The 118,622-nt window shown below is 49.0% G+C and overlaps 13 protein-coding genes and 1 pseudogene across 22 annotated transcripts; 8 read left to right on the forward strand and 6 right to left on the reverse strand.

Moving 5' to 3' along the window:
• Window positions 1-6,104: 6,104 nt before the first annotated feature.
• On the forward strand, window positions 6,105-10,415 carry LOC117851333 (probable lysophospholipase BODYGUARD 3). Its single transcript, XM_034733131.2, has 3 exons — window positions 6,105-7,391; window positions 7,489-7,694; window positions 9,634-10,415. The coding sequence occupies exons 1-3, from the start codon at window positions 6,402-6,404 to the stop codon at window positions 9,959-9,961; spliced, it is 1,524 nt and encodes a 507-aa protein (XP_034589022.1). The 5' UTR covers window positions 6,105-6,401; the 3' UTR covers window positions 9,962-10,415.
• Window positions 10,416-18,717: 8,302 nt separating this feature from the next.
• On the reverse strand, window positions 18,718-21,721 carry LOC117851650 (uncharacterized). The gene is made up of 3 exons (XM_034733512.2): window positions 21,242-21,721; window positions 20,804-21,129; window positions 18,718-19,796 (listed from the first exon to the last, which is right to left on the reverse strand). The coding sequence occupies exons 1-3, from the start codon at window positions 21,411-21,413 to the stop codon at window positions 19,068-19,070; spliced, it is 1,227 nt and encodes a 408-aa protein (XP_034589403.1). The 5' UTR covers window positions 21,414-21,721; the 3' UTR covers window positions 18,718-19,067.
• Window positions 21,722-29,304: 7,583 nt separating this feature from the next.
• LOC117852559 (protein CANDIDATE G-PROTEIN COUPLED RECEPTOR 7) lies at window positions 29,305-34,398 on the reverse strand. 9 transcript variants are annotated; one of them, XM_072292997.1, is made up of 5 exons: window positions 32,805-34,398; window positions 30,532-31,624; window positions 30,327-30,424; window positions 30,029-30,212; window positions 29,305-29,804 (listed from the first exon to the last, which is right to left on the reverse strand). In XM_072292997.1, the coding sequence occupies exon 1, from the start codon at window positions 34,277-34,279 to the stop codon at window positions 32,888-32,890; it is 1,392 nt and encodes a 463-aa protein (XP_072149098.1). In that variant the 5' UTR covers window positions 34,280-34,398; the 3' UTR covers window positions 29,305-29,804; window positions 30,029-30,212; window positions 30,327-30,424; window positions 30,532-31,624; window positions 32,805-32,887. The 9 variants fall into 9 exon arrangements, with proteins under 9 accessions (XP_072149098.1, XP_072149096.1, XP_072149097.1 ...); XM_072292995.1 differs by having other exon boundaries at window positions 30,319-30,424; XM_072292996.1 differs by lacking the exon at window positions 30,532-31,624.
• Window positions 34,399-45,884: 11,486 nt separating this feature from the next.
• Window positions 45,885-46,728, reverse strand: LOC117853907 (uncharacterized). Its single transcript, XM_034736186.2, has one exon. The coding sequence runs from the start codon at window positions 46,585-46,587 to the stop codon at window positions 46,051-46,053; it is 537 nt and encodes a 178-aa protein (XP_034592077.1). The 5' UTR covers window positions 46,588-46,728; the 3' UTR covers window positions 45,885-46,050.
• A 145-nt stretch (window positions 46,729-46,873) lies between these two features.
• Window positions 46,874-48,119, reverse strand: LOC117853906 (uncharacterized). The gene has a single exon (XM_034736185.2). It carries the CDS (start codon window positions 48,031-48,033, stop codon window positions 47,047-47,049), a length of 987 nt encoding a protein of 328 aa, XP_034592076.1. The 5' UTR covers window positions 48,034-48,119; the 3' UTR covers window positions 46,874-47,046.
• Window positions 48,120-48,594: 475 nt separating this feature from the next.
• Window positions 48,595-50,776, reverse strand: LOC117853904 (glucan endo-1,3-beta-glucosidase 14). The gene is made up of 2 exons (XM_034736184.2): window positions 49,337-50,776; window positions 48,595-48,939 (listed from the first exon to the last, which is right to left on the reverse strand). Exons 1-2 carry the CDS (start codon window positions 50,642-50,644, stop codon window positions 48,859-48,861), a joined length of 1,389 nt encoding a protein of 462 aa, XP_034592075.1. The 5' UTR covers window positions 50,645-50,776; the 3' UTR covers window positions 48,595-48,858.
• Window positions 50,777-53,588: 2,812 nt separating this feature from the next.
• Window positions 53,589-58,029, forward strand: LOC117853299 (granule-bound starch synthase 1, chloroplastic/amyloplastic). Its single transcript, XM_034735693.2, has 14 exons — window positions 53,589-53,724; window positions 54,456-54,817; window positions 54,971-55,051; window positions 55,143-55,241; window positions 55,367-55,456; window positions 55,567-55,630; window positions 55,739-55,839; window positions 55,924-56,033; window positions 56,149-56,392; window positions 56,488-56,664; window positions 56,771-56,962; window positions 57,086-57,172; window positions 57,320-57,448; window positions 57,571-58,029. Exons 2-14 carry the CDS (start codon window positions 54,485-54,487, stop codon window positions 57,685-57,687), a joined length of 1,824 nt encoding a protein of 607 aa, XP_034591584.1. The 5' UTR covers window positions 53,589-53,724; window positions 54,456-54,484; the 3' UTR covers window positions 57,688-58,029.
• A 2,558-nt stretch (window positions 58,030-60,587) lies between these two features.
• On the forward strand, window positions 60,588-63,911 carry LOC140222435 (uncharacterized). Of its 2 annotated transcripts, none has more exons than XM_072292998.1 (2): window positions 60,588-60,871; window positions 62,633-63,911. In XM_072292998.1, exons 1-2 carry the CDS (start codon window positions 60,612-60,614, stop codon window positions 63,528-63,530), a joined length of 1,158 nt encoding a protein of 385 aa, XP_072149099.1. In that variant the 5' UTR covers window positions 60,588-60,611; the 3' UTR covers window positions 63,531-63,911. The 2 variants fall into 2 exon arrangements, 1 of the variants encoding a protein (XP_072149099.1); XR_011897967.1 differs by having other exon boundaries at window positions 60,746-60,885; window positions 62,633-62,769.
• A 6,363-nt stretch (window positions 63,912-70,274) lies between these two features.
• Window positions 70,275-71,853, forward strand: LOC117852425 (receptor-like protein EIX1). Its single transcript, XM_034734523.2, has 2 exons — window positions 70,275-71,642; window positions 71,800-71,853. The coding sequence occupies exons 1-2, from the start codon at window positions 70,533-70,535 to the stop codon at window positions 71,851-71,853; spliced, it is 1,164 nt and encodes a 387-aa protein (XP_034590414.2). The 5' UTR covers window positions 70,275-70,532.
• A 61-nt stretch (window positions 71,854-71,914) lies between these two features.
• LOC140222436 (uncharacterized) lies at window positions 71,915-73,731 on the forward strand. The gene has a single exon (XM_072292999.1). It carries the CDS (start codon window positions 72,015-72,017, stop codon window positions 73,362-73,364), a length of 1,350 nt encoding a protein of 449 aa, XP_072149100.1. The 5' UTR covers window positions 71,915-72,014; the 3' UTR covers window positions 73,365-73,731.
• Window positions 73,732-73,906: 175 nt separating this feature from the next.
• Window positions 73,907-75,151, forward strand: LOC117851342 (uncharacterized). The gene has a single exon (XM_034733140.2). It carries the CDS (start codon window positions 74,181-74,183, stop codon window positions 74,553-74,555), a length of 375 nt encoding a protein of 124 aa, XP_034589031.1. The 5' UTR covers window positions 73,907-74,180; the 3' UTR covers window positions 74,556-75,151.
• A 4,610-nt stretch (window positions 75,152-79,761) lies between these two features.
• LOC117851440 (uncharacterized) lies at window positions 79,762-80,290 on the forward strand. Its single transcript, XM_034733258.2, has one exon. The coding sequence runs from the start codon at window positions 79,883-79,885 to the stop codon at window positions 80,159-80,161; it is 279 nt and encodes a 92-aa protein (XP_034589149.1). The 5' UTR covers window positions 79,762-79,882; the 3' UTR covers window positions 80,162-80,290.
• A 5,633-nt stretch (window positions 80,291-85,923) lies between these two features.
• LOC140222477 (uncharacterized) lies at window positions 85,924-89,505 on the reverse strand (annotated as a pseudogene).
• A 4,753-nt stretch (window positions 89,506-94,258) lies between these two features.
• LOC117851353 (protein EXORDIUM-like 3) lies at window positions 94,259-95,917 on the forward strand. The gene has a single exon (XM_034733152.2). It carries the CDS (start codon window positions 94,453-94,455, stop codon window positions 95,491-95,493), a length of 1,041 nt encoding a protein of 346 aa, XP_034589043.1. The 5' UTR covers window positions 94,259-94,452; the 3' UTR covers window positions 95,494-95,917.
• Window positions 95,918-118,622: the final 22,705 nt, after the last annotated feature.

Here is a 118,622-nt window from a genome sequence, read left to right on the forward strand (position 1 = left end):
TTCTTTTGCCGCCAAATTTCGTTCTTGGTTAACGTACACAAAGACAGCAATTAAGTAGAGCGACGGAGCGAGTAATCACGATCGAGCAGTTCTACACGGTACTTCAATCCTAGCTAGCAGCAGCAGCAGAACGGAAGGAGCAGCCATCCCCATCATCCACCGCACTTGGAGGAGAATTGAACAACTGCACTACTACCTTATATGATGCAAAAAATGGGAGCGATCTCCAAACCCTAACCACACCCCATACTAAAACTAAACCGATCCATTCATTCATTCATTCAAATCCAAGATAGGGACGTGACACCATAGATCGATCGAGCACATTATGCAAATCACAGGCTCGTGACCCTCTCGTTAGGCTCCTCGATCGCTTTAGGCTGGTTCGGTGAGGCATTGATCGACGACGATGCAATTGATCGTGGGGAATCAGTATGAGTTGGGCCGGAGGCATAATGCATGGATCAGCTGGCCAATAATTGTACTTGGCACCTACAGATGCAGCTCTTTCTCAGTCACATAACATGCTATCGCGGACTAGTACTGTGCGCACCACGGCAGGTGGCGCTAATGGCGCTTCAATTCGCCGGCCGGGAGGTGCCCACTGCATGCGTGCGTCGTCTACTGTACAGAGATCCAGGAGACGTAGGCGTCGGTTGCACCAGGATGAAGTCACTCATCGTATATAGGAGATGCATCGTGCATGGTTTCATGTTCTGTGGTTACACGATGTGATCTATGCAACCATAAGTTTTGTGATACACGGGGCTATGTTTGGAACGCAGGAATTTCATGATGATTTTAATAATTTTCAAAAGCCCGGAGCATATTTTCAATTTTTTTTTCAATACATTAGTGTGCCTTTTTTAGCTGTGTACCGTGTGTGCACGCGAGTCGCCGTGTGCCGTACTGCCGTGGACCAGACAAAGCCAAGCCAACAGGACAACCGGTGGATGACCGACCAAGCTCCTTCTTTGTGCAGGGAGGAAACAAAAGTCTCAGGGGCCTGGACAACCGGGGGGGCCACAAGAGGCCATCGCTTTCTCGTATATACACCATATTTGTATACATGTACATGTATATAAATAAAAACTCCGATGCATGCAATTGTGTTCTCTCTATCATCAGAACGGAACACGAGTTCATCTGCAATTCCGGCCTCTTAAATGGGAGGGAGGGAAGGTGCTAAGCATGGGGCAAGCAATGAGAAGAGAGACGATAGAACGAGGGTTGAAAGCTAGTGGTCAATCGTCCTGGAGACACGGGTGGTTACGCAGCACATCGATCAGATGAGACGAGACAGACGAGGCCCTTGCTTTCGGAGCTCATGCCGGCATTGCTAGTTGCTAGCCTCTCTCACCCTCTGTCCGGCCTGTGCCCTACCACCATTTCCATTCCACCATGCTTGCCCACGCCCGGCTACTTCAACCAGACACTAGTAGCCTTTGTTATCCCTGCTCTCGGTAACCTAATCACAACTCTGCAAGAAAGAAAGCATACAATTTTGAGGGGAAAATACAGGGAGATGCAGTGTTTATAGGGGGTTAGTGCAGCCGACAATGTGGCTGGTTGCAGAGCTGCCCAACCTCGCCGCCGGTGAACAGCAGCACATAACAGGAGATCACTGCAAGTTTGTACCGGTAGGGTTCGTTCTAGCGTGTAGGTAACGTAATTGTCGACACCTTTCCCGGTTTCCTCACCTGGGCATGAGATATGTGAATGTCAGGTGTTCACCCAAGCTCCATATGTGTGTTTCCGATGACATTTTGTTGCATGGAGGAATCTTGCATGATTTGATTCTGGTAGGAATTCCCTGTTCCTGCAAACTGAGATCGACTTCATGCATGTTGCTCTGCTCCTCTTTGGCAGAGTCCTGCAGCCGCAGGGGTCTGCCATGCATCTAAAAACATCCTTTTGCTTGGTTCTACAAATCAGTTCATGTATGTACCCAAGCAATGGTTGCACATGTAGCTCAGTTCAGCACTTCATTCAGTCTGTCTGATGCACACCGAGTATTTCTCACCCCCCCCCCCCCCCCCCCCCCCCCCGGACCTGATGAACATAATAACTTTCTGTTGAACTTTGCATCAGTTTATTGGTTGTGTAACCGGACAGCTAATGATGGCGTGCTTATATAATAATTAAACAGGGGCATGGATGCTTTGCTGAAAAGATATGATCATGCTGGTAATCAGCAATACCCAGTGACCCCAAATTAAATGAGGCCACCAACAAACAAGAACCCGTTAGGACATGCTACTGCTACTACATGGCGTATGATTGGTTTCCGGTTTAGTCTCCTCGCCTTTTCCAGAATATTTCGAGATTAATATGAACGCAATGTCTAGCTGATCTGGCTAGTTCTCATGAATATAATTGAAAGGAAATGTCAGCATCAGTGAGCTGAGCACCCGAGTAACAGTGCTGCCAATAAATGGCCTAGATTATTAGCACAGGGGGAAAAAATTCCAAGATATGCCAAATGATATGCCATTACAAGGTACTGCTGTATAGTTGGTAAATAAAACAAAATTTCCTTCTTTAAAAAACATTTTTTTCCTGAACAATTTTAGTTGGTGGACAACACATGGCCAACCCCACAATTAATGTCCAGAATGAACTGAAGGGTTGCAAAACAGGACAATGAGAATGGAAGTGCATATGAATAGTGGTGACCTCCTTTTGCATTTACCAACAAGTTCACCAGATGCCTTCCTGCTGGCTCAATTTTACTTGAATCCCTGCTAGCCGCCGGAGACATGATGATGTTCCATCATTTTGTGTTATCTCTCACACCAGCATTCCTGATTATATTTCTCCTACTATTACAAGAAGTCTAATGAACATACACATCATCTGTGAAATAATGTGAAGCCTATGTTGTTGTTGCTTCCAAGCAAGAAAAAAGCCATAGCAGAATCCCTAACAGTGCCCTTAACAGTATGCAGTTATGCAAAGTGGGGATCTCACAAGAGACAGCTACATACATCAAGAGCCCAAGAGACAAAATTCTCAACAGATGCATCATATACACCCACCTGTACACGCATGGTACCACATGATGTTTCAATTCAAGGCATGGATCGATCCATCAGACCACTGCTGCTCGTCGCAACGGGGGAGCTATCCAGCCACCGGATCAATGCAACGGAGATTAAGTCTGACGACGAAGAGGTAAAGAGTACCTTGCAGCCATGCTCATGCTATTAATCCGATCATGGGTTTCAGGTTCTCAGCAGGGACGAAGAGCTTCCATCACGCACGCCCATGCTGTGGCAGAGTCTACGAGATATCAGATAGGCCGGCGTCGTCTCCAGGATCGCTGTGCAGCTTACGGATAACCGCGTCGTAATTCGCTTTCACCGATCGATCGGTGCGGATCGTTCCTGATGATCATCCGGTCGCTTCGGCCGACCACGCTCTCTTCATCCATCCACAGATCATACAGACCCAGAAATGGTTCCATCAGGTCGGTCGGTGTCTTTGGACCATCGGCGTTTGTAGCAGCACAGTCGGCTGTGCCGCCCCATGCTATCTGAAAATGGCACCGGCCATTCAGCCTTGTTCGGTTGCTGTCTCGCTATAGGCGTTCACCGCCGTGCATGCCTCCAGATTTTAGCAATGTTTTCTGAACGAGAGATTGTGTTGTATTTTGTACCAATGTTTGTCACTGGTAGTTCATCTTCTTTCTATGAGCGGTGGATGGATATGCTCCATGTGCAGTTGCGGCAGTGCGGTTGTCCTTGAAATATAGCAGAGTTGTTTCTTATCTGTACAAATGGAATTCTTTCTAGGTAGCAACCCAGGGAACATTTTTCTATCAAGTCACTCACTTCCTTCGGTCAGTGTGGCTGAAGCATCAGAACCTCTCTGAAACGCATGTGGGCGTACCAACTTTTATCGGCGAACAGGTGGTCTTGCCTGCATCAAGCATAAAGGCAAGCAACCAACTCCAGGCATGGATACGAACGTGTCAGCTCCGCAACACAGGGCCACAGTGCAGACTCGACGATTCATCAACTCCAAAGTCCAGGATTGAGATGAAGCGACAACGACTAACCGAGGCCCGCCCTGTACGTGGCGATTTCTTCCACAGCCAACCACTAGTTTCTCCGTCCTCGATCGATCAGCGCCGGGCCCGGGCCCGGAGGGGGATTCGTCGTTTCCAGCGTCCCCAGACCGGAAGGTCCCCGCCGGCGGGCGGCGGCTGCGTGCACGGAATGCAACTTGATCGGCGCCGGTGGCTCTGATGTCACCAGTCACCACCATGCCATTCAGCAGCTTCTTCTTCTTCTTCTTCTTCTTGACAAAGCGATCCAGCAACTTTGTGACACTCGCAATGAGTCAGTCACAGGCCACACGCCCGCGCACCGTCCCTAGCTTCCACCTACATGGTGACCACAACGATCGGGGTTCCCCTCGCCAGTGACGCACGGCGCGGCAGTGCCAGGCTGCCTGCATGCCGATTCAACTTGGCATGGACCATGGCCCACGCGGTGTTGGTTCGGGAGGCCGGCCGACGAGACGACGACGACGACAATGGCCGAGAGAACGCCGACTAGTCAACCTGACCGACGGGTCGCCGGAAAGGGGAGACGGACGCGATGACCCGGTCCGCCTGCTGCCATCCGCTGCTGCAAATGATGCCCCGACCCCCGAGCTCACTGACACTGCCTCTCGGTGCCCGGCGGCTCAACCCGTGAACCGCCACCCACCGCTCACTCTGGTGCGGCTGCAGTAACTTCACTTCCTCGTCGCCGGTCAGGTGCTGCGGCCTGCAGCAGCCACATCCATCCATGATCCGGCCATCCCTGACCCCAAAAAACGAAAAAAAGAAAAAGAAAAGGTTCCCAAAATGTCAACGGTCACCCTGGCAGCCTGGCTCGCGTCGCCGCCCAGCAGAGTTCAGTAGCGACTTTGAGTGCACGTGAGAGATAAATGAATGAAAAGAGAGCAAATTAAACGTTGCGTGCGTCTGCACATGAAAAACAAGACAAGGGGATGAGAGCGCAGTAACAGCAGAGCTGCCTGCAGACAGGGTACTGTCAGCAGCATGCGTTTCCGTGTGGCTGACCATTCTCTTTTGGCATATGCCCAGTGCCCAGACTTCTACTCCTGTTTTTTTTTTGTAATTTTCTCCCCCACTGGCCAGCACGTATATTTTAACACCTTATTAACAGCACGTATTATTTTTACACTAAATGTTGCTAGCGGTAGGCGTGATTGGCAGTGAGAGTTGATCAGCACAAGTGCACAAGCCACTGCTGGGAGCGTGTTGCCGTTTGCCAGCAGATACTGCATCGCCGCACTCTTTCGTGCTCAGCTCACCCGCCATGATTTCTTTCTTGGAGAAAGTTCACGGCATATGGCACCCTACATAATTTCCTCTTTCTTTTTTTATGCTTTCAGACGGTGTTGATTTCCTTTTTATTGAAATAGTTTATTAAACTGAAACACAATTCATTTTCTAATTTTGTCAAGATTTTTATATCGTTGACGCTTATTACTCTCTTCAATTAAGGTGACACCAGAAATACACACTCGTCTCCCTTTCTAAAAAACATGGGTTCCGGGTAAAAACTGAGCCTGCAACTTGAAGCACACGATCAAAATACACTTTTTAAATCTATGAGAAGTAACGTCCATGTGTATTTACGTGTATTTGTCGGTACGAACACCTCGGTACAGCGTGCTGAATGACAACCAAGAAAAATAGAGGCATCACTTATGCAACATAGATGCATATTTGCGACAGGTGAATTCCTTTACAACGTGAACAGTCAATGCATGCATATTTATCACACATGACAAATTCATCATTACTATTTTTATCATGCAGGCTTGCGAAGCCCATCAACTTTTTACCCGAAAGAAAAAAAAAACCATCAACTTTCAACTCCTCTCACACGGTCATGGATGAGGCCATCCAAGTCAAAAAGGAGAAGACTATATACTGCTCGAACCCAACCAAATAATGAACCGTTAACCCTGGTCCGGGAAACCTCCATTAAATGCCGCTGGATGATGCATAGCTTTCAGCTGCTGCAAGGCGGTGGCGGGCGGTGTGGCAATCATCCCCAACCCAAACCCACACTCTTTTCTATTTAACCCCGCCAAACCCTTTGCCCAGACGCCCCCTAACGGAACTGGCGCAAGAAACCACCCGCCCGCCCGCCTCCAACCGCGCTTAAATGCGCGCCTTTCTTCTTCCTCCGAGTTAAACCCTCGCGGGCGCCTCCGTCACTCTTACAAAAAGCAGGCAGCTTCCCCCCTGCGCCTCAGCTACTAGCTAAGCTAGCTGTACGCAGCCAGCTACAGCTGAGAGCCTGCGGCCGCCGTCGGTTGTGCTTGCTGACGGCTGCCGAGGTCGAGAGAGATCATCAGGAGCCCGCCGGGGAGCAATGCACATTGCCACCTGCGTGTGGCAAGAGAAGGCGGCGGCAGCGGCGGCGGCGGCCATGGGGGCAGGAGGAGGCGGTGGTGTTGGTGCTGGGAAGAAGGGGGAGCGGGTGTCGGTGGCGGCGCTGGTGGCGGCGGCGGGCGGCGCGCTCAACTGCGCGGTGAGCTTGGTGGTGTTCTCGGTGCTGGACGTGCTGGACGTGGTGCTGTGCCTGGTGTACAAGCTCGTGGACTACGCCGTGGAGGCGGAGTGGAAGGCGTGCTACTGCACCGCGGCGGCGCGTGACGGCGCCGGCCCGCGGATCCTCGTGCCCCCAGAGGCGGCCGCGGCGGCGCCGGGGCCCAAGGTGGTGCGGCTGTCGGCGTCGTCGGCCAAGATGCAGCTGGAGGACGTGTCCGACACGCTGTACGTGCGGCCGTCTCTGCTTGCCGACGCCACCAGGAAGGGCGCCGGCCCCGCCGCGCCGGCGCTCACCGTCAGCCCCGCAATCGCCGAGATGATCCGCGGCAAGATGGACCGCCCCCCGCGCCCGCCCCGGCAGGCCCCGTGCTGGTCCGACTGTGACTGCAAGGTCTGCCACGCGTGGAGCGCCGCGCCACGCTCGGCGTCCCACCTCTACGTCCACGTGCAGGCGCCGCCGCCGGGGGCGCCGGCAGCGGAGGGGGTGGCGGTGGAGGACGTGGTGTTCATCCACGGTTTCATCTCGTCGTCGGTGTTCTGGACGGAGACGGTGTTCCCGGCGTTCAGCGCGGCGGCGCGGGGTCGGTACCGGATGTTCGCGGTGGACCTGCTGGGGTTCGGTCGGAGCCCCAAGCCGGCGGAGTCGCTCTACACGCTGCGGGAGCACGTGGAGATGATCGAGCGCTCCGTGCTGCAGCGCTACCGCCTCGGGTCCTTCCACGTCGTCGCCCACTCGCTGGGATCCGTGCTCGCCCTCGCACTCGCCGTCAAGTACCCCGACGCCGTCAAGTCGCTCACCCTCCTCGCGCCGGTACGTCGGCGGCGATGGCCGGAGTTCTGTAATTTATTGCTAACTTGCTTATTTGGCCTTGGGTGACGACGGAACGGAACATGTGCGTTGCATGCAGCCGTACTTCCCGGTGCCGGAGTCGGAGGCGGGCGCGGCGACGCAGTACGTGATGCGGCGGGTGGCGCCGCGGCGGGTGTGGCCGCCGATCGCGTTCGGGGCGTCCATGGCGTGCTGGTACGAGCACGTGAGCCGCACCATCTGCCTCACCATCTGCCGGCACCACCGCGTCTGGGACAGACTCTTCAGGATCCTCACCAGGAACAGGTCCGTTCTTCTTCTTCTGTTCTCCTTTTTTTTTTTTCCCATCTTCCTACTATTCCTAGTAACCGGTAGGCTAGTCTACCACCTGCTGGTGCTCTGCTCCTGTGTGTGCCTGGCTGCTCTGTGCTCTCGTCTGGCCCCCGTGGGGACAGGGCTGACTCACTCGCTGACCCGCGCCCACGGCGCCAAGTACATGAATGCCACACAATCGGAAACGGCCACTAAGGAATGGATTTTCTTTTGTTCTTAGGAAAAAAAACAAATACATTTTCTTTCGAACAAAAAAAGGAAAAGCACGTTGGCCGCATTGAATCGGACTTAGCATGGTAGATGGTGGCCACAGCTGGCCGTGGCGTATTCTACACTCGCAGTACTCGTTCCTGTACCCAGGCCTGCACTGCACGCCTTTCCTCTTCCTCATTTCCTCTGCCAGTACAGCAGCAACGAAATGGCACACTGAATTCCTCCGAGTTTAAGGAGTTTTAGAGTGATTACAACTAGATTACCAGTTCATCCACAAAAGTGAGCGTCCTTTCTTTTCCTGATGGGAAACGCGCGCGATATCTCCAAAAGAGACAGCGGTTTCAGCAACATTTGGAGGCTTGCATTGGAGCCATGCCATGCCATCGACCTATGATTATTTATTGTTGCTCCCGATCGCTTTCAGCCCCCATTAAATGGCGGCCACCGCGCCTGAAAATGCCGTTCGCCGGCGGCCGGCGCAGACGAGACGGCGCGTCGTGCGTCCCTCGCGCAGGCTAACCTGATCGCCAAACACGGCGGCATTCAATCCAAATTCGCACCGTAACCATCCACCGTCCTACTAATCCTAGGAACACGCCTAGGAAGCTTGGAATAGCAGCAGCTACCGTGCATGAGCGACAACCTTTCTTATAGTCTTATATGTGATGCATAATTGTGCCAAGTTTAAGTCCATTTAACCCCGGCCGCCGGGATTTATGTGATGCTATATCATGTCATGCGGCCTGACCCAGAGAGGCAGAGACAGCCCAGCACGGCGGCGACGGCGACCCCCGGCCTAGATCGGCGGCGCCGGCCACATGGTCCCCCGCCTTAACCCCCCTCCACATCACGGTCACGCCCCGCAATTATTCGGCGCACCCGGCCGGGCCGGCCCTCAAAAATCTGTGTCATCCGCGGGGGAGATGACAGGGTTTCCCTGGGCATCCCCGCTTGGGGTTGGGGTTGCCGTTTCCGGGATAGATTCGGCGGCCGGCGTGGTCACGACACGGGGTGCTGCTGCGCTAGTGTCCTGCTACGGTGGTCTAGCAGGTTGGTCAGGGTACCGTGCACTTGCCTTCGTTTGTGGTAGCTGGGCTCACCCAGTACCCACCCACCCCACGTATCTTTCTTGAGGGCAAAGGCTTCGTCTCCGTCTTTTCAAGCGAGCACGGTCAAGGATGGGGGAGAAACGGTAGCCGGTAGGAGAAGGAGAGTACACTGGTACGGGCAGGGGGAGATCAGTGGGGGCCTAGCAACAACCTGCGGAGGCTGTCAGTGCCTGCTTGTCCTTTACGGCCAGTAAACAAACCCTGACGCTCTGTTCTGCTCGCACAGTTGCAGGCAGAAGGTTCAATTCCCTGCAGGGTAGGGCAGTGCAATCGCAACTTGCAAGTGTGCAGCACTGCAAATCTGCAATGCAAGTGTGTGTTCTGTGGGTCCGTCTCCATCCACATTGCAGTGACTGAGATCTGGTAGTTAAGTTGGTTCGGAGTTGCAAGATTGTTTTTTTATTTTTTTGTTTTGTTTTGCTTTACTACCGGCATGAGATTGTGCAAGTACACGCGCACGCATGGCCCACTCCAGGCTGCGTTCGGAGCTGCACTGGCAACTCGAGTTTATGGTGCGAGTCATGGCCGCCGCCGTGGGCCACACCAGGCCGCAATTCGTAACCATGTGATGATCTGATCATAACATGCAGGGTGCGGACGTTCCTGATCGAGGCGTTCATGTGCCACACCCACAACGCGGCGTGGCACACCCTCCACAACATCATCTGCGGCAGCGCCGCCCGGATGGACGCCTACCTCGACGTCCTCTCGTCGGAGCTCTCCTGCAAGGTGTCCATCTTCCACGGCCGCGACGACGAGCTGCTCCCCGTCGAGTGCACGCTGGCCGTCGGCGCCCGGGTGCCCCGCGCCCGCGTCACCGTCTACGACCGCAAGGACCACATCACCATCATCGTCGGGCAGGAGGAGCTCTTCGCCGCCGAGCTCGAGGCCATCTGGAGGAGCGCCGCCGCCGAGTAGCTAAAGCTAAAGCTAAAGCTAGCTAGCTTGCAGTTGCAGTCACCCTGTGCTTCCTGCTTCTTGGACATGTATCGTCGTCGTTTACATACAGCTGGTTATCATCTGGTATACTGATCCGTCGTCGTCCGACAACAATGCACAGAAACGGGAGACGAAGATCGAGCGAGGTCGATTAATGGCCTGTAAAGAACAAAGATGCAATAACGTCAATGTTTTACCCTTGCAAATTCTGCAATGCCATGAGATCACGCAGCAAGAAAAAGGAAGAAACTTTGTATGATAGGATGAGCGATTGTACGGTACCCTGCTGCAGAGTTTTATATACAAAAAAGTAGTAGCTGTTTTAATTTCTTTTCTTTTCTGGTGGTATACAAAGTGTCCTGGATTATAATACGAGTCTGTATTGATTGTTTGATTGGACCAACAAGTTGGTTGGCGACTTGGCGTTCAGCTAGCTAGCTTTTGTCACCAACTCAACACCATCAATTTGTAAACGTCAAGGCGGAATTGATTAAGCTGCAGAAGTTGGTTTTCGAAACAGACTCGTGTTCGTACTGCTCTACTGCCACACGTACCTGTCTGTTGTGAGCTGTGACATGATAGACAGCCACGATTTCCTCCGTCGGGCCTCCTCCTCCTATGGATTCATCCGCCGTTCGCATATTTCGGCCTTTAAAGGAGGCGAAAGGGACTGATTCCATCTCACCAATGTGGCAACCGATTCTCTACTTGTCTCGCCATAATTTTCCCGGTGATTATGTGTCCGCATTGTTGTGCTCAATTGTTAAGACTTCAGAGTTCAGAATAGTCTCCATCTTCACGTCTGCAGACCTAGTTTTACTCCATCATTCCCCTGCATCCTCGCATCGAGACCTTGGTCATCTTGTACTCTTGTTCAGAAAATTCAGCACGAAATTGGGAGGATGGTTGCAGCACTTCGGTGTCTTCAGTCCAATATAAACACGGAAATAAGCCATGTATACAGCTCAACGACGTTCACTTGAAGCCCAGTTCATTTAAATAATGAAGCCCAATCTATGGCACGTCTAAAAAATGTCTCTATATGGGCCACATTGGTCTGAAAGGTCCCTTTGGGCCCTTTTAAAGGCCCATCCACATTGTACGAGTCGGCATTGTCCTTGGGCTATGATCCGGGACGCAGCCTAATGTTTAGGCGCTTTGGCTCAAAAAAGACAAAGAAAGAAAACAGCAGGGGCGGCGACAACGATGCGGACGCGAGGTCGCTAGACCGCGAGTACTTGAGGTGGAGCTGTGGATGCTGCACGGCAAGTCTAGTTGTCAACGGATTGGGCCAAGGATTGTGGGCCAAAACTACTATGGTTCCTAGGCCATAATAGGGCCACGGTTTTTATGGCTTCTTATTGGCTGCAGCTGCTTGGGCTTTTGTGTGACTCTCCGACAATCAGAACAGTTTATTTTACCTCTCCGACTCATCCTCTCTCTCTCTCTCTCTCAAAAAACCCCTCTCCGACTCAAATCCATACGGGTTTTGTGTTAAGGAAAAAACGTGCCTGTACCAAAAATCTTAATATGAAACAACAATGAATAATATTGAGTACCAAAAATCTTAATATGAAACAATCTGAATAGCGTAATACCCACATTTTATGTATTGTTTGGATTGAATTTTTTTTGGAGGGGTCCCTGCCTCACTTTATAATTGCTGGGGGTAGGGTTACAGGTCGGTTAATTACAAAAATACTAGTCGGATTCAACTAAATGAGTTATACTCTTATTACCATCCTGCGCCATAGTTTCCATATCAGATACGTCTCAGTGTATAGTCCCATATTTAGGATTGTCCAAACCTTCTGGTAGACCCATAGATATATGTACAACACTCTCCAAATCCAGAAAGATGATAGGTGCACCTACCATTTGCATTCTGAAGCATTTCGATGTAATATAATTCTAGAAAAATTATATTGAATACTAGGACTACATATTATTGCACACTCTCTGCAATTTGGAAGTGGCTACTCCATGACACATCCGCTATGACTGTGGAAGGGAATAGAGGAGAGACAGATGATGGCAGGCGACCAGGAACCATCCATCATAGATGAAATTGATGATGGCAAGGCAGAGAAGATGGTGGAAGCACAAGACCTTTTTAGTTGTAATCATCCGCTTCACTCCCGCTATATATGATTGATGGGGAATGTTAGAGATAACAGACTTGTAAACAAACTCTACCCCAAGGGTAGTTGCAATAGACAACAGATTATTAGGGTTTAACCATATTCAATCTAGCTAAACACAATTGGCAAGGCAGTAAGCAGTGTTGTTTTTCCCATAAAGATGAGACAATTAGACACCTATTTTTCGACTGTCACTCCTCGTAGAGTCGCAAATATGTTTGGAATGTGGCTAGGAGGATTAGTAATGATCTAAAGCCATTTGTTTTACTTGGGGCTGCGGCTTTTTGTTGGTCCTTGTAGTTATGCAGGGATGATTTGGTTTTTGAAAAGAGAACTGTTGCTACTCCTTTACAGGTTAGCTATTCGATTATTCACTAGCTCCGTACATGGGCTATCCTACGGAAGGCAACCTCACAGGATTTGGTTATAGCGGCGTGTTAACGTTTGGCGCAGCTGGTCAAGAAGTTTTTTACCCAGGCACATGGGTGGCAGTCTAATCTGAGGATTACGAGTCACTAGTGTATTTTTTCTTTGAAATATCTTGTAAGACTGTGTGCATCTTAACTGTGCAGAGGTCGGGAGGATCTCAAGATTTTTTGATTTTTGTATTACCTTGATGTAACGATCTTGATTTTAATAAAACTTCTCTTATCAGAAAAAACTTAGCAAAATAGAAAAACATAACCAAGGGATTAGTTTTTTAGAATCTTCATTCAATGAATCTGATCGAAGTTGTCACCATATATACATTGATGACAAGCTGTGGATGATGCACATTTTTATATCAGTATCGCATTGCAACCAAATATTTTCAGCTAATATGAAGCAACTAATGTTATAGAACCAAATTATATCTTCAGCTAATATCAGTGTGTTTTTTCTTTCTTTCCCCTCTCGGCCTTCTAGAGGTCGATCGTCAAGGAAGCAGGTGGTCGTCTGCAGGATTCTGAGGCGGTAGACGGGAGAAAAGGACACGGCAGCCGCCGATAAGGCTCGTCGTCGCCGCCGGTTCGTTTCGTTATCTTTCCAGACCTCCGGCGTCGCTTTCCTCCTCCACGAAACAGACCTCCCAGCTCCGTCCGTCCCATCGTCGACGGGTTGGTTTCCCTTTCGTCCCCAAAAGGCGCTGCGTCACTCGCCTCTCTCTCCTATTCCATCTGCATCTTAAATTTAGACTTCAGTTAGGTTGGTGCAGAGACAAGACTGGCCACCGTCGTTGGCGTTACTCCCTGCACGTACACCAAGCATCCTACGTATCCATGTACCACAAGCTGCAAGCAGCTGGAATGTGCTTCAGATCATGCTGTTGCACTCGTCGTCTTCGAAGCTGCAGTAACATGTAGTGTGTATCATCGTTTCAGGGCACTGAAGGTGATCTTGGGGTGTGCGATGCGCTGAACGACAAAGCAAGCGTTGAACCGTCAGGATCCGAGCCCAGTAAAAACCCTCTTTGCCTTGACTTGAGATGTGGGCCGGAAACCGGTGTTAGACTTAGTTCGATACAGTAGCCCAAACCAGAATTAGGTGGACAAGATGGCCTACAATAGGTAGCTTAGTAGTAGTGTAGTACAAGTGATTGATCCATACCATGATGGAGTTCTTCCTAGTATGAAGAAAATAGACCTGAAATTGTACATCACCTCTATAAGTCAATTGCGCTCTTATCATCTCCAACCAATCCATGATACAGTATTTCACATGCATTTTTTGTGTCCTTGACTGCAGCAGGAGAGAAATAGAAAAGCATCGTCCTCTCATCAATCATGAGGCTGCTGGCCCTGGCCAGAGTGTGTAATCGTCAACAACACACTTGGTGCCGGCGAACTACCGATCGATCGATTGGCCCTCTTGGTTCCGCCAACAATAATGCAAGTACGTTTTTCACGTGAGATCGATCGACCGATCGGTTAGTTTAGAACATAATTCATTGTCACTTTTGGTAGTCGAAACCGATCATCGGTGCCCTCGTCGCTTTCGAATCTAACGTGCTACATGCAACAATGTACACATCATCATGTATACTGTTGCGTACACCAGAGGTCAATTACGAGGTTGTTTTCTTTTTGGCTTATTCTTGGCTCTTTCTCCTTTGGTCTTTAGCATACATACTGTAGACATTATCCATGGAGTTTGTAGATTATTCTCTCAAGGAGTGATTATTCAAAGTGCCTTTCTTCATAAAAATCATTTTTTTTTTGAGAAACAGAAGGAGCACTGCACATTCATGTAAGGTGGAAGCAAGCAAGAATTACATAGTAGGTTCAAATGTTCTATTACATAAAGGAAGAGCTGCACATGTACACATAAACAAAGAGAAGTGCATACACATGATAAACTAGAAAGGTTCATCAGGCCTTCCACAGGCCACAACTCGCTGCAAGATATCATCCTTGACCAAGCCAAATACCTGAACCGGTTGAAGGTTTTTTTGTGCTTAAAGATACACCTGTTGCGTTCATTCCAGATATTCCATGCCGTGATCATCAAAATTCCGGCCACTGATCTTTGCTTCTTCAAGGAATGAATGAGGCTCCAGTGCCGTCTCCACCAGAGCTGGATGTCTTGCCTCCTCGTGTGTGCATTGGTGTCTGAAATAGCTCGGTCATAAATCAAGAGCAGCGGCATTGCCATCAAATTAGTGAATGAGTAGTCATGCCTTTGCCCTATTGTTTTACTTTGTTCTTTTCATGTAACCAATTTTCATGCCCGGCAAATTTCTTGCTGGTTTCTTTTTTTTAAAAAAAAATCCAAGACATTTGACACCACCAGTACTAAAAACTTGTTTTAGTAGAGTAGGTATTATCTTGAAACCTGAGATGGCGATATACGTGCATATAAATAGCCAAGACATTTGACACCACCAGTAGTAATTAACCAGCTGGTTTTCTTACCTTGCATCATTTTGGTAGGTACATGTCACTCTTTTACCTACGCTTTTGAATACTCTAGTACATGCACGGCAAAGACTTTGGTTTATTTGCCAATTGCCATCAACCCCTTGGTGAATTGGTCGTCACTGTCCAGTATCAGTATCCATCTACCGCCACCATGCATGGTCGCCGCTGTCACCAAATTCTCCCATGCACGCACATATACCGTGGAGTAACTTTTTTTCTGACCGCAGCACAAAACTTTTACTTCTCCATCAGACCGACGCACATACACATTCTATACGTGCATGGGTGCGTGGCACATGTGGCAGTCCCTTGTATAAAATTGTCGTTAGCTATCATAGAGCAGTAACAAAAAAGCCAAATTAAAGGTATGGAGAAGAAACAAAACCCCAGATCGCGAGAGATTTTAACGCCACGGATTGACCGCGACAAGGCGATAAAAGTACTCGTCCATGTGGCACGAGGCTGCCGTCGAAGCACCTGCAACAACATTTCCAACACCATGAGCTAGCACAGCCGCCTAAAGAAACGCACTGCGAGCTAGCTTGGTGGCCATCCTTCACATCTCCTTTTCGCCCTGGATGGCTCGCTCCAGATTGAAATCTCTATAAAACAGCTGGAGGGGCCAAAGGAACTTGCCTTTTTCCCAACTATTTTCCCCTTGTCACGACACGAGAGACAACGATCTCCATCCAGATAACACTGTAAAAATTAAAGAATTCTTGCTTGTAATAAAATTTAAAAAAATGATGACGATCGCACTGTTATAACAAAATGCAGCACGCCAACAACACGAGGCCGGTAGCACTAGAAAGGAACTGACGTCACACCTCACTCCATTAGAAAAATCAAAAGCGGTTTTAATTATAATAGTAATTGTTGAGAAATCGGTACCCCGAACTTGACACCAACTTCCTAGAAATGGCACCAAAGTAGTGTATTACCACGTCTTGTGTAGACTCTTACCCACACTACTTTGAGAAGACCTTCGCACTGACACTATTCTAACATGACACCACTACACTACATGGCTACCTTGCAATCTCCTACTTGAGACCTCTTATGTCATGTTATGGCTAGGAGGGAGGGGAGCGTCTCTATTTATAGGTGCTTATGGTCCTTGTGGTGTTGCCATGAGGCAACTTCCACACTCTTCTTTACAAATATCTAACTCTAGAACTTTCTCTCATCCTTATCCTACCATATAAGTATCTTGTTCTAGAGTATTCATAAGTTGCCATGAAGCATGTCAACTCTAAACTCTTGACATTTCCAAAGTCTTCTATAACCTTCATACTTTGCCATGATCTTATCCTTATGCATGTCAAAGTCTCGTGATTTTCAAAACCTTCTAGAATGTTCCAAGTATGCATTGTACATTTCAACACTTCCCTCAATGCATACTTGTCTCCGGTGTTCGAACTATTGCATGTCACTGCCCTTGGATCTTCTATGCTCTACCATTACGAACCTTTTTCTACACTTACCCTCGTGATTTGGTCTTCTCTTCTTTCAATTAGTCCTCTGTCTTTAGCTGGAGGTTTTCTGCAGTCTTATGTTTCTATTCAGTTCTTCTTTCTTCTTTACTCTCCTACTTGTCCGTCCTCTAGGTGCTTCCTTGTACAAAGACAAAATCACAACAGGTGAAGCATTGGCATACCTGTGATCTTCACATCTACATCCTTCTGGAAGCTTCTTCACCACATCTCTTGTCTTCAAATCCTCATAGATCACCAATGCTCCATCTTCATCTTTGCCATGCTCTTGTGGCTCCCCATCATCATGAAGACTAGGCTCTATCTTCTCATCTTTAATATCTTCTTTCTCATCGCTTAGAGCATCCCAATCTTCATCAATATCATATCCAAATAATACGAATCCTTCAGAAGTATCTGGATCTCTCACCTCCATGGAGAAGCCACCTTCTGCATCCTACTCTTCTTCTTCTTCAATGCTAGTTGATGGAGTTTCACCTTCTGCCAAGTCTTCCACGAAGTAAGCTCCATCATCTTCAATTGTGGTAGCTGCCTTAGCATCCCACACTTCTTCACTTGGGTACGTACTCAAGACTACTTCTTTTGCTGTAGCCACGTTTCGTTCTGATGCCTCCGTGGACTCCGGTAGTCTCGTGCCAGATGTCCCTTCTTGCCATAGTTGAAGCACTCACTTCTTTTTCTCCTCTCGCTCTTGACTCACTCTTGGTCATCTTCATTGCCGCTCTCTTGTTGAGCTCCCCTTGAATAGCTGCTCTTCTTTGGGCAATGGCTATCACCTCTTGTCCACTCCTTCGCCTCTCCTTGGCCTCTCAGTGGACCCTTCTTCCTGATGAAGAGTGCCTCCTCTTCATCCTTCTCCTCCAAAGTGATGTTGCCCATCTTCTTGGCTAATGCCTCCTGATTAGACAATAAGTTCTCCAGTTCCACCAAGGACAGTTGTACTGGCCATCCACTCACTGCAGCTATAAACCCACTATACTCGGGTCTTAGGCCGTTGATGATGATCCTTCTTATCCGAGCTTCGTTGACCTTCTCCTTCGGGTCAAGCTGAGATATCTCCCAGCAGATATTCTTCACCTTAGTAAAGTTCTTGTTAATGCTTAGAGTTCCTTGTGAGATACCTGCAAGCTCTTTCTCTAGGAGCTGGAATCGTGCCTCATTTTTCTTCGAGAATAGCTTCGCCAATGTCTCCCAGGCCTCATTTGGTGTCTCCGCGTCTCTGATGTGCTCCACCAGATCTTCCTCGATCGTAATCTTCAACACAAACATAGCCTTGCCTGCCTTGACTCACCACTTCTGCAAGGTTTCTGCGTTCTCCTTCGGTGGAGGAGTTTTCTCGGTGCCTGCTACGACCTCCCATAGGTCCTGACCCATCAAATAGGACTCTATACAGATCTGCCAATAGCCATAGTTGTGGCTATTGAGCTTCCTCATGCCTCCTGTGCTTAAGAGATTCGCCATCTCAATTGACACCCAGCATCACCTACGCTTGGTCCCGGACAAGCATTCCTTCACAGTCTCGGACTGTGATCTCCGGCAGAGTCTTCCCTTAGCGCCTCTTGGTGCCACATCGAGCAATGTAAGTGCTCAACAACTGCACCGACCACTATGAGTACCCCGCACTCACCACAAAACTCCTCCCAATGACGGTCCGAACTTGACACCGACTTTCTAGAAGTGGCACCAAAGTAGTGTGCTACCACTTCTTTTGTAGATCCTTACCCACACTACTTCGAAGACCTTCGCACTGACACTAATGCGGGAGACCAACTCTCTACAAGGAAACTCAAATTTTTATTCAGTACTAAATTTGATACAAGACTCACTTGCACGCTTTTTGTGTGGCTATCCTACAATGACACCACTATATTACATGGCTACCTTGCAATCTCCTACTTGAGACCTCTTATGCCATGATATGGCTAGGAGGGAGGGAGCACCTCTATTTATTGGTGCTCATGATCCTTATGGTGCTGCCATGTGCCAACTTCCACACTCTTCTTTACAAATATCTAACTCTAGAATTTTCTCTCATCCTTATCCTACCATATAAGTATCTTGTTCTAGAGTATTCATAAGTTGCCATGAAGCATGTCAACTCTAAACTCTTGACATCTCCAAAGTCTTCTATAACCTTTATACTTTGTCATGATCTTATCCTTATGCATGTCAAAGTCTCTTGTGATTTTCAAAACCTTTTAGAATGTTCCAAGTATGCATTGCATATTTCAACAGTAGTAATTAAGTTATTGGTACAAATGATTATAGATAATAATACATGTGTTTCTTCCTAGCTACCACTATGTCCTTTCGATGATGTCTTTTCTTTTAATCCTGGGTTTAATTTTCTATGATCTCTTACAGATCACCATGCACACCTCGAGCTCGATCACTTGGGCACACGACGACATCAGCAACGGCTCTGTCTGTCACCCTAGGGATTATTCACGGACGTGTACACACGTGCGTGCGAGCGTGCAATACGGCCGGCGGCCATGCACGCATGTAGAAGATGATGGAGTTAGTGCGGCGGCGGCGCATGCATGTGAAGCAACTACACGTTGTCCATCGTCAAGTCCGCGTGCAACGACGACACCGACCGCGCGAGGCTCCACAGGTCGCCGTCGCCGACGCCGACGGTGGTCGCGTGCACGGAGGAGGAGAAGGCCGCGGCGGCGGCGCTGCCGGGCTCGTCGAAGAAGGAGACCATGGTCTTGGACGCGTCGGAGAGACCGTTGAGTTCGTACGCGGCCAGCCGGTCCAGCGCGTCCCAGTCGGCGATCCCCGACGCGTCAGCGGCGCCGCCGTAGTCGCCCGGCGGGCTCTGGAGTAGGCCGCCGGCGTGCTCGAGGGGCGGGAGCTTCATGAACTTCCCGTAGAGACCGCCGCCGGTGCACGCCGTCGCCGTAGTTGTCGTCGCCAGGTGGTGGTGGTGGTGGTGATCCAGCAGCGCAGGCTTGGTGTCGTGGTGCTTGGTGTTGCTGCCGCAGGGCCTGCCGCCGATGTACTGGAGGATGTGGTCGAGCGCGTCGTCGCTGGCCGAGTGGAGCAGCTGCGCCTTGGCGTGGTCGCTCACCGTCACCGACGAGCAGTTGCTGGGGCTGCCCTCCATGGGCGCCGCCATCTTGGACGAGGCCGCCCCCGTGTGGCCTGTCACCGATGCGGTGGCGCCGCCGCCGCTGCTCTGGCCGTGGTGCAGGAGGTTCTTCTTCTTGAACACCCTGCAGATCACCCACCCCTCCTGCTCCTGCGCCGCCGCTTGGTCCCCCGCCGCGCCGCGGATCTGCACGTACGTTCATCAGCAAACATGTGTGAGAGGCTATTAATCTAGAAGGTGTGCCATGATGCATGGTAAATTTTTCCTTGTAGGGTTAAAGGTGAATTCCGAAGCATCCAAAGCTGGTCACTGCATCCCCATTTCTGCCAAAAGGGAGGAGCTGCTCCCACTGGTACCAGACCACCTAAGCGGCCTAGAATCACATGCAAAGATTTGCCATGATCAGAGAGCCAGCTCAAAAGCCACCCCTCACTCAGTTGACCCCGGAAAAGCTACGGATGAAACAGAGACTACCTCGTTTGTCCTACGCCCTTGTCGACGCGTGCACGAGTCCACTGCCCACTGCCCCGTACGTACGTCCTCACTGGCCACTGGACCATGCACTACTACCATGTCAGTGAGTCTCTGCTAGCTACTCCTGCACTACACATGATTGGCGGTAGCAGTTTGTACTTGCTCGGTTTGTTAGAGCAGCTACAGCATTCTATTTCTGTGCGTGTCCCGGGGTTGTGATGAGGGTATGGTACGGCTACGGCGGCCGTGTTCGGTTGGCTCGCCGGCAGGCCGCGTGGCTGTGATCTTGCTGGTGGCGCGGGGATTCTGTGGCCGGGCCGGCCGGGCAGCCTCGACCCAAAGACGCCCGGCGCCCAACCACCCCCAGGGCCAAGGCACTGAACCTACCCACCACAACACCTTCGTCGTCGTCCCTGCTCTGCTTTGGTGACAGCGAGTGGGTGAAAGCGCCACCCCCACTCGCGGAAGCAGGCATGCCCCAGTTCCAACAACCAATGAGGTCGCCAGCCATGGATGGGTCGAGACGAAGCCTGCCGGCCCCGCCACCTAGCTAATCAAATGATTCAATCACCTACGACGACGTGTACGAGAAGATAACAGTCTTCGTCGTCGTCGTCGTCAGCTGAACAGCTGCATGCAGGTACGTACATGCAGGTACGTACGTACGTACGACGTAGGTAGGAATAGATTGTGCTCTGTATACTGTATTATGTACGTACTGCGGCAGGCGACGGCGAGGAGTAGTAGGGGTCGCCGGCGGCGGCGGCGGCGGCGGCGGCGGAAGGGTTGTGGGCTTCGTCGAGGCGGTACTCGTGCATGATCCAGTCGGACTTCTGGCCGTGCGGGGCGCGGCCCTTGTAGAAGACGAGCGTCTTGCGCATGCCGATGCGGCGGGCGGAGGTGTAGATGGCCTTGTCGCGGCCGGTGGCCTTCCAGAACCCCGCCGCCGTGGCGCGGTTCGTGCGCGTCCCCGTCGGGTACTTCTTGTCCTTGTGGCTGAAGAAGTACCAGTCGTTCTGGGGGCCCGACCCGATGCGGCACTTCTCTGCAAATTTACACCGGCCATGTCGGTCAGTAAGATTCAGTTCGGAGCTAGGTGGCATTGCTCATCGATCAGTCATCACTAGTAGGAAGAAGAAGAAGAATGCTCCTCGCACCTTGGATGTCCCATGGCTCGAGCTTGTTGAGGTCGACGTCGCGGATGACGTCGAGGTCGATGCGCTCCGAGGCCACCTTCTTCTTGAGGTAGTAGGTGAGGAGCTCCTCCTCCGTGGGGTGGAACCGGAACCCCGGCGGCACCACCGACTGTCCGTTCACCGAGATGCTCATGATCGATCACTTGCTATTGCTAGACTAGCAAGAACAAGGAAGAAGAAGGGTGCGGCAGTATGTAGTGGTGTATCAGCTGATCATGTACAATTCTTCAGACGTCGACCACCATTGAGAAGCTAGGCAAAGGGAATTGAGGCCGGCCGGTGATGGGGTACAAGGAAGCAAGCTACAATGGAGGGTGGTTATATATAGCTCCTGACACCGGCTAGTGGGATTAGTTTCACCAGGCTATAGGGAAGTGCCACCAACCATGAGAGAGAGAGCAACCAAAGCTGTGGACCCCAGCCGGGCCTGGGGATCGGAGGAAGAAGCAGCAGCAGCGGAAGAGGAGGAGGAGGAGAGGGGAAAGGCGAGCGGCCGCCATCGGCAGCCGTGACGCACGACCTTAAAAATCTCTGGGAAAAGCACGGCCGGCCAGGCGTGCGAAACCTTCCTTGGCGTCACGCCGGGTCGCCGGGGTAAAATCGAAATCGGAGTGGCATGTCGGGCATGGCCAGCATAACCACCACCGCGGCAGCAACATAACCACCACTGCTGCTGCAGCAACTACAACAATAACAGCAACGGCAACAGCAACGGAAAACGATATGCGACGCTGTGCAAGCTCTTTTCATTTCTTTTTTTTTTCCAGATGGCCTGCTCAGGATGTTCCAAGTAAGGTTGGTTTTGTAGTAGTGACGAGTGAATGATGAATGATGAAATATTAAAACGGGTTTTGGTTGCACTTGTTGCTGGTGGCAAAGGGGAAAAAAAGGCAACAAGGTTATTAAGATTTTTAAACTAGTTTTGGTTGCACTTGATGGACAAAAAAGATTGTAACCAGTACTATGCTAGTATTAGAGAAGCCAGCGAGCAAATTAAAGCTAATAGCTTTTTGACTTGTTCAGGAAAACGATAAACAAATGACCTCGCGAGCATGCTTTTTCTAAAAAAAAAATGTTATTGTTGCAGTTCAGTTGTAGTGCGCAATAGCACTTAATCTTTTTTTTTTTGTAAATTCGTCTCCCTCTCATTTTTCCTTGATGAGCAAAGAGAGCACAAGGGGGATGGATGGAGACTGCAGCCAGCAATCAACAACAGAAATAATTATCTTTGACAGTAATTGCCCATATTAGTCATCACATGAGAACAACAGGTGCTGACTTTTACTTTCAATTATTATCTAGTTAATAAACACTAATTAATGGTAATGAAAGAACACAGAGACATATTATATATCCTTGCACACTCACTTTTCATGCATAGTTTTTATTTGTTATATAGGTTGTTGGTTTATTGCTTTGTGGAAAATGGGAATGAGGTACTTGAGATAATTGGAACACATGTGCTAATTTAGACTTCAATTAGCTAGAGAGGCTAGCTGTTTAATGATGGATTGAATCCTCATTGCAATGCTGCTTCCATGCTGACCTGTGTTATGCATGTCAAGATATATAATATCTCAGAACTAACACCATTAATCTATAGATGAAAAAGATGGGCTGAGCAATTTCTTTGACAAATTGGTCTGGTTGCCCGTACTTGCATTTATATTTCTTAGATATGACCAGTACTTAGATTGTTTTTCTTAAATAGAATGCACCATATTGAAAGTGTCTTGTGTGTCAACGATTAATAGATGCCCTCACATGATGTATGGTACTACTCAATTTCTTCTATTATCAAAAGTGGATGGTTGTTGGAATTGCACTAGAAAATTTTAAGTGGCTTGTTATCCTACCGATACCCTTGGAATTGTTATCCTTGTATTCACCCCTTATAACCATAAGATCAAGGGTTCATGTGCTACTAAAGGCTCCTTATAATCGTCGGATCGAACAGCGGTAGCCAGCGATGGGTCATTTGCTATAGATTGTCCTCCCTATGATATTTGTTTGGTTTCGTCTCTAACCAAAGCTTGCAGCATTCTTTGAGGACAGCAAGGTATTGTTGAAACATGGAAGATCCCAGTTAACAATTTATATAGTCATTGGGGTCAATTAACCCCTATGAATTTTGCTAATCCTACTATAATTCCACTAAGGGAATAGAAATTCTCTCTTTCAAATATATTAGATTTCAACATGTATACCCTAATGGCACCAACAAAATAAACTTCTACCTTTGCCCCTGGTTAGGTTGGAAACTTTTTCTCTAATTCGGATTGTTTCTCATGAGAAGGTAAAAGTGGAGCTAAGAACCAGAGGATGAACGAGGATTTATCTTTTTGAAAATTTTAAGGTCAGATGTGGAGCATTTATTTTGGGCTCAAAACCTTCTGATGTCGGGTTCCAAAGTTTTTTTTGCTAGTTCGGGTTAGAAGTTCCTGATGAGAGGGCCAGGGTGGAGCTTTGGAATGGAGGTGTATGTGTGCGTGGTAGTGCTCCGTGTTCCCAGTCGTGAAACCTAGCTAGGTTCCCGTCTCTTGAGGATCGGATACCGACCTCGATGTGGCCTTGTTGAGTGCCGAACAGAACACACACACACACCCGAGCCGCACCCATGCATGCTATGCATGTACGTCTCCGCATCACCTACATGCTGACAAGCGACTGCAACGACCCATCGATGGATGCCCGCTTCCGGCACCACCACCCGACCGGCCGGGCCCGCCTGCCAGCGAGCGCGCGTCGCCGTCCCGCGCCCGTGCACGCCCACGCCCGCCCGCCTCCTCCTCCTGCTCCTCCTCCGACGATCCCTCCCCGTCGCTTTCGCCTTTCGTGCGCCATATCTCCGGGCCGTAGCTTTCCGCGGAGATCGCGCAGATCAAACAGTTGCCGGCCGCGCGCGCGCGCTCGCAAGTCGTCGCCGCCCGCAACCCATCCAGCTGGCCCGCGTCGCGCGTCGGCATGGCACCATGGATCCGACGAGTTGTTGCTACTAGCTGAGCTCGGCTTCCGCGAGAAGCTCCATCGATCGAGCTCTCCGCTGGTCTTCGCCGCGATCTCCCTGTGCTCTCGCCCCGACGACGTGTTTGGAGACGGGTCGATTTCGGGGCGGGCATCGATCGGTGTTAGCTCGCCGCCGCTTGTCTGATCTGACTGCACCGTCGATCGATCCGTCACGAAACCACATTATATTACCCTGCTGCTGCTGACCGCTAGGTCTTCAGAGCAGTACTACTGTACTGCTTCCTGTTCCAGTAAAGAATGCTCTGCATCTGGAGTGACCAATTCGCTTCTTTGTTCGATCCAGAGGAACGAACGAACAGTTCCCACAGCACAGTGTCTCATGTCGTGGGTGACTTGGGGTCCAGCCACAGCCAGCCCAGCCCTAATGCCCTAGCAGCAGCTGCTAGGTCGGTAGCTAGCTGGGCAGCTAGGACACTGCACTATGAGCCAGAGCCCGTGTCGACCCGGCGACGGCCGCCGATGTGGCCCGCCGCGGGCCTCACAGAAAAAAAATGCAAGGAGGCCACCGGGTGGCGCCACCGATGGACGGACGCGATCGATCGGTCCGTGATGTGAATCTCGATCCAACGCCTCTTGACTGAGTTCACTACTGACGCGGACGGTAAACAAAAAAGCATTCAGTCCCCGCAGAAGGCGATGGGGAGCCAACGGTGATGGACGCATGTAAAAATAGTTTACTTTTCATTCATCAGTTTGATAAGTTTTTTTTTACTTTTTTAGAAAAAAAAGAATTTGGACGTGTTGATTGACAGTACGTGACTAGTGGTTGTGCGTGCGTGTTTTTTACTCCGAGCCAATGGATGATGGATCGTCAATTAATCTCGAGTGTTAAAAAAAGAGAGAGAAAATGTCCAGAAGCTAGGCACAGGTGGACGTAAACGGGCGATTACGGGGTAGATGGGTAGGTTTTTACTAGGGTGGTAGTAGTATAATATAATCTACCTGTGGAGGATTTGACGGGGCTATGTTTTTTCCAGAAAGGTGAGGATTCGACACATGATCGTCTCGGCTACCGGCCGGTGGATTCGACCGGTTGACGCGCCCCTTTCTCGCAGTATTTTACTCGGCGGTTACATCCGTCCACTCACTCACCGGCTAACCTCTACCTGTAGTCGGCATGTTGCCGTACGTAAACAGATGGACGGACCGTTTGCATCTGCAGCAGGATGAGTGAGGCATTTATTTTGTTTTTATAATAACCCTGATTGGTTGGATACTTGAGAATTAAACCATAAGCTAGACTGTTTTCAAACAAGTAAGTGCTTGTTTTAGCAGCTTTGTATTACCTTACACGTATGAAAAAGATCTTTTGCATCATGCATTACCATCGTCGGAACCTAGGAATTTTGCCAAAAAAAAATAATAATCAGAAAGCCGTGCGTGGACAGTGTCCCGTCATGTCGAGAAGAGGAAAAGCAGCAGGGCACGAAACGAAAAAGAAAATCAAAAGGCTTTGGTGTGAACCGTGTGCAAATTGGCCAGAGATTACAGCAGAGACAAACAGTCGGGTGATGGGGATCTCCGGTTACCGACGGTAGGGCCCCCAGCTCTTCCCCGGCTAGCTAGATAGCTGGATCCCAGACGCGAACGCGGCATCCGAAAGTGATGAGCGAGCGAGGCGAGCTGAGCTCGATCGGCCAGGATGGCACGTCGTCGACGGGTGGCACACCGCCTGCAAAGCCTGCTGGGCCCTGCGGATTCTGCATCCTGCACTCTGTGCTAGCGACCAAACATGGGCTTTTTCGCCGTCACGGGATGTCTGTCCCGGCCCCCAAGAATATTTCTCCATCCGCCGTGTCCACCCGTACGCGAGACGAGCGAGCCAGCGCATGCCACCCGTCGCCGGCCGGCGATCGTGCGCCGTGACGACGGCGAAGAGCCGGTTCATGAACCCGAGGAGATCGACGAAATCCCCCCGGCGCGCCCGCGCGCGGCCACGGCGAGCGCACGTCGCGCCGTGGCGACCGATGATGGCCTTCGTGTTCTAGACGCCGGTCGTGTTCTAAATCGCAGTGGCAGCTCGTGATGCCGTGGTTAGCTCAGTGCGCGCACCGTTAAAACTGACTTGTCACACATGAACCATGGTCCCTTTAGTTTTCCTTTGCCAGGAGAAGAGGGTGTTGTTGGGTTGGATTAGTGGAGGAGGGCTTGTTCTAGAGCGTAATTATACGGGTTATTTAGCGCGCTAATCCCCTGCCTTTCCGGGCTCGTAATCATTGCCGCGCCCGTAGATCGTGCAGACGATCACCGCCCGAGCTCGACGTAGCAACAACGGCGACGGCCAGGTGATGGACGGAATGGTGGCTGACATGCAGTAGTGCCCGTAGCTACTACACATGCATGTGGGGGCTAGCTTGCATTGCATGGTTTGTTCGTGGATTGTGAGTGGCATTTCCGTGTCAACCCCCGCTTTCCGACGGCGCCACGCGAATTCCGTTACTCCAGCGAGACACCCAGGCACAGTAAACCCTTCTCTCTTTTTTTTTGCCCCGGTCAGTGATGAAGCTACCAGTGTCAGTGAGCGAGTGAGTGAGGTGATCGTGCAGGGTGGTAGCCATCGTGACAGAGCAAAAGAGCACGGAAAGGGAGAGGGGCGGCGAGGTGCGTGGCAACATCTGGCGGCCGTGTCGGGCCATGTGTCCGTCCTCCCTTCCTTCCGCCGAGGAATTTCTCGGTGGGGTTCGGAGTTAACGTAGGGAATAATCTGACACCAACGTTAGTGATCATCCAGAGAGGAGATCATGGGTCAGCCGGTGGCAGTGACGGACGATGGATATTGGACAGACGATGCTGCTAGCTGGGGGAGTGTGTACGTGTCCGAACGCGTAGATGATGGATGCTCTCTTTTTGAGCTGAAAGCAATTCGATCCATCTGTGTGCTTGTTTTGGTGTTTCTTTTTGTTCACTAGAGAGCTGATCGAGCTTCTGGATAGTCGGGGAGGGGTAGTGGGGGGATATCGAGAGATGATTCTGACTTTGCACGAGCTAACACTACTAGCATGTACTGGTAGTGATGGATTGGAAAAGGGACGTGTGGTTAACTAGTGTTGTGTTATGGCTATCGACGCTTGCTTCGTTCCCAATTTAACTGCATGCGTTACCTCCATGCATGGAGCGTACGTGGAGCATGGAGCATGGAGCATGGAGCAGGGAGCAGGGCCGGCCATCCCCCTCTTTTCTCTGCGACCTTTCTTTATTGTAGGCTCACTACTCCCTCGCTAGCTTTTGTAACATGCATGATCATGTACTTTGCCGTAGTGATTAGTTTACTAATACAATGTAAAGGAAAGGGAGCAGCAAGCAGGGGAGGGGGGTTTTGCTTTTTTTCGTTTTCAGAAAGATCTACTGGGCTCACTCGTTCACTCACTCCGGTACTACTTCTCCATCCAGTCTTCAGGAGCATCATGTGCTTTGATTCATTCTGTCCCTCCAAAGCCGTGGGGAATTGCTTTACATGGACATGAATATCTCATCTACTCCATCAGATATCAGATATGATCAACGAGTCATAAACTTTAGTAAATTAGGTAGCTGAAAAGAACTGTGGCAGTTTCCAATCTGTGCACGGGCTCCCATAATTGAATCGATATCCCTTTAACTTAGCTCACTGCTCACCCTATGTGGGGCAGTTCATTTGAGTAGTAGCAGTATAGTTTGAGATCAATAGTACTTTCAGCAATGAACAATTGGTTGTCCATCTTCCATGGCCATGATTACCATGCATTTCCCTTCTTGTACTTTGCCATTTTGACTGCCAATTTAAATTCATCTGCTACTCCAACCAAAAGCACAGCCACAAAAGCACACACGACGAGCAGCAGCATTAAACAAATTACCCAAAGCGAGTTTGATTAGTTAAATTAGCATGATAATCTTTCCGAGTTATGACAAAGTTTTGGCATCAGGATGGCATCATGCGCGGGGCGTACGCGGGTGTGGCCTACACGGCCGATCATGCGCGCCAACGGCACAACTCGTGCATGGCGCACCGGGGCGGAAAAGGGCTCCGATTCTCGACATGCAATCATCACGGCGGCGAGCACCCGGCGTTCGCTCGCTGCATGCGTCGACGCCGCTGCCGTTGCCTCCATGGCAGTTGCCCGGGAGCTCGGGCGTCTCGTTTCCTTCTTTTTCTTCTTTTTTTCCTCTTGAGCCCATGCATATGCGTCGCACCAGCTAGTAGTAGTACGACCGCTATAGGTAGTAGGTCGTGGACGCGAGCATTAGCGAGCGAGATCTGGCATTATATTCCTGGAATGATTGATGATCCATGCTTCAGTTGATTCGCTGACATGCTTGAGCCCTTTTTCGGCTCTCATTTATGTCCAAAGTGGGGGAAAAAAGGGTGCCAAAAGAATCTTATTCCCTGGCTGCCCTGCTCTGCTTCAAACCAGCACCTAACGCCCACACTGCAAGAGTTCCTAAGGTCACATAAATGAATTTCGTTGTAAACATTTTGGCTTCCAGTTGATTCAGGGGAAATAAAGAAATTGGCTCTGCTTGCTCAATACCTTGGCCTGAATACAAAGAAGTAAAGATCAACAGCCTCAACCTTGGTTCCTTGATCCTGCCTAACCATATCCAAGTGCCTTTCCTTTCCAACCCCATCTCACCAAACGGCGGCCACCAAACCGATTACCGAATACTCCATGCTGCACGATCATGGCCCATCACAACGGTGTCCATCCGCCATTCATCAGTGGTCGCCCCAGATCTAGGCAATGCCTGAACCTGAAGCTTCAAGGAATCAAGGGCAACCTGGTATCTCCTCTCCTGCACACGTGCAAGCTGCTGTTGCCAGTTACTCCAGTTCACGGCACATATCAGTTGTACTACAAAACCTGCGATTAACTGTTTAATCTCCATCCTTTGTTGACTACAATACATGCTGAAGTCCAGGAGCTCTACAACCATCTGGCTTGGCAGAGCAGCAAAGCCAAAGTTTGCACACCACACAGGGAGACTCATCCGCAGCAGCGATATTCCCACATGCCACCTTGATAACAAAACCTGGGTTGCTTTTTCTGAATGGTTGAGTGAGTCAGACACTTGCATGCTAATCTACAGGCGCCGCAGCTGACAGCAGCCGGGGATTCAGATATTGGATTCTCGGGCACTGTAGCTCACTTTACAAAAACGTAGCTACAGGGACATAACATGAAGCGTCACCTTTTCCTTTCTTCCCATGAAGCGGACAGCTCCCACTGCATGGCTTCTCCAGTTCGCCTTTGGCATGTCTACCGAGCATGAGACCCGGGGAGCAGGCGAAGTGGCAGCCTCCATCAGCAGAAGCCTATGTGCAGGCTCTCAAGATCATCCAACTTGCAGCCCAGGGCTCAGACCAACTCCCACTCTCAGTGCAGACGCACTATGCATAGGATGGGGAAACAGGCAGGCATGCCTGAGCAACAAGTGCAGATCAAGCCAGCACCATCTGGGAATCGGATTGCGACTCGTCACCAGAGCCATTCATGGACGAAGATGCATGCAATCCTCCCTGCCCAAGCCGCAGCACAACAGAAAAGAAAAAGGTAAAGAGTCAGGAGCAAGAGCAACCCAGACAAGGTAACAAATATGACCAAGCCAGCAGGTAGGGGCTAGAGTGCCCATATAGAACCAACCACACAGCAATAACAAACTTCTAGTTTATTTTAGCAGCATGGTTCTCCACGATAGGGAAGCATGCAAATTTTCAACACCAAATAAACTCAAGGCACTAACCAGATGGAGGTGTGAGTGACATCCCTGGAGATTTGATGTCAACACACCGAAAGGAAATCATTTACTAGGCAAACTATGACAGAGGCTGTCCTTTTAGCATGCATAGCTCCATCCACTTGCAAAGTTGCTCCACCTTGTTAGTGATCAAACCTCAGTGCTTCCACCGTTATGACCTGTTTACACGCTATAACGAACTTTTATTAAATTCAAGACAAGATTCAGTAAGGTTCGTGCCAACATGCATGATAGAGACACCCTTACTTTTCCCCATCAGAAACCGATGTACATACTTTATTACCATGATGTAAATACTTGCCCAATGAATTCACCATGCGATCAAGACTTTACTGCAGGCACATAGGCCTGCATGCATCGTTGCAGCTCCATAGTAATTGCCTGAGATTAAAATCAGCATCCTTTCAGACCATAATCACAGTCACTCCCTAAACTCGAGGGGTTACTATAATATCTGATAATAGGTCATTTTAAATTAAAACATTAACCTTCCAATTCACGCTATAGAATATGAACTGAGCAACTATTAAGTTGACCTCGATGACTCTTGACTTCTCTTGTTCCTATGTCTTCTTTTGTAGATCCAAAGCAATACAGCTAGCATTAAGACCCAAACTAATACATATTTTATCATTCACATTCACAGGTACACATGTGTATTTTGGTCTTACCGTTGTACCCAGCACTTAGTCTTAGAAATACAAAACCGGAACAGATTAAAAAAATGGGCTATAACTGAATTCTCTTGTTCAAATCAACCAAGAATGCTGAACTGGAATATAAACCAACCAGGCTTGAGGCTTCGGTACAAGTTTAATATCAGATCTGACATTAAGCTGCCAAGATCAAGACTGGGCCAGGCCTACCAATATCATCAAGTCCTAGGCCCATTGAATCTGTGCGGAGAAAGATTGAACTGACTGCCCATCTGCCCCTAGTTAAATACTAATTCAGTGTTGCCAATGGGAAATGATAAGCACACAAATATAACAGTAACCACCAAAGTTTCGTTTCCATAAAAATAGAGTTATGCCATGAAATTAATATATAAGAGGGAAATCTAGAAATTGATCTTACATCTACATAATAAAGTCAACAAACTATGTGCAGATAAAAAGACTGAGCCCGAACCTATACTATTATATGTGTTTTGCAATATGGCAATGTCTGATGCCATAAATTAAATCTTATCATAAAGAAAAGACCAAATTAAGAAGATGTTCAAAGGTTCTAGTCCTCATTACATTAATTCTCGAGCTGTCAGCTGACAAAATATCACTGCATCTTAGATGATAAAAGGGGCTACCTTGGATAATTATGTCCGACAGAGATTACCTAACTGAAACAAGACAGAACAGCCTTCCAATAACAATCTACCATTGCCAAGTAAAACATCTGCTTTTCTTTATCCCAGAAATACGACAGTTCTAACACCATTTTTTTTAAAACACATCCAGCAAAGCAGTTCAAACATTAATACAACCTGGCCTCTTTCTTCTAATATTCAAAACTTGGATAGACTCGAATTACAAAGTGAGAAGAGTAGTGACTTATAATCTCAGACCTTGTAACAGAGGCACCCTGTGAAATGATAGCATATAAAAGGGGCATCAGAACACCTCAGTGCCAAAAATTTCCACTGCTACTGCATACCAGGCCACTAAAAGGTAGAAGAACTACTCGGCAGCGAGGTCAATAACAGAAGGACTAAGGGCTTGACTTGAATATTAAATGCCCATCAGATGTAGCAAAATACGAGGTACTTTATACAAAGCCTGGATTAACTTTAATGATAATGGTAGCCCATAAAGAAAAGCAAGGAACAAAAGAAAACATGGTAGTCAGGTAGTATCAACAAAATTCAAAATTACCATAAGTGTTTTGACTAGGGCAGGCTAAAGAGAAAGCAGGGAGACAGGGGATGAAGGAATTAAACCAAAACTAGTATCTACAAAAATGGAAGGTCCGAATATCCTAGCCCAAGTTAAATTTCAGAACTATGATGTGCCCTCAAGCAGTCTGAGTCTCCTAGGTGGTCATGGAAATGCCAAATTACATAAACTGCTGAGGACCAATTCGGAGAGGAGTAACACAGTAGCATATTCTGCTTAAATTACAAACCATTGTGATTCTAAACACTTCAAAGAGTGCATCCAATGTGGAACCTTCATCTTCCATAAAAGCATATGTGAATGTGACAATAAGGGGGCACAAAAGGCATATACATGAGACTCGGAACTAGGTGACGTGAAACTAAGGGACTGCTTGGAAAGGGGAATTTGGATCCAAATCCTTGGAATCCTGAAACTCTGGAGAGCAATCCCCTTGTTCCAAACAGGTCCTGATGCAAATTACACGACCAAATAGCATCTGCAACTCCCTGTGGTGTTTTGGTGGCAAAACAACATTTGTTTTCCAAGCGAACAGAAGAAACATCAAACTTTAATACTCAAGTTAACATGTCTTCTGCCTCTAAAGAAGAAGGGATTCCTATAGCACAAGAGCAAAGTGAAAGTACACAAGTAATCTTGAACAGGTCAGAACTCATAAGTACATTCAGTATCATATGGTCAATTTCGTTTACTATGTAAAGAAATTAAACATCTAGAATGAAAACAGCTCATCTCAATGATTATGGGTAAAACTAAAGCAAAGGCAAGCTGCATTGCTTAACACACACTGAGGGTTGTCGATACCCAATTACAGTAAGACAAAATGTAACCAACTCCAAAGGGAAAACAAAAGGATATGAACTAGATACCAGTCTATGCCCTTTTTCCTGTGGTGGCCCATGCAACACCAATATCACTGCTGGAATGAAGGAGGATGCCAATCCCTAAACCCTTATAGCTCGAATTCATCATCCAGCTTGAGTGCCTCAGCTGCAGCCTCCTCTTCCTCATCATCGATCGCAAAGTATGGGTTATGCACCTCAGGCCGGAACTTGTACCCAGTGAACACGTAGAAGGCAAGTGTGGCAAGCTCGCCAGCCACGACGCTGGTCCACAGATACCGGTATGAGGTGATGGTCTGTAATGCGTACACCACAACGCGCGTGAAGTAAATGTAGCAAATGACAACCACATAGTACTGGCGGAAGAGAGTCAGCTTCATGAGGTTCACAGCCGCCTTCCCATCTGAGCGAGCAGCCTCCCGGAGGTTCTTAATGGACCAGACAATGGGGAAGAGCACGGCGCAGCAGCAGACCACATCGACCAGCAAGAAAATTTGCTTCCAGGTGACCCAGTCCCGAGCATAGGGTCCAGATTCGTCGATGACCACCTGCGCAATGTTGGCCACGACTTGCAGGGGGATGACCACCATGAGCACCTTCTTCTCCTTGTCGGCTAGGTAGGGTTTGAGGAAGGACCAGCCGGTGCCGATGAGCACTATGAGCGTGAAGAGCGAGATCCCCTTGAGGAAGCTGAAGATGTAGAAGAGCACGTCCCATCCGTGGGCGGTGCCGGTGCGCTCGATGCAGGACTTGTCCTCGGCCTCGGCGAGGAGGTTGAGCGCCTTGAGCACGAGGACGGCAAGCATGAAGTAGTGGATCCGGAAGACCGCGGCGCGCTTGCGAAGCAGTATGGCGACCCAGGCGGCGGCGAGGCCGGCGTAGGCGAGGCAGAAGAGGAAGTAGATGGAGGGGAGCGAGGAAGCCCCGGCGGAGAGGTACTGGCGGTCCCCGGTGGCCGGGTCGACGTTGTACATGGCGGAGCGGACGTCCATGCCGACCTTGAGCCCCCCGCCGAGGCAGTTGGCGAAGACGAGCGTGTACTGGCCCGGCTCGGAGACGCGGTAGGCGGTGGAGAAGGAGGAGGAGCGCGCGACCTCGACTCCCGCGGGGTTGGAGGGCGGGCGGAGGCGGTCGAAGGTGAAGGCGAGCTTGACGAGTTCGGACTGGAGCGCGCAGGTGACGTCGAGGTCCTGGAGCTGGCGGAGTACGTGGACCCAGGCGTCGAGCGTGGAGAGGAAGAAGCCGAGCTGGGAGAGGTCGAGCTCGGCGGAGGCCGGCGGGTCGAAGGTGATGCCGGAGACGTTGAGCTCCAGCACCCCCGAGTGGGAGAAGCCGAACTCGTCCAGCGGGATGATGCTCCGCGGGTCGGACCGGATCAGGGTCTCCCGGATCTCGGCCGCCGCGGGGGGCACCAGCATCGCGGCGCCGAGGACGAGGAGGAGGAGGACCGCCGCGGGGCGCCTCGGGAGCGCCGCGGCGCGCGGCGACGGCGAGGCGGCCATCGAGTGGGTGGCGCGATCTGGGGGAGGAGGCGGCGGCGGTGGTGCGGTGGCCGGTGGGATTTGGGATTTGGAGGGTGGGCGAGCGGCACGCTGGGAGGAGGGGATGGCGTGGTGCGTCGGCAAAGGCACACGGTTGACAAGTTCGGGCCCGCTCGACTACGCGACGACGCAGTTCACGTCTCCCTTTGATTCCGGTTGTTTTTCCCCCCACTAGAAAATATTAGGAAAAAAATAATTATATTACACTTAGCTTGGTCAATGAAATGGCACGATGGCACGAGTTGTAGAAAATACGCAAGTCCATTGCTCTGACTAGTGCCTGCTGGGAAAGTGCCCTTTTAACCTTGGTACAAGCAAGCTTGTTCAAGAATTTTAGTGCAGCAGTTTAGTGCAATTTTAATGTGAATTTTGCCAAATTGTCGAGCTATGCTAGACCAAGGACAAAGGAATAAGACCAAAACACCGTAGAAGCAGGCTATCTTTGTAGGTTTCCATTGTGAGTGAAATTGCACGCAGGTTTTTTATGTACAAGGTTTTGCACATTAGTTTCTTAGAGACAAAGGTTTTCTCATCGGAATTGTTAGAGAAAAATGTGTTGAACTCGAGTATCGGCCAACTTGTTTCGACATAATCTATGACTGATTTTAGTTTCCATTTTTCTTTTGCATTCTATGGTAGTTGTAGACTTGTAGCCTTGTAGGTAATTTTCCGCAATTTAGAACGGTACATACTCCCTCGGCGATAGTGGTTGACGTTTCAGTGTCAGTGTTGGCACGACGTGCTTTGAGATCAGTGATCTGCGGGGCTTACAGAAAGATCAAGAGGTTTGTTGGGAGTGATGCTTCAGTCGCCGTCTCAGCAGCAGACTGATTTGATTAGTTTATAAGGCGGGTGGCTGGCAAGCTGATTATTTAAGCGTAAGCTTGATGACCCATCCTAGCCACCTTCCTGGTTCCGAGATCTAGCCTTGCTGTAACACCCCTGCAGTTGTTCCTGCAACTTGAGCAGGAAGATGTTGTCACGTTCAGCTACTAGATCCGGCTCCCAGCACTGCCAGCATGATTAGTTACCGGAGAAACCTGGAACGATCCTTCGAAAAATGTTGCTAGATGCATGACAGAATCTGCCGTCAGGGTCCGTAGAAGAATGTTCTAGTTCTCACTGAAACGCTGCTGAGTCTGCTGTCAGAGTCTGTAACTACCACATATAGGATATGCCTGACGAAGATGTGCATACACATTGAGTGCAGGAAGTTCAGACTTCAGAGTAGCACAATTTGTCTGAAAACGCATGGAAAATTTCAGTGCAATCGCAGGCACAGATGGGCAGAACAGCAGAGAATGTAGCGCGCAGTGCGCAATCTATTTAGCGCGAACTGTCAGATGATGGCTTCAGTTTCTCAACGTTTGTTACATTCTGAATCTTGATTGGCAGTGTCTCACAGGAGAAATGAGAAAGCAGAGCAGTCCCTGCCCGACCAGTAATGGAAGAGGTATGGTTCCCTTTACTTATTTTTAACACTTATTTTTAGCACGTGTCACATTGAATGTTTAGATACTAATTAGGAGTATTAAACATAGACTATTTACAAAACCCATTACATAAGTGGAGGCTAAATGGCGAGACGAATCTATTAATCCTAATTAATCCATCATTAGCAAATGTTTACTGTAGTAACACATTGTTAAATCATGGACTAATTAGGTTTAATAGATTCGTCTCGCCGTTTAGCCTCCACTTATGTAATGGGTTTTGTAAATAGTCTACGTTTAATACTTCTAATTAGTATCTAAACATTCGATGTAACGGGTGTTAAAAATAAGTAGGAGGAACCAAACCAGGCCTAATGGTCACAAGCCGAACAGGGAATTGCCTCATCTTTCAGGGTAAAGAAATTCTCTCTAACTAAAACGATCTACAATTTGAAACGGAGGGAGTAGGTTTCTAGGAGTATTGCACATTGGTATCATAAAGATAAAGTTTTCTCATTCGCAACGTTGAAATCGGAGTCCCGAGTATCGTCAACTTGTCTTCACATAGACACGTAACCTATGAGTCTATGACTAATTGTACTTTTTCTTTTGTTTTTTTCTTGCATTACATGGTATAGTTCGTGGTAAAATTCCAGCTACTTCAAACGTGACAGGCCATAGCATACTGGTAGTTTTTCCCTTCTAGTATTTCATTTTTCTGTGAGACGTTGGTTGGCGTTTCAGTGTCGGTGTTGGCACGACGTGCTTTGAGATCGGTGATCTCCAGGGCTTTAAAGAAATATTAAGAGGTTTGCTGGGAGCGGTGCTTGAGTCGCCATCTCCGAGCAGACGGATTAGTTTACACGGCTATCGGTTTGCAAGTTGATTTTTTTTTAAAAAAAACACCTTGATTACCTCTATCCACCTTCCTCCACGTTGCGATCGCCTTGTTGTAACAGCTCTGCAAGATGTTGTCAGATTCAGCTACTGGATCCAGCTCCCATCACTGCCAAGTGCCAACATGATAGTTGCCCAAGGGATCTAGAACGATCCTTCGAAAATTGTTGCTAGATGCGTACTGGCAGAATCTGCCGTCAGGGTCAGTAAAATGGTTCCCAGTTCTCACTGGATCACTGCTGTAAATAGTGTCAGAGTCCGTAACCACCACATATGGATATGCCTGACGAAGATTTGCTTGTACATATGGTTGCAGGAAGTTAAGAGACATTCAGCGTTGCAAGCCACCCACTGAGCTCCGAGCCTCCGCGTCGCTCCCCGCGGGCGACATGGGTAGCGCCCCAGTCGCCACCGGCAACCCACCTCACCGCCTCTCATCCCCACCTCGCCGCCGTCGGAGAGGGTTGCCGGAAGCCTGTCCGGCTCCCGAGGACGGCGGCGGCGGGGCATACTGACGGCTCCCGGGGACGATGCCGGGGCGGGACGGTGCTAGATGCCGTGTGAAGCAGAAATCAAGACTACAATACAACTCAAACAAACACAATTAAGAAGGGACAACGCTTACCACTGGCAATCACACTCGACAGCAAAGAAACCAATAGCGAGTACTGGCGACACCTCCTTTGCAACACCCGCTACTCCAGCAGGCAGCCCCAGGACTGCCTGGTCAGTAACGGGCAGAGTGGCAGCCGACGGAGCCTGTGCGGATAGCTCGGGGGCTCCTCCAACTTCTGTTGATGGCACCCTCTTTGGCACCATATCAACAAATACATCACCAACATCCGGGTCGGTTACGACTACTTCTTCAGAAGCAGCCTCATCACCACCAAGCGCCGTGTCAACAGCCTTTATGACAAAGATGAATTAGTCATAACAATAGCAAGTTCAAATTCATCAGCTGCGGACGAGTTCAAGACTACATACTTTGGTACCCCGAGACTTCTCAGGGGTTGATGCAAACTTAGCCGCAGACATCTTGCGGACTACTCTGCGTCTCTTGACAGGAGGAGAGGGTTCGTCCTCTGACTCCTCAACAACAGTTTCTGATTCTTCTTCCGACTGCGCCAAGTAGCCGGCAAGAACTCGAGACTAAAAAAACAAGTCGATATTAACAACAAATATCACATAAGTGAAAAAGTACAAGTCAGATGCAAAGACATACCACTTCTGGCTCATACCAGACATCATACTGACGAAGAGCCGCAGGGATTACTGGTACTCCCTGGTAGTTCCTGAAGAACTTGGCCAGCAGCGCCTCTACATCATCATCGGATATATCCTCATCGGACATACGCGATGGATCTTTAAGACCTGTGTACTCACTTCCTGAGTGAGCACGTTTTTGAAGCGGCTGAACTCTTCTCTTCAGAAAGCTGGCCACCACGTTGATCCCAGTTAGACCGAGTGCCTTAAACTCGGTGATTTGCTGCATTAGGTGATCCAGCTCGGGGGTGTCTTCGGGTTCGCTCACCCAGTTTTCTGCATGCTTGGGCGCGTAACCAGTCACCACAGGCAAGCGAGGATCATGGTTCCCGATGTAGAACCACCTTTTCTTCCACTCCCCGTGGGAGTCAGTCAAGTTATACTCAATGTATGCGCCTGAGTTCCTGAGTTGGAACCCGACGCCTTCAAAGACTTCTGTCCTATGGACACTAGACTGCGGCTTACAGCGGAACAGTTTCCTAAACAACTCGAGCCTCGGAGGAACTCCCAAATACACTTCGCAGAGGTGTATGAAAATCGACATATACAGTAAACCATTGGGGTTCAAATGCACGAGTTGAAGCTTATAGTACCCGAGAATACCTCTGAATAAGTCGGAGGTGGGCACTGCCAACCCCCTCTCCACAAAATGCGCGAGCATCACTGTCTCGCCTGGATGTTCCTCAAATTGCCACGCATTTGGAAATGCGGGGCACCACTCCAGAATTTTCTTCGGTTGCAGAAGCTTCGCATCGACTAGTGCTTGCACAGCTTCCTTCTTCATCACTGAATGTTGCCACGTTGCTCCAGGCGGCAGCGGCGCAGTTTGATTCGTCAACCCCACCTTCGGCGTCGGCAGCACCAGTTCTTTCCCCTTCTTGGATTTCACCTTGCCCGTCGCCGAAGCCTTGCCCTAGATCTTCTCGGGTTTCTTGCCCATCTTCTTGGTGCGCATCCGACGGACTCAACCTCAAGCTAGAACGACACTCTCCCTCGGATCTCTCCCAAGGGGCGGCAATGGCGGCGGTGGCACTCGCGGCGGCGCAAATGTGGAGCAAGAGAGCAGGGGAGAAAGAAAAACAGATCTAATTACCGTACGGCGTAAATCTAACCGAAAGGGGGCCTTCCAGTTTTATCTCCGCCAGCTCCGGTTTCCACGCGTCAGTTACGTAACGGACGGATTTTAAACAGCTTAATTGCAGATTAATCGCCTAAAACACTCAACGGCTATTCTTTTCAACGGACTGCTGACCACTTCAACGACAGAGATCGCCTAAGTGCTCGGGGGCTGCGGGTACCATACCCGTTGGTCAGTTTTTTCTTTTTCAAAGACTTCTAAGGGTAAAACAGACAAAAAGCGGGTTTGACCCTAAGCTTGACTCTTCGACTCAACCTAGGCTCAGGGGCTACTCCATATGGAGTGCGATTGACATCGCACTACCATATAAAATTTCTTGGAACAGAGACAACTCGAAGGAACAAAAAGAGTACCTTCCAGCCGCGCGACAGTACTCGAGCACTTCGTTCTGCAACCTCTACGACTAGCTACTGGGATAGTGCCCGCAGTGCCCAAGACTGTGGCGCAAGACTACAAAGTACTCGGGGGCTTGTCGGGCATGCACCCCAGGCCCACGAGTAGACCTTGGACGGCCCACTAAGGGGCGTACTCGGACACGATCAGAACAAGGGATAGGCGTATCCCTTTCGGACTAGTCAAGTATGTATATGGAAAACTACTCGGGCCTTACCGAGTAGAACTCTGTAATAGTACTCGACTAGGACTCAGACTTGTAACCCTGCCCTCCCGTGTATATAAGGGTGGGCAGGGACCCCCCTCAACAAGGCCAGTTCATCAATACAAACCAACACACAGGACGTAGGGTATTACGCGATCTAGCGGCCCGAACCTGTCTAAATCGTGTTCCTTGTGTCACCATTGATTCCTTGATTCTCGACGATCCTTACTGCACAAAAGCCCACCTAGGGTACCCCCTAGGCGGGTTGCCGGTCTAAAACACCGACAGGCGGCCTGGATCCGGCTCCGCCATGAGCGGATCCGGCCTCTCTGCCCCCGGATCCACCGCCCCAGGCCAATCCTGGCACGGCACGGAGAAGCGGCCGTGCGGGGCCGGTGAGAAGGAGCTGGGGCGCACGAAGGGCCCGGGCCCGAGGACGAGGAGGACATGGTGGTGGCAGCGGCGAGGAGGAGGAGGGACCGGGACGGTGGCAAGAGAAGCGGTGGTGGTGGCTACTCTAGACGGCGGTCGTCCGGCGCGTCGTCGTCGTCGGGCTTCGACAGCAGCTTCTGGTGTGACGGGGTGCGCAGAGGCCTTGCCATCTGGCAGGGGGACTAATGGGCCCAAGCGGTGGCGGAGGGTCTAGGCCCTGGTGGCCGAGGCTGACGGCGACGATGTGGGGGACGACGACACCGTGGAGGTGAGGAGGCACCGCGTGAGGGAAGGAGAGGATCGGCCGGCGGCAGCATACGGATGAAGGCCAGCGCGTGGTTCCACAACGTCAGCGCAAAGGAGGTTGAGTGGCGCGGCTCGCGGAGGCTGGCGCCGGGCGCGGAGGAAGGTGGTGCCGAGCGGGGGAAGGAGAGGACTACCCAGCGGCAGCGGACGGAGGGCGGCCGGTCTGGCGCGTGGTTGCACGGCGTCAGCGCGATGGCAGCCGAATGGGGCAAGTGATAGGCTGGGGCACTGTGGCGGAACCGCCCAAATTAACCTGACTAAAATGCATTGAAGTCGCCTGACACGCGATTATGCACTTTAAGCAAGTCAACTTGGTCGACCGTCGGATTTCCTCCGATAAACCACATAACAGGATCGAGAAGCATTGCTCACGCGAAGGTGAGTAGTACAGAGGTTACAACATTCCATCATGACAACTTAGTTCAACAATTTATTACATCAGAATTTTTGAAATTCAAACCGAAATTTTGCATAGTTCGAAGTCAAAGGAAAACAACGGAAACTAAACGCCGATACATGACATCACGACGGAGCCGATCGTGACATCAAAAATTCCTTCCTTCGCCATCCGAGGAAGGATCCCACTCGACGGTCCAGCCTGGAGGAAGCTGGGTCGGCCAAGTGGTACCAACACCCAAGCTATTGACATTACCTGAAAAAGATTAGCCACAACAAGGCTGAGCAACTAGTACTCAGCAAGACTGACCCGTCGGAAAGACACGACCGAGACCTAGACATGCAAGGCTTTCTGGCTCTGGGGTTTTCCTTGCCAAAAGCGTCTAAAGTCAGTCCTTACTTTCAACATTTTAGCTCATGTTCTATGTTCTTTATCCATTCTAGATTAGCAACTTATACTAAACAAACATGGTTTCCAAGCAATTACTGAACAAACATCAAGATTAAAATCATCATCATGTTCCATCTTTACTCAGTGCAGAATAGCGATCAAGTAGTCCCAATCTGTGAGAGGTAGACGAATCGATTTGAATTTTATTAACCATGCATGGCAAACCTAATCTCACGACATCCGCGCACCACGAAGGGTCGCTTCATTTGTCAGCCGTCCCCATCGATCCCTTAGGCACGTGTCAGGACCAACTTCCTTTGGCATGCAATGCTCCACAGTCCTGGCCTATTGCTGCACTGTGACCGCACTTGCACCCACATGATGCACCATGGGAACAACTTTCCAAGGACAGCCAGAAGGTATGCCACGCCCTAGTTCAATCAGGTACTAGGCTTCCCCATCCCATACTAGGTATGAGATTAGTACTTTCAAACACTTGATCACGAACGCCGACACGTTTTGACCTTAGTTCATTTTCATTTAGACAGACGGGGCAATCCACCAAGTATCGAACACAAGCCTGACCCCATCCGTCGTCCTTATAGTTGCGACAAATCTGAAACATTCAACTCCTATAACTCGCGAGTGACAGGAAATCACTCGACTTTTACCGAAACCTATTAAGCATTGCACTACTCGACCTTAGCAACTAGTATTCAGACAAGGTACTAAGTTTATGCATCTAAGGTTTCATTACAACTCCTCGAAACGTAAATGCGCAATCAAGTAATCAATAATATTGCATGAACTCAAGATAGGAATTTATGCTCCGGGGCTTGCCTTCAGGAAAAGCTTGCGGGTCCTCGGGGTCTTGCTCCGGTTCGGGCTCTCCTTCGTAGGGATGCAGTTCCTCGGCGGGGTCTTCTTCCGGTGCTGGATGAAGCTCGTACGTTCCGTCGGCGAGATTCAACTCTACACGGAAATGCAATGCAGGGGTTAAACATTTTAGATGGTTATTTCAACACACTCATGTTTTAACACGGACACTTGTAGCAAAGCTACAGGAAAGGTGGGGAGTTCAACTTCTGTTGGTGGAGAGCAGGATGAGAGGGTCGGATTGGGGAAAACTTAGGGTCTGACCCTCAGGTTTAAGGAAAACCGTACCGAGATCCTTAGACTCAACACAGAGGAAACCCCAAAAATATTTCACCGATACCCTTGGGTCAAAGAAAAAGTTACAGCCGAGCCCTCGGGCGAGGCGGAGAAAGGGTCGGCGAAACTTGGCAGGGTCGGGCGAGGCGAACGGAAAAAGGTCGGGCGAGACGAAAAGAAAAGGGGTCGGGCGAACCGAAACAAAGGGGTCGGGCGAAACGAAAAAGGACAGGGGTTGGGCGAAATGAAAAGGACAGGGGTCGGGCGAAACGAAAAGGACAGGGAGGTTAAGTAGCTTACCTCCAGGTCTACCGGTGAAGCCTTGGGGCCGAACAGGAGTAGGCTGGGGCGGGAAGTCGTACACTCTAAGGCTTGGGCAGCGGCGAGACTTTGACGGTGGTCCGGCGGCGGCGGTGCTTCTTGCGGACACCAGCAAGCTCGAGTACCACGCGGAGGAGCGGGCGGCTGGTGTGTTGGAAGAAGCGGCTGGAGCAGAGAGGGGAACTTTCTCCAAAGGGTGGCAGCAAAATCGCCGGAGTGTGGGGTGGCGCAAAGGGGTGAGCTTCACGGAAGCTCAGCAGCGGCGCGGGGAGAAAGCGGCGGCTCAGATGCAGCGGTGGCAAAGGGGTGGCGTTGCCGGTGAGGGGGTTCCCTTTTATAGGGCCGGGGTGGCGCGGAGGGTCGAGGCGGGGCTCCGGTGGGGAAAGGATAAGGCCGGGAGCGGTGAGTGCTCGGGCGAGGCGGCCATTGGCCGACAACGCCATTGGGCAGAGGAGGCGGAACTTCGGGTGGTCTTCGACGGCGATTGGCCTTGGGCGGCGCACGTCTGGGGCTTCCGGTCTGTCGGGCGGGCGAGGTGGAAGGGCTACCGTGAGGGTTGGGCGAGCGGGCGAAGGCGCGGGATGTCGGGGGCGTCTCAGCTTTCTCGGCGAATGGGCAGAACAGGGTTGGCGGAGCAGAGCCGTGGCAGGTGGAAGGCGACCTGCGCGCGGCCGGCGATTGGCTCGCCCTGCGCTCGCTCCGTCCTGTCACGGGCGCGGGTTGGGCGCCGTGGCTCTCGTCCTGTCGCTGTCGTGCTGGTGATAGGGCGCTGGCGAGCTGCTGGTGGCCGGCGGCCACGCAGCGCGCGAGCGAACGTGCTCTGGTGCGCGGGCGTCGAGGCTCCTTTCGGGCAGCAAACCTGACCAGCTTTGGAGCGATCCTTCTCCGAATCTTTCAACACAACTCCCGAAACTCCCTTAAACAAACTTGTTCAACTCTGATCGTTCTTCAAACTTTGTTTAAGGTGTCAGTTTTTATTGTGAGAGGATTCGAAGATATTTTACGCCAAAGTTAGCCAAAAATCTGGAATTCCAGACTTAGGATTTTTAAGGCACCAGGGGTGAGTTGACTGGTTTACCTCACTTTGACCGGGATTTTGAACAAGTTCGGGTCCGATTTGGATCTGGGTCAGTGTAACAAAGTTGGAACACTCTCGAGGTACTACAACTTCTATTAAGGCTCTGACTCGAGTTTAGATAGGAAAACGGGAGATGAAAGCTTGCAAAGTTGGAGGAAAACTCGAATTCCAGGACTTATGAGATTTTCAGGGTCCTTTAGGAAAGCCGGCTTTGGTTGCTTTTTTTGACTTCCTTCCACTCCGAAATGGTCAAAGTGCCTTTAACAAAATTTGTTGGAATTTAAAAGTTTTACAACTCTTATTTGGGCGAAAACTTAAGTTTGTATATAGAATTTCAAGCTTTAAATCAAACTCCAAAAGGAGCTTCTTAGGTTTATAAAGGTCATTTCACTTCTTAAATTAAGTATTTATCACTGGTTTAGAGTTAAAAGCACTTAATTTAGGTAGAGTTGTTACAGGCACGACAGCTCCTGTGCCTTCAACGGCAGCGGCGTGGTGTCGGGGTCGGGGTGGCCTGTGCAAGGTGCGCCAGCAACGCTATGGAGGCGCGGTAGGGACACTTGGCGCAGGGGGGCGCTGGTAGCACCGAGGTGGTGCTGCGGGCGTCGTTGGGCCACCTCTTCTCGGCTGAGGAGTTGCGGAGGTGGCGACAGGAGAGGAAGGCGGCTGAGCTCTGGTGGGGGTCGTGCGCATGGAGGAGGCTGTGGGGAGTGGGGGCCCGATGTACTGTGCGGTGACGCGACGGCATGGTGCGTGGAGGTACGGCGGCGATACCGCCCCAAATGGGCTGCCGTGACGGTGGTTCGGGAGTGCCGAGCCATGATCGTGCAGCAAGGGATTGAGATGCTCAGGGCGAAAGCCCTCGCTGGCGTTTGCAGGTGGAGATGACAGCGGCGCCCTAGGGTGTCATTCTCCCCATTGAGAGCGCCATGTCTGAGCTATAGCCCTGCTGCACGGGGTACTCTAGGTGAAAACCCTGTCCAAACCTTGGACGAGCGACGGCAGCGCCATTGGCGTCGTGCTCTCCTTGGAGGTGTCGTCTCTAGAGACCCATATCGGTTTGTGACATTGCTAGTCCGTTGGTCATGGACGGTAGCAGCTGGTGGTGGCACTTCCGCCGCGTGGCAAGCTGGATGGGCGTTGTCGAGGACATGTGGAGGCAATCACAAGTAGGGCGGCGGCTAGGGGTATTCGTATAGTTGTCGGTTTTGGTTGCTTGCAGCGGACCACGACGGCTGGCGTTGCTTGGCAACGGTCAGTGCGGCGTGGGACTGCGTCGGAGGACGGCGCTTGCGGCAATGGCATCATGAGACAACTAGGCTTGCAGCGGACTACGGTGGGTTGCTCAGCTTGGCTAGGCTATCCGGTGCGGTACATCGTTGGAAGACGGCGCAAAGCGACTTTTCTGGTTTGCTGACGTAAAGGCTTTTGTGAGGGTGAAGCAACGAGGCAAGGTCAACCTGCGGCGGCGACTTGGTTGATTGATGGAGATCTTGTGAAGCGGGGCAGCATTGCTCACCACTCAGACGTCAATAAAAGAAACGGATCTGTGATATGGAGTACCGTGACGGGCGAGGTGAGACTCCCTCGCACGGTGTTTCTTCGAGGCGACGAGAGCGAGGTGGAGTCCAACGGCAAATGTGGTGAGGCTCCTGCACATTGTGTTATCGTGGTGGCGACTGCGAGGCAGCCTGCGAGAGGTCCGGATTCGGTGATATCACTACATTAGGTGGATGGTGGTATTGCAGCGGCACTACAGCTGAGGGTCCCGCATGGCGGTGGCCTTCTCGGTGCGGTGCAATCTACTTCTATCGATTCCCCATCGACATAGGGCCACGCCTGGAGGTTTCGGCAAAGACATGAGCGTGAATGTTGGTGGGTGCCGCCATGGAGAGTGGAGTGGAGAGGCCACATTTGAGTTGAGTGGTGACCCACATTAACGTCTCAATCCAACCGAGTGAGTCTTTTTTTCTTTTTTTTCTTTTTCTGACTATGGTCTCTCAGGACTATAGGCTTGTATTTTCTGCTATATCAATGCAACACGCACATCTTGTGCGTCGTTCTTTCAAAAAAGAGCGCAGGAAGTTCAGACTTTAGAAGTAGCACAGTTTGTGCCCGAAACACTTGGAAAATCTTTGCGTTGTGCAATCGCAGGCACATATTGGCAGGAATTGAAATGCGCAATCGCGTTTCGCGCGAACCGTCAGATGATGGCTTCAGTTTCTCAACGTTTGTTACATTCTGAATCTTGATTGGCAGTGTCGCACAGGAGAAAATGAGAAAGCAGAGCAGTCCCTGCCCGGCCACTGCCAGTAATGGCCACAAGCCTACTGGTGGTGGTGGTACTTGTCGGCGAGCTGCTGCACCCTGAGCTCCAGCTCCCGGATCCTCGCCGCCCACTCGGGCCTTATCACCACCGGCCTCACCTCCCCGACAACCACGTCGCCTGCCCCTGGCTTCTCCTTGGCCTGCCGGCGCGCCACGGGTTTCTTGTCTTTCCTCCTGGCCGCCTCCTTCGCCGCCGCGGCCCTCTGCAGCGCGCGCAGCACGTCGGACCCCCGCAGCTGCCCCCCCTCAGGCGCCGGCGCCGGTGAGATGGACCGTCCGGGCGTTGCCTCCTCCCGCTCCGGCACTTCGTCGTCGTCGTCCTGCTCTTGCCCGAAGAAGCCGTCATCGACGTCGGAATCGGAGCCGCCGCCGTCGTCGTCCCATGAGCGGTCACGACGGGACCCTCCTCTGGTCCAGCGCCGCGGCTTGGCTGACACCACGGTGGGCGCCGGCGCGCGGCGGCAGGGGATTGCCGCGTGCGGCTGGGGATGGAGAGGGACGAAGCAACGTGCGGCGGAGAACATTGGATGGATCATGGCGGAATGGATGGACGGACACACTTGGAAGTTGGGAATTGGATGGCCCAAAGGCTCGGATTAAGGCAACCGGGCCCAGCCCAAGAGATTATAAAAGGCAGAAGGCTCCAAAGTTTTTCTTTTTCAGTGGCAATGACAGAAACATGAGATCGCATATGAACATATTTCTGAACATCATAGCTCCGACGTGCAAAACAACCGATCGTGTAGTTGGTTCGTCTAGCCTAGTCTCATCGAATTGGCGACCTTGACGAGCTTGATGCATAATGAAATATGAACAGCGACCTTGACGACCTTCGGCATGAAGGTTTCTTTCTGACCACAACTCTTCTTCAATCTGCAATAATCTACAAGCTCGACAGCAAAATTTGCAAGTACAAACAGCCACCGATGCATCAACACCGCGGCGGCGTCACGGTTCTCTATCAACAATTTGCGCCAGCGAAACACGCACGCACGCTACGACGACGAGCCGGCGGGCACGGCCTCGAAGAGCTTGGCGAAGTAGAACTGCGTGGAGATGAAGCCCCGGTTGGCGACGCGCCAGCCGGCCTCGCGGAGCGCGTCCTCGATGTCCCGCTCGGCGTGCAGGTAGGCGCGCGTGGCCTTGGACGGGCCCGGGAACAGCTCGCCGACGCGCTTCAGGAAGTCGAAGTAGAGCGTCCTGGGCGCGAAGCTGATGAGCAGCCGCTTCTCCGCCAGCGACGCCAGGTGCTTGATCATGGCACGCGCCTCCTCCCGCGGGTAGTGGATGAGCACGTCCAGGCACACCACCACGTCGTACCGCCCCTGCAGGCTCTCCAGGTCGCGGACCTCGAACCGCGGCATGCGGAACGGGGACCCCGCCGGCTGCGACGCCAGCGCCAACTGCGCCTGCCGCTGCGCCTCGGAGACCATGGCGGCCGAGATGTCTGAGGCCAGCACGTCCGCGCCCTCGGCGGCGAGCGGGATGGCGAGGGACCCCGTCCCGCACCCGGCGTCGCACACCGTGGCGCCCGCGAGCTGGAGCGGCGAGTCGCGGAGCATGGACAGCGTGGCGGCCACCGTCTGCGCGTGGCCCTCGCGGATGTCCAGCTGCACGCGGTTCACGCCCTCCGTCGCCGACCCGTAGATCTTGCGCCATCGCTCGAAGCCCGTCGAGTTGAAGTAGGCGCGGACGGCCTCCTTGTCGCCGCCGCCCGCGGCCTCGGCCTGTGCGCGCCGCCGGCGCTCGGGATCGGAGAGAGAAACCGCCGCCGCCAGCGCGGCGGCCGCGGCCGCGGCGGCGGGCAGGGAGAGCGGCGGGAGGTCCGCGGCCGGCGGCAGCGCCGCGGCGGTGGTGCTGGGAGCCTTGCGCTGCGGGCGGAGGAGGACGTGGGAATGAGGGTGGTGGAGCAGGGCGGGCCGCGGCGGCGGCAGCGAGTGGAGGCGGGAGAGCGGCGCGGTGGAGACGCCGGCGCGCGCCATTGCCGGAGCGAGGAGTGGGGGGGATTCGACTACGAGTGGTTCGCGGGTGATGGAGTTCGGATTTTGGGGATAGGGTTTTTACAGATTGCCCCTCGTGTGTGCGTTGCTTTTCTGCGGCAGCTTGTGGTTGAGGATGCTCTTTGGATTGGGGATTAGTGTAGGGATGTAAAAGGTAAGTGGGCCTGGTTTTGCTTGGTTTCCGGTACTCTTCTGGGCTTACGATCGTAGCCCAACACAGTCCAGTAAGTTTGTTGCCTTTTTTATAATTAAAAAAATGGGTTATCACAAGAGTGAGTGATATAGCAGAATGTTCGGCTGCAAATGGCCTATTTCCATATTTTCTAGTGCAATCTAGAAAAGAACTTGTAATCCCACGAGCCTATAGTGGAAGAACATTTGGCTGGCTTGGTCCCATAATTTTCTCCAATTTGGGGTTTTGCATGTTAAATTCAATGTCTATTTAGTTGATGTGTTCCTACTGCTGATGTGTTCCTATTGGAATTTTCTCCAAATAAGTGTGATGCATACGTAGCCCTTCCTGAATAAGTTGGCACCTTAGGCTGATTCAAGTGTTTGCTGAATTTATTCGCTTCCGCTGTCACTAACCTGCTGTGTTAGTGTGCTTATCCCAACAGCATAGTCCCTAAAACTCTACTGAGCAGGAGTATCAAATGTGTATCAATTACAAGACGCTCTTTCCAGTGCATAGCTACAAGACATACACATGAAACAAGAATCACACGTAATTGGACCCAAAACAATGATGAATCAACCAATAGCGTGCCTCAATTCGCTAGTTTTAATCTTTTGTATCTCTCAAAGCGATCATGACCAACAGAGCCCCGACACCATGGCTAGGACGGCAGCCACCAGCAAGCTCTCCACGCACCGCCGCCGCCTCTTCACCTACGAAACAGAGGAGGGAGCTAGTGAGGATTACAAAATTCAAAAGGGGAAGACAAAAGCATTGCTTGTAAAGGAGGGCTAGTATAAATCACAGTGCACTCGTACGTATGCTGCAACACGCAAGCAGCTTTACTAGTGCCATGCATGATTGCTCACTTGATGATCAAATCTACTCTTTTCTTAATCATTTTTTGACTAAAGAGAGGACCATGATCTTAGAGCATGGCATCTTTGTTCCTTTTAGAGCCAAGAACACTAGTGCCAATTGCCATATCAAATCTGTTCCACTTCTAACTTCGCAAACTGATTATATCTTCTTCTACCAAGCTCAACCACCATGGAGATTTAATCAATTATCAGTGCACAAAGCTAATCATGGATTGCGAATTGCAGTTACCTTGTTTGCTGATGCGGCAGACACGGTGTAGAATCCGGTGCCCGGCCCTACGCCGTCGGCGCCGCCGGGTCCTTGCGCCACCACCAGCCCGGCGCCGCCGCCCGTGCCATTGCCGCTCCCGCCCCCGCTGCCCTTCCATCCGCTGATCGTCGGCGCCTTGACGCCGACGTCGTACGCGGGCGTGCCGTCGGGCTTGAACAGCCCGTAGTGCCGCTCCGACGCCGGCCCGGGCTTCTGGTCCTCGTTGAACAGCGCGAACACGTACACCTGCAGCGCCTCGCCGGGCGCCGCCGGGGTGCCCTTCCCCTCCGCCACCATCCGCATCAGGTTGCCGTTGTACCTCGCCGCGTTCTCCGGCGTCGCGCCGGCCTCGTCGTCGTCGCCCTGCGACGGCCACCCCGTCTCCGACACGCGGATCTCCAGGGCCTTGCCGTAGTTTGCCCTGCAGATCGCCGCGCGCACGGCGTCCACCTGCGCGTGCAGCATGTTGCCGTAGCGCAGCCCCGTGGCGGCATCGGACACGCCGGCGTTGGGCTCGAACAGCGCGTAGCTGAGGTCCACCCCGTCCGGGTCCGCCTTGTACGCGAAGTAGGGGTACGCGTTGATGAGGAACGGCGCGCCGTTCTTGGCGAGGAAACCCAGGAGCGGGGACATGTACGGGAGCACGTCGCGCCGGAACGCGGCGGCCGACGGCGGGAACGACGACGACAGCACGCCGAGGGAGTGCGCCGTGGTCACCGCCACGCGGGAGGTCAGGTTGCACGCGGCCAGCGCCGCGTGGAGGGCCTCCATGGCGGGGAGCAACGACCGGAGCATGGTGGTGTCGGTGCCAGTGAGTACCTCGTTGCCGACGGTGACCGCGGTGATCGACGTCGCCGGGACGTGGGGCAGGATGTTGGCGCGGACCCACGCGGAGGCGGCGGATGGGTCCGTGGCAAACCGCGGCACGAGGCGGTCCGGAACGCCGATGGTGAAGTCGGCGCCGGAGCCCGCGAAGGCGCTGAGCACGCGCGCGTCCGCGTCGTAGAGCTTGACCTTGGTGGCGTTGAGCGCGCGGAGGAGCACGGCCGCCGCCTGCGGCGGCGGCAGGTTGTCCGCCACCTGGCCGTAGTTGATCCCCAGCGCCGGGGCGCCAGCCGCCGCGAGAGCCGGTGCGAGGACGGCGAATGCAGCGGCGAGCACGAGCCGGAGCGCCATCGCTTGCGGCGGCTTGCCGGAGCACGGAGGTGGAGTGGAGTGGAGTGGAGTGGGAGCAGAGCAGAGGCCTTTGGCATCGTTGGAAATGGCTGCCATATAAAGCGCGTGCATGTGGACGCCGATGCCAAAATGGCAGGGCTCGCTTTAGCGATAAAGCCTTGCTGTGTTCGCCGTGCTTTGGGGGCGGCGGTGTCGTGTCCACCGGTGTTTGGGTTAGGCTATACCTTTGGCAACGATCGTACAATGCTGCGTACAACAAGAATGTGTTCTCGTGTGGCCGTTTTGGTGCAGGAATCACCATGGTCAGATACAGTTCGAGATGGAGTGATGGACAGATCAAGTATGGAAGCAGTCAGAACGAGACACAGAACGGGATAAAATTGCAGGATCTGCTTACCTTCGTTTTCCATGCCATTTCAGGTGCACTACGAGCCTGCGAGGCAATCATCATTTCTTTCGCATTCAGGTAAACTTGTGTTCCCATGAACAGAAGTCAGAGATCGGGGCTCCTCTAGATTCTAGATTTTTTAGAAGCGGCAGAAAGAAGAATGTTTCTCTTTAGTATATGCTCTTTCCTTCCGCTGGGTGATCATCGGACTATCTGAACAAAGAAACGGCTAAATGATGTTCAGATTGTTGTCACTTACAACCCAAGTCGGCAGGACACAAAATATCGGTCCCAATTTGAACCAGCACTTCGCGTATCTTTCACCACTTTTTCTCCCTGGCCGCTCGGCCTCTGTTTTACAGCTGCATCCGGGCTCCGGCCCATACCATACGAGAGAGAGCCGAAAAGGCAAAGGGAAGCATCTATCTCGAACAGTGGCCACCCCCATCATCACTTTAAAGTGACGGTGCGCATTGCACTTGATGCAGGCCGATCGATCCAGCTCCCTGCAGGTTGCCCCCCGTCCATCTGCCGACCGCCTCGATTCCTCGTGCTGAAGAGGATTCAAAATCATTTATTGCCTAAACTACTCATCAGTTTTTTAATCCGTTTGAACCATGAGGTTAGTTAGAATTAATGTGACAAAATGAGATTCAGTATGCACATTTTTTCTAAAACAATAAATATTCAATATTTTGCATGAACCATTTCAACATTTAAACTAACTATTTCAACATTTTTATGATGTTTCAACATTTTTTGAAAAGGAACTGTTTCAACATTTAGACTAAGTGTTTCAACACTTTTATGCTGTTTCAACATTTAGACTAATTGTTTCAACACTTTTATGCTGTTTCAATATTTAAAAAAAATGTTGAGCCATAATGTTGGCGAAGGCAAAAAAATTGAAGAAAAATATTGGTGTGTGTAAAAAAAATGTGGAGCCATAATGTTGGTAAATGTAAAAAAGTTGAAGAAAAATGTTTGTGCGTATAAAAATATTACTCAACGTTAAGAAATGTTGTTGACAATTAAGCTCGGCTTTAAAGAAACTGTTGACGAATGCCATGAAATGTTGATAAATGTCAAAGAAATGTTAAAGAAAAATATTGGTATATGTAAAAAAGTTAAAGGAAAAATGTTTTTTTTGACCGAAGTCAGCAGGGAAAGTCCCTACATATTTTTCTATAATTTTTTATTCCAAACCCGTTTAATTCGCTCCCACGGGGAGTCGAACCCAGACCTGCTGGGTGCGTGTTCTAGCCACTAGACTAGAGGCCCTTTAATTAAAGAAAAAATGTTGAAAAAGAAAATGTTGGTCAACATATATTCGAAAAATATTAAAAAATAATTTGATTCAAAATATGCTCAAGTGTGGTCTTGTTACGTAGATCTTATCGTAAAATATACAACGGTCTAATCGGAATTTGATTTGAATAGCTGGTTTGGAAACTACGGATTTTTTCTTTAAATGTTCGTTTTGCACAAAAACCGAAGCATATGTCATACGCTTGTTGTCTGTAGCTGGCTTCAACGGGTGAGTAAAAATTTAACAGGCCGGCCGAGATGGTTGATCAATGGGCCGTGAGCAGACCGCGCGATATAATGCTTATTCACCTTCCGGAATACGACGCATAGGAGGCTAAAAAAAAACCCAAAATCTGTTCCAGAAGCAAAATTGGTATGCACCATCGTCAGCATCGAATATTCGGATTCATAGCTTGAACGAAATTTTGTAAAATCCGACATCTTCACCACACACGCGTCCTACGCGGGTTGCCGGTATCTTGTGTGCTCATAATACTTGGGAGATGCGAAGCATTCCTGACGAACCTTGTTTTCTTTACGTTTTTTTGCCTGAAAAGACAGAAGACACACAACTGTATCCTGGCGTAGTGGCGTCCCCAGCGCTACTACCCACAGGTACATTTGCCCTCACGCGAACCTTGTCACGGCATCAGTAGCAGCCTCTCCCACCGTCACGTCTTGAAAAAAGAAAAAGAAAAAGGAAAAGAAAACACACGTCGCATTATCCGGTCATCGGCACCGCAGCAACAACCGGCACAGGAAATGTGAGGAGAGGAGCCACGTCGTCGTCTCGCAAAGCTCACGTTGCCCGGCCGCCCATGCATGGTGGGGACGGCTCCTCGCTCACATTTCCCATGCAGGGACACCGTTCTGGAAGCCATCCGCTGGTACAGCACGAGCCACCCAGGAGCGCGCTACCGTGCGAGCGATCAGCAGGCAACGCTGGAAAACCAAAAGCGTCGTAGCAGCTAGAGGCGGCGGCGGCCCTCGGCGGCCGTGCACGCCACGCACACGCAGGACGAGCCGAAAGCCGGCGCATGCAATGCAAGCCGCGGGCGATGCGGCCAAATGCTACGAGCCAGCGAGGGAGAGCGCGGAGACGAAAGCGCCCAGCGACTCAACAAGCCCCCATAGCGTTAGGTGCGCGGGCCTTTGGCCGGGGGCGCTGCCGTGCGGGTCAGCCCCCAGCCCAGCCGTGCAGCGCGTGGGATGGCCTGGCGGCCTGGGACACGACGACGCGGTGCACGGCACGGGGAGCGGATCCAGCGGCGGGAGAGCGTGGCCAGGAGGGCGCGAGAGCAGCGCGCGGGTCACGCAACGCCAATACAAATACCCCGACCCGATCCCCCCCGGCACCCACCCATCGCAATCGCAAACACATCACTCCACACCACCACCAAGGGTTTGAAGAAGAGGAAGAACTAAACCACTGCAAGCCAGTGACGGATCGACGACGACACGCCCACCCCGGGCTCCCTGCTCATCCATCCGTCAGGTACGCCGCACTCCCTGCTCGACCGAATCCTGGGCTTTCATTTCCCGTACCAGTTCCTGAATTCAGACATGTGTTTGAGTTGTTCATGTGGTAAATGTCTAGAGATTGGGTCATCAGATCCTTAACTTGTGTGGTCGTACATATTTCCGTTTCGGTCGGTAGGAAGTGCAAGTGCATGCCTCTAGTTTACATCAAGTTTTTTTTTTTCCTTTTTCGATCCAGTTCGTTTGCCTGTTTCGTATTCTGTCTGAAATCTGAGTCCATGCCGATGTATAGGAAGTGGATGCCTTTAGTTTAGATCAAGGTTTCTAGATCCAGTATGTTTTTGTGCTTCGTGTTCTGTCTGAATCTAGCAAGGCCTCTGTTGGAGTGGATTAAGTTAGGTTAATTTTGTTTCATGGAAACTGTTTAGTACAACTCATGTTCCTCATTTCGATGCATGCAACCACACACTACTGGAAATATAAAATCTTCAGTTCGTACTCACAAGTCAGAAGCACCCCCGGATAATCCGAATCTGACCTCCAGTGGTAACTGTAGCACAAGTCCACACTTAGATCCGTCCGGAGGGATAATAAATCTGTAATTACTTTTTGACTTGTTGTAAATATATTTGTCATTTTCATGCAGTCAAATCCAAATTTAAATCACCTGAATCACCCATGGTTCAAACATCGAACCCACTGTTTGTTACTGATGACTCAGAAAGTGCATCCACCTTTCCACCGCAGCTAGCTAGCCCTCCACGCTGGTCACCGGCATGGCGGCTCTGGCCACTTCCCAGCTCGCCACCACCCGCGCCGGCTTCGGCCTCGGCGACGCCTCCTCCTCCATGTTCCGCCCCGGCGTCCAGGGCCTCAGCAGGGGCTCCCGGGCCTCCTCCCCGGCGGCCACGCTCAGCGTGCGGACCAGCGCGCGCGCCGCGCCCAGGCAGCAGCACCGCCGGGCGCAGCGCGGCGCCAGGTTCCCCTCCCTCGTCGTCTGCGCCACCGGCGCCGGCATGAACGTCGTCTTCGTCGGCGCCGAGATGGCGCCTTGGAGCAAGACCGGCGGACTCGGCGACGTCCTCGGCGGCCTCCCGCCGGCCATGGCCGTAAGTCCCATCGATCGATCATCTCTTCCCTTCTCGTGTCGTGGACTCAAAGCTCATCGTGTCTTGTTGTCGGATGTACGTGATGACGTGCATCGTGTCATTGGTGCATGCGTGTGTCACGTGTGTGACGTGCACGTGTGTTGACTTGTGCAGGCGAATGGGCACCGGGTCATGGTCATCTCCCCCCGCTACGACCAGTACAAGGACGCCTGGGACACCAGCGTCGTCTCCGAGGTACTTGACTGCTCACACCTTCAGAAGAGAATGAAACTGTCCATCTCTCGCTGACATAAGATCTGAACGTTTGTTGTGCGTCTCCATGCAGATCAAGGTGGGAGACAGGTACGAGAGGGTGAGGTTCTTCCACTGCTACAAGCGCGGAGTCGACCGCGTGTTCATCGACCACCCGTCCTTCCTGGAGAGGGTGAGATTTCACTCATCGTCCCTTGCTGTTGTTGTTGTTTCTGACCATGGCAGGTGAAAAGAAATACTACCATCCGATTGGCAGTTTCAGTGAACCTTTTTCTTTTGGACGGTGATTTCTTTCAGGTTTGGGGAAAGACTGGTGAGAAGATCTACGGGCCAGACGCTGGAGTGGATTACAAGGACAACCAGCTGCGTTTCAGCCTTCTTTGCCAGGTCAATCACTAGCGATTGTAATACTGAATTCGGATCGGTCTGTATGTACTGCCATTTTTGTTGTGCTAACTCTTGGAAATGTTCGAATGAACGCTACTGAATGAATGCAGGCAGCACTTGAAGCTCCTAGGATTCTGAGCCTCAACAACAACCCGTACTTCTCAGGACCGTACGGTAAGAACATAGTAGTAGTTGTGTGCTCTCTGATCTGCATAAACTTGATAGTTCTGCACCAAGAATGGTCCATCAGAATTTCACACCGATTACTCTGCATTCATCCAGGGGAGGACGTCGTGTTCGTCTGCAACGACTGGCACACCGGCCCTCTGTCGAGCTACCTCAAGAGCAACTACCAGTCCAACGGCATCTACAGAAACGCCAAGGTTCAGTTCTTCTCTTGGAATCGTTTGATGTTCGTGTACACCATTTCGTTCTGAAACTGACCGTCTGCCCCCTTCACGTCCTAGACCGCTTTCTGCATCCACAACATCTCCTACCAGGGCCGGTTCGCATTCTCGGACTACCCGGAGCTGAACCTCCCTGAGAGATTCAGATCATCCTTCGATTTCATCGATGGGTACGTGCAGACTTGCAATCTTTCTTTCAACTGTTTTTCATCATATCGATACTGTTGGGGTCGATATAAGTTGACGTGATCAATACATAGCTCACTGTCCACTCTGGTTTTGCAGCTACGAGAAGCCTGTGGAGGGCAGGAAGATCAACTGGATGAAGGCCGGGATCATCGAAGCCGACAGGGTCCTGACCGTGAGCCCCTACTACGCCGAGGAGCTCATCTCCGGCATCGCCAGGGGCTGCGAGCTCGACAACATCATGCGCCTCACCGGCATCACCGGTATCGTCAACGGCATGGACGTCAGCGAGTGGGACCCCAGCAAGGACAAGTACATCGCCACCAAGTACGACGTGTCAACGGTGAGCTCGCGCCAAATTATCTGTTTGAATTGTTGTGCATGTTCAGTGCGTCAGACGACAGACCCTGACAAGGTGGCATGACCCACCATTTTCAGGCCATTGCGGCCAAGGCGCTCAACAAGGAGGCGCTGCAGGCCGCGGCCGGGCTGCCGGTGGACCGGAAGATCCCGCTGGTGGCGTTCGTCGGCAGGCTGGAGGAGCAGAAGGGCCCCGACGTCATGGCTGCCGCCATCCCGCAGCTCATGGAGGAGGATGTCCAGATCGTCCTTCTGGTACGTAGCTACTACAGCTTTACATCCGAGTGCTGTGGCTATACATTCAGATTTCAGAGCAGTGTGGCTGATTTGATTTGATCACGGTGAACAATGAATGGTGCAGGGCACTGGGAAGAAGAAGTTCGAGCGCATGCTGATGAGCGCGGAGGAGAAGTACCCCGACAAGGTGCGCGCCGTGGTGAAGTTCAACGCGGCGCTGGCGCACCACATCATGGCCGGCGCCGACCTGCTCGCCGTCACCAGCCGCTTCGAGCCCTGCGGCCTCATCCAGCTGCAGGGGATGCGATACGGCACGGTACTTTCACTACTACTGCTGCGCGCAAATCCCCCTACTGAACTCTTTCTTGCCTTGCCAATGGCATCCTGAAAACGATGGACCGTGCCTCGACTGATCGATCTCTTGCAATTGCTCTTGCAGCCCTGCGTGTGCGCGTCCACCGGCGGGCTCGTCGACACCGTCATCGAAGGCAAGACCGGATTCCACATGGGCCGCCTCAGCGTCGACGTAAGGCTCTTTCTTTTGTTTTCTTATTGGTTGCAATTGAAGATTCAGCGTCGACGTAGGGCTCTTTCTTTTGTTTGTTGCAATTGTAGATTCAGGTAACTTCTTCTGTGTATCAATGGTGTAACTAAACCAACGCCTCCTTCCCAGTGTAAGGTCGTGGAGCCGGCCGACGTGCAGAAGGTGGCGAGCACCCTGAAGCGCGCCATCAAGGTCGTCGGCACGCCGGCGTACGAGGAGATGGTCAGGAACTGCATGATCCAGGACCTCTCCTGGAAGGTACGTTACGTCAGAGCAGAACAATTAAGCAAAACATCTGCAGCTTAGACGATCACATTTGTATGCTCGTGTTGGTGATGGTGTTTTGACTGACAATGCTGCATCTGTACGCGTACGTGCAGGGCCCTGCCAAGAACTGGGAGAACGTTCTGCTGAGCCTGGGCGTCGCCGGCAGCCAGCCGGGGATCGAAGGCGAGGAGATCGCGCCGCTCGCCAAGGAGAACGTGGCCGCTCCCTGAAGGCGGCCAAGATGATCCAGTGAACACCTACATAGTATATAGTTGCTTGTGGTAGTGTATTGTAGTGGCCAGCGGCATATATGACCTAATAAGTATGAACTATATATATACACTATATATTGCGAGTAAATAAAAGGATATATTAGTATAATCTCTGCTGCTGTTCTGTGTGCTCTCTGTGTGATTACTGAGGAGTGAGTGACCATCAGAATTCAGAAGTGGATCGGAGCAACTTGGACAGCGTTGTTTGCAAGAATGACTGAATACTGATGAGGGCACCTTTTTGTTTTTGCCTACCCATTATTCCCATCGATCCAACGAGCACGTAGCAACGTTTCGCCGCGCCCCTTCACTGCGCCTCCTTGCCTCCTCAAAATTCGCGGCGCCTCGTCGGCGTCCTCGCCTCCCCAAATCCACCGACCTCCTCTCCAATTGCACGGAGCAAACAGCCTGTCACCAAGCTGCCGGCCGCTGGCATGCAGCCGGGGAGATGAGAGCGTCGAGTCTTCAACGCCCGATCGCCCAATTGCCTGCGATGTCTAACTGCCCGAGCCGCAAGTCTCCGTCGTCACTCCGGCAGGCAATCAGCGATCAAACCGTCGAGGCAAGGTGAATCACTTTGCAAAGTCATTATCGTGTAGCTACTAGCTAGTAGCCTATAAACTGTAGTACGTATTCTAGTTCTAGTCGCTGATTTCACAGTTATTTTTTAAGGATGATCATGATACTTAAGAGGAAGACACTTGTTTTTTTTACAAGAAGAAAGACAGTATGGCTGATTTTCTTGCTATATATCCATACATATAAATATATAATAATTGAAATTTCTACTGTACTAGACGTGCATTTTGATTGTTTGCCCCCCTCTTGGCCTCGCCCATGAGTTGCTTGCTTTTTCTTGCTGTCTTATATCTGCTACCCGAAATAATGTCAACGGAGGGGACTATTACAAGTATTCACTTGTTTTTCTTGTTACTGTTGGGAGACTTGATTAGAGAGAACTATAGTTCATTTCAAGACAGACCTTGAATCGAGGTTGGAATAATTTTTTTTAATAAAAAAGATGTTTCTAAATAGTCTCATGTTCTTGTTTTTAAAAATAAAATAGAAATATATCCAACCTCTGCGATCAACACACACAGCCAAGTTTTTACAAAATCTTTAGCTCAATTGCTGATAAAAAATAAAAAGAGAAAGAGTACATAAAAGAGAAAATAAAATAAGCAATGTTTAATATTGCTTATCCATCCATTCTTAATGAAAAAATTTCAAAGCCTCGATCGCTCTGCTATGGAACGGACGGTCCCCCCTATGTCCTCACGCCATGGCAATAAATTGCGATCAACATGTTCCCCCAAAAGTAACCTCCAAAGCACTGAATGAAGATCACCCACGAGCAGCCGAGAACGAAATTGTGGATGCTGAAACACCATATGGATCTCCACGACAAAGCCTTCAAGAAAAACACGACGCCAATGACGCCATCATTGTCGGCCCAAGTATTGGTATATATGAGTAGTATAGACGATATAAGGGTATTATGGGGAAATAATGTTGGCTTAACTATCACCTCATCTTATTCATAAATTGGAATCTCAATCATTTCATTTGAATATTGGAATCACAAGCATTTCATTAGAAATTAGAAATTGGAATCTCATTATTTTCCTCTCCCAGTCACCTCTCTTCCTCTCACACTCCTAGTCACCTCTCGTCATCTGGCGGCGGCGCGTCCCGGCGGGGCCGCCGGGGGGACGGCGAGCGGTGATGTGTGGGCCCACGGGAGCGGCGGGGAGGGTGGGTAAACGGCCTCGTGCGAGCCTCACAGCGGCGAGGACGGCGGCTAAACGGCGGCGCGCAGGCCCACGCGAGCCACCGGAGGGGAGGACGGGTCCGCATGAGCAGCAGGCCCGCGCGAGCCACCGGAGGGGAGGGCGGATCCGCGTGAGCAGCAGGCCTGCGCGAGCCACCGGAGGGGAGGGCGGATCCTTTGCGCAGCGAGCCGCGAGCGGAGGTAAGAAATTTAACACTAACATTTCATTTATCTTCCTTCATGTAGGTTGGCCTTTGGCTGCGCCTATCCTGCTATGAATGCTACAAGACTGTAGAACTGAACAAACCGGAGATTGAGCAGCTCATATTTTGGTGTCTTGGTGTGCCTGTAAAGCTAGTGAACTAAGCAGACGTTCAACTAAGAAAATTTCCATAGTGTTTCTTCAAGTCCTTGGGTTTCCTTCAAAAAGGAATCTCATTCTGTTAATTTAAATATGATTATTTGATATATGCTCTTTCATTGCAGGCAACTACATACATTTATGGGACTTTCTTTAGGTCATATATTTCTCTTCTTGTTTGTTATTAAAAACGGGCTCGAGATTGTGATAGAGAAGGTTTATACAACCGGCTAGCTAGTGGGTGGTCACGTCTAAACAGACAATTACTCGCGAGAAATAAAAAGCGCTAAGTCCTTTAATACAGCCGCATTCTTTAATAAAGCTAGCCGGTGAGTGGTCACATCTAAACAGACAATTGCCAATTGCTCTTTCTTTAATACAGCTGCATTTCTTTGACCATCTTGGCATACTAGGTCTTGTTTAGTTGCCCACCTTTGGGCAACCAAAATTACTGTAGCAACACTGTAGCGTTTCGTTTGTATTTGTGAATTATTGTCCAAATATTGACTAATTAGGCTCAAAAGATTCGTATCGCAAAGTACAACAAAACTGTGCAATTAGTTTTTGATTTCGTCTACATTCAGTACTCCATACAGTACCGCAAGTTTGATGTGATAGGGAATCTTCTTTTTGCATAGTGTTAAAGTTAGGATTTTGGAGTGAACTAAACATGGCCCTAGTGTGGAACAGGTGCCTTCTCTGGCACTTCGTGTTTCTCATATAAACTCCTAAAGCTGCAGCAGGGCCAACATGAAAAGCATCATGCGCCTTCCACTGCTTTCTCTGTTTCTTATTTTGCTACTAGTAACCACCAAAACCACAACAGCAAGCGGGTGCATTGGAAATGAAAGGAATGCGCTATTCGACTTGAAGGCCACCCTGAAGGACCATCAGGGCGTACTTTCATCATGGAGGGGTCTAAATTGTTGCAGCTGGTATGGCACAACATGTGACAACAAGACTGGGCATATCATCAAGCTCGACCTCCACAACAGCAACTTCAGCGAAGAGTATGCTCTTACAGGTGACATCAGCCCATCATTGGTTAATTTGACTCATCTAGAGTACCTTGATCTTAGTCGGAATGATTTTGGTGGTGGAAGTATTCCTGAGTTCATTGGATCGTTCAAGAACCTTAGGCATCTTGACTTGTCTTTTGCTGGCTTTGGTGGGAAAATTCCTCCTCACCTTGGAAACTTGTCGAAGCTGAATTATCTTGATATAAGCTTTCCTCATCGCAGCTTCACTTCCAGTAGCTCTGTGGACAACCTTCTGTGGCTCTCTGGCCTTTCTTCACTGGCCTACCTTGGCATGTCATCGTGGAACTTTTCTGCTGCTTCAGACTGGCTTGAGTCATTGAACATGCTTGCTTTCCTTGAGGAGCTTTATTTGTCTTCTACTCATCTTCCACCCACCGACCTGAACTCTCTATCACAATCTAACTTCACGTTTCTCAATAAAGTTGATCTGTCAGGCAACTACCTCAATTCTACCTTCCCACATTGGTTAACAAACATAACAACTATGACACGCATTGAGTTGTCCAACACTGGACTTCATGGGTCGATTCCTGAAGCTGTAGGAAATTTAACTGCCCTTGAATATGTTTATCTGTCCGAGAACAGTTTGGAAGGAGCAATTCCAACATCAATAGGCAAACTTTGCAACTTGCAGGTCCTAGATTTGTTCTCAAACACTCTTGTTGGTGATATGGACAACCTGGGGAAAGCTATGGCCAGGTGCATGAAGCAACTAGGAACCATCTACTTGGGGAATAACAATCTATCTGGAAGTCTAACTGGATGGCTTGGGTCCTTGAAGACGCTCTTCAGAATCAACCTCAGCAACAACTCACTATCAGGTCCTGTACCTTCCGATATCGGTCAGCTCACAAACTTAAATGAGCTGGATATTTCTTACGATTCTCTGCAAGGCGTCCTGTATGAAGAACACCTAGCCAATCTATCCGCGTTAATTGTGCTTGATCTATCCTCTAATCTTTTGAGGATTTCTGTACGCACAGACTGGGTGCCACCTTTTCAGCTGTATATACTCCGATTACGTTCTTGCCCACTAAAATCGGGAGTGCCGCAGTGGTTCCGGACACAGACTAGTATTTCAAAAATAGATTTGCACAACACGGGAACTGTAGGCACTTTGCCTGATTGGACTTGGACTTCTCTGACGTCTCTGACTGACTTGGATCTCTCCAACAACCAGCTCACAGGCACTCTTCCAGCCTCTATGGTACACATGGAGTCACTTAGATTCTTGGGGCTTGGTTCTAACCATTTAGAAGGTCAGATTCCTGATATGCCAACAAGTCTTCAAGTGCTGGATCTCTCTAACAATTCTTTCACTGGGCCGTTGCCATACCATTTAGGAGGTAGCGGATTGCAATTTGTTTCCTTGTCGAACAATCATCTGAACGGAAGCATACCTGTGTATTTCTGCGACATGGAGTTGCTGTCAGGAATAGATCTATCAAACAACAACTTATCAGGTCAACTTCCTAACTGCTGGAAGCAGAACACACGCCTATTTGTGCTGGACTTCTCGAAAAACAACCTTGAAGGAGAAATTCCATCGAGCATAGGCTCTCTTATTTCACTTGGCTCTTTGCATTTAAACAAGAACATGCTCTCTGGGGTGTTGCCCTTCTCTCTAAGCTCATGTAACTCTTTGATTTTACTTGATCTTGGAGAGAACCATTTCGAGGGAACCATACCTACATGGATAGGGAGTAATATGCATTTACTTGTTATCCTCAGGTTGAGATCATATCAGTTCTCCGGAAATATTCCTGATGGATTATCACAACTTCAACACCTTCAAGTTCTGGATCTTGCCAATAACAAGCTTTCTGGGCCCCTGCCGCGAAATATTGGGAATTTCACTATGATGGCTTCACAACGATCAGCGCGTATTACATCGTTAATGTTTCAAGGCAGAGGAGATGGAATATTATACTCTGGGATTATTGTATATTACAATGCGAGCTTATACATTACAACCAAAGGAGATGAAAGATTATACTCTGGGATTCTTTACTTGATGAAGAGCATTGACCTTTCTGATAATGCTCTAACCGGAGAAATTCCTGTTGAATTTGGAGCTCTTGCGCAACTCAAGAACCTGAATCTGTCAAGAAATCGTCTTAGTGGACGTATTCCAGAGAGAATTGGCAGTATGGATTCATTAGAGTCCCTTGATATCTCATGGAACCATCTCTCTGGTGCGATTCCTCAGAGCATGGCATCATTGCACTCGCTAAGCCACCTGAACATGTCCTACAACAATCTTTCCGGGAAGATACCTCAAGGTTCTCAACTTCAAACTCTCGGTGATGAAGATCCATACATATATGCTGGCAACAAATACCTCTGCAGTCCTCTTGTTTCTGAGAGCTGTTATGAACACAAGCTAAACCCAATATACAATGACGAAGACACACATGTCCATGATGTATTGTTGTATGTATTTTCAGGACTTGGTTTTGGACTTGGATTCTCAGCTATATGGTGGCTACTTATATTCAGCGAGGCAGTAAGAAAGTTGTACTTCCAGTCTATCGACTCCGTATGTGAGAAATTTTTTGTCCGGATGATCCTACTGAAGATAAATGTGAGCAGCATATTAATGGACAGAAATCGGAATCCAGTCAGTTGAAGCTGTAGAGGTAGAAAGGGATCCAGAAATTATTTGCAGATCCTGTACAGCTGCTATGACTAAGCGAGAATGTGCATGGTACCATCAGGCTGGAACTTGAGATTTGAGAACACCAATGCAGTGTACAATGTGTAACTTTTTGTCTCAATCTTTGCATGTAGTCTTCAGTATTGTTATTGCCCATTTGTTGAAACTGGCGCATGCCTGAATGATAGATGCTGCACACATAGCAATATTAGTAGTGCTCGATGCTTTCTAATAGAAATTCTGTCCATGGTTAACATGGGCTCTCAGTTGCCGGCAGCAGTTAGGGATCGTTTAGTTGCTTGTGATAATGTGACACCGTAATAAGCTTTATGAACTAGTAGTTGCTTGCGTGTGGATTCAAGTACATCAAAGGATTGTTGTAGTAGTATAACCTCTGCTGTTCTGCGTGGTTGTTGCTATCCGATGCTAACGCTCCGTTTGGTAGGGCTTCTTAAAGTTTTTCTCCACCAGTTTTTGGTGAAACCCTACCAAAGGGGTAATTTCAAAACAGCTCCACCACCAAAATTAAAGGAGCAATTTCAAAACGGCTCTACCACCGAAGCCGGGGAGGGTGGGTAAACAGCCTTGTGCGAGCCTCATAGGAGCGGCAAGGATGGCGGCTAAACGGCGGCGCGCAGGCCCACGCGAGCCACCGGAGGGGAGGGCGGATCCGCATGAGCAGCAGGCCTGCGCGAGCCACCGGAGGGGAGGGCGGATCCTCTGAGCAGCGAGCCGCGAGCGGAGATAAGAAATTTAACACTAACATTTCATTTATCTTCCTTCGTGTAGGTTGGCCTTTGGCTGCGCCTATCCTGCCTATGAATGCTACAAGACTGTAGAACTGAACAAACCGGAGATTGAGCAGCTCATATTTTAGTGTCTTGGTGTCAGTATTGGTAAGGTGGTTTAACAATTTCTGTGTTCACAACATTGGCTTCCATAAGCAATCTGCCAAATACAGTTTTGTTTCCTCTGTCTAGGATTTTAGTTGCCTGCTGACTGTTTCGGAGAGATTCGGAGATTTTACAATATCATGGTGAGACTGCTTAAGGTTGTGATTTCCTTCAGTTTTTTTTATGAGTCCCTAACATTATTTGCACTCATGTTGAAGGCTACCTTACAGATGTTTAGTACATAGGATTGATATATGCTCTTTCATTGCAGGGAACTACGGACATTTATGGGACTTTCTTTAGGCCATATATTTCTCAGCATGAGAATGAAATCAATCGCAATCTGCTTGAGTTGAGAGCTCGAGCCACCACCGATACGGCTGTCCTTTATTTCCATAAGGCTGCTTCTGTAGGACAGAATACTTTCTTTGATGTTTTGAAATATGTCGTCGCAGACCAGTCACCTCACCAGGTGCGGATCAAACGCACTATTATGCTCTTTCTGTAAAATTTGACCATTGAATCAATATATAGCCTGGTTTGGTTCCATTTGCTTATTTTTAAACAAGTATCACATCAATGTTTAGATACTAATTAGGAGTATTAAACGTAGACTATTTACAAAATCCATTACATAAGTGGAGGCTAAACGGCGAGACGAATCTATTAAGCCTAATTAGTTCATGATTTGACAATGTGTTGCTACAGTAAACATTTGCTAATGATGGATTAATTAGGCTTAATAGGTTCGTCTCGCTGTTTAGCCTCCACTTATGTAATAGGTTTTATAAATAGCCTACGTTTAATACTACTAATTAGTATCTAAACATTGATGTAACACTTGCTTAAAAATAAGCAAAGGGAACCAAACGCCCCCTATGTTTTCCCAGACTACTGTTCTCTGAGGCAAATTTGACAATGTTGTTATACTAGTTTCTTAGGTACATTGTGTCAAGATGCATTCACTACTACTGCCAAACGTTATAATTTAAGTATCATATGCAGAGGTATTTTCAGAATCTTTAGTTGCTAGATAAATAATCAATATTAAATAGCTTTGTACTAGGTCCTGAAAACCAGTTTTGAACTAAACGTTTATTTCTTCTCAGGTACCTCGACGGATGAGTTTCTACCGGAAACCTCCACTAGGTCCTGAAAACCAGTTTTGAACTAAACGTTTATTTCTTCTCAGGTACCTCGACGGATGAGTTTCTACCGGAAACCTCCGATACAGAATCGACCTATGTCAGTAAATCATTGTCGGCTTCAGTGACTGGGAGCCTCTTTGGCTAGTGCCTGGAAGGGTGACTCCTTGGTAGTCATGGTGTAATTATTGTACATATGCAACAAGATATGGCTTTCTGTAAGAGTACAGTACGTGTTCATAAATTGTTTCACTGAAGTACTGCATATATGATTCATGCACATGTTGTCATTAGCAATTATTCCCTTTGCGAATGATTCTCACTTCATATGCGCAGAACAGTACTTGACACACTAGCTAATATCTAATCATTAAGCAAAATACATCATGTAGTGAACTTAATTTGTCAGACAAAAAAAAATCGTGAAATGAGCTCTGAAATCGATTTGCAGTACTGCTTGTCCACGCTAGCATGGAATTTCTCCTGACTGGATACAAAAATCTGCCGCATGGCAATAAAGAAATTAGTAATAAATGCAGATTAGCTTACAGATATAGAGAAATGCACTAATAACTCAGATTTTCTCACGTACCTTCTCCCTGTCTCTGTTGTGGACCTTATTCAGCTTCATCAATTATTTGGGCACGTAACTCCTTCTCCCTCTGTTCTTTTTACTCAAGTTCTAAACCATTTCGCCTGAGAGCATGAGTGATTAAAACATGAGTGACAGTAAACAAACCAAAATAATTAAGGACCTGTTTGGATCCATGAGCTAAATTTTAGTTCTGCACTTTTAGTTCAAAATTTAGCTCTTGGGATCCAAGCAGGTGGGCAAAAAGGGCAAAGAACTAAACTTTAGACTAAAAATTTTAGCCTCCAAATAGACCCTAAAAGGGGCTAAAAGTGCTCTGGATGCCACTTTCCTCTCCTTACCCCTTCTCTCTCCTCCCCGCACTCTCTCTCTCTGTGCACTCTCTCTCCCTCCCCGCAAGCTCCGCCCAGCCCCGCCTCCTTCGCCGCCCGCCGCCTCACCTCGCCTCGCCGGCCCCGCCGCCTCCGCTTGGCCCCACGGCGACGCCACCTCCTCCTCCGCCTCCGCCTTGCCCCCGCCGCCGCCGGCCACCTCCGCCTCCGCCTTGCCCCCGCCGCCGCCGGCCACCTCCGCCTCCGCCTCCACCTCGCCCCCGCTACCCCTCCTCCTCCGCCTCTGCCTTGTCCCCGCCGCCGCCGGCCACCTCCTTCTCCTTCTCCGCCTCGCCCCCACCGCCACCTCCTTCTCCGCCTCCGCCTCGCCCCCACCGCCACCTCCTCCGCCACCGCCTCAACCCCGCCGCCGCCGGCCTCGATGCCGCCAGCCGCCAGATCTGGGGGCCGCGGCCACCGGCAAGAGGGAGGATGGGAAGGGAGGCCGCCGTGGTGGCACTGTACTCCCTCCACGTCTCGGTTGACGGCGAGCTCGTGTTGGCCATCGGTGACGCCGCGCGGCCGCCCGCGTCCGGGGGGCTCCTCCCTCGCCGTCGAGGACTCCACCATGTGGGTCGCCATCGACAGCAAGAAGGCACTCCAGGTGCGCCTCCCCTCTCGCCCGAAGTCTCCTCCGCCGCCGCCGCCGCAGTCTCTGGGCAGCGGCACCTCCATCCCCTTCGCGCCCTTCTCCCGCTCCGACAAGCTGGGCCACATCGCCGACTGGACGCGCAATCCCGCGGGCCCTACCGCCTTTGCCGCGGCCTCTCGCGACTCCGTCTTCGACTTCACCTCCGCCCTCTCCATGTGCTACCAGCGTCGCGCTGGATCCGGGAGGCGGGAGCAGACCCGTGTGCTCCCGGTGCCGCGTTGGAGGAGCTGGCGGGCACCGTGGCAGCGCTCCCGGTGCCCTCCGCCGCCACGGCCATCTCCGCGGTGGCGGCACTGCTCGACTCCGCCGGCGGGGACCTCCTCTCGTCCTCCCGTGAGCGCGCCGTCTCCGTTCTCGCCGCCTTCGCGTCCGGGGAGAGTTGGCGGTGTGGGACATCGGCTTCTTTGCACAGGTCCCTAGCATAGCGGCAGCGGTCCGCTTCCCCTGTTCTTGGCAGCGCAAGCTGCCGATGGATGGTGGCGTGGGGGAGAGTGGCGGAGGTACCAGCGCTGGAGCCGGTCCATGCGAGCGACGCTGGTGCCCGTCCCTACAGGCTGCCTGCAGCGGAGCCGCGGAGGAAGCCAGGAAATCTCCGGCGTGTTCACTCCATCGGTGACATCGCTTCGCAAATAGCCCAGCCTGTACGTGGTGCCGTCGATATTGCTCGTCTGCAGGTACGTCAAGGGAGGGGCAGTGCAAGAAACGAGCCAGAGAGCGGGCGGTGCAGCGAGCAAGAGCACAAGCACAAAGAGGTTAATTAATGAGGGGCAAATCAGTCATTGTTTGAAGGAAGATTAAATTTTAGCCTATGGATCCAAACACCCTAGGACTAAAGTTTAGGAGCTAAAGTTTAGCTCATGAACTAGTGATCCAAATACCACCTAAGGAAGATAAAAAAAACCCACAGGAAGTTAGAGCCAGCAATCAGAATTCAGGACGGTAACATGACCTGTGCTCAAGCACCCTGCAGAACGGTTACAGGCTCCTGTTAGTACACCTTTACGAAGGGGGCGTTTTCTTCCCGTGTCTTATTTTTAGCACATGTCACATCGAATGTTTAGATACTAATTAGGAGCAGTAAACGTAGACTATTTACAAAACCAATTACATAAGTGGAATCTAAACGGCAAGACGAATCTATTAAGCCTAATTAAGCCTAATTAATCAACACATTGTCAAATCATGGACTAATTAGGCTTAATAGATTCGTCTCGCCGTTTAGATTCGTCTTATGTAATGGGTTTTGTAAATAGTCTACGTTTAATACTCCTAATTAGTATCTAAACATTCGATGTGACGGGTGCTAAAGTTTAGCAAGTGGAAGAAAACATGCCCTAATTTGAAGGATTTCAAGGCTCATCACTGGAAGCAGTATCAACAAGCAAGCAACAATGGTCCTCATTTTATCCTTCTGGAATAACTTCCAAGGATCACACAGCACCAAAAGGAATCAGCAAGAACAGTGTCGGTCACAAATGTCCTCAACATCAGTAATGTTTAATCAACACTTCAGAAGATCCCTAGGGGTGGGGAGGGGGGAACGGGAAGGAGAGGCTCTGCGAGCCTCGAGTGCCGTCAGCATCACGGGCTCTCCGAGGGACTCATCATCGGATCCGGTCACGTTAGCCACGAATCCGGGCCACCGTCACCGCTCCACGCCAAGGGGAAGCACCAGTGATGGTGGTGCACCAGGAACATCCGCATCGGATGACCTGTGGAAGATCCACAGCGACGCAACGATGCGCAGCCAGCGAGAGCACCGGTACGAGATGCCGATCCGGTAGTAGCACCTCACAACGCCTGGTTCCATTTGTCTCTCTCACATGTTCAAATTTTTTGCAACAAATGTTGCAGGAATAAGCTGGCACGCACCACCTTGTGATGATTGCGCACACACGGACGCCAGGGGACAACAACAAGCCAGTCCCTGCCGTATCTTACTCCGACTTTCAGACCAAAGCCGTGTATGTTTTTTTCTAAAAAAAATTGTTGATGATGATGCAATATCATTTCTCTAAGAAGCATCATAGACCTTATAAAAAAGCAGCATCGTAAAGAAGAACTATACTACTTCATCAGAGGATGGACGGGAGATGATCAGGTCGCGTTGGTTCAGGAGGATGAAACAAGTAGCAATAGCAAAGTTATATTGGGCATGTTCGCTTCAGCTTATTCAGCCGGCTTATCAGCCACCAAACAGTGTTTTCCTCTCACAACAAATCAGCCGTTTCAGCTTTTCAGCCAGCTTATAAGCTGAAGCGAACAGACCCAATTATAGTTTGAATTATGAGGGCAGGTGATGTGGGTCCAAAAGGAATTCCATATAGTACATTGTCACATCGAGTTAGGAGGTATTGCCACTTGGAGGGGGTTCATCTTTCCCCCACTTTGGGGTCTACGAAGATATCCAGTTGGGAAATTTTCTAGTAAGAAATTCTTCTAATCTTTAGGCTTCCTCCAAAAGAATCTAATCTTAACACTTGGATCATACAAGTGAAAAGTTCAATCCAATCCTAATTTAAATATAATTATAATAACCCTTCCATTGATAGGGGGGTGATGACCTAGTCAGTGTTGATTCAGGAGAGATGATTAAGCACCATACAATAGGATGTTATAATAGTCTTCTTGGTTGGTTCTGGACCTTTTTGGATCCATTATTGCTAAAATAGTTTGCTGGTTAATAGCTAATAGTTGCTAGCTGACTAACTATTAGCAGGGGCATTTGACTAGTACTCCTCCATTCTCTTTTAATAGGGCTATTTGCAAAACTAAATTTTTCTCTTTTGATAATCCTATTTAAGTTGCCACCTCGTGCTTGACACATATGACTGTTCGATTCCCGTGGAGAGTAACTTTTCTAAAAAAAAATAATTGGTGCATGCATATGATGACATGATTCATTAGATGATAAGTAGAGTTCATTCTCCTTGATCATTTTACAAGATGAAATAGTTCTATCAAAAAAGAATAGAGGGAGTAATTATTAGCAGGTTGAGCTATATCTGGATCCTCACCTGCTAATTTTAGCTTCTAACTATTAGCAACGGTGGCTCCAAACAAATCCTTAGTATCCAAACTTGTGTAATCCTTAAATTGTTAGGGTAGTATTACGTAGGATGAGAGGAGGCTATAGACTGCAGTAACGAACTTCAGGAGGGACTGGACCAGTTCTTCTCATTGCGTGGTGTAAACACCACTGCTCTTTCTTTAATACAGCTGCATTCTTTGACCATCTTGGCATACTAGTGTGGAACAGGTGCCTTCTCTGGCACTTCTTGTTGTTTCTCATATAAACTCCTAAAGCTGCAGCAGGGCCAACATGAAAAGCATCATGCGCCTTTCACTGCTTTCTTTGTTTCTTATTTTGCTACTAGTAACCACCAAAACCACAACAGCGAGCGGGTGCATTGGAAATGAAAGGAATGCGCTATTCGACTTGAAGGCCACCCTGAAGGACCATCAGGGCGTACTTTCGTCATGGAGGGGTCTAAATTGTTGCAGCTGGTATGGAGTGACATGTAACAAGACGGGGCACATTATCAAGCTCAACCTCCGCAACAATGAAAGCATGGAGTATGCTCTGACAGGTGACATCAGCCCATCATTGGTTAATTTGACTCATCTAGAGTACCTTGATCTTCATGGCAATGATTTTGGTGGTGGAAGTATCCCTGAGTTCATTGGATCGTTCAAGAACCTTAGGCATCTTGACTTGTCTTTTGCTGGCTTTGGTGGGAAAATTCCCCCTCACCTTGGAAACTTGTCGAAGCTGAATTATCTTGATATAAGCATTGCTGATCGCATATTCACTTCCAGTAGCTCTGTGGACAACCTTCTGTGGCTCTCTGGGCTTTCTTCACTGGCCTACCTTGACATGTCATCGTGGAACTTTTCTGCTGCTTCAGACTGGCTTGAGTCATTGAACATGCTTGCTTTCCTTGAGGAGCTTCATTTGTCTACTACTCATCTTCCACCCACCGACCTGAACTCTCTATCACAATCTAACTTCACGTTTCTCAATAAAGTTGATCTGTCAGGCAACTACCTCAATTCTACCTTCCCACATTGGTTAACAAACATAACAACTATGACACACATTGAGTTGTCCAACACTGGACTTCATGGGTCGATTCCTGAAGCTGTAGGAAATTTAACTGCCCTTGAATATGTTTATCTGTCCGAGAACAGTTTGGAAGGAGCAATTCCAACATCAATAGGCAAACTTTGCAACTTGCAGGTCCTAGATTTGTTCTCAAACAATCTTGTTGGTGATATGGACAACCTGGGGAAAGCTATGGCCAGGTGCATGAAGAAACTAGAATTCATCAACTTGGGGAGTAACAATCTATCTGGAAGTCTAACTGGATGGCTTGGGTCCTTCAAGACGCTCTTGTCAATCAACCTCCACAACAACGCACTATCAGGTCCTGTACCTTCCGATATCGGTCAGCTCACAAACTTATATGAGCTGGATATTTCTTACAATTTTCTGCAAGGCGTCCTGTATGAAGAACACCTAGCCAATCTATTCTCGTTAACTGTGCTTGATCTATCCTCTAATCTTTTGAGGATTTCTGTACGCACAGACTGGGTGCCACCTTTTCAGCTGCATCACCTCCAATTACATTCTTGCCCACTAAAATCGGGAGTGCCGCAGTGGCTCCGGACACAGACTAGTATTGCAAGAATAGATTTGCACAACACGGGAACTGAAGGCACTTTGCCTGATTGGACTTCTCTGACGTCTCTGACTTACTTGGATCTCTCCAACAACCAGCTCACAGGCACTCTTCCAGCCTCTATGGTACACATGGAGTCACTTAGAATCTTGGGGCTTGGTTCTAACCATTTAGAAGGTCAGATTCCTGATATGCCAACAAGTCTTGAAGCGCTGGATCTCTCTAACAATTCTTTCACTGGGCCGTTACCCTACCATTTAGGAGGTAGCGGATTGCTATTCGTTTCCTTGTCGAACAATCATCTGAACGGAAGCATACCTGTGTATTTCTGCGACATGGAGTTGCTGTCAGGAATAGATCTATCAAACAACAACTTATCAGGTGAACTTCCTAACTGCTGGAAGCAGAACACACGCCTATTTGTGCTGGACTTCTCGAACAACAACCTTGAAGGAGAAATTCCATCGAGCATAGGCTCTCTTACTTCACTTGCCTCTTTGCATTTAAACAAGAACATGCTCTCTGGGGTGTTGCCCTTCTCTCTAAGCTCATGTGACTCTTTGATTTTACTTGATCTTGGAGAGAACCATTTCGAGGGAACCATACCTACATGGATAGGGAGTAATATGCACTTACTTGTTATCCTCAGGTTGAGATCAAATCAGTTCTCCGGAAATATTCCTGATGGATTATCACAACTTCAACACCTTCAAGTGCTGGATCTTGCCAATAACAAGCTTTCTGGGCCCCTGCCGCGAAATATTGGGAATTTCACTTGGATGGCTTCACGACAATCAGCGCCTATTACATCGTTTATGTTTCGAGGCTTCGATGTTGGTTATATTGTAATTTACAGTGCGAGCTTATACATTACAACCAAAGGAGATGAAAGATTATACTCTAGGATTCTTTACTTGATGACGAGCATTGACCTTTCTGATAATGCTCTAACCGGAGAAATTCCTGTTGAATTTGGAGCTCTTGCGCAACTCAAGAACCTGAATCTGTCAAGAAATCGCCTTAGTGGACGTATTCCAGAGAGAATTGGCAGTATGGATTCATTAGAGTCCCTTGATATCTCATGGAACCATCTCTCTGGTGCGATTCCTCAGAGCATGGCATCATTGCACTCGCTAAGCCGCCTGAACATGTCGTACAACAATCTTTCCGGGAAGATACCTCAAGGTTCTCAGCTTCAAACTCTCGGTGATGAAGATCCATACATATATGCTGGCAACAAATACCTCTGCAGTCCTCTTGTTTCTGAGAGCTGTTATGAACACAAGCTAAACCCAATATACAATGACGAAGACACACATGCCCATGATGTATTGTTGTATGTAGTTTCAGGACTTGGTTTTGGACTTGGATTCTCAGCTATATGGTGGCTACTTATATTCAACGAGGCAGTAAGAAAGTTGTACTTCCAGTCTATCGACTCCGTATGTGAGAAATTTTTTGTCCGGATATGATGATCCTACTGAAGATAAATGTGATCAGCATAATAATGGACAGAAATCGGAATCCAGTCAGTTGAAGCTGTAGAGGTAGAAAGGGATCCAGAAATTATTTGCAGATCCTGTACAGCTGCTATGCTTAAGCGAGAATGTGCATGGTATCATCAGGCTGGAACTTGAGATTTGAGAACACCAATGCAGTGTACAATGTATAACTTTTTGTCTCGACTCTTTGCATGTAGTCTTCAGTATTGTTATTGCCCATTTGTTGAAACTGGCGCATGCCTGAATGATAGATGCTGCACGCACAGCAATATTAGTAGTGCTCGATGCTTTCTAATAGCAATTCCGTCCACGGTTAACATGGGCTCTCAGTTGCCGGCAGCAGTTACGGATCGTTTAGTTGCTTGTGATAATGTGACAACGTAATAAGTTTTATGAACTAGTAGTTGCTTGCGTGTGTATTCAAGTACATCAAAGGATTGTTGTAGTAGTATAACCTCTGCTGTTCTGCGTGGTTGTTGCTGTCCGATGCTAAGTACCTCTCTGTGCGATGAGTGGCCATGACAATTCAGAAGTGGATCGGGGCAAAGCAATTTGGACGTCGTCGTGGAAAATCGAAAATGGACGTCGTGCAGAGGGCACAAACCTATTCCGTGGCCAACATGGACGGCCGCCGTCGTCGACTCCTACTCGGAGTCGATCCGAGTGCGATGGGACACGTACCCGCCATTGGCGGCGGAGCGTGATCCGACTCGGTTTGACCATAGGGCGCAGCCTATACATGTCAGAGTCCGACGCCATCGTTTCCCCGGCCGTCCTGTCCCGTACATGCAACACAGCAACCGCCGCCGCGTCGCGTGGGAAGTGGGCAGCAGTCAGGGCGGCGGCATGGACAGGATCCTGGGGTTGTCCCTCATCGGCACGGGGCCCGGCAACGTCTTCGGCCCGGGCATGAGCGCCGGCGTGCTGGAGAGCTTCGCCCGCGGCAAGGCGGAGGAGGGCAACGGCAGGGGTGCAGCCGGCGGGACTGGATCGGCGGCGGCGTGGAGTGGCGGGAAGATCGCGGCCGAGAGGGCGAGCGAGGCGGAGACGAAGGGTGCCGGTGGCCAGGAGCGCCGCGGCGGCGAGGCGGAGGCGCGGTTCTACCCGGCGTTCGATGGCGTGCTCTGTTTCGACGCCGTCGCTCCGTATTGGCATGCTTAGCGCGCGCGTGCTCTCTGTTCTTTAATTTGGCAAAAGTTCTTTTGGTTTGGACAATTTCGTAACGTCTACAAAACTTGGATCCGATTTCATAACTTCAAGTCGACACGTACGGGTGTCTCCTAAACGCTAGCAATCGAGGGGGCACATGGCCTCACATAACGCAGGTACATGCTTTTTCACATATTATTTACTGTGTTTACCGCTAGGTTTCTTTGTACCTCTTCCTGCAATCCTTGCCTCAGCAAACCGGCGCACATGAACTTTCATAGGATAGCAAAGTTAACTAAACGGAGCTAGGTTCTAAAATTTAAATTTTAAATAAACTGACTCACCTAAGCACCAAAGCAACCTTAATGTTCACTGGGTACAACGGAGGAGCCCCCCATGGGAGCCCCCCACCAATGCAAGTTTTCACAAAAAAGTATTCAAAATTTCAAATAGAACTACAATTTTTTAAAAAAATTTAATACTATTGCCCCTCCCCTTTTCAGTTTTTGGCTCTGCTGCTGGATGGATACGCAACTTTTTTCACCATGCAGGCATAACAGGCCAATATTAAAAAAGCTTATGGAAATATAGGCTTTGCCTAAAAATGTATCCGCACACGCACCCACAAAAACCAACCTTAGATATATTATGTTGCAGAACCGTCTGTAGGCCCGGTCCATAAAACTAAACAACTACCAATGGGGGCATTGGTTCTCCCTTACTCGATTAGAGGAAATATCACGTAGGGGTGACATGACACACATGCACATCACATCACACACAAGTGTCTTGTAGTGTATCTTCCACGTGCGCGACACTCGTGAGCCAAACGTCCTGACCACAAAATGGTGTCAGATTCAGGTCATTATCACAACCTCATTATGTAGTAAATTAAATATATTGTTAAGTTGATCCATCCGTATATGGATGGAGGTCATCAATGAGAGCATCCAGCTCCCTGGATGGAGCACCTGGAGGGTTGAGCGGGCTTTTGCCCCCACCCTCCATCCCCATCTCTCACCCAGTTTGAGACTGAAGAATCGAACATCCTTGCATCCTATTTTTTCCGATGAATGCATATTTATTGAATATCTAAAGAATCGAACACATGATGTGAGACTTCCGGCTAGAACTTCATACCATCATTGATTAGAGACTTGTTTTGGAATTTTCTCAAGACTAGCAGTACATCTAAGATTTGTTAGAGATGTACTTATTTGGAGGAGTAGGCCATTATAATTAGTGCAAAACTACACCAACATTAATCAAGTGATTCAAATTGAACGAGGAAATATAAGCATACCTTGGAGTATTGCTTAGTCATGTCCAAATTTTACCGGCGGGAGTTACCGATGCTAGTCCTGCCCTCGTCCATCAAGATGAATCAGCACCGCGAAAGTGGAAACACGTGCAGGAGATCGAGAACGGATCTACGATAGGGGATGAATGGATGATGCCGGGAGGCGAGAGACGTCGTCTTCGATTGTTGACGGCTCGGTGGAATGCGAGATGCAACTGTGGCGCACCACCACCTGACCACCGCCTCTAGTTATTTGGGAGTAGATTAAGGGATGCGTACGTATACATGAACTCTGAACGATCAAAATAAACATCTTGGACTAGGTTCTGAAATGTCAATCAAATAAATTAACTTACCTAGCAGGAAAACCAACTGAACGAGGCTTATTAGTTTCTTCTTCAAAAAATAACTTTTATTTTAAGCAAAACACAAAATTTCCTGTTTTGAATTTGGTCTTTGGGGAGTTTGCACCTTGCTGCAAAACCGACTGCAGGTGTGGCCCGATTCTTAGGCCTCGTCTGGATTGAAGGAATTTTAAAGGAATTCCAAAGGAATGCAATTCCTATGTTCCACTGACATCACATGCCACTTGGAACGGAGGAATGAACATCGTCGTTCCTCCGGAAAGACTCTCCTTTCTTCACAAGAAAACGCAGGAACCAGAACATTCACTCAAACTTAAAGTTTTTGCGGATGCCCGAGGCACATGCGTGTGCAAGAGAAATGGAGCGCGCGAATAAATGGAGGTAAGAGAAACCAGAAGTGATTGGATCTTGCTGGCTGGCCGCCGTCGGCGCCAAATCGATATGTAGAGCTACAAAGACAGCTCACCGTCAAGCGCCCTTTGTCTCACCTCTACACCAACTAAGTGCCTGCTCAAGAGCGGGCGTCGAGCTTTCCGATGGGAAAATGTTGATGGTCTGCTCTAAATGCTTGGGAGTCAGATGCAGAGGCTACACTTGACGCGCTTGAGATGAGCGAAAGGCCATGAATCTAGAGCCCTGGAGGGATGGATAAAGCTTGCGGAAGAGATAAGGTTGTCTGAGGAATTCCTTTATTTTGTTTTCCTTTTCTATGTTTCCATTCCTCCCTTCCAAATAGACCCTTGCACCCCACAAATGGACCATTGAGCCTCCGTTAAAGTTTATATATCGTGCGGATCACACAAAAAAAACAGGTCACGTCGCGTCACACCCAACCATATATTGCGGCACGTCTTCCGCGTGCGTGACCCTGACACGTGAGACAAACGACCAGACTGCAGGTTGCAGGCAAATCCAGCGGGTGTCCAAGGCAAAGCTGTTGCTGTCTCTACATTCGCACGCGCGCGCATGCCATCCGGGCTCCTCCTCCTCCTCCTCTGGCACTAACGGTGACTGCCGGCTTGCCTGGCCCCACCTCTATAAAAACCTGCACAGGAGCGTGCCATTACAAACGCACAGAACGATCCATCGATCCATTCCAACCAACCAAGCTCTTCTCCGCTCCAACTCTGGCTAACGACCCATTCCGAGCTCTCTTCTCAACGCCGACGCCGATGGAGAGGCTCCTGAGGTCCGCTGGTTTTTTTCCTCTATAATATCTGTAGAGCTGCGCATCTTTATATTAAAATGAAGAAATTAAAATTTTACAACACAATGAGCCAGAACTCAAGAACTCATGTAAAGCATTAGTTACGAAAAACAACAAGAAAACTAGACCCTATTACTCCCCTTTCAAACTTTTCAACCGGTGAGCTCCTGCTTGTATCCAAAGTTCTGACTCCTCTCTTATGCTCTTGAGTAGATGCTGCACCGTCGAGGGACAGTCGTTGAACAGGCGCACATTACGTTCTTTCCACAAGCGCCAGATGATCAATATGAAAAGTGTATCAAATCCTGACCTCATCCCTCTCAGCTGCAGCCTCCTCCCATGAGACCACCGGTCCTGCAATGAGCTAGGTTGATCCAGAAAGGTGCAAGCTCGCCCCAGCCAAGACAGTGCACCCCACCATATTTGCTTGGTGTAGGAGCTGTTCATTAGGATGTGATCCCCCATTTCATGCTCCTGCTCACACAGCCAACAAACATCATGTGCCTCTAGGTTGTGTCGTCGTTGCCGATCTGCTATCCAAAGCTTGCCTTTCGTTGCCAGCCAAGTGAAGAACTTCACTTTCGGTGGCGTCCAGTTCTTCCAAATACGACTGCTTCTTTGCAGCTTGGTGATACCTTCTTGCATTTTTTGGTAGGCAGATGCTGCAAAATACTTTCCATCAATCCATCGCCACAATTACCTATCCTCCTATCCATGGTTCAAGGCCGCAGCTGAGAGACGGTGCCATAGTTCGACATATTCCACGAGTGCTTGAACTGACAGGCTACCGCGGATGTCTGTTACCATCTCTGATCTTGGAGCCCTTGTGCGACTGTTCTTGTGTTTCTCAGTCGTTTAGGAATGGTGACGATGAGGTTCGGTGCTAGGTGCTCCACCTTCTATCCATCGATCTAACTGTCGGTCCAGAATATTGCTATGCATCCATTGCCAAGCTGTACCGTAACAGAAGCGTTGACGAAGGCATGTAACTCGAGCTCGATCTTGATATGAAGCTCAAACCAGGCCCTCTCGTTGTCCGTTTCTTTAGCGCACGAGGCGACACGGCATCACGGCGGAGCAATGGGCTCGGGTGCTGGGTGCTCTCCACTGAGACGGGCACGTTCCCATCTCCTTGCCGAGGGAGACCCGGGAAGGTGCGGGAGCAGCAATAATGTAAGGGAGGGAGACAGAGACATGTCCATATCCGGGCGAGCAGTCTCCGGACGCCGGGTGACGGTGGCGAGGAGATAAACACGGGCGTGTCATCCTCCACTGCCCACTGGCCGGCAGGGGGTGGAGATGGGTGCGTGCGCGGCCTTTGCCGTCCCCGTCGAGTCAAGCTGCCACGGCGCGCGCCGTCCAAGTCAAGACAGGCCAAGGCCGCCGTATGGGTATCGGCGTGTGCCGGCAGCCGCACCCGCATGCGTTCGTGTTGACCTGCCCGGCCCGTCTGACCGTTCGAACTGGAGGATTTTCACCACACTCCTCTGAGCCCTGAGTGACTTTTCGGCGATTTCGGCTTTTACCACCCTCTGAATTGGGGATCGGAGAAGCTACTCGACCGTCGGCATCGCCATGTGGTCGGTAGACTGACCGGTGTTCGAACAAACAACCTTATCCGCAGACCACTCTAGTTAACTGTTTTCTTGGGATGGTGGACAGTGAACACTATCATCAGCAGGCCATTGATTGCTAGACACAGCGAAAAGAAAAGAACACAGACGTCGCATCCCAGGATCTCACACTCACACTCGTGTTGCCGTCCCCCGCACCGCGCTCGCTATCGCTGCCGACGGCGAGCCGACCACCACCATGGCCCCCGCGCCCGGCACGTCACCGCCGCGTTCGGTGCGGCGGGGGGCTAGCCTAGGCCAGGTCTGTCTGCCGGCAGCGCGGCACCGGGCGGTGGCCTGCCCCCACCACGTCCCCAACCGGCGGGCAGTTGCCGTGCGCCAGAGACACCTCCAAGTGTCGCCTCGCCCAGGGTCCCCGAAACCGCTCGTCGCATCAGCAGCTGCCACGTCCCCCCGCGTCTTAAATTTTCTTTTTTCGGTCGGAACGAGCTTGACCGACTCGCCGAGCCACCCAGGCGGCACGGCGGCAGCGGGGTCGTGTTGGGGTCAGCGCCTCAGCGCACGGGGACCGCGTCGGCCGAGTCACGGCCGCCTCAGCTTGCTTGCTTGCCGTGCGCGAGTCGCGGATTCCGGCCGCGTCCGCCACCGCCCGGGAACTTTCCCTGCCGCGCGCGCCACGGCTTCCCCCACCCAGACCCAGTCCACCGCGCTCCTCCCTCCCTTTCCTCTTCCCTTCTCGCACGCGGACACGGCGCCTATATAAAACCCCGGCGCCGGAGGAGCAGCAAAGCACACAACCAAGCTGAGCACTTCCAAACAGAGCACAGCAAAGAAATTCAACGAGTCAAATTAGCAGCAAGCGAAGGGGCTCTGCATCTGGTCATCAACTCATCATGGACAAGATCCTGGCCTTCTCCATCCTGAGCTCGTCGCCGGCCGACATCTCGTCGACCGGCTTCTCCACCCGCCTCTCGTGGAGGTCCTCTTCCTCCGCCGTGACCCAGAAGCAGCAGCAGCAGCAGGCGGAGAAGCCGGCTCCGAGGCAGCAGGAGAAGAAGGCCGCGGAGCAGCAGGCCGGCTCGCGCCCGGCGGCCGCCGCGGAGAGGAAGCAGGCGCGGTTCGCGCCGGAGTTCGACGGGATCAACTGCTTCGAGTCCATAGTCTCCTTCTGATCCTGCGGTTCAATTGATTAATTCCGCTCGCCAATTTTTTGGGTTGTGTCGCCGAGAAATTTGTATAGAGCTCTGTATACACCAAGCAAGTGAAATGGATGATGATACGTTCGTTTGATTTATTGATAATTTCGATTTCTCCATAATTCTTCTGAAGCAAGAAAGAACCTTTTGGAGCTTGAACTTGGGGCTATCATGGTCAAGCCTGCTCTGTTCTTGTTGAAGAATGCTTGCATCACCCGCATGGATCGGATCATCCATTTCAGCACGGCGATAAAACCAGTTGCTGAATCGTACCCGTTTGGTCGTAAACAAACACGTGCCAGCGCGTACACGTTACCTTGATCGGGACACCAAACTTGCTCCGCTCTTGCCATCCCTTCCTTCTCGGCAGCAACAGGGGATGTTCCTGTGGTCCTGTCCCAGGTCACGTCATCGGATGGAGCCGAATATCCATTTGAATAAGCAGGGGACCTGCCGCTAGTTAATTGCCCGTTTAAGTTTACTAGTCGTAAACAATCTTGTTCCAGCGCGTACTACACGTTACCTCCCAGCTTTCGAAATCGACGCGTCGTGTGCCGTGGGAACCAGACACCTGGCCAACTGCTCCAACAGTTTGGTTTGTGCTCGTCCACCGTTGATACTCGCCCCCATCCATGCCAATCCTTTTCGAAAAACAATAATTGGTGTCGCAAAGTTCATTACACAGCGCAATTAGTTATCTTATCCGGCCTTTCGCGCAGGAATCATCCGCCAAGCATGGCAATTGCAAGCTTGCTGGCGATCCCAAGGCAATGAACCGTGCACAAGGGAGAAGAAACAACCCATTTTTTTTGGGTACAAAAGAGTAGAGAGTACTATTTTTCGAGAATACGCGGGAAGCTGCGTATTTTGATATCAAGAAGGAGAGTAGAGAGTACTATAAAATCGTCTCTCTTAATGCATGCATGCATACATAATACATGCTGTCTGTACAAGTACAACCCGTCGTCTCAATTAGCAGTTGTCGAGACAATCAACAATTCAACACACACACAAACACACCGATCGATCGATAATGATCGATCGGGAAATCACCATCATCACGGACTATAGAATGGCGAAAAGAATCGTCAATTGCTGGCAGCAGCAGCAGCTTCCTGTCGATCAAGTCTCGCTAATGCGCCACGATGGTCTCGAAGCAGTCGATCCCGTCGAACTCCGGCGCGAACCGCGGGAGGAACGCCGCCGGCTCGTCCTTGCCGCCGCCGTGGCCGTGGGGGCGCGGCGAGCCGCCTTGCTTCTCCCCGTCCCGCTGCCGCGTCGCCTCCGCGGAGTCTCCCTGGCCGCCCCCGCCCCTCCGCCACGACAGCCGGGTGGTGGGGAACGCCCCGGCGCCGGCGGCGATGTCGGCCGGCGACGCGCTCAGGATCGAGAAGGCCAGCACCTTGTCCATGTCAGCCGATCGGCCAAAGGAACGGATGGATTGGAACTTAGCCGCTGTCCAATTCGATGCGTGGGTTGCCTCTGGTTTTTTGCTTTGCTTGCTCAGATGACGGTTGGTTGGTTGGTCGCCGGAGGAAGGTTGCGGGGGATGGGGGGTTATAAACTGGCCGGAGCGGGAAGAGAAGAAATGCATGGCGGATCGGATTGGGTTGCTTGGCCGGACGGGTCGAGAAGATTCGCGCGCCGAGCGGAAGCCGGCGGGCCGCGGACGCGAGCCTACGCGACGATTCGTTCGTTCTCTGGCTGGCGCACTCGTGACGCACGCGGTCGCGTGGAAGTTTACAACCACCTCGCCCTCGCGCATGTTTTTTTTCCTCTCCCTCTCCCGTCTCCTGCTGCCGCCGCGTTAGCGGCGCGGCGGTTGCGGGCTTGCGGCTCCGGCGGGTGGTGCGGGGTCCCGCGCCGAAATTAGTCGGACAGACGGGCGAGGCGTCACATGGCTGGAGGGCGAGGCGACCTGCAGATGCTCAGAGGAGTTGACGACTGATTGAAGCGAGCCAAGGGACGCATAGGTGATGGAAATCTAGGATGTGTCTGGTTAACAACTTGATTGTTAGGGTAAAATCAAAGTCTTACATCTAAACATGAATAACCGAGAGGGAGAGAGAGTAGAGAGAGCACCACCATCGAGCTTGGATGATGAGCTTGCCATTAACATGGTGGTAACGGCGGAGTTGACGGCGAGGGTGGAGACGGTGGCGGCGGTGCTTCCCGCCGCTTCAGCGCTGCTTAGATCGGGTCTAGGATTTTGTCGGTAGGTCTGGTGGGCACGACGAACCTTGGCATGCGTGCCTCTGACCCTCACCTTTTCTTTTATAGCGCTGTGTGACGGGGCTGCCAACCATGTACGGTTGAGCGCCCCCGATCAGAGCGTGATCAGGAGTCCGGCTCGGCCGTTGGACCGAGTCGGATGAGATCAATACTAACATTCTCCCCCTTGATCTTATCTTATACTTAAACTTAGTCTTAAATTTGGAATGCTTAACTTAGCACCCATTTCATCACAGATCAATGTATAGATCATGCCTCGTCATAATAGTTGGTCACGTACTATCAGATTTAACAGCTACAATACACATTTCTATTTTGAAACAAATTCTTATTCTTGATCCTTAGTATCCAGGGATCATAGGCTTTCCCATAAACCCATGCCGGGTAAGTGTTCTCTAAACACATTGAGTGGTAAGCCTTTTGTGAGCGGATCCGCAAGAATTTCCTTTATTCTTATATGCTCTAGACTAATGGTATGATTCTGGATTTTCTCTTTCACAACATAAAACTTGATGTTAATGTATTTGGCAGTACCACTTGACTTATTGTTGTGAGCATAAAACACTGCTGGCTCATTGTCGCAGTACATCTTGAGTGACCTTTGAATGTTGTCTACCACTCTTAACCTGGGTACAAATTTCTTTAGCCATTTTGCCAGTCCCATGACCTCATAACATGCTACAAACTCGGCGTACATCGTGGATGATACAATGACGATTTGCTTGGTGCTTTTTCACGATATAGCTCTGCCTACGAGAGTGAATACATAACCTAACGTGGACTTTCTATTGTCTATATCTCCCACAAAATCTAAATCTGAGGACCATTCTATTTCTAGGGAATCAGTTCTTCTATACGTTAACATGAGACCTTTCGTACCTTATGTATAATGCAATACCTTCTTTACCATTCTCCAGTGATCTATTCCTGGATTATCCTGATATCTGCCAAGTATCTCGGTCACAAAAGCTAAGTCAGGACGTGTACATACTTGAGCATACATTAATCTTCCGGCAGCTGAAGCATATAGAACCGCTTTCATTTGATAGATCTCATATTGATTCCTGGGACACTGAAATTTTCCAAATGTATCGCCCTTGACTATAGGAGCATGCATAGGTTTACTCGCATGCATACTGTACTTCTTTAGAATCTTTTCCAAGTATGCCTTTTGCGATAATTCTAAAACCCCCTTTCTTCTATCTCGGTGAATTTCAATTCTTCTATCTCGGTGAATTTCAATTTCTAAAACGAATGAAACTTCACCGAGATTTTTCATATCAAAATTCGAGGACAAAGACTTCTTCGTCTCCAATAGCAGACTAACATCACTACTAGCGAGTAAGATGACATCTACATATATGATGAGGAAAATAAATTTCCTACTATTGAACTTTGCATAAACGCAATTGTCCTCCTTATTCTCAATAAACCCAAATTTTCTTATTGTTTCATCAAACTTCAAATACCACTATCTGGAGGCTTACTTTAATCCATAAATGGATTTCTTCAGGCGGCATCCCATACGTATTTTTCCTTCCACGACAAAACCTTTGGTTTGTGCCATGTAGTCATTTTCATCTAAATCCCCGTTGAGGAATGCCGTCTTTACATCCATCTGATGTAATTCTAAGTCATAGTACGCCACTAAAACCATTATGATTCTAAAGGAATCCTTACATAAGACTGTAGAAAATATCTCATTATAATCTATTCCTTCTCTTTGTGTGAAGCCTTTTTCCACAAGTCGCACTTTATATCTTTCCACATTCTCTTTGGAGTCACATTTTGTTTTGTAGACCCATTTACAACCTACTGCCTTAGCTCCTTTAGGATTTTCTTCTAAATCCAAGACTTTATTGCTACTCATAGATCTCATTTCATCTTCCATAGCTTGAAACCATTTTGATGAGTGAGTGCTTCTCATGGTTTCTTCAAACGAGGTGAGATCTCCCTCCATTTGAATTTGTTCGCTAACATAGACTTCGTATTCATTAGGAATAGCTGGTTTTCTAACTCTTTGAGACCTTCTGGGAGGGCCAACATTCAGCTCATCTTCCATATGGGGCTGTTGTAGCTTTTCTTCATGTGTGACAACAGGTTCTATAGGATCCTGAAGGACACAGGTTCCTCATCTCCATTCGTTGTTGCCACGGGATAACTAACAACAGGTGTTGTTACCACAGTGTCCTGCACTGCCGGTGCAGCAGCAACAGGTATCAAGAAAAATGGTTCCTGAATCATCGGAGTGGGTACATATATTTGCTTCTCCTCAAGGCTAATTTCTCGAGGTACCGAGCTCCCCCTGATCATCTCATCCTCCAAAAAGACAGCGTGTCTCGTTTCTACAAACTTAATATGTTTGTTAGGACAGTAGAAATGATAAACTTTTGACTTATTTGGATAGCCAATGAAATAGCAACTGACTGTCTTAGAATTTAGTTTCCCAATATTTAGGTTAAATACTTTAGCCTCAGCCGGACAGCCCCACATACGCAAATAATTTAGTGAGGGTTCTCGTCCAGTCCATAACTCATATGGTGTCTTAGACACCGACTTACTAGAAACTCGATTAAGAATGTGAATGACAGTTTTTAATGTCTCCATCCACAAATTAATCGGTAAAGTGGAGTAATTTATCATACTTCTCACCGTATCCATTAGGCACAGTTGCGTCTTTCAGCTACTCCATTCTGCTGAGGCTTGCCCGGTGTGGAGTACCGGGCAACTATGCCATTTTCATATAGAAACTTTGCAAAAGGTCTAGGAACTTGGCCATATGGGGTATGCCGACCGTAGTACTGCCCCCCATGGTCAGATCTTACTATCTTAATCTTTAAATTATGATGATTTTCTACTTCAGCCTTAAATATCTTAAATTTATCCAACGCTTATGAACGTTCTTTAATCGAATAAATATAGCCATAATGTGAATAATCATTTGTGAATGTTATAAATGAATCATAAACATCCATAGATGTCACAGGAAACGGACCACATATATCTGTGTGAATTATTTCTAAAATTCCTGCATTTCGTTTGGCGTCTTTCTTAATTTTCTTAACATACTTTCCCTTAATGCAATCGATGCATTGCTCTAAATCTGAAAATTCTAAGTGCGAAAGGATTGATTTCTTAATTAATCGTTCAATTCTTCCCCTCAAAATATGGCCTAAACGATCATGCCATAATTTCGAAGATACATCATCAATTCTTTTCCTCTTATTTCTTACATTCATAGACGACTTTTTCGCTTATTTCTTACATTCATAGACGAGAAGGCATTCACATTCTCAGCGCTTACAACATTCACATTCTCACAAATTGATAGCAAATAAAGCTCGTCTTGTCTGAAAGCAAGACCAACACACTTGTTATTAAACTTAATCTTACATTGTTCACCACCAAAGTGACAAGCAAATCCATCACTATCTAAGCGCGATACACTTACTAAATTTCTACGCAAAGAGGGTACATAAAGAACATCTCTTAGATGAAGTATAAAGCCGTCAACTAATTCTAATGAGAGTTCTCCAATGCCTTCAACTTTAGCTTCAACGTTATTTGCTACTTTAATGATTCTTTCTCCTCTTTGCAGGGTCCTCCTCGTATGGAATCCCTTTCTTACACAGATGCTTTAGGAAATCCACACAATCCTTCTGGTAGTGTCCCTTCTTCTTGCACCACTTGCAAGTGTTCTTGTCCACCACCTCTTCATGGTTTGATCTCTGATGGTGATCATTTTGTGAAGCCTTTCCATGTGCCTTAGAAGAGGAGGTACTGTCCCATTGAGATTTCCCTTGTAGCTTAGAATTATTGTTATGATAATTCCTCTTTTTCTTTTGCCTCACGTAGTTGATAGAATCACCACGTGAGCCCTTAATTCTTTCCTTTTCTTGCACACACATGGCAATAAGCTTTTCAATGCCCCACTTGTCTGGATGTAAGTTGTAATTAACAACAAAAGCCTCAAACTTCTTGAGTAGGGAGGCAAAGATCAAATGGACTACAAACTCATCTTTGAGCTCCATGTCCATAGGCTTGATCTTGGATGCCATGTTACTCATCCTCAATATGTACTCCCTTATTCCACCACCAGTATACTTCTTAGTAACAAGCCTCTTAATAAGAGTGTTTACATAAGACTTTGAAGAGCCAATAAAATGACTCTCCACCTTCCTTAGGTACTCCCTGGCGGTGGCGCACTCTGAGATTGCTCCCCTTATTGCCTCCACAATGGAGCTTTTAATCACCATCAAGCACTTCCAGTTCGACTGATACCACTGCGCACGATCAAGATCATACTTCATTCTAATTCGTGCATGATCACACACTCGAGCGTTGAAATCTTCTTCGCTCTCATTCTCACCCCTCACGGGATCCTCATGAGCAATGGGATAGGGATCAGCTAGTACTAGATCAATATCCGACAACGCAAGTGCTATCTCAATCTTCTCTCACCATGAGCTATAATTCCCTCCATTGAGGGACTCTATGGACGAGAATAACTCAAAGAATCCCCTAAAAATAAAAAATTCAGAAAAATTTGAGTTTATTCAACGTTGGTCAAATTAAAACATGAAACTTCTCAATATTAATTCTATATCACCGTTGGGCACAAATAGAATCGGCAGAACTAGAATCAATAATGATAAAATAAAACTTGGTAGCATAATAATCTTATCAACAACGTTGGTTAGTAGATAAAATTATTATACTCGGAAAAATTGCTTATTTTCTAATTAAATTTTCCAGTTGGTTCCAATTCAATTAGAAAAATAAACTAAAAAATTTAACTTAATGCATAAATTGGCAAAATAATGCTAAATATTCAACTTAACATAGCGGAAGCTTGCTGAGACTTAAACTTAATTTGTGGATTTTACCCACCGGAGAAACTTCTCAAAACTAATTTTATTTGAGCCATTAATCAATTTCCAGAAATTGCAAAAATCATTGGAAGAAGAAAAACAAAAACGGGCTCAAAGCGCACTGTTCTTTCGACCCACGCGAGGAAACGCCCTGGCCCAGCTCACTCAGCAGCGCTCGTTTCGGCCCGCCCCACAAACGCATGAAAACGGACCCTCTGGGAAGGCGGCCCAAAGCGCACGCCGTCGAACCGCAGCCCAGCTTCCCCGCGTTCACCTGGGTTAGATCTCCATTGTTCTGCCGGCCCGCACGAGGAAGTGGCCTAGCCTGCTTGCACTGACGTGCGCTTGTGGCTTCCCAAGACTCAACCTAGGCTTGGGCCGTCAATTCGTTCTTCCACCGAGGCTGATTTTTGGCCCGGCGTATTGTAACAATCTGGGTGCTTAAACGGGGTTTTAATCGTAAGAACAAGTCCTTTGTGCTTAAAGAAGAGCTTTGGCAACTTTTAGGCAAGTGGAAGTACCGTTTTTCCCCTCACAAGAAGCCCATCAAAAACCCGGTGTACCAATCTGTGTTGTGTTGTCCGAAATCCAGGTCAAAGTCCCCTAGTTTGATCAACTCAGCCTCCTTTAGCAATCCCGGCTAAGTCTGGAAATCAGCCCGACCTGGCGCCTTAGGGCGTGTTTATCTTTTGAAAGTTGAGTAGAACATCAGAAAGTCCCTTTGTAAAAGTTGGAGAACTAAGTTCCTACAACAACTTTGCAAATTTGACCTTGGTCCAATTCAGCTCCGAAGCTTCCCAGATCTGCAGCTCAAGTCAGCCCCGAACCCTGAAAACCCGCCAAGCAGCCGTTTTTCTCTAAATCCTGAAAACAGGCGTTCCTCCAAACTTAGAAGCTTTGAATCTCCAAATCCACCATGTTTTTGAATTCAGTCAAATTACAAAAGTTGGACATTGGTCTGTGTACTACAACTCTTGTAAAGGAAGTCAACGTGGCGCAGTTTGAAAATCGGGAGATCAGGAGGCTTGAAGATGGCCTGGCAAAGGATATCGCAGATCCGTCGGCCAGACAGCGCCAGAGCGCACGTGCGCCGCGCTCCAGAGCGCCGCCACCGCATGGCGTGACCTCGCTGGCGAGCGCCGCCTCGCCCAGTCGCCGGCCGCGATAAGAAGGGTCGACGCGCCTCCCTCCCCAGTCACACACGACAACGGCCCGCGGTCCTCCGCTCTGTCCCGTCTCGTCTGCCTGAGGCCTCGCCGGCCGCGCCACGCGCACTGCCCGCAGCTCCGCCGTCACCCCAACCACTCTGCGACCGAAGACCGGCCGCTACCGCGCTGGTGCCGCCTCGCCTCCCACGCGCATCCACCCCACCCGGATCCCCGGTCGCGCGCCCCAACGCCTTCCGGCCCTCCCGTCACACCCCGGCCGCGCTGCCCACGCGCGCGCCCCGCGACGCTGCCGCCTTCGCCAACCACCGCGCAGGCAGTGACAGCTCCTTCCCCCGCCTCGCCAGTAGCGTGCCCCGGTAGAGCCGCTAGTCCCGCGCCTGCTCGCGTCTCATTGCTCGCCCTGTCACCTCGCCTGCAGCACCCTCGCCTGCAGTGCCCTTCCCTACCTCCTGTCCGCCAATGCTGCCATCGCCATCGATGGCCGCGATAGCACGCGCCCACCCTTCTCCGGCCCACCGGCGCATGCCTTCGCCCAGTAACCAGCGTGATGCGACCCCACGCTTGCGCAGACCTAGCAGATCCGCGTGCCCAGCAAACCCGCTTTTCCCCAGCCCCAACTCCTTGCTACCCAACTAGGGCAAGATTGCATCCAAGTTCGCCAATGGAGGTGCCGAATAATCACCGTCGTGACATAGCACTTCCTTCTCCCTCGATCTTATCCTCTCGCCCACTCGAGCTCGTTTCCTTTCTCCGAATACTTCCGCGCATCTATAAAAAGGTACCGAAGCCTCTTACCGGAGTTCCCTTCGCCGCCACCGCCTTTGCTGCACTACCTGCTCTGTTTTTCTCCACCGCACTCACCGCCACACTTGGAGCTGCCACTCCGGCCAGCCCTGCGCAGCGACTCCTTCACTGTTAGCTTCGGCTTGGTCTCCTGGAGCTCGCCGACTCGTTCGAAGAGCTCGCCGACCTGCTCAAGGAGCCTCTGAGGCCCCTGTCTCGCCGGATCGCCACCGCCAGTTTCCGCGACGCTGACCCGAGCCGTCATTTTTCCTCGTTCCGCCTCGGCTTGTTTCTTCCTAACCCTGAGACCTCATCAGTAGGACCGGAGGTGAGCTGCCGACCCCTTTCCAGCTCATCCCGACCCTCGATCGTCCGCGAAAGCGACCGGACCCGATCCGCCTCGCCCGAGTGCTGTCCGCCTCGCCCGAGGACTCGGTTGTGTCTTTTTCTTTTGACCAAGGGTATCTGTGTTAAATTTTGAGGACTTCTCTGTGTAAATTCGAGACTTCTCTGTGTAAATTCGAGGATCTCTGTACAGTTATTCCTTAAGTCTACGGGTCAGATCGTAAGTTTTTCCCGATCCGACTCTTTTAACTCGAATGAAATCGACAGAAACTTGGAAATTACATCTTAAATTGAGGAAAAATCAGAAAAATGTGAAATTACTTTGGTTGGAACCTCAGTCTGAGTAGAATCTAATAAAGTAGGTTTCGCACCTTTTCCTATAGTTTTGCTACAGTTTTGGGTTTAAATCCTTGCAAATACTGTTGAAACACCGTCTAAGTGTCTTATCCTTGCATTGCATTCGTGTAGAGCTGAACCTCGCCGACGGAACCTACAAGCTTCCCCCGGTACCCGAAGAAGGAGCCGTAGCTGAGCCGCCGCCTGCAGGAGTTGAGCCCATGCCTGCCGAGGACCAGTTCGCTACCGCCCCGCTTGAACGCAAGCCCCGGAGCATAAATTCCTATCTTTAACTTCTTGCAATATATTTGGTGGTTTGATTGTGCATTTACGTTTTTAGGAACTACTTGAAACCGTAGATGCATAAATTAGTTCCCTTTGATCTGAACACTAGTATGATAGGCCGAATAGTTGCAATGCTTAAATAGGACTCGGTAAAAGTCGAGTGATTTCCTGTCACTCGCGAGTATAGGAGTTGTTTGCTCTCCTTTTTGTTACAACCATAAGGATGATGGACGGGGCAGGGTTCTGTGAACTATTTTGGTGGTCGGTGGATTGCCCCGTCTGTCTACGTGAAATCGGACTAAGGTCGAAAAGTGATGGTGTTCGTGATCAAGTGTTTGAAACTACTAATCTCATACCTAGTATGGGATGGGGAAGGCTAGTACCTGATTGAACCAGGACGTGAGCAGTTTGATCCACTGTCTCTGGAACAGAGTTTCCCCTGCAGCCGCATGTGGTGACAAGTGTGGTCATAGAACGGCAGAGGCCGGGTCTGTGGAGCCTTGTACCAAGGGAAGTGGGCCCGACACGGGTGTGGGAATTGATGGGGACGGCGGACAAGTGAAGCGACCTTTCGTGGTGCGCGAATATCGTGAGATTAGGTTCACCATGCATGGTTAAGAAATTCGAATCGATTCATCTGCCTCTCACAGTTTGGAACTACTTGATCGCTATGCTACACTGAGTAAGAATGGAACTTGATGGTGATGTTAATATTAATGCTTGTCATAAATTATTTGGAAACTTTTGCTTCGTTAGTATAGTGGCTAACTTAGATTGGTAAATGAACATAGAACTTGTGGCTAAAATATTGAAAGTAAGGATCTACTGTAGTCACTTTTGGCAAAAACAAACCCCTCAGCCAAAAAGTCTTGCATGTCTAGAAGTTGGTGGTGTAGTACCACCGGTCGGTTAAGTCTTGTTGAGCGTAGTCACTCAGCCTTGTTGTGGCACATCTTTTCAAGTGATGTTGACGTCTTTGAGTTTGCTGCAAGTGGCACTTGGCCTCCCCAGCTTCCTCCTGGGTGGACGGTCGAGTGGGATCCCTCCTCGGACGGCGAGGACGGGAATCATTGATATCATGATTGGCCTCGTCGTGACGTCCGCCATCGGCGCTAGCTTTCGTTTGTTTATTTCCGCTGCTTAAGAACTCTGCAAACTATTTTTGAATTTTAGACCTGATGTTGTAATAAATTAATGTACTTGTTTAATTTGGATGATATATTGTATTCTCTGGAACCACTCACCTTCGTGTGAGCTATGCTTTCTCGGTCCTGTGTAGCGGTTTATCGGATGAAATCCAACGGACTGCCGAGTTAACTTGATTAAAGCACATGATTGCGTGTCAGGTGACTTAATTGTGTTTTAGCTAAGTTAATTGGGGCGTTCTGCCACACGTATCTCAACCCTCTGTTCGCGATCGACGGCCGCGTGTTGACCTCAGGCGAACAAAACCTGGCCGCGTCGCTGCCCCAGCCAACCCTAGCTTCATTTCGCTCCCTTCCTCCGCCGGAACCGTGCGAGAGCGAGCGAGAGCTGAGCGGGAGCAAGCGAGTACGCCGGCAAGCGGTGGCGCCGAGCTGAGGGAGAAGGCCGGCGACGCAGCGCCGGCCTGAGGCTTCCCCTCGGCAGGCCCGTGGCATGTGATGCCACCGCCACCGATCCCCTCGCCGGCGGGTGCATTCGAGTGGCGCCGCCACCACCGGTCCCCTCGCCGGCGCGCTCGCTCGCCCTAGGGTGAGCGCGCCGCTGTCGAGCGGTCCAGCGACGGTGCCCTGGGCAACCCGTGCGCGCGGCTGTCTTCTTCCCTGAGCAGATTCGGTAAGCTCCCCCAACCCCTCTCCTCTTTCTCTGGTTCTTCCCCTTCTTAGGGTTAGGGTTTCACTACCGGCAGCCTGTCGGTTCGAGATCCGGCAGTCGTTGGCTTTAGGTCTTGCGGTGGAGCGCAGTCGATGGTCGTCGGGTGGATCCGGCGGCCGCTATCTTAGAAATTTTTTTCTTTCATTTTTGACTCGGGATCGAAAATCCCCTCCTTCTAATTGCTTCGTAACCTCTGATTCGTGCGAAAAAACTTCCCCGACTAGATCTACACGCTAGTTAGGCTTTGGTACCATTGACGAAAATCTAGGATCTCTAGGTGTGCGTCTAGCAGGTTAACAACTTGATTCTTAGGGTAAAATCAAAGTCTTAGATCTAAACAGGAACAACCGAGAGGGAGAGAGGGAGAGAGAGAGAGTAGAGAGAGTAGGGGCACTACCATCGGGCTTGGATGACGAGCTCGCTATGGCTGTGACGGCGAAGTTGACGGCGAGGGTGGAGACGGCGGCAGCGAGGTAGCGGCGGTGCTTCCTGCCGCTTCAGCACTACTTAGGTCGGGTCTAGGATTTTGCTGGTGGGTCTGGTGAGCACGACGAACCTTGGCATGCGTGCCCCAAGCCCCCACCTTTTCTTTTATAGCGCTGCGCGATGGGGTCCGCCAACCATATACGGTTGGGCGTCCCTGATCAGGGCGCGATCAAGGAGTCCAGCTCGACCGTTGGACCGAGTCGGATGAGATTAATAGTCTCCGAGATGAACACAAAGGTGCAAGGTTTTGCATTTCGATTCTTCCTTGAAAAAGCGTGCACGTTCGAGCTTGACACACAGGCTCGGAGACCCAGTTGGCAAGGAGGAATGGAGAGTCTAGAGGCATGCCTGGTGCCTACTAGGGCTGGGACTGGGAGTACGTAGGCGGCACCATTTTTAACCTCTGAAGCTAATTCACCTCTCACCAGAGGGCCCAGTTAATCCACCTCCCAGTCCTCACGTTTCTACACCTAACAAAAGCCCAAAACGACGAAAAACCATGAACCAGTTCAGTTCACCGCCGTGCTGTGCCCTGTGCACAGGAGTGGCGCCATTTAACCTGAACAAGTTGGACAACTGCTGCAGCTGCAGGAGTATTCTACCCTCCGAGAAGTTACTGTGTGGTCTCAACAGCCGTGACTGACCACTCCGTGTTGGCAGAGCGAGCGAGACCTACCCGATTCTCGCTGCAGGTTAATGCGGACGGGACGGCATGGCATGGCCCATGGCCGCATGGGTGCGGGCCCCACGAGGCCACGAATTTCCTGTCGTCTGCAAAAGCCCGGCGTCCTCTCTTCAATCAATGCCGCGCTGCCGCTGCTGGTACTCGCGTCGCTCCCATCCATTTTTCCCCTCCCCTCCTTGAACGCTTTTCTCCGCTTTCGCCGGGCACCCCGGCCCCACCCGCCCTTGTCTTTGTCCGCTTCACAAACTCTCTCCCTCCGGCGACTGCTTTCACTGACGCATGGGGCCCGCAGAGACGGGGGCCGGGCGTCAGTCACGCTTCTTCTCGCCGGCCGCCGTCTCCTCCCCCCCCGAGCAAACGGGACAAACCATCGGCGATGCAGCTGATCTCCGCCGTCGATGACGTTCGACGAGCATCGAGATCCGAGTGCGCGCTGCGTCTGGGCCCTGTCGAAAATATCGGAGTCGGAGGGCCCGCGTGTCAGTCATTCCAACAAGGACGCGTGTACGGCCGTGGGCCGCTGGCTGGCTGCCATTTGCGAGTGGGGAGAGAGAGGCAGAGAGCAGCGAGCGGGGACGGAGGGAGACATGCGGAATCTGGCAGCCGGGCCCCGCTGGCATGCCTCACGTACTTCTTTACCCGCGCTTTTTACTCGCCGCTTCCCTCCGTGGCGGGGGAGTGAAAATCGTGGCATCACCGGAAACCGCTGCGGTTTGAGGTTCAGCTGCTCTGCACACGTACCTCGAGAACTGTGCTCGCTGTTTGAAATTTTGAATCCTTGTTCGGGTTGGATGTACCCCAGCGTTCAAGCTCTCTTGTCTCAAAGCAAGTTGGGGTATGAAAAATTCGTGGTAGACACTGCACAGCATTGAAAAGTGAAATTTGAATTATATGAATTTGATTTTGACCCGAGCACACTTGCAAAAGTGAGCAGAAGCAAGCAACCCACATTCCAATATTCGAATCAGCTCCACACGAACCAAGGCAACACGAATAGCCATGAAAAGGTCGGGAGCTCCAAGTCCAAAGAGCCCGAGCCAAGAACAAACAGTGCCTCTGCCTCCTGTCCACCCACTCTCACTCCACAGTCTCACTCACTCCCTCTGTCACTCACTCACAGCTCCGTTTCCCCGTTTCTTCCTATAAAGCTTCCCCCCGGTCCGGTCCCAGGCCAAGAACCCCGCCATAAACCACCACCACCACCCCGCGCTCGCCGCAATGCAGATGCGGCACCTCGGCCTCCTCCTCCTCGTCGCGGCCCTCCTCGCCGCGCCGCCCGCCGTGTCGGCGTGGCGTCCGTGGCCGCCGCGGAACGAGACGGGCGGCGGCGCGGCGTCGGGTCTCGGCGCGTCGAAGAAGTTCGAGGGGTCGTCGGAGTTCGTGAAGCTGCAGTACCACATGGGCCCGGTCCTTGCGGCGGCCATCACCGTGCACCCGATCTGGTACGGGCCCTGGCCGGTGGAGCAGAAGCGGACCATCCGCGCGTTCCTCCGCTCCCTCGCGCCGCCGCCGGAGGAGGAGGCCCGGATCCCGCGGCCCTCCGTGGCCGCGTGGTGGCGCACGGTCCGGCTGTACACGGACCAGACCGACGCCAACGTGTCGGCGGCGGTGTCGCTGGGTGCGGAGAAGTCGGACGCGCGCATGTCCCGCGGCGCGCGGCTGTCGAGGATGGACATCCAGGCGGTGGTCCGCGACGCGGTGGGCGCGCGCACCCGGCCCCTCCCCGTGGACTCCGGCGGCGTGTACCTCGTCCTCACCTCGCCGGAGGTGGTGGTGGAGAACTTCTGCGGGCAGGTCTGCGGCTTCCACTACTTCACCTTCCCGTCCGTGGTGGGTTACACGCTCCCCTACGCGTGGGTCGGGAACTCGGCGCGGCGGTGCCCGGAGGTGTGCGCGTACCCGTTCGCCATCCCGGCGTACGTCCACGGCCGGAGGCCCGAGTCGCCGCCCAACGCCGACGTCGGCGTCGACGGGATGGTCAGCGTCATCGCGCACGAGCTGGCGGAGCTGGCGTCCAACCCGCTGGCCAACGCGTGGTACGCCGGGACGGACCCGTCGTTCCCGACGGAGATCGCGGACCTCTGCGAGGGGATCTACGGGACCGGCGGCGGCGGCGCGTACACGGGGCAGCTGCTGACGGACGCGCGGTCGGGGGCAGCGTACAACGTGAACGGCGCCGGCGGGCGCAGGTTCCTCGTGCAGTGGGTGTGGAACCCCGTGCTCAGCTACTGCTCCGGACCCAACGCGCTCGACCAGTAGCGAGCGGTGGCCAGCTCGCGTCTTCGTCGTCCGAGGACGCGCCGCCGATGGATGGATGGAAGATGGATCCATCATCCATCATCTATAGTACGTTAGTGTTGGGCCTCCATGGATTTGGTTTCCTCGCTCGGGAAATGAAATCCGTGGAATGTTTTTGTATAGTTTTCTATTGGAGTGAAGTGAGGTGGGGAGCACGGGGTGGGCAATGGCATGTCAAGTTTGAGGAGACTTTTGGAATTTGAAGATTTATTTAAATTTTGAGCATTTATTTCGGCCTCGGTTCGTTTGAATTTGGTTCATCTCATCATTTGGGTTGATTTTCTTGGGAGAGCCGGGGCAAAACTGTCAGCGAGTAACAGTTGTGTACTTGAAGATCATCATCACTATCACTTTACTAGTACAGTGGTAACATCATAGCTTTGAATCGGTGTGGTTGGCTTTGCTGTTTGAGTGTCTGCTCCATGCTCTGAAATGATGGTGTTAACTGCATTGACGGACAGCGCAAACGATGGGCAGAAAGGCGGTGAGGTCGTAGAAGACTGACACATAGGCGATGTTAATCACGGGGGATCAGATTGGAGATGCCCCTGGTACTGACGGAGTGGAGGCCAGCCAGATCACGGGGGTCGTGAGCAGAGCAAGAGAGGAGGGTTGGCCATGGCGTGCAATGCAACAGTAACAGTGGCCGTAGCAGTACTCTCCGGCGCAATGATTCCTTCCCCGGACGGTAGAGAGAGTGCTTGGGGTGTGTGTGAGGCTGTGAGCAGGGGCAGGCACGCATTATTGGGCTCCGAGCAGTAGCGGGGGGAAGAGAGGACTATCGCGCCCGCGTCCAACCAGAATCATTCATGGCCGCCCGTGCCCGTGTCACTCGGCGTCGGTCTTGGTTTGGATGTTCTTGCTCACACACACTGTTCGTTCACCGGTGCAGTGTGATGCAGGCAGGACTATTCAGAAGCTGGTTTTGGATGGATTTTTCAGTCTTCACCACCCTGGTGCTTTACCATTCATCACCAGTATAATGATTGGTTTCTTCAGTAGTCTTAGGCCCTGGAGGTTGCTCCATGGAATGCAGTTTGTGCCATTGTGCCCTGCCATCCAGCGTCATCCCGGATCTCAGTCCCATTCTGGGCCTTGTTTAGTTGCCTAACTTTGGACAACCTAAATTCCTGTAGCAACACTGTAGCGTTTTGTTTATATTTGTGAATTATTGTCCAAACATTGACTAATTAGGCTCAAAAGATTCGTCTCGCAAAGTACAACAAAACTGTGCAATTAGTTTTTAATTTCCTCTACATTTAGTACTCCATGCATGTACTGTAAGTTTGATGTGATGGGGAATCTTCTTTTTGCATAGTGCTAAAGTTGGAAATACGGGATGAAGTAAACAAGCGCCTGTGCTCGGTTTGGCGTGCCTGGCGATGGCGACGGCGACGGCGGACGAAAAGCAAGCAAAACATTGTTTCGATTTCTGAGCGGTCATGTCATGCACTCATGCTACCGTGGGAGGAGTAGGATAGTCTACCAGCACAGCCACCACTAGTGTATCGTAGCGTAGCGTATAGTACGGCGGCTTGGCTCGCCTCATCATGGTAGCAAGCCAAGCACTCGAGCACTAGCAGAGAGCACTCTGCACTCGCTGGATGCAGTTGCAGCTGCATTGTGAGGCGCACCCGGGGGGTGAGTCATCGTCATCAATCCCAATCCAGGCCATCCTGTACTCCTGCGCCGCCTGCCACTGCATCCGCATCCATCCATCCTCGTCTCGTCTCCGCCGTCACCATTCACCAGCGGGATGGAGAGCAGCGTGCGTGAACGCGATCGGGACAGCGTGAATGCTGCTGCGCTGCAGCGACCTTTTCTCCCCTTTTCCGTTTCCATCTCGCCACCGGTGCCCGTGCGTAGCGTAGCGTGCGTGGTGCTGCTGAGCTTAGCTCCCTGCACGATTGGGTTCGGGACGAGGACGCTGCATTATTGCATCGCATTCCATGCCTCTGAACGTGTTGGTCCAGGGCTTCAGTTGCCTAGGATCAATCAATCAGCCAACACCCATCGCTGAATGGCGTTAAGAAGCGATTAGTGCCGACAGCTGAATACCAATATTTCGAGCCTCGACGAAGATGCTGCATTATTGCATTGCATACTCTTTTTTTCCAAAGACTATTGCATTGCATCCTCAGAAACGTACTTGTTGGTCCAGGGCTTGAGGAGCCTATGATCAATCAATCAGCAGACACCCGTCCCTGAATGCCATTAACATTAACAGGCGATTCGTGTTGACAGCTGAATACCAGTACAACAGTATTTCGAGCCCGGACGAAACTAGTGCGTCTGGCAACTGTACACCGTTGCACGCTCCGTTCCGGCATCTCGATCGATCGCGCTGCAGCTGCAATGCAACAAGGGCAGAGGAAGATTCCAACCAAATACTCCTATAATGGAGAGAGCACGACAGAAGCGTAGCGTAGCCCTGGACCGGACCAAATGGTGAGGCAAAGGCAAAGCCTGCCGCCCCGCGATGTGATTCCTTTGCCGCCATTGCCCGTTTCCTCCTCTCCCGAGTCTGGACGCGATCGTGGACACGACCAAACAGCACCCACTACCGCTGTACCGCAACGTCCGCCACTGTCACCGTTCACCACCGCCCACTCATCATCTCACTGCCATCGAGAGGCCGGTGGAGAGTAAAAAGCGCGAGGCATTCGTGGTCGCCTCTGCAGATGTTCCCGGTTGGTCGGTCTGCCCAAACTGACCAACACGTCATGCCATCATCCTTTTCTCTCCCCACAACCTGCCCGTCTTGCGGGCAATCAGTTCTGTCTCTGTCCCTGCACGATGCGATCAAGTTGAGTACAGATCCTTGATTGACCGACAGTATTTTTTTTTCCTTTCGGAAAATACTATCTCACTGCTGCTATTACTATTTACTGTGCCACTGTATATCACCATGTCCAATTAACAACAACCAAGAGTCCAAGACCTGCCCTATATAAACTGCTCCAGCCTCCAGCTTCTTCATTTGAATAACTAAGCAAGCAAGCCTCGTAGTCGTGGGTAGGGCAGACAGTGAGACATGAAGCAAAGATTTTTTTTTGAAAAAGAGATGAAGCAAAGATTGACACGCGGGAATAGGAAGCATGAGGAAAGTGGCCCAAACTCGTAGCTTGAAACCAGGTGCGATACGATGTGGAATGACCTATGCATTTGTCGTGCCTGGCTGAGCGAGTAGTGAAGGTGAGGCCTTGTTTAGTTGCCCAATTTTGGGGTGTCCAAATTACTGTAGCAACAATGTAGCTTTTCGTTTGTATTTGTGAATTATTGTCCAAATATTGACTAATTAGGCTCAAAAGATTCGTCTCGCAAAGTACAACAAAACTGTGCAATTAGTTTTTGATTTCATCTACATTCAGTACTCCATGCATGTACCGCAAGTTTGATGTGATGGAGAATGTTCTTTTTGTATAGTGTCAAAGTTAGGATTTGGGAGTGAACTAAACAAGGCCTGAGCCTCTGGCGTCTCGCTTAGGATTTCCCCAAACTGGCCATGCTCTCAGGTTTTTTTAAGAACTGCAATAGCTAGCCCACGTCCTTGATGTGGTCGGTTTCAATGGGAGAGGAAAAGTGTATTCTACATGTTCACTGTAACGAGAGATGAACTCCACTTGCCGCCGTTCCGTTTCCTCCACTCCTCGTCTCTCAACTCAATCAACAAAGTGAAGGTGAGCCAGTAGCGCTGCACCACCGCAAGATCCACCACCAAAACCATTCAGTGCCACTCACTCATCGTCACTGCTATCGGGAGGTTGATGGAAAGAAAAAGCCTGTGCGGCTCTGCCGCGCTCGTCTCTGCAGATGTTCTCAATTGGCCCGTCCAAAGTCCAAACTGACCAACACGTCAACCCTCTTCTTCACTTTTTCTCCCCCAACAAGTGATCACTTTTCATCTTTTACCAGGAGCTAAGCTAGTTGTCGTGTGCAGTGTAGTTTCAGACTTCATTGTAGTGTGGTGCAGCTAAGCTACCTACACAACTTTTTTGAGGGTCGCTACCTACACAACTTGCTTCAGGGCGATCCTGCCTGTTGAGCGGAGATGCTGCATCATTGCATCCTCTGAGCATGTTAGGAACGAACAAATCCATCGCGCGCTAGATGCCATTGGCATTTAGCAAGGGATTAGAGCTCACAACTGAACACTAGTACACCAATCTTTGGAGTCTGAACGAAACTAAACTGCTTTCGACTTGGGGATGTTGGTTCTACTGGGTCGGCGTAGAGTTGAAGATGAGCCGTTGCAGCATCAATTGATCGCCTGCAGCTGCAAGAGGGCAGAGAGAAATTCCAACCAAATGCAGAGAGAACGATGAAGCCGTCTCTTTTTGATCTAAAGGTCCAATATTCGGGTACAATTGGTTGGTAATTTATAAACCACTATTCAATTGTGTTGAATCCTCTTAAATATGAGTTTGTAAAGGAAATATTATTTGTGTATAGTTAATGCTTGAAAATACTATATATCCGATATGCCACCAACAACAACCGCATGGGCTGTTGAGGTATCCCTCAGACATATCTACATACACCGCTCCAACTTCTTTGCTTAATAGGCATCAAGCCCTATCGATAGAGGAGACGATGAGAAACAACTAAAGATCAAAATGCATAATACATGGGAACAGGAAACATGAGGAAAGTGCCCGAAATGACGCTGCCAGCAGCATCTGCCATATTTCCCCTTGTTGGTGTATGTAGTTGTAAATGTGGTGTAATACAGGGAGTAAATGTAAAATAGCAAGGAAAAATAGAAAGAAACTCCTTGGACTAGACACATCGGATGTTCGATACTAGTTAGAAGTATTAAATATAGGCTAATTACAAAACTAATTGTACAGTGGAGGCTAATTTGCGAGACGAATCTATTAATCCTAATTAATCCATGATTTGACAATGTGGTGCTACAGTAACTATTTGCTAATGATGAATTAATTAGGCTTAATAGATTCGTCTCGCGAAGTAGCCTAGGGATTCTACAATTAGTTTTATAATTAACTCATGTTTAATCATCCTAATTAGCATCCGAATATTCGATGTGACAAGAGCTAAACTAGGATCCAAACACGCCTTAAGGTGGAAAGAAGGATCGACAAGTGTATCGATCCTGTTAGTTTTTCCCATCCTTGGAGGTGCTCTTGCTCCTCTAGATCTCTACCCTAAATCTCAATTCCTCGTCAAGCCACCAATGAAGTCTATGTGCTCGTCTCATTAAGCACACTGATATATAGCAGTGCCTTCAACTTCTATGGCAGCTCAATATTAACCTCTACCTTAAACTTTCAACCCTTCTATGTGTCGCGAGTCAAGCACCGGAACAGCTTGCAATTTGTCCCATTATTGCACCGGTTCTATAACTAGAACAACAGAGATCAGTCTGGGTCCATTCTAGCAAGGATATTGTTAGTAGATCCAGCAGGTGCTGATATTGCCGTGATCAGTTAGGAAAAAACGATGAGTTCGAGTGATAACGACGTGATATCTAATCTGTATACTTTCCTTCCTTGTACTCCTTTTGTTGTAGTATAAATATTATTGATCCTAGAGATCAAATCATTTAGCCAAAATTCATCTCTTTTCCACTGGTATGTCTTGCTCAAGTCGTTAAGCACGGTGCTAGAACAAATCCTTTACATGTTCTCTACAACGAGAGACGAATTTGCGTCCACTCTGGATGAGAGGACGAGGCACCCTGGTTCTGGGATATCGAGCCTGAACGATTACGTTTGGAAAATCTGTGGAACAGACATATTAATTGCCTATTGATTTCTGCATGGACGGGGCCGAGCTGTAGAGATCTGCACTTGCACGACGTTCCGGCATCCGTCGATCTCGTGCAGCTGCAACGAGTCAGTCTAGCATCCTCTTGGCGTGTTTGGTCCAGGGTTTCAGACCCCGGTACAGCAATCTTTTGATTCTGACTGAACGAGTAATTTGCACTTGGTGTTCATGTATAACAGAATTACTTGGTGCAAGGACTGAACGAGTAAGGATTGAAAGTACTACTCACACACAAGACACATGGTTAGCTATCTTACTATATTTCGCACTTAGTGTGCATGTGTCGTAACAGAATAACAGTACACATACTTGAAAATTTTAATTAAGGACTGGAAGTATTACTCAGCCGAGACACATATGTAGCGCTGGATTTTTGTGTGCGGAGCTGATTTTCGCTTAAACTTCCAGGGCCTATGGCTCATGAAGCCATGTGTTTAAAACATTTGGTTCACCACTTCACCGTACCTACAAACCACTGCTCGGTTGCATTGAATCCTCCCCCATCTGGACTTTGTACGGGAAAAATTGTGTGTACTAATGCTCGAAAATAGTACATGTCAATAACCATCAACCATGACATACGTCAAGGAGACATCCTCAATACATCTATGTATACTGCTCCAACTTCACTTGAACTGGCAGCAACAAAGGTGAGAGAGAATGAGAAGCGAACCAAAGATGAAGACATGCATGGGAGTAGGAAGCATGTGGAAAGCAGTAGGAACGTCTTAGTCAACACCAGCAGCTAAGTAGTAATCAGTTCTGCTGGGGGGCGCACGGGTAGTTTCATTGTATGCACGATTGGGTTCGAGGCGAGCCTGTCCATGGAACGGAGATGATGCAGGAGACTACTTGCTGGGATCAATGAACACATCCATTTGAATGGCATTAGCATTTTGAGCAAGAGATTAGAGCTCAATACTGAAGACTAGTACACCAATCTTTGGAGTCTGAACGAAACCACGTCTTGGGTTCTGAAAATCGAGAAAGAATACACCATGGACAGTGCCAACTTTTGCAGCACCGATGATTAGTCAGGATATCTTTCTTTTGAAATTGTCAATACTTGTTCTAAAAATTAAGAAGAATACATCACTTGCAGGCTCTCTTTGACCAACGGCTTCTGTCGAACCAGGTGTTTAAACCACCGCCCAATAATAACTTCTTTGAATCCTCCTATCGTTGAGTTGGCTGTAAAAGATTGTGCATATAGTAATCACTGAAAATAAGATGTATCAACATGCCACCACAAACCACATGTGTCCACGGATCATTCGCCGAATATATTTCTATACACATAATCGAGCACAATGAGATATGTACACAATATCGAGATGTAGTAGCGCATGGGAACAGGAAACATCGGGAAAGCAACAGGAGCCAGTCCGCGGGGTGCATCTGCCACAAAAGTTGAGTACCCTGCGTGAGATTACAATAGATACACGAAAATTCCTTAGTCGGGAGTCATGCAAAGGCACGTCTGGCTGGCAATTTCTCCCTTTTGGCAGAGCCCTTCCGAAGGAAAGCACTGCGATGGCCTGTGTATCCTTTGATATTAGATTAATCTGTTCCATAGGGAAAAATTCTTTACATATGCCTTGTAAAAAGAGATGGATCCTCACTTAGTAATCGTTATATGATTTCGTATGGCTACCTAGGATCAACACATCCATCGCTGAATGGCATTAAATAACATCAGAATTCACGAATGACACTAGTGCATCAATCTTTTGAGTATGAACAAAACTATATACGTTAAGCAAATCTTTTGGGCAAGCAGTGGAGATGCTGGTTTCTGCTGGCCTTGGGTTGGCATAAAGATCTGCAGTTGCACCGTTTATTTCTCTTTTTTCTTTTTCTGTCTTCTTGAAGGCTGACATGCTCTGCTGTAAACAGCTCCTATCAACCCGTTGGGGCTGCTCTTAGCTGCTGCCACCGCCTTCTTTTCTCTCTCTTTTTTTTAATGAAACACAGTACACACAGTAATGCTCAGAAATCACCAACCACATTAATACCCACCAGTCGTCGACGCACGCTGAACATGGCACCATTAAATCATAGATTGTGATTTTGGTGATTGAGTAACAATATGAATTGTTTAGATTATTTTTAGGTCTAAAAAAGAAAACCACAACAAAAGACATGTGAAGAAACAAAGTTTCAAGCATTGATGCAATGCACCGACCGACGTATTTGGGAGCCCACCGAATTAGTTGGTGATAGGCATGCAGAGACAAACTGCAACCATTGGATGTTCCGATGCTTGCCAAGGTTGACCACCGGATGATCCGATGATCAAGTTTTATAACCCATCGGACGAATCGGTGGAGCAGTGAAGTGAAAGAAGGAAGCAACGGATATTCCGATGAATTGTGTCGGTGACTGTCGGAGCAATCATATTTACTTTGAAAAATTTCAGAGAGGTTTTGTGCTGAAAACCATCAGCACCAGATGATCCGATGCCCCATCGGACATAGCATCGGATGAATCAGTGCCCCAGCGGATCAGTCGGTGGATTGCGCCAGTGAAGTATTTTAGCGCGGGGAGGTCAATGGCTTGTAGCACCGGATGTTCCAATGCCTACCAAAATGCTACCATCGGAACATCCGATGGTACACTTTAACTAGCCGTTGGAGCAACGGCTCTTTGAGACTTTGGCTATTTATACCCCCTCCACTCGTCCATTTGAAGTTGCTGGAGTGCGCAGGAGTCCATTGGAGTGCAAGACACATCAAGAACACATCCAAGCTACTAAAAATGTACAAGTGATTAATTAAAGGCTTAGCACATGCTTAGAGAGTGATTAGTGCTAGAATGGTCCTAGAGAGAGTGAGTGCAAGGTGTTGCAACCTTGTGATTGGTTCTGTAAGCTAGGTGTGCCGGCACCTTGGAGCCTTGGTGGCTCGCCGGCAAGTCTTCAATCCTCCAGCTTAGTGTGAAGTGGCGACGACGACCGTGTGCGGGGGACGAGGAGACCTCTTCCTTCGTGGAGAAGCTACGTAGTGGAGACAACATCAAGGTGACCGGAAGAGAGGGAGTGGTGAGCCTTGCCTTAGTGGAGACAACATCTGGCTTGGCGAGAGCCTTTGTGGTGAACCCAAGATCTTGACCAGGAGAGACTTGGTGACCGAGAGTATATTCTTGGTGGAGCTCCAACGTGAACTAGAGGTTGCATTTGCCCACTGATACCACGGGAAAAATTTATCGTGCCGAGCTTGCATTCTTTCTAACCCACTCCTTTACATTTCCGCATTTCATAGTTGCAGCTGAGTGCCTTTACTTTCTATAGTATCTTGATAGGATTGGATCTAGATTGTAAAACTTCTTTTGGGTGGGGAGAATCACTAATCTACTTCATATTTTGAAGCAAATAGTGGCTAAGGATTTTAAGATTGCTTAATTCACCCCTCCCCTTTTAAGCTACAAGCACCGATTTCTTACAACTTCACTTGTACACGTGCATGGATCACTTCCTACAAATATACAGGAGTACACCGCTACAGCTTCACCTGGATAATAAGCAACGAGTCCGGCAGTTGTATTCCACTTCAATTCACTTTGCCCTCTGCACCAAACGTGCTAGCACATGATGATGTGGTGGTCACCTAGACATGGGAGGTAATGAGAGACGAATGAACCAAAGTTGCAAGGAGTCGATGGCACACACACGGGAATAGGAAGTATCAGGGAAGCAACCAGAACGGGGGGGATGGAGTTCTCCTGGAAGAATGCTGCGTTATGGTGCCACAGATTGGAGTATAATTTCTACGTCTGGCGCAGCCAAGCAATTATTTTGGCAAAAGCGCCGCGCTTCCGAGAAATACAGAGCACCTGATAGACTTGAGGCGTAGCCATCACAATTCACCAATCCCCATCCTGACACCTGGCTGGCCGTTTGGTGAGTGTATGTTGGGTAGGCTGCACCTGCTGTTGCGAACACTAGCAGGAATGCAGGATGGCAGCCTGCTTGAATACTAGGACGAGAAGTGGGAGAGCAACAGAGCATGAACTCCGCTCCTAATCCCTGCGATGCGCGGCCAACTGCCTTTTCTTTCCGGTTTTCCATCATTTCTCCCGTCCATGTGCATTGTAGTTTAGTGAGCGTAGTACAAAAAATCTTGAGGAAGTTCACAACTGAACTCCTGTAGCACATCAATGTGTTTTTTCTTCTTCTTTTTATGTGATGAATAGGAAGCAGTACAGCAATGTTTCGAGTCTGAGCTCCGTAACATTTGGCAAATCTGTTCGGTTGGGCGAGCAAGTGGCCCTGGAGAAGTGGAAATGATGTCGATTCCAGTGGGGATGGCGTTAAGATGAAAATGTGTGCTTACACCAGTTCGATCACCTGCAGCTGCAAGGCAGCGGAAGTCTCGAACCAAATTCAGGGAGCAGAGCACTAGTGATGAAGGAAGCGTAACCACGACAATGACATCAAAGTGCATTGGTGCTAAATTCACATGCAGACGCGTGCAGCAGCTGTGCAATTCCTTTCTCGCCATTGCCGTTCCTCTATGAACGGGCCATCAGTACTGACCAACACGTCATGTCGCCCTCTTTCTAAGCCTAGCTAAGGGACTTGGCTACTATTCGAAGTACTGCACGTGATAATCATACGACTTTTTCTCTTTTTTTTGGGGTGTTGAAAGTTTACTCCTTCAAGAGAAGACTATAGCCTTGTGTCCACTTTGATTACTGTGAGCACAAGCAGTTTTGGTAAATTAAAAGAGCTAGGCGCAATATTTCGTTTTTGTAGAATATGCCTGGATAAAAAGCTCATACTAAGAATTTCGTTCAAGAAAAAAACCTTTATAAGAATAAAATAGATGGCCATGTGAGATTTTTCCTTTATCTAAAAAATAATAAAATAGCTTATAAGGAGGCTGCAACAGGGATAGTGCTAAGCGGGGAAAAAGTAAATTGGGTCTCATAAAAAGGATATGAGGGTGAAAAACACAATATTTTTATTTTTTTCCCCAAAAGATACGCCATTTAGGAAATCAAGTGAAATAATTCCTACCCGCAAACTTTACTTAAAGCATTTCAACCATAGGATTTATCATCCAACTATTCTAGATTATTTTATTTTGTAAGAAAATATTGTATCAATAGTAGTAATGCTATATCCGTGATGAAGTACTCCCCATGTATATTTACCGCTCCGACTTCACCTTGGATCGGCAAAAAGCCCGGGTAATCCATTTCAATCCTCTCTGATATACTGATCACCCTTTAATTTGTGAGAGAATTCCCTATTTGACACTCATATAATGAGTGGTTCCTTTCTTGACCTATTTGCGACTTGTGAAATATAATAATTTTATAAATTCCTTAAATGTGCGTTTAGAATATTAGATATTTTTACATAATTTTTGGAAAGTATTTTTATGCTCTAAAAATTCACATAATCTTTAAAAGTAGCGTATTTTACTCAATTTTAGTTTTAAGATTTTAAATGATATATATGTGCTTTTGTGTAAAATGAGTTCGTCTCTGTCTTTTATATCACTACAAAAAGTATCAAGAATTTTAGAGGTGATTTGGATGTCGTTTTGTTTAGTAAAATAGGGTGGAAGTATCCACGGGTTACTGTAAACGATGGAATGAACGGGAGTGTCAAATAAGGAACCAAAGTTCAAGTCAGTGTCAAATAAAGATGGAAAAAATTTTGAGGCCAAGAAATAAACCACTCATTACATGAGTGTCAAATAGGGAATTCTCTCTTAATTTGTACCAAACGTGCTAGTGCATCATTTGTATATGGTGGTCACCAAGACAAGACAAAGGAGATAACGAGAGACAACCCTGGGACTGGGAAACAGCAGGAAAGGCGTTAGAATTCTTTAGGGACATCGACTTTCATTCCTTCATGGTGGTTCCTGCTCCAGCAAACGGCTGCTATGCTACTTCTTCCCACCACTGTCATTTTGTCCTCTTGGAATTAGTATATGTGATTATAGGATGGCTTTTTCTTGGGACTCTCTAGGGGTTAGAGCACAGGCGCCTTTGTACGGAGAAGACGGTCATGCGGTCTGCTTTGCTTACCATGCTATGCATCTATTTTGCTTACGGCGCTAGGAATTTGGGTGGCTATCATGCAAGCCTTTGTATTACCAATACTTCACTTGAATAGATGGAAAGTCTCACTGTTCCAATCGTCCACTCATGGTACTTCTATGCCACATATACTAAGAACATGTTAGTACATCTAGATCACCTAGACATGCGATTCCCTTTCTTGCCAGATGTTCTAGAATTGATCATAAAACCAACATCGGAATCCACAATGTTTTTTAATCTTAGTCCCAAATCTTTAAACCCAAAATAATTACAGAATTTGTATCTCATTCGGGACCAAGTATAAACTGAATATAAAGTAAGTAAAGCAACCCATATAGATATGAAATCTGGGTAAGCTTTAACTTTGACAAGATATTCTTATCTGCCTCTCAATAGGTCATAACGTGTTCGCCTATACAATCTGAATTTATTTCCTTGTCAACAAGTAAAATACCTTCCTCATTCAGTCTTTTAAAACTACTAGCAAGAATATTATTAATAGAGGTAGCAATTGAAACAATATAACCGGGTTGGGAATTTGGTAAAATACTTGCACCTGGTACCTTGTCAATCATGCAGGAAGGTCCTTGATTTGAGTGATGTCGCTCCTCATCTTCTGAGGACAGCCAATTACATACCTGCAAAAACCTAGCTAAGCCGGTCTTCGAATCTGGCTAAGCCGGTTTTCCAACATCACTGGAAATGGTCAGCTGCTGACATGCCAAGTCCTCCTCCTTGGCTGTAGAGGTTTAATCTTCATCATCATGATATGCTTTATCAGCCGAACGTTGTTCGGCTATAATTTGAGTTTCATCAATTAATGATGCGGTAGTCACCACATAAGTATACAATCCCTTTAGCAAGTCTAGCGAGTTTCTCATGCTTTCCATGTTTTTTGTAGCAAGAAGACTTATTTCTTTAGATGTGACTGATTCACAAAGGATATTGTGTTGTTTGTCTTTGACAGCCGAACATTCGCTTATATCTGAATCAATTCTTTCTTTGCCAATTGTGCCAACAGCCAAAGCTTCTTTCCTTACACTCATGACCGATGACTCAGATGTGATCGGCCTCTTGCTAGTAATCCCAAAGTGAGCACAAAGCATGTGATGACTTTTGTCAATATCTCTAGCAAGTCTTCTCTAAAAGTCTAATATTGCCTTCTTGAGTTCAGCAAGGTTTGATTGAGAATATCTTACTGAATTTTCATTGGTTTGGCTTGAGTTACTAGTAACATATGAAGCTCAATTATGAGTATTAGCATTTACCCACCTTTCATTGATTTGGCTTGAGTTAGGAGCAACATATGAAGCCGAATCGTGAGTATTACCATTAGGATACCTTACTGAATTTTTATTAATTCAGCTCGAGTTAGGAGTAACATAAGAAGCCGAATTATAAGTAAGAACATTTGCATATGGAGCTGAGAATTGAGAGTAATTGGCTAAATAGATAGCATCGTCACAGGCAATTCTCTTATTTATCGCCATATTTTGTGGTGGAACCACACATTGTGAATTTGCATCCAATGAATAAGGAAGTTCATGCTGTATATTGCTAACAGCATTAAAACTCAAAGAATTCATAGTTGAAAACGGCTCTTGACCAAAATATCTAGAATTATGATGTGTATGATGAATACTTCTAACAACATGAGTATCAGCCAATGCAACGTATCTACTATCATTATAACTAGCAACTCCAGCATGAGAATTCATGGAACTTGCAAAATAACAATTAGAATCGTATGATGTATTTGCAAGCTGTGCCTTGGGGTAATTGTAGTAGTATTGTGATGTAATACCTTGGTACTCCATGATCAAGAATTGGACCACCTTGTTGATTTTTACAATAGCAACACATTGCACACCAGCAAGCAAGATCATAAGGAGTCGAAACCAGATGTGATCGACCTTTTAGGCCAGATGCAACACTAATGGGGAGCACAATAAGATAGATCAATCAAGAATATGGCTTGGGCAGAGAGATTCAGCTACAAAGTAGAGCCGACGCAATCGTCCCTAGCGGAGTTGCCAAAAAGTATTTTAACGCAAAGATAGGTCACACACCACAAGTGCTTGATCGTACAGGTCGCAAACAGACCAAGGGGGCGCGATTGTGCCAAAATCGACCTAGCCAGTTTTCTCAGGTTTCGCCCGAGAATGCCCTAGGGTAGAAAGAATCATACTTTATGTGGTGAATAACTGTGAGATTTATGAGCAAACCACCAAAGGATAACCAATCGTGCTTACGTGACAAAGAACAGGTAGTTTTCAGGCAAACTAGCAAAGGAACCGCCGAAGCTCTCGCCCAGGATGAACCCCGTCGGGACAAGACGTTGCTGGGTTGCCCTAGGTCGGCCAGCAAGCCTAGGGCACCATCCTTGGTAGTCGGATCAAGTGATGAACAACATGAGATTGGAAGAGATTGGGCGAAGAGAGATAGGAGTATATTGGTTTTTTGTCGATTGTGTGTGTTGGACACCTCAATCAGTCGTACCCCTTATATTTTTAATGAGGAGGTGGTCTTAACCCATAAGAAGTCAAAAACCTTGCAAAATACATCCAAATACAATTTAGATCCGTTTCTAGCCTGTCAAAACCGGCCTTGCCGGTTTCTGCGGTTCCAGGACAAAAAAGCAGACTAGCTAGTTTTTTTCGATATATATATTTTTCGATCAGCTCGACGAGAGGAATGCAATGGTGCAATCCATTCTTCCATTCGAGGAAGATGGGAAATCCTGGCCGGTTTTGGGAACGTGCTAAGCCGGTTTCGGCTGGGTCAACCTCTCGAAAAGTTGTTTTATTTGTCCAGGCTCCAAATGAGATGATCCAAGTACGCTTTGACCGTCTGGATGGTAGAAATATGATGGCGGAGTCCGTTATGCACTTTGGACAAATTTGATTGTCAACACATATATAAAACCTTTACCCGTGATGAATACAAACATGTTGGATCCATTTCCATTGTTTCAATTAGGACCTAATTCGGTAGTGGATGTGAGTCCATGCATTGTTTGGGGCGATTTATTCCTATAGGAAGTAACTAGCTAGTCTGCTTTTGACGATCGACCATGTATTATTGAAAAATAATGGTGTGAGTGTGACACAAATTGGAAATGCATGCATGCGGTCATACGCGCCAGCACTTGGTGCCGCCGTTGCCGGGGAAGAGCGCGGGAGTGTGGTTGCGCGGCGGCGGGAACCAGAGCCAGCAGTCGTACTTGTAGAAGAAGACATCTCTGACGAACAGCACCTTGTACATGAGCGTGAGGGACACGGTGACCCTGATGTGCACGGTCCCCGCCTCGATCTCCCTCTGCAGCTCCGCCGCCACAGCGGGATCCACGGGGACGACACCATGGAACGTCGGGTGAAAGATCTGCGTGGCATGAACGAGAACGAGGTTTATATTAGTTTCTTTCTGTAGCAAGCTAGCTAAGCTAAGGTAGCCGCCGGTATGTATGGTCATTGATGGATCTAGTGTATGTACGGTTGTGTTCTTGGGCCCGTGGAAGAAGCTCGGGAGCGGGTCGTCGGTTGGGCCGAGCATATTGTCGTTGTAGAACACGGATGCGGCGACATCGAGGTACCGGATTGCCACGCGGCGCGTGTTCCGGAAGCTGAGGTCGACGGCGAGGTCGTACCGGATGGTGGCGTTGGTGAGGTCCAAGGTGGCGAGGACGGCGGAGTCAATGCGTGGGTGGAAGTGGTCGGGGCGGTAGATGAGCCAGTACATGATGAAGGTGACGCTAAGAGGCGTCCAGAGCTCGAGGCACCCCCATGCGCACTGGCAGCAACTAGCCAAACACTTGAAGACAGGCGAGTACTCTTTGAGGACCTGGATCAAGTCACGTACCACGGCCCAGAGGTCCTTGACGAACTCATGTGCCCTTTGGAAGAGGCCACCACACACCGATCCCAGAGGACGGCCGCCGCTGCCTTCGACGGCGTTGTTGCTGCGGCCAGACATTGCGCGCAGCAACGAGGTGCGACTGTGAGTGACAGTGTGAGTGTGTGCTCGCTGACACATCATCTACAAATTTATATGTGTCGCAGTGCATCTGTGCATGTCCGTTCGTCTGGCTGTGGAGTGCATAGATGAGCTTTGCGTGGACAAGGGAAAAGCTGTCCAACCGGGAGGATATAGAAATGGAGTGAAGTGGGGTTTATGGATAAAATAACGTGCAAGCAAACTCGTTTATTCTCCCTACGATATGCTATTGGTTATATCTAATTAGCTTTGTCTTTTTTAACGAGTGAGCCCATACTAATTCCACAATAATTCCAGTGTTGCAAATCGGAATATAATCCCCTCGTCATAAAGAGTCATATTATAAGGTCCGCCGCAAGCCAACCGGTGCGAAGCTTGCACTACTGCAAATATGACCTCTTGTCCCTGAACTACCGATTCCAACGGATGCTGCCTGGAGCGCGCCCCGAGAACTCCTTTAGTACTGGTTGGGGGCAACAACCGATACTAAAGGGTGAGCATTAGTACCGGTTTCTACCTCCAACTGGTACTAATGCTCCACACAACCGGTACTAGAGGGCACCCCTTTAGTACCGGTTGGTGACCCCAACCAGTACTAATTGCTCTCCTATAAATACCTCTTCTTCTTCCTCCAGCTTGAGCCCCATCCTCCAGCTTGAGCTTCACCTTGTCAATGGCGAATAGGGGGAGGTTTTGTCGGATTTGTGACCATTTCTTGGGGATTTTACTCATTCAAGTGTTCTAAAGGTTAGAAACTTCATCCTCCCTTGATACATGGTTAGTATACTAAGTTTTATGCTTTAGAACTAGAGTATTTTGTGATTTTTAGACTAAGGTACAATGGGGAATTTTTTCATTTATATGAATGTGTTATTTAGGGGATTTCACTCATTCAAATGTTCTAAAGGTTAGAAACTTCATCCTCCCTTGATACATGGTTAGTATACTAAGTTTAATGCTTTAGAACTAGAGTACTTTGTGATTTTTAGAATAAGGTACAATGGGAAAAAATTTCATTTATATGAATGTGTTATTTAGAGCTCATATTTGTGATTTGTAGAATAAGCTACAAATTTTTGGATGCCATGATTCGTACTAGTCAAAGAAATTGATATGAGGTTAGAGAATAATTTCATAGTTTAGTACTTTTCAAATATGAGGTAAGTAAATTAGATTAAGTATTTCAATTCATTTTCTTATACTTTAAAAACCAGTTCATGTGTATATACTTAGAAAAATTAGATTAAGTATTTCAATTCATATGCTTATACTTCAAGAACCAATCCAAGTGTATATACTTAGAAAAAATTAGATTAAGTATTTCAATTCATTTGCTTATACTTCAAAAAACCAATCCATGTGTATGTACTTAGAAAAATTAGATTAAGTATTCAATTCATTTGTTTATACTTCAAAAACAAATTTGCGTTATCAAATTGTAAGAAATAATGTTAATTTCTCACTAATTCAAGAATTTTTCTATATTCTCTAGATAATTAACCACAGCTCGAGCTTCACCCTATCCATAGTGCCATAGGGGAGGTGCTGCTGGATTTGTGACCATTTCTTGGAGATTTCACTCATTCAAGTATTCTAAAGGTTAGAAACTTCATCCTCCCTTGATACATGGATAATATACTTTAAAAACCAATCCATGTATATATACTTAGAAAAATTAGATTAAGTATTTTAATTAATTTTCTTATACTTCAAAAACCAGTTCATGTTTATATACTGATGGGTGATGACACTATTGAAGAACAACTAGCATGGTTGGCTAGGGGTTCATCTATATCAGTATCGACATTCCAACAATACGAGATAAATGGGTACACATTTTTAAACCAGAACCCAAGACCAAAAGAGCACAAACCAAAATAGTGGTATCCGTATCGATGCAATAGACAACAGTGGAAAAAAAAGACAAATACTATGGTGTAATTGAGGAGATATAGGAACTCGACTATGGACTTTTGAAAATCCCTCTGCTAGTGCCAATAGGTGAAACTTACTGGAGGAGGCGTAACGACAAACAACTATGGGATAACAATAGTGGATCTTAATAAGATTGAATACATAGACGAACCATTTGTCCTAGCCAATGATGTGACTCAAGTTTTCTACGTGAAGGACATGGCAAGCAAACCAATAAGGAAGGTTGCTAATAACTCAGATGATCAGCCAAAGCGCCACATTGTTCATTTCCCTCGTGGGGAGACCCTCTAGTATCGGTTGTAAACTACAACCGGTACTAGAGCCCCCCCCCTTTAGTACCGGTTGTTGTTTACACCCAGTACTAGAGGGGCTCTAGTACCGGGTGTTCTTTGGAACCGGTACTACAGGGGGTGGGGGGATGTTAAAGGCCGTTCAGTAATCTCCCTGGTGAACACTAAGCCAATTCGCCTCGTCAGCCTCCGTCTTCCTCCTCCTTATTGCCGCACCCTCCGTCCCTGATGCCCCCGTCCGCCGCCTCCATCGCCTTCCCGTCCGCGCCCCCGACGCCTTTGCCACCTCCCCGTCCGCGCTCCCGACGCCGGCCGCCTCCCCATTAGCCGCCCCCGACCCCAGCCGCCTCCCCGTCCGCGCCCCCAATCCCTGACCGCCCCCAGACGCCAGGCGCCCCCGACCCTGACTGTCTCCCCGTCTAGGCCCCTAACGCCGCCCCGCCCCCGCCCCCGACGCGCCCCTGCACACTCGTGGCGGCCGCGGGCGTCTCCACGCTGACGTAAGCCCGCGGCCACCGTGACATCATTATTGTACAAAAATGTTGAAAATAGCTAGAAAATTATAGAAAATTATCTAGAAATTGTAGAAAAATATATAAAAATTGCAGAAAATTTGTATAAGTGTTGGAAATCATGTCATTTATTTTTTTATTTATGTAGTACTAGAGAATATCTAGAAAATATAGAAAATTGTTGGAGTAGCTAGAAATTATAGAAAATTGAAATACTTAGAAATTGAATTCATGCAATTTATTTTTTTTTTAGAATTGATTTCTCCCATGAATTGAAATAATAAGAAATTACCGACAAATTTTATGGTGTTGTCATTTATTGTAACAAAATTCATCAAATAGTACAATCAATTATAGAAAAGTGCAAATCATTGTAAATATTTTTGTTCATTCAATTATTGTATAATTATTTCATTCTATTTTTGTTGTTATTTTCTAGTAGTGTTTCATTCTATTTTTGTTGTCAATTTTTTTTATTTCTTTTTTATAATTGTTGGAAATTGTTGGAAAAACTTATTAATTGTAAATTGTAGGAGATGCCATGTTACATATTAGTCATTCTTATTATAAGCCAGTACTGGAGGAAGAATCTTAAATATCCACCTAGTTCACACTAGCAGTGTTTTATTCGTGCCCTAGCTAAATCGCCATCAACAAGATCGGCCATGGTGGTAAATCTTGTTACAAAGTGTTAGTTATTTAGTCTACAAAATTCTATGTTACATATTAGTCATTCTTATTATAAGTGTTTAATTCTTTTTTATAAGTGTTTAATTCTTTTTATTTATTGTTATAAATTGTTATTTATTTTGTCATTTATTTATTTCAACCAATTGTATAAGTGTTTAATTCTTTTTGTATAAGTGTTTGATTCTTTTTATTTATTATTACAAATTGTTATTTATTTACTCATTTATTTAGTCATTTATTTATTTCAACCAATTGTATAAGTGTTTAATTCTTTTTAGTCACCCTTTTATATTATACTAGTTACAATGGCACGATCATACAACGAGCATGACCCTCAAACGGCAGAGGAACTCATGTATCAGATGATTGCTGAAGGCGACCCTTTAGCAAATGAAGAGATCGATCACAGCCAGGTTGACATCTACCTCAACCTGGCTGGTGATGGCATCGAGGGGCAACCAATTGCCGAGGGAGGCAATGTGGAGCAACCAGTTGCTGAGGGAGGCAATGATGGGCAATAAGGTGAGATATAGCAAGTATTATACGTAAACATTATTTGAATTCTCTTCTTATCAAGAGAAACATCATCACGCAACATTCCAATCACTCAACATTTCAATTGTCGTTTGTCAGCCATCTTGATCGAGCAACAGGCCTCAAAAGAAACGAGGCAAGAACAAGAAGTTACAGGGCCGTATCATCATCACAGAAATTGCTGAAGATGGTGAACCGATTGCTCCTGCCAATGCTAAGACAAAGTTGGTGAATCAGCTTGGGTTCCTCGTCAGAGATAACATCCCAATAAGTTTTCAGAATTGGAAAAAACCTGACAACGTCTTGATCGGTACAAACCCGCTCCTTTATGTACTTGACCGAGAGAAGTCTATGTTATGGGAACAACTAAAAGATAACTTCACGTTCGAAAATGTAGACGAAGGCAAATTGAAAGAATGGGGCTTGAAGAAGGCAACAATTGTGTTTCAGACGTACAAGAAAAACTTGAACAAAGAGTACATAAAGAAGGGGCTTGCACCTGATTTCAATAAGCACCCGAAGATAAGGGATCACTAGGATTCCTTTGTATAGTTCAAGGAGTCAAACAAGAGCCAGTCGTCAAGTCTGACCAACACCGGCAATGCCCAAAAGAAGCAATACTTCCATCATCTTGGGACAGGAGGTTACAAGTCTGGGGCCGCGAAATGGCAAAGGATGGAAGATGACCTAATTGCTAGGGGAATAGTACCATATAATCTCGAATAGCCTGAGCGAGCAAAGAATTGGTTTTATGCTCATGACGGCAGGCTCAATCCTGAAGATGGATCAATTGTGTTCGGCAATGAAATAAGAGAAGCGGTTACGAGACTTGATGACTTAGTCAAGAAAACAACCGATGTATCCTTCGTGCCTAATCGAGAGAGGAACAGCTGATAATGGCACTTGGAAATCTCAAACACCTTGGACGATGCCGAGGCAAAGGACTCATTCCGTGGAAGTTTGCCTTTCGTGAGTACATTGAATCATATAGAAGTCGCCAAAGAAGCAAGGCCGACCAAGCACAACAGTTGCGAGAGCTGCAAGAACAAGTAGCAGCATCAGAGCCAAGAATGGTGGAAATAATAGACCAACGTGTGGCCCTAGCTCTGAGCAAACAAGCTAGTAAACAAGCAGCTGCTGCAGCATCAAGGCCACATGTTGACGTAAGCCCGACTCAGCGTCGAAGCAGTGTCGCTTCCACGGAAACCACAGCTGGAGGATCCACTGAGATCATTGAGGAACGCCACCTCGTGGACAACATCACAGGGAGAGCCCCTTGTGAGTTTGTTACTCCCATGAAAAACAAGCTCATAGTGGTGGCTTATGGTGTGGCTGAGCAACCAACGCAAGGCCAAACACTACATGGCATGGAGATTCAAGCTCATTATGCCAAAGCTGAGGTGGACCGAGTGGCTGACGGTTGGGAGGACCTAGAACTGGAGATCCCTAGAGGTACGGGGGGGAAAATCTAGGAGAAGCTATCCATGGTTGGATTCAATGGCCCAAGCGCTACATAAGGATTACCAGCCGAATCCCCTGACCTTGGGATCATCTCCTCAAGGCTCAAGGGTAAGATCACCTACGCCATCTACCAGAGCACCCTCTCCACTACCAGACAGGTCTCCTAGCATGACTCCAGCACCAGAAAGAGATCCAAGCATGAGTCCACCTCCACCTCCTATGAAGAAGCGTTCAGTTCCTCCTCCACCTCCTAAGAAGAAGCAGAAGAAGCAGAAGGAGAAGGCACTAGCTGAGAAATTACCATATGATATGACAGATGAGGAATCCAAGGCTGCAGCGGCTGCTGAGTACGAAAAATGGAAAGAGGCTTGTAAAGAAGAAAGGAGGTAGAAACAGAAGTAGGAGCCACCACTGGATAAGCGTAAACTTCGGTCTTTCATCAGAAGAATGGAGGCGGAGCAAAGGAAAGAGCCAGAGAAACCTCTGGTATCTGATTACGAAAGGCAGTTAGCAAAGCTCAGGCAGCTCAGAAGAGGAAGAAAAGTGGGAAATCTATTGCTCAACTCGGACAGCAATCCAACCAATCGGTTGCCCCGCTTGTGGTGCTTTCTGAGTTTGAGAAGAACCTGCTGAAATTCAGTGAAGATACAAATCTGACAACATCACAACTTTGAGGGGAGGATGACATCCCAACGCTCCCTGTGCCTACTAAATGAAAATATGAGTATGGTAAAGAGCTCGTGTGGTCGCACTTGGTGAAATATCTCCCAACGAAGATGTACAAGCTGCACGAATGGTACATGAAGGCTACAACAAATGGTTTTGTCACGATGGAAGTTCAGGTTGGTGATCAACATTACTTCCATGGGGATGACATTATAAATGTGGAAATGGAGGAACTGTATATGCTATACAATCAAGACGCACTAAATAAGTCACTGATCAGTTGCTGGGTCCTATAAGTCTTTAGTATATTCCTCTAACTTCAAAATTCCCGCTCTAGTCAATTTGCGATGTCTTAACTCCTATTCGATTTTGTATCATGCAAGATGGAGATTCAAACTTATCGCAGGATGGGATACCATGACGTAGGCTTCATGGACCCCAAAATTATTTTCCAGGCAAATCTAAGGGATAAACCAAATCGGACCATGAAGAATATATTTAAGTTCCTCGACAAGCATTGGAACAAGAAGTACATATTACTACCGTGGAACTTTGAGTGAGCATTTTTCCCATCTCTTTCTTTTCCGAGCTTGCAGTTAAACATAACACTAATAGCTTCAATTTGGATGAACAGCTACCATTGGATACTCCCTGTTATTGTGCCCGATTGGAGGTTCGTGTATATCTTCGACTCTTTGAGGAAACCAAAAGAAAAATACGACTGACATCATGAACGCTCTGAACAAATGCTGGGCTCGATTCCGTCAAACTCACACGGGTGATTTCAAGGAGCAACTTGTTTGGAAGACAGATTTCCCGGTATGTGTTGAATTTTCACATCTCGTGACACTTTCTTTAACACAACAAATATTTCATAACTTTTTTCCCATATATATAGTGTTCGAGACAGCCGGATGGTACTAATTTATGCGGATACTACACTTGTGACTGCATCCACAGCTTTATGGGTCCGAACCGTATCACCGAACACGAAATAACCGTACGTATACAAAATTCTCAACAATTAGTTCACATGTATATTCTTCAAAAATCAATTCATTTGCTTGTACTTCAAAAACCAATCCATGTGTATATACTTAGAAAAATTAGATTAAATATTTCAATTAATTTTCTTATACTTCAAAAATCAGTTCATGTGTAT

Source organism: Setaria viridis, chromosome 4 (genome assembly GCF_005286985.2).
Source record: "Setaria viridis chromosome 4, Setaria_viridis_v4.0, whole genome shotgun sequence".
Lineage (NCBI taxonomy): Eukaryota > Viridiplantae > Streptophyta > Magnoliopsida > Poales > Poaceae > Setaria > Setaria viridis.

Coding starts and splice junctions, on each gene's coding strand:
- LOC117853299 (XM_034735693.2), top strand. CDS start 54,485: ATGGCGGCTCTGGCCACTTCCCAGCTCGCCACCACCCGCGCCGGCTTC. Junction 55,242..55,366: donor ACCCGTCCTTCCTGGAGAGG/GTGAGATTTCAC, acceptor GATTTCTTTCAG/GTTTGGGGAAAGACTGGTGA. Junction 56,963..57,085: donor AGGGGATGCGATACGGCACG/GTACTTTCACTA, acceptor TTGCTCTTGCAG/CCCTGCGTGTGCGCGTCCAC.
- LOC140222436 (XM_072292999.1), top strand. CDS start 72,015: ATGGTACACATGGAGTCACTTAGAATCTTGGGGCTTGGTTCTAACCAT.
- LOC117851333 (XM_034733131.2), top strand. CDS start 6,402: ATGCACATTGCCACCTGCGTGTGGCAAGAGAAGGCGGCGGCAGCGGCG. Junction 7,392..7,488: donor CGCTCACCCTCCTCGCGCCG/GTACGTCGGCGG, acceptor CGTTGCATGCAG/CCGTACTTCCCGGTGCCGGA. Junction 7,695..9,633: donor AGGATCCTCACCAGGAACAG/GTCCGTTCTTCT, acceptor CATAACATGCAG/GGTGCGGACGTTCCTGATCG.
- LOC117851342 (XM_034733140.2), top strand. CDS start 74,181: ATGCAACACAGCAACCGCCGCCGCGTCGCGTGGGAAGTGGGCAGCAGT.
- LOC117852425 (XM_034734523.2), top strand. CDS start 70,533: ATGAAAAGCATCATGCGCCTTTCACTGCTTTCTTTGTTTCTTATTTTG. Junction 71,643..71,799: donor ACAACGCACTATCAGGTCCT/GTACCTTCCGAT, acceptor CTGTACGCACAG/ACTGGGTGCCACCTTTTCAG.
- LOC117853906 (XM_034736185.2), bottom strand. CDS start 48,033: ATGGCGCGCGCCGGCGTCTCCACCGCGCCGCTCTCCCGCCTCCACTCG.
- LOC117851650 (XM_034733512.2), bottom strand. CDS start 21,413: ATGAGCATCTCGGTGAACGGACAGTCGGTGGTGCCGCCGGGGTTCCGG. Junction 21,130..21,241: donor CGAGCCATGGGACATCCAAG/GTGCGAGGAGCA, acceptor GTAAATTTGCAG/AGAAGTGCCGCATCGGGTCG. Junction 19,797..20,803: donor CCTCGCCGTCGCCTGCCGCA/GTACGTACATAA, acceptor ACGTACGTGCAG/ATCCGCGGCGCGGCGGGGGA.
- LOC117853904 (XM_034736184.2), bottom strand. CDS start 50,644: ATGCACGCGCTTTATATGGCAGCCATTTCCAACGATGCCAAAGGCCTC. Junction 48,940..49,336: donor CTGCCGCATCAGCAAACAAG/GTAACTGCAATT, acceptor TCTGTTTCGTAG/GTGAAGAGGCGGCGGCGGTG.
- LOC117851440 (XM_034733258.2), top strand. CDS start 79,883: ATGGACAAGATCCTGGCCTTCTCCATCCTGAGCTCGTCGCCGGCCGAC.
- LOC117851353 (XM_034733152.2), top strand. CDS start 94,453: ATGCAGATGCGGCACCTCGGCCTCCTCCTCCTCGTCGCGGCCCTCCTC.
- LOC140222435 (XM_072292998.1), top strand. CDS start 60,612: ATGAAAAGCATCATGCGCCTTCCACTGCTTTCTCTGTTTCTTATTTTG. Junction 60,872..62,632: donor AACAGCAACTTCAGCGAAGA/GTATGCTCTTAC, acceptor TGTTATCCTCAG/GTTGAGATCATATCAGTTCT.
- LOC117853907 (XM_034736186.2), bottom strand. CDS start 46,587: ATGATCCATCCAATGTTCTCCGCCGCACGTTGCTTCGTCCCTCTCCAT.
- LOC117852559 (XM_072292996.1), bottom strand. CDS start 34,279: ATGGCCGCCTCGCCGTCGCCGCGCGCCGCGGCGCTCCCGAGGCGCCCC.